Source organism: Squalius cephalus (assembly GCF_949319135.1).
Source record: "Squalius cephalus genome assembly, chromosome: 11".
Taxonomy (NCBI): Eukaryota; Metazoa; Chordata; class Actinopteri; order Cypriniformes; family Leuciscidae; genus Squalius; species Squalius cephalus.
In genome coordinates, this window is record NC_137132.1 from 19,825,832 (window position 1) to 19,947,727 (window position 121,896).

The 121,896-nt window shown below is 37.7% G+C and overlaps 4 protein-coding genes across 29 annotated transcripts in view; 2 read left to right on the forward strand and 2 right to left on the reverse strand.

Annotated features, from left to right (window-relative positions):
• rap1gap2a (RAP1 GTPase activating protein 2a) overlaps positions 1-48,717 on the forward strand; it is a 92,648-nt gene extending 43,931 nt beyond the window's left edge. For 4 of the 20 annotated variants that reach the window (XM_079885822.1, XM_079885823.1, XM_079885818.1 and 1 more), the window contains exons 3-25: positions 21,487-21,571; positions 28,056-28,091; positions 32,004-32,036; positions 32,524-32,556; positions 36,010-36,231; positions 36,657-36,760; positions 36,887-36,965; positions 38,251-38,304; positions 38,623-38,706; positions 38,807-38,907; positions 39,126-39,255; positions 39,338-39,493; positions 39,580-39,651; positions 39,738-39,824; positions 40,050-40,190; positions 42,437-42,583; positions 42,745-42,860; positions 43,561-43,656; positions 43,870-43,987; positions 45,657-45,756; positions 46,423-46,490; positions 46,729-46,767; positions 48,415-48,717. In XM_079885822.1, coding sequence (XP_079741948.1) covers positions 21,566-21,571; positions 28,056-28,091; positions 32,004-32,036; positions 32,524-32,556; positions 36,010-36,231; positions 36,657-36,760; positions 36,887-36,965; positions 38,251-38,304; positions 38,623-38,706; positions 38,807-38,907; positions 39,126-39,255; positions 39,338-39,493; positions 39,580-39,651; positions 39,738-39,824; positions 40,050-40,190; positions 42,437-42,583; positions 42,745-42,860; positions 43,561-43,656; positions 43,870-43,987; positions 45,657-45,756; positions 46,423-46,490; positions 46,729-46,737 — 1,992 coding nt within the window. In that variant the 5' untranslated portion in view covers positions 21,487-21,565 and the 3' untranslated portion in view covers positions 46,738-46,767; positions 48,415-48,717. Of the gene's footprint in view, positions 1-6,885; positions 7,193-21,486; positions 21,572-23,376; positions 23,714-26,650; positions 26,755-28,055; positions 28,092-32,003; positions 32,037-32,523; positions 32,557-36,009; positions 36,232-36,656; positions 36,761-36,886; positions 36,966-38,250; positions 38,305-38,622; positions 38,707-38,806; positions 38,908-39,125; positions 39,256-39,337; positions 39,494-39,579; positions 39,652-39,737; positions 39,825-40,049; positions 40,191-41,400; positions 41,567-42,436; positions 42,584-42,744; positions 42,861-43,560; positions 43,657-43,869; positions 43,988-45,656; positions 45,757-46,422; positions 46,491-46,728; positions 46,768-48,414 lie in introns of those variants that run through there. The other 16 variants (XM_079885807.1, XM_079885808.1, XM_079885820.1 and 13 more) reach the window with 13 other exon arrangements.
• Positions 48,718-50,339: 1,622 nt separating this feature from the next.
• LOC307166984 (uncharacterized protein) lies at positions 50,340-93,268 on the reverse strand. 5 transcript variants are annotated; one of them, XM_079885831.1, is made up of 6 exons: positions 93,129-93,268; positions 79,074-79,214; positions 75,677-76,012; positions 75,386-75,538; positions 75,230-75,258; positions 72,667-73,432 (listed from the first exon to the last, which is right to left on the reverse strand). In XM_079885831.1, exons 2-6 carry the CDS (start codon positions 79,132-79,134, stop codon positions 73,331-73,333), a joined length of 681 nt encoding a protein of 226 aa, XP_079741957.1. In that variant the 5' UTR covers positions 79,135-79,214; positions 93,129-93,268; the 3' UTR covers positions 72,667-73,330. The 5 variants fall into 5 exon arrangements, with proteins under 5 accessions (XP_079741958.1, XP_079741957.1, XP_079741956.1 ...); XM_079885830.1 differs by having other exon boundaries at positions 79,074-79,234; XM_079885832.1 differs by lacking the exons at positions 72,667-73,432; positions 75,230-75,258; positions 93,129-93,268 and adding exons at positions 50,340-50,537; positions 52,434-52,462 and having other exon boundaries at positions 79,074-79,360.
• Positions 93,269-93,841: 573 nt separating this feature from the next.
• On the reverse strand, positions 93,842-101,252 carry tsku (tsukushi small leucine rich proteoglycan homolog). The gene is given in 3 exon segments (XM_079885405.1): positions 93,842-95,774; positions 101,057-101,068; positions 101,071-101,252. Coding segments are annotated over 3 exon segments (1,101 nt in total). The 5' UTR covers positions 101,110-101,252; the 3' UTR covers positions 93,842-94,724.
• Positions 101,253-104,502: 3,250 nt separating this feature from the next.
• Positions 104,503-118,471, forward strand: gucy2f (guanylate cyclase 2F, retinal). Of its 3 annotated transcripts, XM_079886331.1 has the most exons (20): positions 104,503-105,076; positions 106,364-107,150; positions 108,155-108,456; positions 108,543-108,897; positions 109,455-109,539; positions 109,640-109,736; positions 109,829-109,957; positions 110,487-110,567; positions 110,659-110,835; positions 110,977-111,133; positions 111,229-111,378; positions 111,490-111,638; positions 112,418-112,581; positions 112,682-112,874; positions 113,051-113,225; positions 113,379-113,477; positions 113,571-113,665; positions 114,153-114,238; positions 114,834-114,923; positions 115,077-117,714. In XM_079886331.1, the coding sequence occupies exons 2-19, from the start codon at positions 106,406-106,408 to the stop codon at positions 114,916-114,918; spliced, it is 3,324 nt and encodes a 1,107-aa protein (XP_079742457.1). In that variant the 5' UTR covers positions 104,503-105,076; positions 106,364-106,405; the 3' UTR covers positions 114,919-114,923; positions 115,077-117,714. The 3 variants fall into 3 exon arrangements, with proteins under 3 accessions (XP_079742457.1, XP_079742456.1, XP_079742458.1); XM_079886330.1 differs by having other exon boundaries at positions 114,834-118,471; XM_079886332.1 differs by lacking the exon at positions 114,153-114,238 and having other exon boundaries at positions 114,834-116,205.
• The last annotated feature ends 3,425 nt before the right edge of the window (positions 118,472-121,896 follow it).

The following is a 121,896-nucleotide window of genomic DNA, read 5'->3' on the forward strand; positions in this document are numbered from 1 at the left end:
ATAGTTTGGTATGTTTTTGTTTAGCCTTACTTTAACTTACTACATGTGCCCTCATTCTCTCAAATACCATTTTAAAGCCATTTATGGTCAATAAATATTTTGCTTTGTTCTTTTGTTTCCCCAGAACAACCATTCCATTTCTAAAATAATCTGAACATTTCAGTGGCAACATTGAATTACAGTAAGTTACCTGCACCACATGCAGTACTTTATTACTATGAACTTTCTCTGTGTGAAATTGTATTGTTTGACTGTGACTGTGTACTTGTGTTTTTTAATCAGTTTTTCTCTGAAAATCTTCCCTCATGCTCTCAAATCTCATTAATGTTACTCAGAAAAATAATATCACATTGGTTCACAAATAATGCTTTGCATTTTTTCTTATATCTTTATTATTTGCATTTGAATAAGACATTTTAACTCTGAATTATAACTTCAAGTTTGTTATTTTTCTACAAAAAAAAAAAAGGAAAAAAATATTATATGGCTCCAGAAGACTTACAACACAACCCATAACACATGAGTTGTGAACTCATTGATTATTTTTAGGATCTTTTCTGGGACATTTTTGGAGCTTAACCATTTTTACATAAATTGTTTCATTGAATTGAACCATACAAGTGTACATAAGAATGGTTTCATGAATGATTTACACTATTTTCTGCTTGTGTTTCATACAGTGTAAGCGATCGGTGACTGGGTGACATTATGCCTGAGATCTTCTTTTGGGTTCCACAGACAGAAAGTCAATCAGGTTTGGAACGTCACAAGGCTTAGGAAATTATTTAAATTTCACAACTATCAGTTTAATAACCTTACTAACAGTACATTTTGTACTTTGCAGAGATCTCGGTAAGCTGAAATACAAGTTTGATCAAGAATAAAAATCCTCCTGTAGACCTGAAAATCACTGAAGTGCTTGGACCATCCACCAGAAAAGAGGAAAAACAAACGGAAAACGAATCTGCTGTACCTCACACCAACTTGGTCCCATAGTGACATTTTTGACCACAAACGAAATTGCTGATCGTGTGAATTCTTATTGAAATGACTGAATTCACCAGTGAACATTCACAGAACAACAGATCATTTTACTGCACCTTAATACTGTTTCCAGGTCGAAGCCTCTACTTCCTCTATCTTGTTTCATGAGAATACTCAACAACAATTTATGAACACTGTTGATTCAAGTCACACATTTAAGCTTTTCAAAAGCCATAGTGGACATTACAGTCTCCAGTCTCATGGCATCCCGGACTTCAACATTTTATGAATCAAAATAGCTGAATAACTAACCATCTGAGATTTCGGTATAGAGATAAAGGTTAGGATCATAATTTTCAGGAATATTACAGCACAATGAGTGCATATTAGCACTGTTTGTTTGTTTGTTTTTGGCATCTGATAGAGCTTTGGCATCTGATAGAGCTTTTGGACTTGACGTGATGTCAGACTTACCATCGACCTGAAACACAAATGTTTTAAAGTTAAGTGAAGATGGACATTTTTAATTAGTCAAAATGTTTGTTTTTTTTACATTGTTTTATTTTGTGGAACATATGTGTTTCCATGCATTTTGTTGAGATGTCTTTTCTTGTTTATCTATTGTATGGTTGATTATTCATGTTGCTTATGTATTATATTTTTTGTGTATTCATTGATATTAATTGTTAGCTTTTTTTCCCATGTGCATGGAAGTGTATGTATAAAAATGAATATCAAATATGTAATAAACAATTCTTATTTTGTATTTGGTTCAATTTGTTTATTATAATAGAAGTTAAAGGTAACCATAGTAACAACATGAAATTAAATATTAAAAAAAAAATGAAATTTGGTTCCTGGAGGCACCCAAAGTGGTTCCACACAGTGCCTAATATTAGAGTTCCTCAGGAAACCTGTGTGGTTCTTCAGAGAACCACCTCTTTTTAAAGGGTGCCTAGAGGATCTACAGACGGTTCCGCCGGTGTGGCAAAGTGAAGAACCCCAAAAGGTTCCTCCAGGCACCTTTTATTTTTACAGTGTAGACCCACTGTCCTCACATGAGGACATCATTTTCTGCAAAAACTACTTCCTGTACAAAAACAAATTTTAGTTATTATATTTATTAAGTCCTACTTATCCCAAATAGCAAGAACAATTATAAAATGCACACCAGGCAAACGCTCGGGTAGTTTTGGTTTTAGATGACAATAACAACACTGCCACAGACGCTTTCATCTTGCGTAAAAGAAAATTATTTCAGTTCAAATCGATATTTCATGTCCATTTATTTAGTATTTATTTAATAAGTAACCATGAAATAATCTGGATATTGTACAGTCAGCAGGCCATTATCACAAAAATATACCCCTTCACAAGTCCTGCCAACCTGCCCAGGTTTATTTTGTGATAATGGGCAGCTGACTTTTTCCCTTTACTTACTTTTAGCACTGACAAAAATAATTCAACATCATTTTCATTTATTAAACTGTTTTCCATAGTTTAAATATTGCTTATTTGGTATTTAACAGGGCTAATTGGTCCTTTCCAAAGCAAGTTACTATGTACTCTGTGCAAGTGTTGCCTCCCTGGAGCAACATAAGGTTAAGATGACCCATTTAAAGACAAGACACCATGGTAAAAGAGTTCTCAGTACCTATCCAATTGCCAGCTCACTCTTACCTGTCCCCTTTGCATTTAATTTTTATTTTTTTATTTTTTTTATTGGTGGGCTCTAACTCTACATCAGTGTCATACAGATGTTTTTGTTCCCATAAAGATAATTCTATTAGTAAGATGCTGTGGTCCAAGAGTGTGTGTGTAAGTGGCTGCCAGTATGTGTGTGTGTGTGTGTTTCAGAGATTGTGAATGATCCTATCTTTTTGTATGAGAGCTTGTGTGTTAGTGTGAAAGTGTATAAACACACACTGATATAGTGCTCATTAAGGAGCTCTGGCTTGGCTGGGCTTGGCTCCAGGGCCACATGTTTCTCCTGTGCTGTGCTCTGCTATTTCTGTATGCAGTGTTTGGCTTGGATTTATACTCAGCTGCTCTCTCAGTCACCTTGTCTTGTCTAGTCTCATTCTTCACACAACGTCAATGCATTTCTATCTTGGCTGGCTAATAGACCTATCTACTGTACTTTCATTTTGATGAATTTAGTATGTGTGAGCTTGAGGCAGAAACCGGATTGATGGCAACCTTAAAACCTTGTGTTCCAGTAGTCAGTGTTAGTGGTTCAGTGTTAGTCGCCTTCATTTTCTCTTTAACACAGCTGGGTTTTTTTTAACACATATAATAATAATAATAATTCTGAATGAAACAATGTTGAGTGGGAAATAGTGTAGAAGAGAATTGCTTTTATCATTTGGGATTTGATTGGATAAACCATGTTTGCAAACGTTATGTGTGAGGATATTATTTGCTAACATTTTTTATGCCAGGATATTGACTAATACTTCTTATGCGACAATTGACTAATATCTTGTATGCAAAGATGTTATTGGCTAATGTTATTTATGCTGCAATATTGGATAAAGTTGTTTTATGCTAGGATATTGGCTAATTACATATGTTAAGATATTATTGGCTAACATTGTTTATGCAAGGAAATTATTGGCAAATGTTGTGTATGCTGTAGGATATTGGCTAATAGTAAAGCTAGAATATTATTTGCCAATTTTATTCATGGCACAATATTATTAGCTAATGCTATTATGCTAGGATGTAATCGGCTAATATATTTATGTATTATTGTCTAATATTATTTCAGGATAAGTTAATTCTGTCTAACATTCTTTATGCTAGGATTTTATTGTCTAATATAAGCCTATTTGTAACATTGTTTTTCTCCACCTCCATGATCTTGTTTACTTCAGTGGAGCAAGTTTTTACTGGAAAAAAGTTTCAATATTAAATTAAACTAACATTGCTTAGCAAACAGTCGAAATATGTTACATACATATGTAACTACCCTGAGCAGTATGATCTTACTTTGAGTTTTTCACCTCAGCACTAACAGAAGCTTTTACTTAAGAAAAAGTGAAGATTTTAACTCTGACTGAGTTGTAGGGTTTGATTTTGTGTTTGATCTTGGTGTTAGCATGCGTGTGCCTAGCCTTCACAGGTGTCGAGTTTTCATATGACCGACGCTCTGCAGGTTATGTGATGTAACTTGCCAGCATTATTTTGTCACTGGCGGTGTTTCTCGGGCCATGCATCCCCTCATGAGTGGCCAAAGTGTGTTTTTGCACCTGATTGAAGAAGGCCACTGGGATGTCATGTGAAGTGCAGTGAAATGTGTGAGGGATGTGTGTTGCTGTGAGCTACTACAGATGTTTGGAAGACAAGAATTTGTGTAATATTTCCTATAAGGTATTTACACCGTGTGTGTGTGTGTGTGTGTGTGTGTGTGTGTGTGTGTGTGTGTGTGTGATGTACTGAGGGACAGTGGGAGTAATGTTTGTGTGTGTAAGGAGATGAGGGAGTGGGAGAGGGGGATGTGTTTGCTCATGCATTTGTGTTTGTGTCTCTCTGAGGGGTTCAGCCTGGAGCTTCATGGATCTTTGTTGAAAGACTGCTCAGTTTGTGTCCATTCTGAGTCTCTCGCTCTCCATCTCTCTTAACAGCTCAGCCGAGAGGAAAAGGTTCACCTTCCCTTCCAGACACCTCACATATTCATTTCCCAGTACCTCTCCTCAGATACAAGATACCAAATCTCTTCCAATGATCACATGACTCGGTTTGCTTGTCAACCTTCCCCTTCCCCAGAGGAAGCTCAGGGTTGCCGTGGGGATGAGGATCCTGGTGGCAGATTTGGAGAATCCGAAGCAACGTTACCATGGCAGAGCCTGAGTCTGGGGAAGGGGCACTTTTTGAAGCACTTGTTGTTGCAGCTTCCTGCTTGTTTTTGTCTCATTCTTAACTTATTAATATTTTGCACTTACGAGGGAGCACTACATGACAAAGTAACAGATACTTCAATATCTTACCAAATAGACTTACTTTTTACTAAGTAAGTAGCACATTTGAACTGAAACAGGTCTGTTATGGATTGAAGTTCAGTCTTTTCAATATATGTCAAGGAACCAAGTTCACGTCTAATTTTAACAACCCAGTTTACTTAAAGGGTTAGTTCATCCAAAAATTATGTCATTAATTACTCACCCTCATGTCGTTCCAAACCTGTAAGACTCTGAACACAAATGAAGATAATTTTGATGATATCTGAGAGCTTTCTGTCTCTCCATTGACAGCCTACACAACTACCACTTTCAAGACCCAGAAAGGTAGTAAAGACATCATAAAAGTAATCCATGTGATTTAACCTCAATTTTATGAAGTAACGCGAGTGCTTTGTTTGTGCAAAAAACAATTTACCCCTTTATTTACAAAATATTAAACTCCAATGCATTCACATTCAGAAGTATTTCTATATATAAAAAAAAAATGTTTGAAGAACTTTTGAACTGTATTTCTGAGAGAAATGGGATATTCAATTAGAAAAAAGTTACACTGAGAGAAAGTTAGGGTGGAACTTAATTGTATTTATGTGGAACTGATTGGACCATGACGGTTAAAGGAGCTGAGTTGAAAAATAAGTGGGTTTGGTGACGTCAGTCGATACATACAGATGTTTTAGAGGTGTAGCAATTCTATAATGAAAGAATATGAATAGAAATATTTTTATTTGAGCAGTGTGTGACCAAGACAAGGAATGCCTTTTAAGAAAGTAAAAAGGAAAGTCAATTTTGATTTTATGTCTTCTTTAATCCTTATTGATTAAGGACCAGCTGGCCAATGTTTCTGTTTTAGCTTTCATTTTAGTTGTCAGAGAACCATCTGTTTTTGCAGATATGGGTAGCTAATCTTTTTTAAACAGAAACAAAAAACCTGGATGGGTTATTGCCATTATTAAACACAAATAGTACATCTGACTGCAAGCTTTGGGCAACCAGTGAGTCTAGGGAAGGATTGTGAATTTGTACCATGACACACTGCATACTTTCAGTGTTGATGTTGGGTGTTAAAGACCAACCAGCATCATAAATATTATATTTAATTTTTATTCAGTGTGGCATGAGCAAAAAAAGGGTAGATTTCTAACCAGTAGGTTTCTGCACCAGCTGAGCAGCTGCCACTGAGATGAATGGAAATGCTAACGGATAGCCTTCTCCAGGTATTATAGACCTCCTTGGGGCAATTGCTCAGCAGGCCCATGCATTAATCCGTCATTGAGCGAGATATGCATGGAAAGAGTCCGACCCAGCACACTAGGCAGACAGCAGAAGAGGGAGTAACTTCCTGCAGTGGGAAAAGGCAAACAAAAAGAGAAGATGAAAGACAAACAGAGACGGGAGAGAAAAACGAAGAACAGGTCAGACAAGATGCAGAAGGGAGCATACCGCAATACGCACCTTTAGCTGTACTGTGTAACGCACAAACATGCAGATGCAAATATACTGAAACATAATGGAAATTCTTGTTTTGGCAGAGGAGGAAGATCACAAATATTGACCACCTTATTGTTATACACTTGAATGTTCTGAAAGCCTTTTTGTGATGGTAAGAAATGCCATAGAACATAAGAAAAGGGGTCAAGGATGTTGTGATAGAGTTTCTTTCATTACTAAACAAAAGGTCACATTGAGATTCAGAAAGATGCAAGATGCAATTAAGTCTGACCGTGTTTCGTAGTTGCGTGAAGAGGGCAGAAGAGAACAGATTTTTTTTTTTAAGACTGAACGAGTGCGGAAAGGTCTGGCAACAGAAAGGCAAGCAGTCCAGGAACACAGCAGAGAGAGGGATTGAGAGGGAGGGACTGGTGAGAAGGGGGCGGGGCCTGCATTCTGCTCAGCCTATCAGATCCAGACAGGGGCAGGCAATGACAACTGGTGTAGGAGCGAGTGAGAGAAGGAAAGAGAGAGAGAGAGAGAGAAAGAGAGAGAGAGAGAGAGAGAGCATGAGAAGGAGAGAGGTAGACGGAGATGTATATTCTCAGTCCCTCAGCCAGAGGCAGAGAGCTTGGTCATACCAGAATAGCACAGGACGGTCCTGGTCCAAAGTGTGTTTCGGAGTGTGGGCCGGACAGCATGTCGGATCCTGAAGCCAGAGTGAACTCAAAAAAAGCCGGCATTCGGGCTGCTGTCATTCTGATCGGACTACTGCACAAGTCCAGACGGCAGAAGGAGAAAGAGAGAGAGAAGGAGCGGTGGGTGAACTTTTATTTTTTCCCACCCACTAATTTGTCCTGTGATTTCATATCTGGCTTGGTTCTGGTGTTGTTTTCGGCCGCCGTGCTCTAGTTGACCTGCGTTTATGGCTATGTATTATGTCTTTATGTACACTTCATACATTTATTGTCATCCCAGAGTGTGTTGTAATTGGGTCAGTATATAGTAAAGGATCATTTTTTGGGGCTCTTTTGAGGATGTTCTTGTTTGCAACTTCCCAGCTTCCCTCCTCATATGCCCCAAGGCAAAATCTTAGGTATTGCTCATTCATAACTCAGGACACTTGATGGAGTTCTCAATTATGTGCCATTAAAGTATCTCAACTGTTTCTGATGGAGAAATGACGTAACACATAAATTTGTCAATTGTTGATATACTGTACAGTCAATGTACTGTATGGCTATAGAATTATCATGGATTACATCTTTGGTCTCGCAAGAATATGATGATAAATGTTGAGACATTTAATCACAGACTTTGGTGTATTTGGTACAAATCTGAGGACAGTTTGAGACATTGTTGAGAGCAGTGTTGTTCTAGATTTTTTTATATATATATATATATATATATATATTAATGTTGTAATTTGGATTATTTTAAATGAACTTTTATTTTTCATATTTTTAGGTTTAATTTAATTTAATTTTCTTTTGTAATTTAGGTTAAATTAAGTTTTATTTCAGTTTAAGTTTTTTTTCCCAGCAATTGTAGTGCTTAAATTTTAGCTTTAAATTTCTAATTTTCATTTACTTTAAGTTTAATCTAATATTTATATTTTAATGATTGAATACTTTAAATAATTTTAGTTCACCATAATAACTCTAATCTTTTGAAACTCAATGTGAGGTTGTTGGGGGTCTTTTTTTTTTCTGGACAAGCAAAAGCTCCCTTGCTCTCTTATCAGATCTCATTGCTGTCTAGTAGGAGAAACAGTTAAGATATTAAGATCACATGTATTTTCTCTTTCCTTTGTAACAGTCCATGTACAAAGAGTTCAAAAGCAAATACAGCTCTGTTAAACAAACAGAGAGTAAACAGAGAGAGAGAGGGGCAGATAGTTTTCACCAAACTGGGGTGAAAATGACTGGTCAGGGTCATCCAGGTCAGATCGTTTGTAGAAGTAAATCTCAGAGGAAGAAACCACAAAACTATTTCTCAGCTATCATTTACTAAAGGCTTCTCCAGTGGCTGTCTGGTCAGTAGCCGTGTTGCTCTATATCAACTGGCATGATTATCACTAACAGTGGCCCTAGTGTATACTTTGTCTAATCATTAATTAAAACCGATTTGACCGCATAGGCACGTCCTAACACACATCCAAAACAAACTCTTTTACGCAGGTGTCGTGCCGCTCTGAACCCTACACACAATGCGATTTGTGTTCGGAGGCGCCGCGTGTGCGGCTCCATTTGCATAGATGTCATCGATAACTGGCATGGTTACTGACATCACTGCGAGACGGCCCAGCTGGAGTCGCCCTGTTTATTCCCTCTAGATCCGTTCTGTCCCGTTCTTCAGCTCAGATGGGCACTCCGTGAGAAGAAAGTCTACATCTGACAGGCTTTACAGGTCTGCTGTGTTTGAATGAGTGATAAGCAGGGCATATCTGTCAACATTATAACGTGAATCACCTTGAAGGCTGGTTGTTTCAAGTTTGGTCCGTCAGGAAAGTTATTGCTTCCTCTTGTTTTAATCAAAGGGTTGAATGCTGTAGTAATTGCATTGTTTTATCTTAAAATAAAAAAGGTTTGGTACAAGGTTCGAGAGTGTAATTTAATGATGTTGATGAGTTAATGATGCTCTTTGAGTTGGTAAAAAGCTCTTTAAAAAAGAGCCTTCTTTACCAGTGCTTTTGTCTTGATTTCCAGTAGAAATATAAAAAAAATCCATAAAACAAGGTGAAGTTATTAAATAAGTTATTAAATATTATATAGTTGAATTTAATTAAGACATATTTACATTTTACATTTTTAATAATAATAAATTCTGCACCTTAGAGTGAGAATATATTATGTATAATATAATATAATTAAAAAAATATTTTTGTAGCATACATCTAAAAACAAATAAAATAAATAGTAAGTTTAATGCTTCATACTATTTTCCAGTGGGTTAAATTATGCTATATAAATTCTCTAATATATATTTAATGCAATTTTGCTCCTCAAGTAAATTTATTTCTTTTTTAAAAAAAAAAAGATTTTTTTTTTTACTGGAAAACAAGACAAATACTTTTTTTTTTTTTTTTTTTTTGTGCATTATTTTAGTTGTTTTCGGTCTCTCTACCACCTTGACTAGTTTCATGTTTTATTTTGGTTAATGATTCTTTATTTTACATGATGCTCCTCTTCCTTTTATCTTGGCAAGTGCTGTAAGATGAGAGCAGCAGCGAAAGCATTTCTTCATAAGCTCATTAAGCACCAAAGCAAATGTTTTTTCTGGTTTCCTGTTTCATTCACTGAAATCTAATTTTCTCCACCTTCATCACTCATTTCTCCCATGATCCTGTCTCCTGCAGTTCACATGAACTGCCTTTACCTCCTGACTCATTCTGTTTCCATCACACTTTATTTTCCTTCAGCTTTTTTCACTTTTCTCCGTGTGTAATTTTTTTTCCTTACGTACCTCCGCTGTGCCCTCCTCCCACCTTTACTTCCTCTTCGCTCAGTTGTTTTACCCCCCTCTCTCTCTCTCTCTCTCTCTGTTGTTGAGAAAGCGTTTTTGATTAGCAGCTGCATGAAATTAAACTACAGTAAACTAGGTCACCTTTTGCCCTCTGCCTCTCATATAAACATACACAGACTCAATGTCCTCTAGGTCCGAGGATAAGATTCCCAGCATAAGATTCCAGTTCAGTTCCTCATTCGGCTGAATCATAGTCTGCAACTGTAAGAGCGAGTCATCTTTGAGTACCTGGAAAAAACCATGCAGCTCATTCATCCAGAAGAGGCTGTAAAACAGTCCTCTAGCTGCCAGCACAATGGCGAAGATCACTCCGTAAAATACACACAGTAAAAACTCAAAGTAAAGGGGTCAAATGGCAACAAAGCATATTGAGCAAGTGATGGATTACGTTCTAATGTTCCTTATCAGTCCTACTAAAGGTAAACATTAAATGAGAGGGGGTGGAATATTCCTTCTGAATGTCCCTGAACTTTTTGTTTGATTTATACTGCCGTGCGAAAACAAAACACCGTAATTTTGTCAAAGTCAGTAACAAATCAGTGATTTTAACAATCTGAAAATACATTTGATTTTGTATCAACATTTCGTTTTAATGACTCTAAGCAGGTCATGTGTTGTATTAAGTAAATTCAATGCACCTTGAATATATCCACATATTAATCATTATTACAAATATCATGAATTATTCTGAGTATTTATGATTAGGCCTAATTCATAAATAAATATCATTATGCTTTTTGTGCCACAACCTGAATATCCTTACCATGTCATAAAGTCAGATTAACTAATATTTTAAGAGACTTACTGACCTTGACACAGTTATTATGATGGTCTTCGGTCTTCCTTTCTGTGATGTAATTTCCTGTTTTTTTTCGCCTGCACATTCTGGATGTCTGCACAATTGTGCCAAACTACTCAATATGGTTTTCTCTTTCATCCTTTTAATGAGGCTTTTTTTTCTTTTTCTATGTAGATATTTTAGATATTTCAGACATTATACCTCCAGTTTGAATACATAAATGTACATAAAAATATAAATACATGTTGACCAGATGCTGTAAGTTGTGTATTCAAGTCACTGTGAGAAATGCGTTGCTTTTTATGTATTTTTATTCAAAAAAATAAATAGATATGGACAAATGTCAAACTCCTAATCGATTTGTGAACAAAATCAGATCTTTCAGAATATGATTTGTTCTGTGACAGATTAGTTTAGCTCAACTAAGCTCAGATTCAGAGAAGACAGAGTGTGAAAAGTGATATCAAATCAATCAAAATTCAATCAAAAGACATTGAAGCCATTTTCCCCAGCTTCACTGTTGCCATAGTTTCTGCATTTTACCTTTTATAGGGTGATAGTATAGCTGCCACTCATTATCAAAATAAAAGTGTCTCTTCTGGTGTGTGTGTGTATAGTGGTCCATTGAACTGTATCTGTATAAGTGGAATAGATGAGGTGACCACGTCTCTTAACAAGTGCTTCCGAAACGGTTTCACTGACATGTTGTATAGAGCCTATTTACAGAGCTGTTGAACTGAGGAGGGTATTTTTAGAAGTCACTTTTCTTTTCCCCTTTCTCTCTCCCATTCTCGCTCTCTCAAAACCCTGTGGCGTCCTCTTTGTCTCCTGTTAGACTGTTGATTTAGAGATATGGACAAAGGGTTAATGCATTTAAAACCCCCAGAGGAGCACAGGTTGCTTTAATAGAGGGAGTGATATCAAAAGCCCTGCTCAATGGCAGCGTCTCACCAGCCCCCCTTAAGGCCCCTGTGCTGGTCTGATGAGACTCTTTTTGACTTTTTGAATGTGGAAAGCCTCCAAAAACTAACAACTGTCCAATTTGTCTAAAGGCAAATAAACACGAGCTGCTCCCAGAGTCACGCTGGAGGCAAAAACATGACTGGATACTGTCAAACAGGTGAGGGAAGATATTGTTGATGTGAGAATGAATTGGATTTATTCGGACAGTTGGAAAGAGGGATTACATATCAACAGGTTTGTGTCTGTTCCCTTGCCAGTGGCCTACTTGTTTTCTTATTTAGCTTTTTTTATAATCTGAGATGCCGACGCACCACCAAACATGAAAATCCTCTTGCGTGGGTCCCACTTTCTGAAATATACAACAGCTACATTGGGGGGATAAAATGGTGTAGGGTTTACTTTGAAACACATTTCACTCAAATGACATACAATGAAACGGCACGTAACATTGAATTAAACCATTATGAAGTAGAAAGACTGAAATACGATTTTCTTTTAAAGCGGCCATGAACTGCATTTTTTTTTTTAAATGTTCTCTGAGGTCCACTTATAACGTTTTAAAGAATTTTACATCAAAATTTAGAAGTAATAGGCCATTTTCTACCCTGTTTTCGGAGACTTGGAGGTTAACGCCCACTGCTATGATTGGGTAACAGTTGTGCATATTAAAATAAGTACTTGGAGTTACCACAGTTATAATGGACAAAGGATGATTTACGGTGTTTTGTGTAAATGGAATTATGAATGAATGTGCCATGGTTTGTCACACTGTTGTTCTTATAGGCCATTAGTTCATCCTTTTCAAACATATACATTGTCATTTTGCAGTCGCGTTTTAAATAAAATGAAATGTGTTGAAATGTCTTACTGATGATAAAACATAAGATGTCGGCCACTGAAGCTTTTATTCAGGATTACAGTAAATGGCTTAGATAAAAACAACTAAATCAGCATTCTCTACGTGTTTTCTTCCGTATCCGACAATAATCCAACGCAATAACCCCATAAATGCTGAAGTAAAGGAAAGAACAGCATATCACAAGTATTCAGTTTGACTGCGGCACTATAAATACTCAGTAAATATCAAGCAATCTGTATCAGACAAAGCAATAGTGACACATAGTAAAAACACCGGTACTTACACTTGTGTGTTGCGACATTACTGTCGGATGCAATGTAGTTGGCACAACAATTTCGCCATTGTTCTGTGGAAAAGGAATGAAATAACATGTAAATGTATAACATTTTCTCCTGAGCACTTTATTGTTACTCTCATCCTGCTGAGAGTTATTAGCCAATATAGGATGTCAACCTCTGAGCAGTTGCCATAGTAGCGAGGCTAGTCTTGCTAATGTGTAATGGTGACTGAATTGCTTTATTAAGTGAGTTATTGATTGTCTACAGGTGGTGGGCAAAATCTCAGTAGAGTAGAATGGAGAACAGGTGCAAAGAGTCAGGAGCCAACCAGCTTCCTATTAAAAAAAGGTGATTTTCTAGAGGTTCATAATTTAGCCTGCTGTGTATATTGCATCATTAATTGATCCTAACAAGGTTGGCAACTGCTAGTCTTTGGAGTTGTAGGAACCAGTCAGTGAACTTGAATGACCTTTTTGGGTTCTCTTTATGTTATTTTTGAATGTTCATTTTCGTATAGTCTGTTAAGTCATTGAATTTGGTCAAATAAAAGTTGTAACACTTTGTCCTCATGGCACAATGCCATATTCCTCTAGTACCTTAACACTTTGTTTACGAAAGTTAAACAAGAAAAAAATCAAAGAAAAAAGACTGAATGCCTTAATTGAGCCCTATTGAGCGACTTTCTAATTCTTGTTAGCACAGCAGGGTCTAAAAGCAGAGAGGGTTTTAGCAGCACTCAGTATCGATTGTCCCTTTTATGTGTTAAAACGTTCTGTTTCTGCAGCAATTATTTCTTAATTAAATTTCCATACAGAGTTTGTCAAAATTACATTTGTATTACAAGGCATTTTCATTTGTTTGTGTGTCAGTGTGTTGTGAGACTGAATGTCTATGTGGTATACCATGTTTGGGACACTGGCTGCAGTCCACATTTAACACTTTCTATAAATAGCCTCAACATATCAACGTACAACAGGAAGCCGGCCTCTGACCACTCTGAGAGTTATCTAAGGAATAAAACATTATCCATTTAAACAACACTGGTATTGCTTCCCATAATCCCTTGCTGGGAGAAGAATGATAAAAGAGACATGTGAACTGTCAGTTCCGTTGACGAGCAGAGCTTTGACACTGTCATAGTAATTGCATAATCGTATAGCTCGTAGATAATGTTTAGGCCGCGGACTGTATCTGTAAAAGAATGAACCTGATGGGATCATATTAAATTAGTTGATGAGAGCAGCACAAATACACAGTGCCTTTGGTTGGTAACAATAAAATTGCTTCTGCTTGTCATTGTTTTTTTTTTTCTCTTTCTAATTTGCTGAATATTAAGTCCATTACTACAGTGATTTGCCATTTGCAATCATCAAAGGGGGACTGATCAAGCTCATTTTCGGTTTTCATAAGTATTTATCAAGGTCAAAAATAACATTTATAATTAGGATTTAATTGTCAGCCCTCAGGCAATATCTCCTTTCCTCTAGTCTGGTCTTCTCCCTTGTCCTATTTAATTTGTAAGTGATAATGTATAGTCAGTATGTGAGAATCACACACACAAAAAAACCTAACATACATATCAGGACGGGTATCAGAACTTTCCTGATAAATCATTGAATAAATGGACAAACTATTCTATTCTATTCTATTCTATTCTATTCTAGCCTAGTCTAGTCTAGTCTAGTCTAGTCTAGTCTCATGAAATGTTCACCAAGGCTTGTGATTTAAAGGGGACATATCATGCTAAATCCACTTTTTTAGCCCTTAAATGCATTTTGTTGTATATTTGGAGTGTTTAGAAGTACAGAAAAGTTGAAATTATTCTCTTCAGGTGCTTCGTTGATATCTTTATTCTATTTTGGCCTTATTTTTCAACCTGTTCCGATTTTTCTGTTATCTATGACGTTTTGTGAACTATTACATCACAGTATTTGCAGCGGAACTGCCAAATAAGGACATTGACTTCCAGCCCAACACTTCGAGCAATCCGCCATTTTTATTTCTCGCTGCAATTTTGTAGTCCAAGCTAAAAGATGCAGAAGTTACGAGAGGGTAAGTTAAAATGTTCGGTTGTTGGATGTAGTAACCCAAACGCTTCCTTACACGGTCTAATGTAGATGAACTGCCGCGCTTGTGACAGGGCGCATGTTTAACTGTAAGAACGAGCAGAGAGAGAGAGACCCGGTCGCGCGCACGCACTCTCTCTCTCTCTTCAGAGCCAGGCGAAAGTGTAAACAAGACACCGTCTCCAAACTAGACGCTGTCTTGCTCTCTCTTCCTCGCACATATTAATCAAAATAAATCGACACGGTGGTAAAAGGTCGGAAGACCAAAATTTCATGTGTAAATACAGTAACACACCATTGCGATACATCCATATGAAGACGTTGTTCTGCAGGTTCGTCGTCTTCATTTTCATCTCGCTCCGGCTCCGACTCTGGCTCGAACATGTAAGGCTGGCTGGACAAGTCTTCCGTTGTTGACATTTTGTTAATAACGTGTGAATAAAAAGTTTCTGTGCCGCTAGATAATCGTATCTCTGCTATCAAACTACAAAAATGGCCGAACGGGGTGGAGTTGAACCTCTGCATCCTGGAGAGGGGGCGGGGTATGAAGTGTCTCAATTGTGTTTAAAGAGACCGCACCAAAACGAGTTGCTCTCAGACGCACATCAGAAAAGGGGTAGAAAAGGGGCCTGTGGAGCTATAATAATGAGGAATTCAGACCCAAGCATTGCAGTTCCACTTTATATAGACTACAAATGTATGATTTATATGTAAAAAGGAACGATTTAAAACCATGATATGTCTCCTTTAAAATAACTGTTTTTATTTTAATATATTTTAAGATATAATTAATTCCTGTAATGGCAAAGCTGAATTTTTAGCATCATTACTCCAGTCTTCAGTGTCACATGATCCTTCACATGCTGATTTGATGCTCAAGAAACATTTCTTATTATTATCAATTTTGAAAACAGACAATTGTGCTGCTAAATATTTTTGTAGTAACCGTGATCTTTTTTTTAAAGGATTCTTTGATGAACAGAAAGCTTAAAATAACAGCATTTATTTGAAATAGAATAAATGCTTTTTTTTTATATTTAAAAGCATTTAAATAATTTTATTATGCGAGAAGAAAGAAGTCACAGAGTGATACAAGATCTTGTTTATTTTAGAAAATTGGTTGCCTGGAGTTTTTTTACAAAAATATTATACCTTTGAATATTTTGACCAATCAGAATCAAGAGCGCTTATATATTTACTCAGCATGTATATGTTGTCTTTGTTTCTCTGGAGTGTAATCAAAACATGAGGCATGTTGCCGGAACAGATAATCATAATCACTGGGCAGATATGATTAGTATTGAATCAGGCCTAATTAAAGAGGCAGATAGCCTCGTGATGAAACTATGGACTGGAAATGAGGGAAGACAGCATGTGCAGGACAACTAGAGATATCACAACTTCCCGGTTCTCCCTACGAACTGATAAGATTCTAATAAAGCCATAGCGGTGAATTACTGTGATTGTTAATTGTGTTCCAGGGCTGCTGTAAGGCTTTATTCGTAAGTCATCATCATAAACGCACTCTGCAGTAGAGTTCCAGGAAAAAGTTTCATGTAACTTTCATATAAGCCTGTTTATAAGTCTTCATCTTTCCATTGTGCACAGCACAGCAAACCTCTCAGCCTCTTTCCACATCCCCCATGTACATTTTATGAATTTAATCAAGTGCAATCTTTAACACACACACACACACAAACACACTCACAAAACAATTGTGTTGGATTTCCCCCCAGAAATTGCTAGTAAATTTCACAAATTATTGCGCTGTAAGAAGTGATCAGTTGATTTAACTTAAAAAAAGTGAGGAAACCCGTAGCGAGTAAATAAACTTTATGCGTAACTGAAAAAATTAAGTTATGTTCACACAACTTAAAATTATTAAGTAAATAAACTTCATGTATAATTGAAAAAATTAACTTATGTGTTATGTTCACACAACTTAATTTATTCAATTACGCATGAAGCTTACTTAATAATTTTAAGGCAACGGGTTTCCTTGCTTTTTTTATGTTGTCGACTGATCACTTTTTACAGTGAACAAAGAAACTGCAAGTAACACATTGAATTAAACATAACATTTTGAAGTAGAAAGACTGAAATAGTGTTTTTAAGTCTAGTTTGAGTGTATTGTTTTGTAACTTTACAACAATTTTGCTGCACTGTAAAAAATGACTTTTTTCGAAATTGTAATTAAAACATTAAAGGTGCGTTAAGCAAGATTCTGAGTTTTTGCAGAACTATGCCCCCTCTGGCGGCAAGCGAAACTGCAGCCAGAGATGTGCACGCTCACTAGACAAAAGTTTTCTTTTTTTTTATCTTACGTGGAGTTTGCGTTGGTGTTTGAAATGAACTACAAGCAGGTCTCTTACAATCCATCTTCTACGGAGAATGCCGGCGAATACACAAACCTGCCAGACATAGCTATGTGAGCGTGCCGTGAACGCGCATGACGTCACGCCCAGTCTAAAATTCCGGCCCGAATCCCTCTTATTTATTTTACTTTACAGGATTATAGAGACAATCTCAGTGATCAGAGAAGGGCTCATTCAGCCCATCAGGCAATTGTTTAAGCATGTATGGGTTAGAAAACGGGTATTTTTAACATGAAAAGTTGCTTAATGCACCTTTAAACAGATTATTGTAATACATTTTACAAAAAAAACAAACTATTTCAGCCTTACTACTCTAAAATGTTATGCTTAGTTCAAATTTTTACTTGCTGTTTCTTTGTAATTATTTGTGAATTTTTTAATGCAATTTCAGTGTGCTGAAGGTATAACTGGGGACGTCCCAAACCACCTCAAACATTCTGGTTAGGTGTTTGTTCTTATATTCAGTGAATTAACCGCGTACGCTATACAAACATTGTTTTGTAGATAATTTCAGTCTTAAGTGTTTTATCCCTTTTTGTTTTGGTAAACTGTATGTTTAAGATCATTAACGACTGAAAATCTCCCACTGATGAGTAATGATCGAACACTGGGCATTTAGTGGTGTTTGTGGTCCTGTCCACTCATGTAAAGTGAGAGCGATGTAGGCCTAGTCAGTGACAGTTACATCAGCAATGAGTGTCATTAGAAATGCTGATCAACAATACATTGCCTCTAAAGCTTCACCGGTTTCAGACTGCATGTAAAAGCAGCGCATGTATTTCTGATTGTAACGTTACAACATTGTGTGTGTGTGTGAACTTTATTTGTGTGAGGAGGATTCCCTATTATATTATCCTATTGCTTTAAAAAAAAAAAACTCAACATGCTTGTATTTTATGGTTTTAGTATTTGGTTTCTAAATGTGTCTTGAATTTCTATGGTTTCTCAGTTCACCTCACAAAACACATAGTGTGGTCTGTCGGTACAAACCGTGTTTATCCTTTGTTGCAAGAGCTACGCAGCACATGTTGGCATCTGCCTAAATTTGAGGGAACTGTGTCAAAACACAGTAGACTGGGACTGGTCCCACAAACTTTGACACCAGCCTCTGCTGTTGCCCATCTGTTTGTCCTCTTGACTTTAGATCCATAGCAGCAGCTGGCATTGTTCTGGTGACCCAGCTGGGGAAAAGGTGCAGTGCAGTATAGACATGAATCTGGAGCACAACTGGTCATTTTTAACAAGAGTCCTGGTGTTCTGGAGCATGTCCCCTCAAGCAGCTGCAGTCATGGGTAGACTCAGTTTCCCGTTAACAATTGAAAGGCTGGCATCCAGACGCGGCTTTTGAGTCTAAGTGAATGGTTTCTGTGTGCTGGATGTATTTCAGAAAGGGAAAAAGGGAATATACGCATCAACGAAGTACATTAACATTGACTGTGTCCCTCCACTTAATGTGATATTTTAGTAATGTCCAGGACAGCTACCCATGCTGAAACCTTCTAGGCAACAAAACAGCAAATTTGCTTTGTCACTGCATTAGACTACTGGATGTTTCATTCATAAATTATTTTATTTGACATCATTTTCTGATTTAATAACTTTGGTTAGACATTTCATTTTTGGGTCCCACTTTATATTAAGTACTATGTACTTAAATGTACTTACATTGAAATTAATCATTTGATACAATGTACTTATTGTGTAACTACATGTTTTTACATTGTACTTACATTTTTAAAATTCCTGCATGTAATTACAGCTGTAATTAATTTATGTAATTACATTTGTAATTACACAGTTGACCCTTCCCTTACACCTTAAACCTACCCAATCCACCACACCTGTCCCTAACCTTACCCGTATCACACCTCAATAGCAGCAAAAGTGTTTTACAATACAACATGAACACAATAAGTACATTGTACTTATTTTTGTATGTAAGTACATAGTACTTAACGCCACTTAATATAAAGTGGGACCCATTTTTGTTTTAACAATAGTTAACTGCATTAGTTAACAACAATGAAAAATACTTCTAAAGCATTTATTAATCTTAGTTAGTGTTATTTTCGATATTTACTAATAAATTATTCAAATTAAAAGTTGTATCTTTTAACATTATTTCATAGACTTGCGCTAACATGAACGATAACTATATTAGTGTCCACACCAACGAACGCTAACGCTCTGTTTATTCTAAGCGCGTGCTGTAGTTTTTGTCATCTGCCACTTTAAATACTTGATTTAAATCAAACAGGATGGATTCTGATTGGCTGCCAATGTTTTTATTGTTCGTCAGCTGGAAAAAAAAAATCGTTCTGAAAGGGATTCCAATGATATTGTTTCTCTGTGCTGTTTTTATAGTTGTGGTGTAGACTAGTCTGCAATACTTTTTTTTATATCTATTACTATTTTAGAACTATATCTTTATTTTTATAGTTATCGTTCTTGGTGCAATAAATAACATTAACTAATGGGACCTTATTGTGAAGTGTTACCATAGTTTTTTTTTTTTCTGATCAATGTCACAAATTTGTTTTTTTTATTTTTAATAGTGCTGAATCTTATACATTTCATATTCATTTTAGTCCTACAACTTTTTTGTTGGACTAAATCTAGTTCCAGTCAAAATCTCTGCAAATGCATTATAGCCTATGTGGTTATTGTGGTATTATGGTATAAATACTAAATATTATGTATAAATTGTGTTTATGTTATTGGTTCCATCCTCTCTGATTGAAATGACTCTCCTACATCTTCCATTGAAACTTTCACAGTCTCTTATATGCATCAATGTGCCATTTTCCAGCTACAGCTCTTCATGTGGTCAATGTTTTTGGAGTTTAATGACCCTCAGAGGTGTAATGTAAGGGAAGATTTTAATGGACCCTCACTTGAGACCGTCTGCAAGGAGCTGCATTTCTAGACCAGAGTTGGTCTGCCTGACTAATTTTAACCTCTGATTCCAAGTAGACCCTCTGTCATTTGTCTTTGGCTGAAAGAACTGCTTTTAAAATGCGATCATGTTCCTGCTTGGATACTTACGCCTTTCCTTACTCCTTGTCCCCCCTCCTTATCCCTCTTCTTTATCCCTCTTCTTTTTTGACCTACAGCAGTTTGTCTGCAGGGCTGGCTGCTCTTAGTTGTTCTTGTTATGTCTCTGTGCAGATACCAAGGCAAACAGAAGAATTGATGTTATTGGGTTTTTCTATCCTGCAGTCTTTTACCTTAGTCTCTGGAGGCAAAACCATGTTCTTTTCAGTTAACTCTTTCAAAGGGTACTGCACTGACTGTGTGTGTGTGTGTGAGTGTGGTGTGTGTGTGTGTGTGTGTGTGGTGTGTGTGTGTGGTGTGTGTGTGTGTGTGTGGTGTGTGTGTGTGTGTGGTGTGTGTGTGTGTGTGTGTGGTGTGTGTGTGTACACATCTACTGTACGTCTGAGGGCCAGGGTTTTGTTTTAGTGCAAAACTACCAAATCTCAGGATCAGAATTGCCTGTAATGACAAAAGCAAATTTCACCCAAAAGGACACTAAAAAGTAAAATCATCTACATTTTGAGATGTTTAATAATTAAAATTAAATAATTCATGAAAATGTAAATGAGTCACTTGGCACAATTTCAATTTTTATTTGAACATCCATTCATTATAATAATGATAATCATAGTGATACAATTATTACTTTATTATTATTAATTGTAATAATAATATTGTTGTTGTTTTCATTTAGAATTTTTTCTTCATGATGGTGTCACCCTGATATTTCTGACTTTAACTTCCCCGAAAAATATCAAAATAAATTTTAACATAGAAAAAAAAAACATGCTCATCATAGAAGAGGTCAAGTCGTTGTATGGATGAACAGCATTTTTAAATATTTGAATATATCAGCTAAAAAACTACTAAAGATTCGCATCACGCAACTCATTTACATTTTCATTAATTATATAGTATGTTTATTAAACAATCTCAAAATATAGATTTATTTATTCATTTATGGGAAATATTTTATAACACTGCATTAATATTTAAAATAAATCTTTCGCCTGCAAAATTACAGCTAAGTGGTGCAACCAACATAAAGAAAAATGGTATAAATGTTTTTAAAAAACATGGATGTAAAGGGTGCATTTCTAAGGACTTTGCACATGTGTTTTAAACTATATTATTCCTTCTGCTGCATTTTAAGTTATCTTCTTCATAGCGTGCTGCTGACCGTTTTCCAGTCTAACTGTGTGTGTGTTTTGCAGGAAACAAGAGCTGCTGACCATCTCCAGTGTGCCTCTGGGAGAATGTCCACCCTCACCTCCCCGCACTGCACCACCCACCATGAAGGTGAGTGCTGTGGTCCCACATTCACACACAACACAAGCGTCGCTCTATTAGCTGCTGCTAGCTGAAAACTGGTGCATTCATCTCTCAGTCACACCTTTTTACTAAATTAACCTCTATTAGTGTAATAGCATGAGAAAGTGAGAATGCCCTTTGTAGCATGCTATATAAAATGACCCTCATTTCTCTACAGAAATGTCAACATGCTCATTACATAATGTCTCTAACCGACTTAGACATGCACATTAACCTGCGGTGCTGTCTGTGAAGGTACATGCGGTGTGTTTGAGGTAAAGCTTTTCATTCAAGGTTACCTCTAAATGTAATTCTAATTCATTTGGACTGAGAAATCCATTTTCTTCGGAGCATTAAGGTCCCATTGAGATCGCACACTATCGCTATCTCTTTTATGTGCAACAGCCTCAAGAGGGTCTGGAAAGATTTTCTGTCTTGTTTAAAAGTGGTACAGAGTTCAGAGATGGATTGTGTGGCGTGAGCGGAGCACAGTCGGTGTCACCTTGAAATGAGACACAATTGCCGAAAAATCAGAAGAGGAGGAAGAGAGGTGGGTGTTTATGCGGGAAGGCAGGGCGAAAGGCCGAGGTGTCAGGCGTGATATTAAGATGAGAAGACATGAAGTCGAACTCAGAGGTCATGATCCTGTTAGCCAGTGGTTTAATTATGTATATCATTTCTCATACGGACTGATTAAATGTCTGAAGCACACAGAACTAGTTGAACATTATACTTGAAATGTATAAAGGTCTTCATCAGGTGTTTCATTATCACCTGCTTTTTTTTTTTTTTTAAATTTAAATATTTAAATATTGCATTTTTTTCTTTTTTTTTTAAAGAACTTAAATTTCTTTGCCTCTCTTCTGAGCATCTTGTAAATTCTGTCATCATTTACTTAAGTGGTTTCCCTATACTATGACAGTCAATGGGGTCCAATGTTATTTTGACACCATTGATTTTCATTGTATGGACAAAAATTGTTGAAATCAAACGTTCTTCAATCTTCTTTTATGTCCCACAGAAGAAAATAAGTCATGAAAATATGAAATGACATGAAGGTACTGGTTAAAAGTTTGGGGTCAGTAATAATTTTCATCATGTTAGAATGATTTCTGAAGGATCATGTGACACTGAAGACTGGAGTAATGATGCTGAAAATTCAGCTTTGCATTTTAAAAGTTCTTATAAATTGAAATAATATTTCACAATATTACTATTTTACTGTTCTTTTGATCATATAAATGAAATATGCCTTGTTGAGCATAAGGGACTAAGGGAATCATTATAAAATCTTACCAACCCTTCCCGAAATCTAGTTTTAGTTTGTACTGCACTAATCCTAAAGTATATTTGTCATATAAAACTCACATAGCCAGTTTTTTTCCTGTTCTAACCTTGTCCTTAGACTACTGAGTCACTTTACACATTACAGGGAAATGTTTGCTGAATACACTTTAACACAACACGATGTACTGTACCTCTTTTTAGGTTTAGCTATCCTTGTAGGGACATTTGGTCCACACAATGTAGCCAAAACTACCTGACACACACACACACACACACACACACACACACACACACACACACACACACACACACACACACACACACACACACACACACACACACACACACACACACACACACACACTAAAAACACTCCCACAATGTGCAAAGACTCCATTAACACCTGTGTTTGGGTGTAAACACAATACAGTTAGTAAGGACATATTAATCTGTATGTGTACATGTCTTTTTAAGATCTATAATTATGTTTTGTTCACACAGTTAGTGGCCACTCCCAATGTAAACCCAGAGCCTAAAGAAGAAAAGAGGAAAGGGAGGACAGCGAGTGTGTGGATGTGATAAGCTCTCTTGAACTGTGGCTCAGCTGTTGGTCATATTCAAAGCAGAACTAACTACTAAAGACCAAAAGGCGCAGAGAGAATGAGAGAACTTAACTCATAAGTAAAGACACACTGGTAGGACCAGTTTTAGGGTGCGGACTTGGCCATCCTCTTCCTGTTTTGTGCTACTGAAAGCGTTTGCAAAGAGGAACACAGCTAATCTGAGGAGAGAGGTATGATCGCCTGTATTACACACTGTGACGGGGGAAACAGAATGTGAGAGGTATTAGCCTGGATGTGTGTTTATTATTGATGAAGCTTTATTCATTCATTCTAGTGCGTCTTTGTGAAGATCTTTATGTAATATCTGTTTATTAGCCAGTATTGGACAAGAGTGTCAGATGCACATATTATCTTTATTTGTGCATCTATTTATACCTATAACTTCTTGGTCAATATAGTAAATATAGTGTTTATATATATATATATATATATATATATATATATATATATATATATATATATATATAAAAAGGTAACATTTTACAGTAAGGTTCAATTTGTTAACATTTGCTAGTGCATTTGGTATCATTATCATTTTTTTTTTTTTTTTTTTTTTTTGCATTTATTAATCTAAGGCATGTTAAAAGAATATTCCGGGATTAAGTTTGACAGCATTTGTTGCATTATATTGATTACCCCCAAAAATAGATCTGACTTGTCCTGCAAAAATCTAGGTTGCAGTTACGCACTTTACAATGAAAATGAACGGGGCCAATAAATGGAGGATTTATCTAATGTTAACTCATACAACCTGCATTGTTCCATATTAATATCAGTGGCGTGCAGTAGTGTTCTGAAACAAGGAAGCAAAGTCCTCACAGTTTTTATTTTATTTATTTAAATAAATCAAAAATTCATGTCCCAGTTACACTTAATGTTGTCACATTTTACTGGTTAAACATTACATAAAAAAATAAAGAAAGCAAACACAATTCTATACTGTAGTTTTACATTGACTAGTATGTAATTAATGTATTACATTATTATGTATTAAGTATTAACCTCATGGACATTTTTTAAGCATTTTTACATTTATTCCAAAATAATAACTAAAGGCAGTAACAATTTAAACATTATATTTAAACAATAACAATTTAAACAATATATCACAGAAATGAAGATTTATCTTTAATTTCACCAAGCTAATTGCTCACTAAAACCCCACAGTCATCAAGTTTTCAGGCCATTTCAAGTTTGATTTTGACTGTTTACTTTTTCATTAGTCGATCATTAACTCCATCATTTTGTTCATTCAGACTGATTCGTGAACACGGAACATGTATGAAAAGGCGGGATTTATCGCACAAACCAATTGGATCCCATCATAGTGCGGTGGAGACATCTCACGTGACTTTCCCCCATTCATTTTAAATTACCCCCCACCAAACCCACAGCACGCTCTAGGGGGTCTTTTAAAAGTCAACACACACACACACACACACACACACACACACACACACACACACACACACACACACACACACACACACACACACTCTGTATCATGGTGTAATGTTAACTCATACAACCTGAAATGTTAAAAATGTATTCATACATGTAGAAACATTAATTTAGATCAAAGTAAAAGTATTGTATTACCTCACCGTAAAGTGTTAACAAACCCTTTGAGTCTTTTATAATACTTTTGTCCCTCAGTTCATTGTATTTTGGGTGAAGCTTCAAAGATCCTTTTAATCTTGCCTGAGACAACAGTGAAACTAACAGGTTGCCGTGGCAGATAAGCTTTGTCTCTTTATAACCTTACTATGACGCCACAGGCATCATTTAAGACTATATGAATTTTTTATCATGCAGCTCTGATGTGTTTATATTTGATTTGATGTACTCGTCATCTGTGGGCAGGTGGGGCAGTGTCCCACCAAAATATTCATCCAAAACATAGACCTCTATATAGACTGAATGAATAATTGTAAGTGTGTTCAGCATTATGATGATCATTTTCTTGATTATTTTAAGTCGTAAATTGAGCGGGATATATCAAAATTTAGCGTGTGGCTACAGAAGGCATTTATCATGATACTAATCGGGGAAGATGGTGCCTGTGTCCGCAGCTCTACGGCGCCCCACAGGTTTCCAATGTGAAACTGCAGCACGCTCTAATTTAGAGCCATTTGGGTGGATTTCAAACTGCCCCGCTTTTCGCGTTACCTTGCGTAAATCTCGCTCCAAATCAAGACGGTATGAATTCGCTTCGTGAAAGACGGTCTGTTAAAGATCACTTCATCTGGAAAGCATCTGCTGTTTACTAATCTGATAGACGTCTTTAATATGTCAGTTTTAAATACATTCTAAATCTTAAAGACATTTTCTAAACTCTATTTGACCTCTGACAGGAAACGTATTGCAGATGATGCAAACCATCTAAAAAATACGTCTTCCAGATGTAAACACGCACATCAAATAGACGCCTCTGTGATGTACGTGTGCTATCAACTATAGTTGGAATGTCTGGTTTTCCTAATTAATGAAAGTGTAAATCCTTTAGTTTAAATGTGCTCTTGTGAATAGCCTTTATACAGTTCTGTTTTTTCATTTTATTTTATGTTCTGAAAACAGACATGACTTTCTTTTCCTTATTGGAATTCCTCCTCAACTTAATAAGGCAATAAATTCTATATTAAGGTAATACTAGCTTTCTATGTATGCCTGTCAATCAACATTTGAGCGCCACCCTTAGGCTGAATAACGCAAGGATATTCAATTATAAAGCTTACAAAATGTTTAACACAAACTTGCGCTAAGACCTAGAATCTGCCCTACCTAAATGTAATGTCAGGAGCTGCTACTGCATTGGACCGCTGACTCATGTGAATTTCTCACTCAAAAATCTCAATATTCAATAATCAAAAAGGTCAACAGGCCATTGCATTACAAAACGTTTAAAGCCTTTCCAAAAATCTACACATCTTTTACTGGTTTCTTCTTTGGCCTTGCGTTGTGCCTTAGAATTTAGGAGTTGCCTTATGTGTCCTACTGATGTTGTGGTCTCAATCCCTCAAGGTTATTTGGGCAAAAATGCTTCAGCTGGGCTGAACTTTGTTGACTTTGTGAAGCCGAGTTGCCCTTGGATCCATGGCAGGTTAAACATTAACCGATCTACATTCGCTCTGTCCCACCCACCTACATCTGTTACTCTGTCTGATCATACGAATATCCTTAAACCAAAGGAATTTCTTTTGAACAAAAATCCGATTTCTTTGGGGTGGTCTGCCTCTTAACTAGCAGGGGTGCTCTGTTGAGGTAAGAGACTCTGGGTTCAGTTGATATTGTGCAAGTTTAGCAAGAATAGTTGAGGTTGTTTATTATAGGCCCTTCAGGTCTAGACTAAAAATTATACTTTAAATATCTGGTGCATTTCTAATATTTAATCCATAATGGTTGCACAGCCCATTGATTAAATGAGGCTGTAAAGGTTCAGTAAGTTTGATTTAGATTGAAGATGTATTATGGTTTAAGTCTTTATGGAGAAAGAGTCATTTACTGTCATTCAACATGCATTAAACATATCTCAACCCATATCACATTCCAGTGTTATGATATAGAAATGTGCAGTGGACTCCAGACTGTAGTTGTTGATTTGATTTTAGATATGATCAGGCTTGTATATTTTGCCCTAAGACTGTGTGAGTTGGGTGTGTAAGATTGAGAGCCCATAATACATGGGAACTTTTTTTGTATGATTTAAAAACCATCCTAGGATGCACCTCATGTTGATTGAGAGAATGTCCAAAGTGAGCAGAGCTGTCCAGAAATTATTTCGGGACCATTACATGTTACTTTAAAAATGTAAAATGTTTTTTGTTTCATTTATTTAATTATTTTATTTGTAAAATGAAAAAAATAAATAATAATTGAGTATTTTAAAGTTATTTAGTTATTTTTTTGCATAACTGAAAGAAATTATTTTTTCATAGTATTTATTTATTTTATTTTTTTGATTAGGGATGCACAATAAATCAGTTCCAGGTTTATTTTATTTTATCTTATATTTAATTGAGAATGCTCATTTTACCTATTTATTTACATGTAGATTGTCTTTGCCATCATTTAATAATGACTTAACTTTAATCTTTAAAAGCACTACTAATTTTTAATACTGTTAAATGTATTATTTATATATCCAAATTTTCATATTGTAAATGTCTAATGTTTTGATGCTCACATATTCATCTGTAGAATCTAAAACTATTGATATTGGTTTTTAGTGTTTTATTGATTGTTTAATTTAGAAAAAAAAAAAAAAAGAGTAATATCTGACATTTATCTTTTATCCATTACATGAAAATAATTATCGTAATTTTATTGGACAGACTTTTAATAATGGTGCATCCCAAGTTTTATTGTCTTTACTGCTAAAATGGATAAAGTAATAATAAAAAATAAGTGGTGTCAAAATGAACCTGTTCAATATGTCTTTCTTGATTCTACAATTTACTTCCAGATAAAAAAAAACATATGGGTTTGATGCGAATATCACCACAAAACTATGTAAATTTAGACATTCAAATACTGACTTATCTCAATTTATATTTCTTTCCCAGTCGGCGGAGTTCTTCGACATGCTGGAAAGGATGCAGGTAAGACTCCTTCCATTATTCAGATGATCTTATATTTTAAGATTCCTGTCATAACAGTATTCCTCCACTAACTTAGTAAGGCTGAAGAGCATTTTACTGTATAATATCAATCACTGCATGTTTTTGACCTTGAGTGCTGGCTAAGTGTTCTCTCTCCAGTGGACCACCAATCATCAGTTATTCTGAATGAATAATTACACATTTCGGCTCATTTGACAATGCAGTGATTTGGCCAGAACTTTTCTCTGTGGTCAGTCTTTGGGTGGGGGTTTTGTAGGAGCCCCGGAGGGTGAGAGACTGGGAACAGGACACACTGACCTGTTATATAACAGTTGTGGTGTCATTGTGTGTATGTTTGTGAGGGTGTGTAGATGATGGGCAGCAGGCAGCTAAAGATCAGCCGATCAATATGCTGAGGCAGAAGCGTGGTGTCTTAGTCGGGTGTTATTAAAGCCCTCGGTCTTCTTGAACAGATCTCTGTATGAGTGACAGATCGATGGTTTGTCTGAAGGGCTGATGTCTCTCTCCATCACGTGCACTTGTGATGTTCTCAATCAAATACAAAGGTGTTTAGGTGTGTCTTAGTCAGCTCCATTCTATAGCATGTACAGAGCCCAAGGAATTGGCCTTTTCCTACTTTCTTTTTCTAAAAGAGATTTTGTTTTTAATTACATTCCTAGGGCCAGATTTACTAAACAGGGCACATTAGCGTGAGTGCCGATGGGAGTGGAAAGTTCTTTGCGTGATCTACTGACGACGCGCAAATGAAAGAACACAGACGCTGTCGGATCATTTCCATAATGACCAACGCAATCTACCAAGAGCAAATTAGCATCTTTGGGGCGGTATATAATGGCGCACATACCAGTATATTGATGTGCGCAAACCTTAGTAAATCCCCCTACATGATTAATTTAAATACATGGTTCATTGTCTGAAAGGGATACTCCTACAAATGCATATGCAATAAGGTCAGCCGCAAAAATAACCCTGTCCAAGCCTTTTTAGCTAATTTTTTTCACTGCGTGTCTGTAGCAAATCCTGACAGTAGTTTTTTAACGCCAAAAGAGGGTTTGCGCTGAAACAAGCTGTTAGTAAATCTGGCCCCTAATGTCTATGAAAGGGAAACAATGCCACAAACTTTTAAGAACTGAACAGGAATAAAATTTGAAGAAAAACTTATTTTTTCAATTATTTTTGTTTAATTTTATTTAACTTTAAAATGTTGACTTGTAATGTTTTAATTTCTAAATAAAGTTAATTCATTAAAATTTATATTTAAATTAATCGAAATAAATATTATGTAATTTTAATGAATACAATTCTTTCTTCCTACACACGCTGGATCATTCACTGGAAACTGAAAGTAACTCTTTAAACTTTACTCTTTGAATTCTTGCACCCGGGAACACCATTCAACACCATTATAACTAAAAGTTTGCTAAGAAGTATTTCCTACTAAAGCAAGGCGGTATTTTACTCTGGTAAGTGTATCTGTGACAGACTGGGTGGGAGTGGCCTTGGACAAAAAGATGCCCAGTGCATTATGGGTGTTGAAGTTTTCCTATTTGTCAGAAGGGAAAACAGCAGCCTTTTTTTCTCTGTTCTCAGGTAGCACCGATTTCAAAACATTTGTACCTTTCTACTATATAGCAGGGCTCGCAAAATTTCTAAATCGCTGGTAGCCCTTCGGGCAGGCACTCTTCAGATTTTGGTAGCCCGAAATGAATTTTACTAGCCCATATAAAAAGACTACAATTTTTAATGTAGAATATTGGTTATGAGTCAAAACAATGAATCAAAAACTTTTTCAAAACACAAATATCAACAAATATGCATCTGGTAATAACTGAACTGAAATTTGTGTGACCAGTATGGAACATGAATCAGTCTGTGTCGGTGGCTCAGCCCTCAATGAGGGTATGATAAAATAAAATAAAAGTAACTCTTTAGTTTAGGGTCTAATACTCACTATTAACTAGTTTCATTAACATACAGATGGCAGGGTTTTTTCATCACTGAGGTCCTGAATGTGAGATATGCTAGTTAGGGGGGTTCGGGGGCACCCCCGAGAAAATTTTGATTCCTCTGATCTACATATGTGCATTTTAAGATGTTTTGAAGGGCAAAAAAATTGGATAACAATAGCTTTAAAACCATGTAAGTGGGCAGCTGATTATTTTTCTCTCCTCCTTATTTTTCGCATCACACTCGACTATATTCTCTTTGTTTTATACCTATTCTCTTTGTTTTTCTCTTGCTCTGTCTCTTCCCCTCCTAAAGCTGAGCTTTGACTGATATAGGCTTTTCATTTTTGTCTGTCAGTGAAGTAAACTTAGGGTCAACTGATAGGTTGATTTATGAATCATTTTCTCAGACACGTTAATTTACTGAAAGCTACTAGGAAAGCTAGGTAGCCTAACTAAGTTTATTAAATTCATTCACAATATGTACACATTCATTATTGATCTTATTCCTAATACAGGGCCGTAGACAGGGCTTTATAATCAAAGAGGTCCTACATTTAAAGTTATTAGGGGGTTCAAATTTTTTATTTCTCTGATATGTCCATTTCAAGATGTTTGAAGGCCAAAAAAGGATAAGAAATAGCTTTAAAACCATGTCAGCAGGCAGTAGATGATACCTGCTCTCACTTCTTATCCATCACTCTCTTTTTCTCTCAGTCTCCTCATCTTGCCATCTCTTCTCCCTACCTAAAGCTGAACTTTTTTAATTTACTTAAGGATACAAATTGTATATTAATTCTCAACATGTACACATTCATTATTAATCTTGTGCCTATGATGAAAACGGCTTTGTTAATGCTAATGTCCCCTCACAATGACAGTAAACTAATTATTAGTCACATTACAGGCCTATTTTCAGTTCAAAATGGCGAAATTAGACAAAAGTATATTCATTTGCCTGATTATTTTTGTCATTTGTTTCACATTTATGACCTAAAAAAGCTGTCAAATATTAAATGTTTAGTTTGGCTACTTACATCTTATCTCGCACTTGGCCGTAAACTGAAGCGTCGAGTCGCTCTGCTCAAATTCGCGCTCTGCAGCTTCTTGTGAACATAAAGCCCGCCTACTTTGATTTGATTGGTCATCTCAAATATTCTGACATTGACGAGCACCGCAGACCAATGAGTGACAGACCAATGAGACTCAGATGAACACACACACACCCTGTCCTCTCTGTTTCTGACGTGCGCGCCGCTGCGGATTGAAGATGAAGAACGCGCTGAATCTGATTATAACAAGACTGAAGCGAACACTATTTCAGATAGCCCGTCGGGCAGGCCGGTTATGCATTTTGGTAGCCCGACTGGAAAACACAACGCCCCGGGACGTCGGGCAGGCGATTTTGCGAGCGCTGTATAGGCAGCCAAGTTTTATTAAAAGCCCATTTTGCCAGCACTGAAGTACCCCTTTAACTGTGTAACAGCTAAAATGAAGATTGTCAATGGTGTGTTATACAGCCCCATTGGGAATATATCCGTTACCTTTAATGAGTCACCTCGTAATCATCAAAATAATTGCCATCGATGTCCCAATATTCAGATTCGCAATAAAGGGAACTAAGAAGCAAATTTAGATACAGCTTTAGCCTCACCACAGCTAAGAGCCAAACATTATAAAGGTTTCAAACTGAACAAGAGATTCTGCCTTTATTCATCTCTAGGCAACTGTTTTTCCTAGACTAACAGGAAACAGTTTACCAGGGGAACCACAGTTTTTGACCAAATATCTTGATATTAGCCACCATAGTGTTATTAAAACAATTTAAAATGGGGGTTAAAAGGACAAAAAGGTTTGGAAGACTCCATTGACTATAAACATGGCTGTTTTAGTGTGTCATGCATTCTTCCTCTTCCACTCTCTTCTGCTTACCTGGACACGGCAGATTCCCAAAACTGAGGAGACTAAGAGAATCAAGGTTGGGCTAGTATTCTGAATGTGTTTGTGTATTTTGTGTCTGTAAGTGCATGCGTGTGAGTGGGAGAGTTGTGTGTGTATAATATCTTCTTCTTCAGTCTTTTCTTCTCTATAAATATTCTGATAATATCAGCCACAGTCTGGAGTTTCACAGCATCAATCCACATCAATCATTTTGAAGTATTTTTGTACATTTAGTAAAGGTCAGTGTTGATGGCCATCAGACGTTACCAGAGAGTCCAAATGCAGACTTAAAAACCTGTATATCTCATATATGATTATAGGAATGCAAGCAGAGAATAATCAGATGCCTTTTTTGTTGCAGCTGCTGTTTTTTTGTTTTGTTTTTTTTATCAGTCATATTGTGTTGTAGATATTATTTCTCTATCCTGCTCTTGGGATGCTCTCATTGCAATAAACAGACTGTAATTTGTGCAGTTGGCTCTACGGTGTTATCCTAAGATCAAATTTATTTTTCTCTCCTACAGGATGACTACATCCCTTACCCCCGGATTGAGGATGTGAGTCCTTACACACACACACACACACACACACACAAACACAAACACAAACACAAACACAAATCAAGCCTATAGTTATATGTACTGTATATTATTATGTTCTTGTTTTAGCAAATCAGCTCAAGAGAGTTTCCATTATGCTCAAGTGTTTTAGGACTGAAAGGAACAGATTGTCTCTATTTATTATACAGCTCTCTGGATTACTAATACTGATTGGTCAATCACTGTGTGTTCTGCATTTTGATAGGTTTCCAAAATGATTGCTAAGCTCAAGCTGTTGTCCCTGACAACAAATCTCATATACTCTGCTACACAGAAAAAAATGGTAACCTAAAATGATAACTTAATGGTAACCTTAAATGATAAATGATAACCTAAATTAACTGGTTTTATTGAAGTCAAAAATATAATTTAATATTGCTGAATCAACCTAAGTACATTCATTTATTCCAATAAAGTGATAGATTTTATTTTATTTTTTAAAGCAGGTAGAAATCGCTCTTTAAGTTAACAATTTTTGTTTTTATTTTTCCATAGTTTTCATAGGTAGCTAATGTAAGGGCAGCTCAATCGGTCCAACGACAGTTTCCGATAAGCGGGTGAAGGTTTATGCGTGTTATTGTCTTTTCAGTGTGGCAAAGTAATTTAATTACCTCTTTGTTTCATCTGACTCCAAAAATTAAAAAGGTTTAATTGATGTTTGTTAATCATTAAATTTAGGTGAACTCTTTGTTGAAATTACACTCGTTCATCCGGATTCCTATAACACTATAACACGCACCGGCCGGGTATACAGGTGCTGGTCATATAATTAGAATATCATCAAAAAGTTGACTTATTTCAGTAATTCCATTAAAAAAGTGAAACTTGTATATTATATGGACTCATCATTACATGCAAAGTGAGATATCTCAAGCCTTTATTTGTTATAATTTTGATGATTATAGCTTACAGCTTGTGAAAACCACAAAATCAAAAACTCAGAAAATTAGAATATTACATGAAATCACACAGTAATTACACAGTAATCCCACGGTCATTGAACCAGGTTTTGGTTATTTTGGCAGTGTGGGCAGGTGCAAATCCTGCTGGAAAATGAAGGAAGCATCTCCATAAAGCTTGTCTGCTGAAGGAAGCATGAAGTGCTCTGGAAATGTCCTGGTAGACGGCTGCGTTGAGTGGACAGCACAGTGGACCAACACCAGCCGATAACATGGCTCCCCAAACCAACACAGACTGTGGAAACTTCACTGGACTTCAAGCATCTTGGATTGTGTGCCTCTCCATTCTTCCTCCAGACTCTGGGACCTTGGTTTCCAAATGAGATGCAAAATTTGCTCTCATCAGAAAAGAGGACTTTGGTCCACTGTGCTTTATTAAATCCAGAGTCAACGCAGCCGTCTACCAGGACATTTTCAGAGCACTTCATGCTTCCTTCATTTCCCAGCAGGATTTGCACCTGCCCACACTGCCAAAAGAACCAAAACCTGGTTCAATGACCGTGGGATTACTGTGTAATTACTGTGTGATTTCATGTAATATTCTAATTTTCTGAGATTTTGATTTTGTGGTTTTCACAAGCTGTAAGCCATAATCATCAAAATTATAACAAATAAAGGCTTGAGATATCTCACTTTGCATGTAATGAGTCTATATAATATACAAGTTTCACTTTTTTAACGGAATTACTGAAATAAATCAACTTTTTGATGATATTCTAATTATATGACCAGCACCTGTACATAATCACAAACTCGTCAGTCTCGGTCTCGGCGATTGACTAATATCCTAGATGGCTGTACTCTACTTGCTGATTCTAGAATATATTATTTAGTCCCCATAGAACTGAACACAATTAAGGTAAGACTATCAAGCTGACCAACTTAACTCGCCTACTTCTAATGGTAACTTTGTATAATCATGCCGTGGTTTCCCATGTACACTTCTTTAGAATAATACTAAACAATAATCAGAGGTTGAGGCTCACCCCTATTTAGATTGGTCTAACAACACTCTGTTGTTCTAAGTATACATGACTAATGGCGATGTGTTAGTCGGATCTCTAAAACTTCAGTCGGTGTGCTTCTCTGCTCCACCTAAACTAAATTTCAGTCCGTTTACTAACCTGAGTGTAGAATTGTGATGTTATGGATTTAACGTAATCTACTAGAGTTAATAATTTCAGAGTAAATCAGAATAAATCCAAATGTAACAATTTATTATTAGTCAGGTACATGTATCATGCCAATTACATAATCAATTCAAAGATAATCAATACAATAACATTGTAATAGATCCACTGAAGGCAAGTTGTAGAGAACCCATGTGCAGTTTATTCACACATAACAAGATCCAAGATCAAACATAACAAAAGCATGGCGTGGCATGAACTTAGAACAAAACATAAATGTGGACATGGAGCTTCCCATCAATGGTACACAAACAAAACTTGACAAAGACACATGGCAAATATGAGGGCTTGAATACACACAAGACTAATGTCAAGACAAGGGACACCTGTGAACAATAAAACAGTGAACCAATGACAACATGACACATCGGACAAGGGAACACATGGCAGGATCACATGACAGACATGAAATAGGAACATGAAACATAACCAACTTACACTATGATAATAACATTCATTAATAACGTCAACACTGCTATTAATCATTTTAAATTACACATGAAATTGATCAAAAATGACAGTAAAAACATTTCTTACAAAATATTTCTATTAAAAAATGCTGTTCTTTGGAACTTTCTACTCATCAAAGAATTCTGAAAATTCTAAAAAAAAAAGCAGCACAACTTAAAAAACAACAAAAACATTGCTAATAATCAAAAATGTTTCTTGAGCACCAAATCAGCATATTAGAATGATTTCTGAAGGATCATGTGACACTGAAGTAATGATGCTGAAAATTCAGCTTTGCATCACAGGAATAAATTACAGTTTAAAATAATACACAATTAGTTTACACTACACTCATTAGAGTACAGTAGACTGTAGTAGGCTGTTCGGTTAAGGCTAGGTGTTAGGGTTCAGGTAAGTAGAATAAGTTGATAGATACGCAGTTGCAAAGTTACATTTAGTCAGCAGATAAGCAGACAGTCTACTAATACTCTGAGAGTTAGTTGGCATGTAGTTGCAAAGGGACATAGAGTAAAATAAAGTGTTACCTAAAATTTCACAATATGGCTGTTTTTACTGTTTTGTTGATCAAATAAATACAGCCTTGGTGAGCATAAGAGACCCCAAATGTTTGAACGGTAGTGTATGTTTATTTATATAATAGTAAGATATATCTATATAATCATTATTAGTACCTGAATTGCTAATCTGTAAGGTTTGTGAATTTTTTAATAATAAAGGTTATTATAAAGTTATTAAGTTATATAACGGAAATCAAAATGACTTTGATGTTTTTCTTCATATTGGCTGTGTAGGTCCTGGAGAAGGGTGGTCCCTACCCTCAGGTCATTTTACCTCAGTTTGGCGGATACTGGATTGAGGATCCCGAGGCTCCAGTCGGGACGCCCACGTCCTCAGACGGCAGCTTCTGTGAGGAGGAGGATGATGGTCTTAGTCCTGGTGGAGGAGGAGGCTCCAGCTACAGGCTGGAGTGTAACAACACCTCACGCGCTTACCGCAAACACTTTCTGGGCAAGGTCAGGATTCATTTGTTATTGCAGACATTGTTTATTTTCTATACTGTAAGTCCACAAGGTCAAAAGTACCCATAGTTAAAGAAACACCCATGTACACATTATTTATAGTGAGTTATTCTTACCACAGCCACACAATTTCAATATATGCCCTTTCAGCTGAAAGTAAGTGTCCCGTTTGAGGTAATATTTCATGTGCCCATAGCTTATTCACTCACAGTTTTTCATAACACTGGACATGAGGTGTGATGACACGAACATTTTGTGCTCTACATTTTGGTATCAGTTCTGTTTCACAGAGAGCTTGACTTGAACGAGCCACGCTTGAGTGCTATAGATGAAAAATCTATCTATTGGAAAATGAACCATATTAAAATTTGTGAGGAAGCAACCTGTGTAATGACGCCTGTGTAAACACCTTTCTCCAGGAGCACATGAACTATTACTGCACAGCCAGTAGTATGGGACACCTCATCATGTCTCTGAAGTATGAAGAAGTAGATGGACAGGAGTCACTCCGCATCATGCTCAGGTGCCACATCCACCATAAACATCACACACTCCAACACATATTGAAACTCTGGTATAGTCATAGCTATGTAGGCCTGTATTGTCATAATAAATAGCAGAGCATTTATTCTCGAGTGTCGTTTTCTAGGTCAAAAACAAAGACCCTTCATGAGCGGATCCCACTTGAAGGACTCCTCCAGTTACCAAGTGTACCACAGATAGCCAAGGTGTGTATTGGCAAGATGTGCAGTACCAGGCCAAATTCATCATTAAATAACATAAATGAAAATATGCAGTCCAAACAAATGAAGACTGTCTTTTAGATTGTTCCATTGCCTTCATAACAGCATTGCAGACTTTTGGCATTGTCTAAATAATTTTATGGGGGGCCACCTGGAATGCTTTGAAGATGTTCCTGAGTGCTTGTTGGCTGTTTTTGCTTCACAATCTGGCCATTTAAAAACAAAAATAAATAAAGGAATTATTCTATATTTAATAAATAGGCACACAATATATTTTTCTTCAAAAACTCATTTTGAGCGTTCAAGCATGAGATTTCAATTGAACATTCTTTAGCATCATGAGAAACGTGCAAAACCGTTTCAATTGAATTAACATTTCACAATATTGATTTTTACTGTATTTTTGATCAAACAAATGCAGCCTTTTTGAAAATTAGAGACTTTTTTTCAAAAACATTTATATTACATTATCTTACTGACCCCAGACTTCTGAACAGTAGAACATTTTTCTTTGTCAATATATTTTAAAATGTAATTTATGTCTGTGATGGCAAAGCCTAATTTTCAGCAGCCGTTACTCGTCTTCAGTGTCACATGATCCTTCAGAACTTGATGCTAAAGAAACATTTATTATTATTATTATTATTATCATCAATGTTGAAAACAGTTGGTCTGCTTAATATGTTTTTGTCAAAAACATGATTCTTTTTTCAGGATTTTTTGATGAAAGAACAGCATGTATTTGTAAACAATGTTAACAATGTAACAGATATTACTGTCACTTTTGATAAATTTAATGCACCCTTGCAGAATAATAATATTAATATGAATAATAATATTACTATTAAAAACATACTGATCCCAAACTTTTGAATGGTAGTTTATACACTGTAAAAAAAAAACTAAAATTTTTAAGTACAATCAACTTGGATGTTTAAGTCATTTCAACTTAAATTACATTGAACTGACTTAAAAAAAAATCTTGTATAACTTAACTTATTTTGATGAGTAAGAGCAATGTAAAAACATATGTTGTCATAACTTATTGATCATATACAGTGTATATTTTAATTATTTCAACCAACCAATGAAAAAAGATTTTAGAGTTATTGTTCTAGTCCAACTGTAATCAAACTTTTAAAGTGCATGAGGACACAAATTCTCACAAAAGTTTCTCAAGACCACATACTTAACAGACCTCCTTTGAACTTCCCTCAATCCACTCAAAAGATGTGAGATGCTCACATCAGATGTGTCCTGTGTGTTTCAGCTGCTCTGCGATGATGTCACGGGTCTAAAGTTCAACCCCGTCCTCTACCCTAGGGTGAGCATTTCTCTGTTTCTCACTCCATCTGTGACTTACCTACTCCAGGCGTCAGGGTGAAATAGGGCTATGCTTTGCTCCGTCTCACCCTAGTACCCAAGTCATCTGAATTAAAATGTTCGCATGCTCCAGGGGACTCAGATCCATCTGCTTTACACTGCCCGGCGTGCATGAACCACATAGAGTGTTTGAGAGAAGCCTTGATCATCTCAAGGCTTCGCATGGCAAACACAAACTCCTGAATTATGGAAAGGCACTGACACACATATTTAACCCTGCGGGCGCTTATGCTCACTTTTTCGTTCTCTCTCGCCCAAGGCCTCGCAATTGATCGTCAGTTTTGATGAGCACGAAGTGAACAACACTTTCAAGTTTGGAGTCATCTATCAGAAGTTTGGTCAGGTGAGAGTCGTCTTGAGTAGTTTTTTATTTTTTTTATTTAGGCCTATTTTCACTGAATGTTTTCCGTTTTTTTTTCATTGCTATTGTCCTTTCACATCAGACATCAGAGGAAGAGCTGTTCGGCAACAACGAGGAGACGCCTGCCTTTGCTGAATTCCTCAGTGTTTTAGGAGACAATATTGAACTGCAGGATTTTAAAGGGTGAGAGACGGAGATTAAACTCTGAAAACTGCCGCCAGGGGTCACCTACACGCACACAAAAGGCCCGTTTTAATATTAAACAATAATCATAGAGTTAATATGTGAATAATTTAGTTCATAATGTGCGTGATTTTGACTGTAAGTCTGCGCAGGGTAATCAGACTGATCTGCCTAAGCTTCCGCAGAACTAATTTGTCTGGTGATATTGTGCTGCTTAGCTTCAGAGGAGGTCTGGATGTGTCTCATGGACAGACGGGATCCGAGTCCGTCTATACTACGTTCCGTCAGAGAGAAATCATGTTTCACGTTTCCACAAAACTTCCCTTTACAGAAGGAGACATTCAGCAGGTGGGCTACACAAATCCAGAATTTGTTAGGTTTTTTTGCTGTTATTTTCTAAACATTTTTCTCTTGTGTCATATTCTCTCAGCTCCAGAGGAAGAGACATATTGGCAATGACATCGTCGCAGCCGTCTTCCAGGAAGGGCCCACGCCATTCGTACCTGATATGATCGCTTCCAACTTCCTTCATGCCTACGTGTTAGTGCAGGCAGAAAACCCCTGTACTGATCATACCATGTACAAGGTTTGCCAAACACCTCACTGATTTACTCCAGATAGCCATCAATCCCTTAACCAACACTGATCTGAGATATTGATCTGTGTTCACAGGTGTCCGTCACAGCGCGAGAGGATGTCCCTCCGTTCGGCCCCCCTCTTCCAAACCCTTCAGTCTTTAAGAAGGTAATATAGAAGATTGCGTCAATTAAATATTGCATCAAAAGATGATGATTGGTATCATATGATGATGGAGATCAATTCTTCCCCAGGGTCCTGAGTTCCGGGAATTTCTCCTGGCAAAACTGATCAATGCAGAAAATGCATGCTACAAGTCAGACAAGTTCGCCAAGCTAGAGGTGAGGGGAAAAAAAATCCAGAGATCAACATATCACCTGCCTACGGAAGCTTGTTTCCACCACGGAATAAAATCTCAACTTTTTAGCGAGTTTATATTTCACAGTTCAGATTAAATCTCAGATATTCTGTCATTATTTACTAATGCTGTCATTGAGTTTTCATTTCTGGAACTATCTCTTTAATTAGTCGATCTGCTTCATTGTCTATTTGTGTGTGTTTTACAGGAGAGGACACGAGCAGCACTGTTAGATAACCTTCACGATGAATTGCACAGACAGACACAGGCCACAGTAGGACTGGGCTCAGCTTCAGATGAAGAAAAGCTAGAAAATGGAGGTCATGGTGGGCTGCTGGAGTCTTTTAAGGTGAGATGTCGTATCCTGACTTCCACTTGACCCTCTTAAAATCTCAGAGAACCTAAAGATTCGGTTTACTGAATGATGTTGCACTTTGATTTTTTTTCTGTATAGAGAAAATTCTCAATTCCTTCTAAAAAAATATATCATATATTCTCAAATATGTACACTACCATTTAATATTTTGGGGTCAGTAAGATTTTACTTTTATTCAGCAAGGATGCATTAAATTCAGTAAAGACATTTATAATGTTACAAAAGATTTATATGTATAAATGCTGTTTGTGTTTTACTTTCTATTCTTCAAATTATCCTTTAAAAAATAGCACAGTTTCCACAAAAATATTAAACAGCAACTGTTTTCATCATTTATTATAAAAAGAAATGTTCCTTGTGCACCAAATCAGCATATTAGAATGATTTCTGAAGAATCATGTGACTGATGACAGGATGCTGAAAATTCAGCATTGCAATTACAGGAATAAATTACATTTTTAATAGGGCTGTCAAACGATTAATCGCGATTAATCGCATCCAAAATAAAAGTTTGTTTTTACATAATATATGTGTGTGTACGGTGTATAATTATTTTCTATATATAAATACACACACATGCATGTATATATTTAAGAAATATTTGCATGTATATACTGTGTATATATATTTATATTATATATAATTTATATTATATATAAATATTTTACATATAAATAACACATTTTTCTTAAATATATACATGCATGTGTGTGTATTTATATATAGAAAATAATTATACTCCATACACACACATATATTATGTAAACACAAACTTTTATTTTGGATGCGATTAATCGCGATTAATCGTTTGACAGCCCTAATTTTTAAATAAATGAAGTTGTAATAATATATTTCATATTACTGTTTTACTGTATTGTTGATCAAATAAATGCAGCCTTGGTGAACACATTATTTATTTATTTTTTCAAAAACATTACCGACCCTAAACTTTCAAACGGTAGTATATGTATACACACAGTTATAATGTCTGCCTCTGAATGTCATTTTTATATGAGACCAATGTACTTGTCTTTCTTGATCGGTCTGTCTGCATGTCATTCTGTCTGTCTAGATATTAAAATGCATGAAACTGGGCTGTTTTGAACTACTAAGCTCTCATTATGAGGCCTGTTTGTGTGTTAGTGACCATATGCATGATTTTGCCGTGTGTGGGTGTTTACAGGCAGGGTGGAGGTGTGTGTGGGGCAGTTTGCAGACACACACATATCCAGCAGTTCTGATCTGCGTAGCAGCTGTGACTGTGTATCATTACCAAGCCCAACTGGTGCAGATGACCAGTTCACATTAAACAATACATCAATACATTAAACATGTATACAACTACACAAGACTCTTAGATTTCTCTGTAGGTTGTTTGTACTTTTGTGCAAGTTAAGTTTTTACATTTTCAAGGACATTTTTACATTAAGTACTACATTTTTTAATTAGTCGTATACATTTTTATTTGATTTTTTTTAATGATATTTGATTTTAGTAGTTTTAATATATATAATATATAACATTTATAACATGAATATATTATAATACAATATAAAATGTTATTTATATATAACATATATATATATATATATATATACATATATACATATATATTTACATATATGTGTAAGTTATAAATGTTGAATGTAGTATGAATATATATATATATATACTATTATTATAATATTAAGTAAATTATATATTTTGTAGGTATAATATAATTGTATGTCACAAAATAAAATATACAAATATAAAATATAAATAAAATATATTTTTAGAGATGTTTGTTGTGGAAAGTTTTTTAAGTCTCAAAAAAGTATATAAACATAAAAAATACATATATAAATGAAACTAAAGATTAGAATAGACTGTTTTCTGCCCTTCTTTAACTTTTGGCTTTAGTATAATTTAGTGTTTAGCGCCACCTACTGGCTTTTCATGGAAATGCAATTCCGTTTTCCAAACTTCATTATAATTATTAGGGCTGATATAAACAAATAAATCATTTAAATTAAATGCATTATTAACCAGTTAATATAAACAATGCTCATATACGCCTTAAGAATATTCTGTGATGAGATAATCTCTGACAACTTCACGTTTCCTCATCATTTGCCTCTGAAAAAGTATTGTACTTTTACTCAATATGGGTTCTACATTTAGGTTCGTTCTCAGTCCTTCTCTTACCCTCTTCTTCTGTCTCTTTCTCTCTCTGTCAGAGGGCCATGCGTGTGAGGAGCCACTCCATGGAGACGATGGTGACTCATAAACACAAGAGTCCAGGAGCCGTGGCGGGGGTCCCGTCCAGCGTCAGCGGTGGAGGACTCCAGCAGAACAGCATGGAGTGCACCAAGAGCACCTTCACTGTACTTATATTCTCCTACATTCATTTATTCAGATGAAATTCTTATCTTATCAAGTGTATGCTGATAAGTCACTTATTATTATTATTATTATTATTATTATTATTATTGGGGTGCAGCAGTGCATGAGCTTGATGCTTTATTTGTGTGTTTGTGTTTGTCAGCCTCCAGTGCTGTCTGCAAAGTCTCCGTTAAAGAGTCCCGTAAAGCGACGCTCTGGTTTGTTCCCCAGACTGCACTCCAGCACAGAAAGTCCAACTGAGAAACATCCAACTCGCGGGTATTCAAAAAACACATCATTTTATATATAATATACACGCACTGATGTGCAAAAATCTGACTCTATATACAAAGATGATCACTGCATCCCAATAAGCCTACTTATACTATGCCCTAAAAGTAAGTACTGTTTTTGTGGAGAAAAAGTACATACTTTTGAGTGTGTAGCAGAAGAGTAGGCAAGCTTTGAGACATACTACCTCATCATAATTGTGTCTTAAACTGACCGCTCTGTCAGTTAGTTACATGTATCCTGTCACCGTTTAAACTGCCCTGCCAATCATATTGTCACAGTTAACATCCTCCACATGTTATTTCATTTCATATTGAATAGAAATGTAGTAGCATGTTGATTTGCCAGTCGTGGGACTTTCATGTGGAGAACTCTTCTCATGTGTTTTGGGTTTTAACACTTTTTTTTCTAGTTTGTAGTTTTTGTAGTTCTAATCGAATCTTCTGCCAGCGCATGATACTATTAATCGTTAGAGTGTGAATGGATCCGTACTCTGTACACAAATAGTAGACCATCTTGGTACCTTTGGGATACTTGGTAGCCTACAATTTTGAATATTATCTAGGATGGATAGTATGCAAATTGAGACGCAGCAAATGTAGCTCACAATGTTACACTTGTGTGTGCCACGTTTGTACATTAGTATTTCTGAAAAACACTGCATAAGCTGTTTTCTCTGTTTTCATAGTGACCAAAAAACAGAAGTATTCCCTCACTCACAGGAAGTGAGGTCAGAGACGTCGTCCAATCCGAGTTCACCAGAGATCTGCCCAAACAAAGAAAGGTGGGTCTTTGTGCTGTTTCTGAGTTCCAGTTCCTCATGTAGCCACAGCTGATTTAAATGCAATCTTGGGATGTTTTGGCCTTTTGATGACTCCGAAATGCAGTTTTAAATGCTTTTCCTAGCAAAATCCTGTTTATTTCATAGTTCTTCAGCAAAATAAAGAATTGTGGATTTCTGTTGTGTGATCTCTGTCCTGCTGGTTTGGTCCTGCAGGCCATTCGTGAAGCTGAAAGAGTGTAGCGGCAGAGCTAATATCTCCCGATCCTCCTCCAGCACCAGCAGCTTTAGCAGCACAGCGGGGGATGGAGACGGACTGGAGGAGCTGGAAATGGTGACACACACACACACACACACACACACACACACACACACACACACACACACACACAGTCAAAAACAGTTCTGTTGACCTTTCAGGAGATTCAAAAGATGCACACACACACACGCGCACACACACATGCGCACACACACACACATACATACATGTGTATGTATATATATATATATATATATATATATATATATATATTTATTCAGCATTCATGTACCCACAGAGAACAGCTTTACCTTGCCCAGTCCTTCAGGAATTTGCTGCTGGCTCTTATATTGTTTAAACATGAGATATAATTCATTTTGGGTATATCAAACAAGCAATCTTTGGTCTTATTAATCTATTACTTGTTCCAGAACAAATTGATTTTGGTTAAGAGGAAAATTAAGTTTCATAACTTTATATTTAGGCTATATTTCACTTAAATCCTGTACTAGAGTGCTGCTTGTACGTTTGACTGAATTGTTTTGCTTTAATAATAAGTAATAATAATAAGTTTCATTTATATAGCGCCTTTCCCAAGCTCAAGGACGCTTCACAATAACTGTAAATATCAACAATAACAGTAAATAACAGTCTTAAAGGGACTTTACTGTCAACTTGAGATTAGAATCCATGATGGAAGGAAGTAGTTCTGCACAAAAGAGGGTTTTTAAAGACACTCCGTTGTTGTTTCTTATTTATTTACTCACTCAACGCAAAAAAAAAACTTTTATACAACGTCAAACTGTTGTATAAACGCAATATCACACTCGTAACCGTGCAATATGGCTGTATATCAGCATGCTGTGAATACCTACCGCCGAATCACAGCCGTGCTGATATACAGCTATATCGCACTGCTACTCGTGTGATATATATTTATATATATATACTGTATATATACACAATACATATGATTTATTTTGTTGTTTTATATATTACAAAATATATAATCTACCTTGAAAAATAAATATTTTTCTTGTTTTAATCTAAGTCTAACAAAATGTTTAAGAGGCAGTGTGGAGAAAAAATTATCTGACAGCCGAGGCACTCCTTAATTAAAATGTCTTTATTGCAAAAATGACATGTCCTAACTGTACAACTTTAAAATGCCCACGCGTAGCGGCATGGGGCCTTCTTCTTCTAACAAATTGTTGTTAGGTTTATGCTTAAAGCAAATACAATCAAATCATTTGAGTAATAAAACGTTTTTTTATAGTGGGAAAACAACAAAATGATTAATTTTTGCAGTGTGTCTAGCAAAGCTCTTGCAGATAATTACCTCAGATAAGCTCACTGAAAACAATTGCATTATGCTTCAGCCACATCTAGGATTTTTTGATATTTTTTAAACTGAGAAAAATTGATGAAGAAAATACTTTTTGCCATATGTTTCTTTCTCTAGCAAAGCTCCTGCGGTTAATCGCTTCAGAAAAGCTCACTATGAAAACATTTCAATTACGCTTCTGTCACATCTAGAAGCTTCCAGTACACAATTGATTTGCAGATAACCATCGCACACTTTCTAAATGGCCATTTGCATTGATCCACTCAGCCTGACGCCTGTCAATGTGCCTAATTACTTCTCCAGAACTAGTTCTAGGACAATCTATAACAAATGCAGTAGTATTAACAGTGCCACTGCAGTTCACTCAGACTGTCATTTGGTGTGTGTTGTGTCCTGTAGAGCAGTCACCCGTCCACGGCTTCATCTGTGTACAGTCCGTCTCTCAGCGTGGAAAGCCAGAACTCCGGAACGCCACTGATCATGTGCCGCAGTCCCACAGGTGAAAAGAGCAATCATACACTTCACGGCTAAAAGTTAGTGGACAGACACCCGAAAACCACACTCATAGGTGCTTGATGAACATTTCATGTCAAAACCATTAAGTAGTAATAGGCAATCGGTAATAGTTGAAATAGTCAGACTCGCAATTAAAGGGAGAGATTCCCCCAAAAATGAAAATTCTGTCATGAATTACTCACCCTCACATCGTTCCAAACCCGCAAGACTTTTAAAGATCAAAGAACTTAAGATCTTTTCGATGAAATCTGAGAGTTTTCTGTCCTTCCATTGACAGCTACGCAACTACCACATTTATGCTTCAAAATGTGCATGAAGAGATTGTAAAACTAATCCATATGAATTGAGCGGTTTAGTCCAAATTTTATGAACAAATATGATGAACAGGTTGAATTTAGGCTTCAACTTTTTCATGCACAAAAAGATTAGAAAGATGTAAAAATAAAATAAATAATAAATGTAAAAAAGCATAATAGGATCCCTTTAAATAGTCTGAATCATCAGGTAGACTGAGGGTGGTGTTCACATACTGTACTTTTGGCCATGAGATGCATAAACGCACATGTACTTGCATGCACACACATGCACACACAAATTCTTGCACGTTGGCACTGTAACAAAAAACAAGAACTCCCCCTGTTTTCCTCAGATGTAAAGAGTAAAACTTCACCAAGGTCAAACTTGAAATTCCGCTTCGACAAGCTGAGCCACTCCACAGTGAGTACCCTGTTCTCGAATAACCTTTAATATTGAGGGTGTGTGTGTATTTTGATATTGGTTTCAAAATCGATTGTTTTATGGTAGATCAGATTGATAACAACGGTGATGTTGAAATGATAACGGCATGTGTGTTACTCTGGGTTTTATGGTGAAAGTGCATTTGTTATCTTAGATCTATAACAGTGGATTTGTTTCCATTTGCAAAGTGAATAATGAGAACAATCCTTTCTTTCAGGGTCATTAGGTCAGACAGAAGCCACTGCATGGACAAAAGGTACTTTGCATGTTACCGTATGCACACATCTTTAAGCTAGTAGGGATGAGCAGATGCATATTGAAATATCAAAACTTTCGATACTGATACTTGCATAGAAAGTTTTTTTATTACATTTTATTTATTTAGAATGAAAATGAATGGATATCATAAGCTTTGAGGTGAAAAAACTAATTTTGTTAGCAAGTACAGCATATATGGATTGGATAGGAAGTATTTGGTGGGAATATGAATGCTTTAAATGAATGCTGAAACATGTTCTATAATTGTTGTTAACAAATAAACAACAAAAAAGGAGTCTGATCATTTTCAATTAAGGCCTTTCTAATGGATTGTTAAATAGTTTTAGTTACCCATTTTAGCTTCTCTGAGGTGGCTACCAGTGGATTTCAGGATAAAATACAAAGGGGCTCCTGCTTATGTATCTGAGCTTATTGCTCTTCACCAAGCACTAGGTCTTTAAGATCAAATAATAAGTCATTGCTTTCTGTCCCTCGATCTCATTTAAAGTTAAAAGGCGATCAGGCCTTTGCCGTTGCGGGACTGAGGCTTTGGAATAGTCTGCCTCTTGAACTTCGAGAGATCACATCTTTAAATGTTTTTAAAGCTTGTGTTAAAAATGACTTATTTTCTTTAGCCTTTAAGATGTTGGGCTAGTGTCTGTATTAGTAAGTTGTATGTAAGTTTTTTTTTTATTCTGCTGATTGTACGGCATTTTGGTCTGCGTGTGCAGTTACATAAAGTGAAGTGAAAGTGAAGTACTGGAAAAAAGTTACATTTCAAGTGTTCAAGCACTTTTGACCGCGAAGAACACAAGTGTGACTCACAAATGAGGAGCATCAGAAGGTTAACAAAAACTAAAACTAGAATTTTTGATAATTGCTGAAATAAAATAAATGATAAATTTAGATAGAAAAATTAGAAATGTTGCCTTGGCATCTAACTGAAAAAAGTTTGATGAAGTACTAAAATGACTAAAACTGAAATAAAAATAAATAGAAATAAAAAAGATAAAATAAAAGATAATTAAAAATATTAAAAACTGTATATAAATAATACTAAAATAACACTGATTTCCATTTAAAAGAGGTTTACTATAGATATTTCCATTTGTGACCCTGGACCACAAAACCAGTCACATAGGTCATAATTTTGAAATTGAGATTTATACATCATATGAAAGCTGAATAAATAAGCTTTCCATTGATGTGTGGTTTGTTAGGATAGGACAATATTTGGCCGAGATACAACTATTGAAAATCTGGAATCTGAGGGTGCAAAAAAATCTAAACATTGAGAAAATCGCCTTTAAAGTTGTTCATTTATGTTGGCGATTGTGCTGCATTCACTCACAAAAATAAATGCTTTATATATTTACAGTAGGAAATTTACTAAATATCTTCATGGAACATGATCTTTACTTAATATCCTAATGATTTTTGGCATAAAAGAAAAACCTATAATTTTGACCCATACAATGTATTGTTGGCTATTGCCACAAATATATCCATGCAACTTAAGACTGGTTTTGTGATCCAGGGTCACATTTACTATATCTCTCTATCTTAGTTTTGTATGTACTTTAATGAATCTGTGCACTTTTAACGTACATAATTTACCCTGTGTGTCTGTTTTTTGTCCTTCTAGGCAGTGGCTATGAATGGATTTTTATAGATTGGAAGAAAAAAGGGACCATTTTCACTAGCCGATGCAACAGTTATTACTGTTCAACATATTACACAACTGAACACTATGTTAAGAACTACAATCTCGCACAAAAAGGGTTTAGAGGACACCAGTCTTAGTAGAAAAAGCAACAAATGTCTCTGTTAGTCCAACATTTTAAATGTAGTGCTCAAACAAGTGTTGAAAACTGTCCTTGCCTAGCTGCGATTGCTTTCTAGACATGCTCAATATTAACACAGCCACTTGAAATACTTGAACAGTACAGTCATTAAATGTTACAAGAGAGAAGGACTACAAAACTGCATTATCAGCTCCTGTACAGCTACTATACCCTGTCTGTTGCAGAGATTACGGGTCATTTTGAGTCTTGTAACGCATCGCCCATCAGTGTAAGCCTTAAAATACTCTTCACTTTAGAGAACCCTGCACTGCTGAGAAATGAGTTGGTTCAGTTATTTTCGAGTGATGTGAGAAGAAGTCGAATTCTTTCCTGAGGGAAACCAAAGAGGAAGATTTACCAGGGATTATTGTTGGTAGAAAGGTAAAAGTTTTAACACAAAAAAAAAAACATGCCATTGTGTGGTTGACAGACACATTTTATTATATTTTAACGCAAAAACTATTCAGTATACATTTAGTTTTTTGAATAAAGACTACAGTAAATTTGTTCAACACTGGGTTGGCAGCTTTATTGAACAGGTATATTAGCACAATTGAGTAAAAAAATATTACTTTCCAAATATATATATATTTATATATATTTAAATTATTCACTTACCCCTGGTTTCACAGAGAAGGATTAAGCTAGTCCCAGACTAAAATGCATGCTGAAATAACTTGCACTTGCATATCTTAAAATATTTCAGTGCTATTGTTTTATGTCTGAATGCACACCAGTAATGTTTAACGTTTAAAAAAGCTACTTAAATGCCCTAATTGAACTAATGCCTGTTTCACACATACTCTGTTTGCTGTACGTATGCTGCATTTTAAATGAAAAGGAGTGCCATCCATGATGGCCTTGTTGAGGTAAGGTGTAGTTTTCCTTGCTTTGCCCTGGGCAAAAAGCCGTATGTTGACTGTGAAATACAGTCCGCATCCGCTTGCAGTGTGAAAGCAAGGCTTAATCCTGGCTTAATCTAAGCACTGTCTGTGAAACCAGGCCAGAAAGCAGAGACACATCAACATGGTTTGTGGACTTGTGGATGTAATAACGTTATTCAATGTAATGTAATGTAATGGTGTAATGTAAATGCACCGTTATTCAACCATGGCTGGCAGAATAATGTTTTGAAGGAATTTTTTTTTTTTTTTTTGGAAATTGTGTTATTTACAAATATGTCTCTTCTCATTCCTCATGAATCAGTTGTTAGTTTTCAGCGGTACTTATTGGTGAGGGCATTAGACTGCAGAGAGCGAGTTAAATATTCTTGTACAATAGTAAGAACATTCACATAAAATGTGATGGCATATATGTTTGTACTGCCATAATTTATTGCTTTTAAAAGTTGATGTTACGTAAAAAAAAAAAAAAAAAATACAGAGTCAAAAACTATTTAAAAGATAATTTAAAAGATGATGTATATGTATATTTGGTTATGGCATGTGCCATTAAGAATTTATTATAAAATAAAATGTATTTTGTGTCAAATAGCGGTCTGTTGTCTAAATCATTTGAAAAATGTCTCCAATGCCATGCTCAAATATGCCTCCTTTTATTTCAGGTACAATCACACAATCCATATACACAAAGCACATCTTACAGGCATCAACACCATCAGATACGGCATCACAACTATATTAAATCAAAGTGTAACATTGCTAGCATTCACATTTCAAAGGATCACAAGTGTGATATATTCTCAATCTTGTTGTGTCTAACATTGCAACTGTACAGCCACTATGTTTACAGTCATGTTTGTTCTGGTATTCAAAAATACCCGCAGCCACATGCTAGATAGAAATGCAAGATGTCTTTCTGTTCAGGAGAAATGCACAGAGGAGTAAACAGTTGGCTCAGGCACTTGTTTTGGACAATCATTCTGCCGCCTTGAATTTTTCAATGCAACTTCTGCATACACCAACTGCATAAATAATGACAAGAAATCAATCATATTCAAAGGTCATGAATAGAGAATCTAATTTCCCTTGATCTTTTAAAATATAAGAGGTCATTGTACTATAAAAATATCCTGTAAGTTTCAGAACTGAAAACTTCCAGTCCAAAACCAGCTTTTATTGAAACCAAGCTCAGAAAACGACTCATTTCGGATTTTGTCTCATTATGACATTATAATGCGACGAAAGACCGCCTCTACAGAAGAAGATCAACGCCTACTTCTACGTCATTGCCTCTTTAGCCCCGCCCACCGATTCAAACATGTCATGTGCTAATAAATACGAGACGGACCCAAAAACAGGATTACTCCAGCAATAAAACCATAGACATGTCTCATTACCAACCTTGTGATCCTAATAGGGCTGCACGATATTGAAGAAAAATGCGATATGCGATAACTCATTAAATAATGCGATACGAAAATGCTTAAAGTGTGTAAAATTAACTTAAATGATCTATTATATAACCTACATACGTGTTTCACATTCTTTTTGTGACAAGAAAACATCCCTACAACTTCTGAAAGTGAACAGCAGTGTTTTACTGTAGCATAAGTAGTAAGTGTTATTTTTACATCAGTGTAAACCACGGGATTTAGGGGTTCAGGTTATCCTACATTAGGTTTATTTAACAACAAAAACTGAATAATCAAATGTAAAAATAAAACACGGCTTAGTTTTCACTATGAATTAAATATCTATACTGATTCTTATTAAAGCTACAAAAGTTATTCAACCTAGAGCAAAGATTTTCTCTTTGTCTTTTGTTCATGACCCCAGTTATTGCAAGCCGTTACGATAATCATATCGCGATATATACATTTGCGATATTTCAATAATTTCGACATATTGTGCAGCCCTAGATCCTAACGTTAAAGGGATAGTTCACCCAAAACTGAAAATTCGCCCATGATGGCGTAAATCGATGCATACGGCCGTCTGCTAGAAGCTAGTTATTTTAGTCGATAAAGTTTTAAATATGTATATTTTTCTTACACGAACGCATTGCTTCACTTCAGAAGGCCTTTATTAACCCCCGAAGAGCCTGTGTCGAGCACTTTTATCATGAATAGATGCGCTTTGATGGACTTCCAAAGACAGACACCCATTCACTCCCATTATAAGGCTTGGAAGAGCCAGGACATTTTTTAATATAACTCAGATTGTATTCATCTGAAAGAAGAATGTCATATACTGTACCCCTAGGATGGCTTCAGGGTGAGTCAATCATGGGCTAATTTTCATTTTTGGGTCAACTATCCCTTTAAGAAAGGACGTCAAATGGTGTCAGTAAGACTATTCAATTGTTCACTTCATTTTACTGTGGATTCATTTTTAAACAAGACACAGTTGCAGGCTTTTCAGAGAGACTGAAAATAACTGATGATGCAGTGCCAACTACATTGGATCCGACAGTAATGTCGAAAAACACAAGTGTGTGTTGCAGTGTTTTTACCGTGTGTCACTATTGCTTTGTCTGATACAGATCTTTTGATATGAGATCTTTTGTGTATTTATACTGTAGCGCCGCAGTCAAACTGAATAGTTGTGATATGCTATTCTATCCTTTTCATTTTATTTAAAAACACGACACTACACTTTATTTGCCACAACCAAGACTTATAAAAGCATATAATAAGCATGAATGTTTCACATTGTTGAAAAATGTTTAAACTATTAACAAAATATTTTTCAACATCGGAAGTTTTCGAGATGTAATGGCAGGGACGTTGAAAATTATTTTAATAAAAATGTTTTTTAATGTAAAAATCTTGATAACATTGGACCTCAGAGAACATTATTAAATAAAATAAAAAAAAATGATGTCCAAACCAGAAAGAACAGGAAACTGAGGTACTTACTTCCATTTTTGGTTTCACTCTAGCTGCAACTAGAAACAAAATAAAAATAAACACTAGGCAGATAAACAACAATACACGCACACACAGATAGATAGATAGATAGATAGATAGATAGATAGATAGATAGATAGATAGATAGATAGATAGATAGATGAGTTGATATGACACATCTGCAGAATAGAGAGTTGGCTCTTACAAGAAGTGTAGGAACGAGGCGGGACAGGGGGTGGTGGTGGATGATCCCGGGTCAGACTAATCCCAGAACAAGAGGAAAGCACATCAAGGCACTAAGGCACAGCAGAACTCTATGAGAGAGGTTTCTTCCCGATGAGTCTACTGATGTTGTCCAGAAATAAAGACATTAAATGGATTTGATTCAAAGGTTGATGATCCCATTCATACTTTCTCGTTTTATTTTTTAGCAATATCCTGTATGCGAATTTCAAAACAATAGCATGTCCAGAATACACATACCTGCAGTCACATTAACATATGTCATATGCCCACTGCTGGCAGAATTATCCCAAGGCCAGGTTATCATGCACTTGTATGGTCCAGCATCTGACTGCTTGATGTTGTGAATGTGGACTAACAGATGTGTGCTCATGGCTGTTGAGTTGTAATTAGACAGCTCGATTCTTTCGGAGGGAGTGAGGAGAGTAAATCCTGTGTTCTGAATTTCCTGGAAAACCCATCCTCCAGTCCAGCTAAACCCACAGTGTTGCACTTCACAGCTCATCTCGAGACTGCTTCCCTCTGGAACAAACTTGGAAGCACGACTTGCTCGAACAGATAAGCACAGTTCACATGCTGAAATCAGAGTATAACAAGCGAGTTGAGATTATAGTTACACAAAAGCACTTTTACTGTGTTCCGGTTGAAGGCTGCTATTAATGGGATAGTTTAAAAAAAATGAAAATTAATGAATTCTGTCATCATTAACTCACCCTTGTGAGATATTGCGAAGAATGTTTGTAGCCAAATAGTTGTCACCATTGACTTTAAGAGTATTTCCAGGTGGTGACGGCGGTGTCCTCGCAAAGAAACCGCAGTTGTAAATTTATGTTTCCATTTATGGGTAAATATGAACATCACCTTTGGGTCACATCCTATGGTCACATACAGCTTTTGTCCCCCCCACTTTTATAATGGCTGCTACGCCCCTGCCAGATAGATAAAATAAAAGGAAATAAGGTTTAGAGAAGTTTAGAGAAAACTGGTTTAGAGATAAGGCCAGATAAGGCAACCCCCCTTTCGTTGAATAGAAGCCATTTGAGGGTGGTCTCCCCCATCCCCCAGGTCACCTGGTCAAGAGAGGATAAAGGAAGGTGTGCTCCAGCTCTCTGGCCTCTTCTTTACTGGACAGGAATGGAATAGGTGGTCTCTCTCTCTCTCTCTCTCTCTCTCTCTCTCTCTCTCTCTCTCTCTCTCTCTCTCTCAGATACAAGCTGGGTAAGATTATTTGGTGTAACCAATGTATAACCATGCTCTAGATATTTGAATTGATTGTGGAATTGATCTCTGATATCTGAAATATTAAATTGTTACATGTGATTATTCTAACTAATTTTGACATTGTTCATTTAATGGTTAAAGGAATAGTCAAACATTCACTCACTTTTAGTGAGGCATAGATATTATTAAAACCTTTCATTAATGGAGTCAGATTAATTAACGAGTAAATACATATGATCAATGTATTACAAATTTAACCAACCAATACTTTGCATGAGTGAGGACAGAACACGTGATAACCTTCCCCGTGTATTGGCGAACCGGCAATTGGACCAATATATCGGGCCTTACAAAATGGTGACCTCGACGTGATCTCAAAACAGATCAAAACAGTTTCACGAGAAACGTCCTTTCCAGAAAGTATTTGGGATTCTAAAATCAGCACGAGGTTTGAACATCTTCTCTTTCTTCTGCCGCTATGGTAAGTAAACTTTTTCTGCCCTTTATAGAAGTGTTGAAGAAATGTTTGCATTGTTTACAGGTCGGAATTAAAACCCTTGTTTAGAAACGTAATGCGGCAGCCAGATGAAGAATGAAAAACCTTGTGTATTAGATTTTAAAGATCTCCTAGTTTTGCCTAAGCAACAGGAAACGAAACCTAAAGTGAGAATAACATCTTCCAAATAATTAATAACTCGATGAAGAGCTGAAAAAGTAAAGCCTAAAAGTTTTAAAATTAGCTGCATGTTTTCTCCATTGTTGTATTGGCTTTGTTTTAAACACTAGCAAAACATGATGAGAATGAGCAAACAACAGAAAGAAAAATCTAAGTTTGTAAACGATCGGAAAACACGTGATTTTATAAATAAAAAGGCAGATCGATGCATTGTTTATGAAAAGAAAATTTTGGGAAAACAGGATGATATGATTTACAGGCTAAAACTCAAATATCAAGGATAATGCTAAATGCTATTGGCATGCTATTTTCAAAACGCTCAAGGCTAATGCTAAATGCTATTGTCAATGCTAAGCCATGTCAAGGTTTAGCCCAAGGTTAATGCTAAATGCTAAAGCCATGCTGCGCCCAAGGCTAATGCTAAATGCTATTGTCCATGTTGCTTTCAAAACGCTCAAAGCTAATGCTAAATGCTAAAGCCATGCTGCGTCCAAAACCCTTAACCCTTTTGTGTCGCTGACTGGTAGGCCCAAAAGCCACATTGAAAACATTAATATCCTACTAAACCTAAACTAATCTTGACAAACTCTATATTGCATTTGAATGAATGAAGGTTTATTCGGTTACTAAAAACATAGGACAGAATATATGTACAGAAAATTCATTACAAACAAAAATAGTAACCGAAAAGGTGTAGGCTGAAGCCGTGGCTTATTATGCCTACCCTATTTACAAAACAACATCTACCCATCAAAATTTAAACACAAACAATATACATGCATAAACATATACATACATACACACATATATATACATATATACATATTCATTGCTCGTGTTGTTTCAATTTATGCACAACAATTATACATAAACTTATCTTAGACAATTTTTCTTAAGCATCCATATATTTGTCAAAAATTAAGATTTTAAGCTGTTTTTTAAAATAATGAATGGAATTGCTCCTCTTAAGATCATCGGTGAGACCATTCCACAAGTCGACCCCTTTTACCGAAATGGTGTTCATTTTAAAGTTTGTTCTGACCATTTGTTTTTTAAACATGTTCTCTCCTCTTAGGTTATATTTCTGTTCCCTATTTTCGGACAAACATAGTATATTTTCAGGCAATATTTTCCTATTGACTTTAAACATAAAGACAACAGTATTCAGACTGACTAGATCGGGAAATTTTAGTGCTTTGAATTTGCATAATATTGAGTTTGTCGGTTCATTATACGGTGAATGATTGACTATCCTTATGGCTTTTTTTTGTAAAATAAAAATAGGTTTTGTGTTTGTGGTGTAAGCATGCCCCCATATTTCAACACAGTAAGAAAAGTATGGAACAATAAGAGAACAATACAGAATATACAGAGAGGGCGTATTTAGAAAATACTTGGTTTTATGTAATATAGCTATTGTTTTGGACAGTTTTGATTGAACATGAGCGATGTGAGGTTTCCAGGATAATTTATGGTCTAATATTATTCCAAGAAATTTGTTTTCATACACCCTTTCTAGTACCACATCATCAATCTTTAAGATTATGCTGGTTTTAATTTGTCGATTACTGAATATAATATATTTGGTTTTACTTAGATTAAAAGATAGTTTATATCGGTCAAACCATTGCTTGATTCTGGATAGTTCTCTAGTCACATCAGTAATTAGTTGGTGAAGATTATCCCCAGATACATACAGTGTTGTGTCATCAGCAAACAGAACACATTTTAACAAATCGGATACCTTACAGATGTCATTAATATATAAAATAAACAACTTAGGTCCAATCAAAGAACCCTGGGGCACCCCACAAGTTACTTTACGCATTTCTGATTGATGATTATTAAAATGTACATACTGGTATATATTGTCAAGATAGCTTTCTAACCATGAATAAGCACGGCCTCTAAAACCATACTGCTCTAGTTTATTCATTAACAATTTATGATCTATGGTATCGAAGGCTTTTTTGAGGTCGACAAAAACACCCAAAGTAAGATGCTTTTTGTCTAATGCAGAAGCTATATAATCAACTAATTTAATAACTGCCATTGAAGTCGATCGACCGCTCCTGAATCCATATTGATCGTCACTTAATATCATGCATTTTTCTATGAAACTATCAAGCCTCTTAAGAAAAAGTTTTTCCAGTATTTTTGAAAATTGGGATAATAATGAAATTGGTCTATAATTTGAGTATACATGACTATCACCACTCTTATAAATTGGAATAATTTTTGCAGTTTTCATCTGATCTGGAAACACGCCAGAATTAAAAGACAAATTGAAGATATAAGTCAAGGGTTCTAATATTAAATGGATTATATTTTTAACTAGTTTCATATCAATATCTGTCCAATCGGTTGACCTTTTATTTTTAAAACCATTCACAATCTTCATTTTTGGTAATGTCAGACACATACATGGAGGAAGAGTTCCTACTGATATATTCACAACTCTTTATATTTTTACTTTTTGAATCAGTAACATTAACAAAATAATCATTGAATCATCTCCTTTGGATTTCTAATAAGGACTTCATTGTCATTTATGAAATAACTTGGACACTCTCATTTGTTATTTGTTTTTTTAATAATTTTGTTTAGTACTTTCCAAGTTCCTTGCATATTTTGCTTTTGTTGTTCTAAGAGGGTGTAAAAATATTGCTTTTTACTATTTCGGATAATACTTACCAATTTATTTTTATATTTTTTGTATTTTTCTTCTGAGTCCAGTTTTTAACAAATTTCGCATATAGTGTATTCTTCTTTTTGCATGCATTTTCAATGCCTTTAGTTATCCATGGCTTTTTTACTGATTTATTCTCTTGGTTATGAATCATCTTCATGGGGCAATTGATATTATACAACTCAATAAATCTATACAGGAAAGTATCATATGCCACATTTGCATCACTTTCTGCGTAAACATCACACCAGTTTTGATTACTAAGTTCCTTTTGGAATTCTTCGATATTTTTTGCCGTACAGCTTCTTATAAATTTATTAATGGTCTGGGATTTCTTTTTTCATGTAAAAAATGTGGAAATATTGCAAACACTGGCAAATGATCACTAACATCCCTAATAAATAAGCCCCCCAACAACTTTTTCCTCAAATCTGTTAGTAAAAATATGATCTATTAGTGTTGCTGTTTCTGTTGTAATTCTGCTTGGCTTATCAATGAGTGGACATAAATGATTGCTGTACATTATATTTATAAACTCAGAAGTACCTTTGAAGACACGTTGATTAAGTATATCAATGTTGAAGTCTCCACACAAAATTTGTAGGCTACTTTGTCAGTGGTCATGTTGTTAAGCAAATCTGCAATTTTTTCATTAAATGTTGACAGACTTGTTCCTGGTGGTCTGTACACACAGCTAATAATTATGTTTCTGAAGTGTTCTACTTCAATTTCCACTGTTACAAAGTCCAGAACATTGTCTATGCTGTATGAAACATTTTTTACAATTTTACTTCTTAATGATTGATCTATATACAAAGCAACTCCTCCGCCCTTTTTGTTGTTCCTATTGGTGGTATACAACTCATATCCCTCAAGACCCACGTCACCCACTTTACCATCATCAAGCCAAGTCTCTGATATTGCTATTATAGTACATTTTTTGAAAGACTTAAGAAATTCTTTGATAGCGGAGTAATTTTTACATAGACTTCTGCTATTGAAATGTATGACGGACAGAGCACCATACATTTCCACACTCTTGTTAAATTCTTGTACTGTGTAATACTTACAATTTATGTCAAGATTGTTATAATAATACATATCCGGATCAATTTCATTATCAAAATCATACCTCTTAAGTTCATCCCGGTCAGACATATGGTTATATTCCCCAATTTCTTCACATGTTCATCCATAACAATACAAGGTCTTTTATCCTGCTGAAGTGGACCATCACTTGTAGCTGTCCAATTCTTGCAGTTTTCTTATTATAGTTGGCCTGTTTTGATCTTCTCCATTTGGTCGGATGTACACCTTCCCATTCCTTGTCCATGTTGCTTGTATTTTGTCTTGCTTCCTGAGTATACGGCTCCATTTTGCTATCTCAGTCTGTCTGTTTGCTCTGGTCTGTCGCAGTAGCGCAATCTTGTGCTTTTGTGAAACGAACTGTACAACTATGGATGGCTTCTCTTTACGATTCTTGTTTGGGATTGCATAGCAGCTAGAGATATTACTATCATCCAGATCGATATGTTTGGTGCTTAGATACAGCAAAACCTGTTGTTCCAGTGTCTGCAATTCTTCTGGAGGAGCATCCTCACCTTCATTTGCTCCAGCTGCCACTCTAGCATAGCTGCGATGCTTTGTCTCTAGTCCAGTAATGATGACATCTTTACTCCAAGTTTGTTGTTCCAATACGTCAATCCTTTGTTCAAGTTCGTCAATCTTTTTGTCTCTCAGATTTACTATTTCTCTTAGGTTACGTATATCTCCTCCATGAGGGCCAGGATGCTTTGTTGTTGAGTAGCAACTTTGCTGATCTCATCTGCCATAAACTTTAAGGATGCCTTTATTTCTTCCATCTCGGCTGCTTTTCTTGTTGCCATTGACTTTTGTGCACAGATATATTCTCAAAGATCCAAAATATCTGGGTAGATTTGTTATACTGCTGAGATCACGATCACAATGTGCTTAATAGGCCTGTAGGCCTATGGTCCTTTGCTTCACTTACAATATAGGTTCCAATATCCAACTGTTTTTCAAAAATAATCCACAATACAGATCACCGTGTGTTGCTTCATTAACTCTGATACATTATTTCCAGTGGATTATGTCAAATCCAAGTGATTTAGGGTGGATTTAGGATGGATTGATTCATTTTTGGGTGAACTAACCCTTTAACAGTAACTGAATGTAGCTTGTTTAAAGCAGAGATCGGACCATTCCCTTTGAAAGGGCCATTCGAACCATGGTGGAGACACATTGTTAGTCTAAAACATGCATTTCAGCTTGAACCAAAAGATATTTGGCAAATTGTTATCAGCTCAATTCCAGATGTTCTGATCCATAAGATACCACAGGTTTTGATGACAGGCACCATTGTGCAGTCAATGCATCAAAATGAGCCTGAGAGCGAAATCTTGAATAGACTAAAACAATGCCTTCGCGAGCTGCGTGGTTGTAGTCCTGTTGGATGGGAATTGATTTTCAATCGGAAACAGAGTACTGACGAATCGTTTGAGACATATGCAGAAAATATGTTTGAACTTTTTGAGGAGTATTCTGGAATTGAAGGCGTTAACCACAACAATGTAATTCTCCTTGAATTCCTGCTTACAAATGCAGGGCCGCGTGTACAGCAATCACTCATGTGTGGTGCTTCTCCAGCACAAAATACATTCAAAGGTATTGTTAGCTGGGCAACAAGAATTGAGTCACGGAAACAAATGCATGGTGAAGTAGCTGTGTTAGAATGTCATGAAGATCCTCCATCTGCAGGAGAATTCAGAAAGCCACACTGTGGCAAACTGAACAGATTCTGTAATTCCTGTCACAAAACAGGCCATACAGAGGAAAATTGTTGGTCACTGGGCAGAGGCAGACCTCCACCCTATTTCATAAAACGCAGACAATCACAATCTAATGACACGAACCAGCACTCTGCAAGTAGCCAAAGCTCAAATGCATCTAAAACTCTTACCTAACAACTTTGGTCTCTCAAGGCCTTCAGCTATTAGCGTCATTTGCTAGTCGGGTAGCAGCCCAATAGCAAATAGCTTAATAGTTTAATATCTAAATTCATTGAACCTGTCTGCATTTTCAAAATTGAAATTGTGCTTAACACATCGTGCACATAGAACGCAATTTGGTCAGTTGTGCTACAGCATGCCATAGGCTAATTTAAAGTTTATTCTTTAAACACAGAATTACTTTACTGTAAGTGTAGTTGAAACACTTAAGCAAAGGTGATATAGATGTTGTATTCTATTGCTTTGCTGTTGGTGTATTTGGAACACTTAGGTAAAGGTTGTAGATGTTGTATTCTAGGCCATGTGTCCTGTGTAAACTGAATTAAACGCGTGTGTCTGTGCTGAATTTGGTGGCTATAATGTGATTCACAATGAATTTGAAAATCAGAAACAGCGAACGCATCTCATTAATCCTGAAACAAAAACCTTTTCATATTCAACGTTCCAGAGATACGTCAGAAAAACGTAGCAACTCAGAATTTTGAACAAAAATCATAAATTCTTACGTTTGATTTTATTCTGAACGACTCTTGAGACTTGTTTTTCCCAAATAAGATTACGTCAGGTTGCGTCAGAGATTAGCGATGGCTAATAACTGATATCAGGAAGTGTGCAGACTACTTGGATGAGAGGATGGGTTAGTTCGACTATAGGATCAGCAAGATGCTGGTTGATCAACCTAGCTTGAACGCTTCCGATGACTTCTGTTCTAATTTAATGTTACTCTAATGTTGTGCGTGAACAATCACGGGCCTGGCTAATCCAAAGCTATTAAAGAGAAGTAAAGTTGATCTACTGGCATCTTTAATGGTGGCCAAAACCTACTAAAGTAAAACGGTTAAATTAAGTTCCTGAAGGGCTTCCAAGGGGGCTACTGAATATATCTTTGATTGTTGCGCGTGGGAATTACAGCAAAATCCTAGATATTTAACCATTGACTCAGCTTCTGATCTTCGGGACTGACCACTTGTGTCGTGCATCCTTAGGAGAAGGACTGCAAAGCGATATAGTTTCCTTATCTATAGACGGAAAAATATAAAGTAAGAGTAAATAGAAGAATCAAACGTTATAATGGCCATTTAAAAAGACTAAATGAGAAGAAAAGGTATTTGAAACCTAGCAAAGGAAAAAAGAAAAACAGCGAATGTACATCTTATCAGCCCTGAGCCAAAAAGCCCTTTTATATTCAAATGTATTGACATGATAAATAGCAGAGACTTGACCATGTGTTTAGCATGTGCTGGCGGTTCATTGAGTGTTAACAACGACAGAGTCCCTCATTGGCTTTCAGCCTGACCTGTGTTGCACATACAATGCACTGGCCAGTACGGCTGCGACTACAGGGCCAAATCTAAAATAAATCGTCTTTTGAAAAACGAACACTTTAACAAATAAGCCGTTCCAGAGACTCTTCAGAGACCGAAACCAATATAATTTGACTTGTATTGTTAAAGAATATAATTATATTATAACTTGAATTATAATAAACATTATATTACACTCGCAGAGCAGGACAATAATTGGAGAAGTGTGACTTTTGTCATTAAAACTGAATTTCTGAAACAGAATTTCATTTGTGTGCTACCCAGTGCCAAAAAAAAAAAGGGGGGAGGGGTATGCCTTTATTTTTCACCGTTAGAAAACACGGCTAGAATTGTGGCACAGGTAATAGCAAACCAAATTGTGCAACAACTAAAATGTAATTTAATCAGAGAAGTAAATTTACGAGGAAGGTGAAATTAAGTAAATTTACGAGGAGGGTGTGAAAAAGCTAAACAGTAGACAGAACAGTTTTTTGCAGGTCGAAAAATATCTGCACGAACACAACACACTGAAACAACAGCAATAATTCAGACTTGGTCAATGAAACTCGGTTTCATGTGACATCTGGAATTAAAATTGCAACTGACATGATAATGGAACAAGTAAAAGAATTCCACACGTCTGAATTTAATGCTTTTGAAATATTGGAATTATCTGTGGTTCGCTCTCCTCTGTTTTCTGTCTCAGGCTTACTTCTGCAAATTCCTTGGAAGACAGATGCCAGGAGGGGCAGGAGCCCACCTGGAGCAAATCCAGGACAGCGGAATTGTTAGAACATAACCTGAGACTCGGGAGATGGGTGAAAAGATATTACAAAAGGCCTTTTCACACGTCACACTATTACATTACTGCATAAATATGGCCCCCCAGTTTAGAACTGGATCGAAATTTGCAACACAATTGTTATAGATTAGATTCCACCCATCTCCTAGACATGAACACCGAACACACCCCTCCATCACTATACCCTCATAAAATCATCACCTGGAGTAGATAGAGTCTATCCAAGTGTTCAGCCTAACAGATAGCTTCACACACATGGGATGGTAAAGCTGATCTCATGATCGTGGTCTAACAGAGACACAGAGAATAGCATACGCTATTCACAACAAACTGCCAACTAATGTAACACACATGGACAACTGAATGGCTACAGTCACAAATCAAGGCAAATTCTAAGGCAGACCTGCCATTCAATTTCAAACTCTGTGATTGTTGGTGGGAGTTGGAAGGTCAGAAGGCACCTGATTTCTCAACCTACCTACCAATAACAGAAACATAATTAAAATGGATAATTACAAAGGAAAACAAAAGCAGGTCCCAGGCACTCAGTACTCAGTACTGAGTGCCTGGGACCTGCTTTTGTTTTCCTTTGGATTTTTTTCCCTACCCCAAGAGCACCTATCTAAAACTCTTCTGACTCTACCTGAGCGCCTGGTTGAACCTCTCACAGTGGATAATTACAAAATTTACAATTCAACTCTGTCATCGACTGTGACTTAGCCAGATCAACACACACACACACACACACACACACACACACACACACACACACACACTGTCACAGAAACAGATAAACACACACACACACACACACACACACACACACACACACACACACACACACACACACACTCTCTCACACAGACAAAAACACACTCTGACATTCTAAAAAACACTCACACAAACACACAAAACCATTGATCATACCATTTATTTGATTATTTGGTTTACACCAACCTCTTACTGCATTTCTGAAACTTATTTTGCTTTCTGCATTTCTGAAACTTATTTTTATTTTAATTTCTGAAACTTATTTTGATTTTTGCATTTCCTTGTAGTTCAGAAAAACATTTCTGAAACTTATTTTGATTTTAATTTCTGAAACTTATTTTGATTTCCTTTGAGTAATTCAGACAAACATTTCTGAAACTTATTTTGATTTCTGCTTATTTGTATTTTGTCCATTTTACTTGCAACAGTGTATTTGGACATCAATTCAACTGAATCTCTATGTTTGGTTACACCAAAATTTTGCTGACACTCTTCATGAAATGTTGTTTTAACCCAGCACTGGTTGTTTTGTTAGAATGCCATTTATTTAAATGTTTCTAGAAACAGGGTAAGGGCTTGTAAGGCTTGTAAGGACTTGATCCTATAGGATCTTCCTTTGTCCTTCCTTGACCCTCTATAGGAGTACTATTGGCGTGGTAATTAAAAATCAGGTAATTAATGAGACCAAATGGACCACTCACATTTGCTAACATGAACATGGTATGCTTTATTGACATGATTTTGCTTTATTGCATTATGCGTTCCTATGCATTTCCTTATGACTGTAAGTTCATATGTGCTCAATCGTGAAGCGGACATTTAATATGCTTTTCAGGTGTCTCACACAAAGCAGTGTGGATCAAAGGAGAACCCCTTCATCCACTGAGGTCTGCCCAGACCACCGTACCGCTGGAGGTGACAGTGTTGGTCAAGAAGGGTCAGATCATCATCGTGGAGAAGGTGCCAGGGAAGCGGAAGTTTCTCCATGAAGGAATGACACGTCAACTGAACAAGTCACAAAAGGTCCAGATTGACTCTATGAACTTTGCTCACGTCACAGGAGTACAGGAAGAGAACCTGAACGCATTCATCCACCTGCTGGACTCAAGCTATACACCTGGTGGGAACAGGTGTTCTGCAGGTGAACACAGCCCACTGAGCTTCTACAGATGCCGACGTTGCAAAGACAATTTTTGTGCTACATCTTCAAGGATTATAACAAACGTCTTACTGTGACCCCGTAAGTGTTCATCAGAATGTGACCCATGGGATCAAGGAGGGAAATCTGTAAGACTGAAAATACTGGTCGAGGCCCGATCTATGGACCTCCCCCATGCGGCCTCACTTCCTCTCGGAAAACAACCAGGAACTCCCACAAGAACATGGTTTAATGTGAATATTTAACATTGACTGTTATGTTTTTGGTGTCATTTGAAATGTCTCAAAGTGAGTGGTACAGATATCTCATATCCAGATAGATAAAATAAAAGGAAATAAGGTTTAGAGAAGTTTAGAGAAAACTGGTTTAGAGATAAGGCCAGATAAGGCAACCCCCCTATCGTTGAATAGAAGCCATTTGAGGGTGGTCTCCCCCATCCCCCAGGTCACCTGGTCAAGAGAGGATAAAGGAAGGTGTGCTCCAGCTCTCTGGCCTCTTCTTTACTGGACAGGAATGGAATAGGTGGTCTCTCTCTCTCTCTCTCTCTCTCTCTCTCTCTCTCTCTCTCTCTCTCTCTCTCTCTCTCTCTCTCTCTCTCTCTCTCTCTCTCTCTCTCTCTCTCTCTCTCTCTCTCTCTCTCTCTCTCTCTCTCAGATACAAGCTGGGTAAGATTATTTGGTGTAACCAATGTATAACCATGCTCTAGATATTTGAATTGATTGTGGAATTGATCTCTGATATCTGAAATATTAAATTGTTACATGTGATTTTTCTAACGGATTTTGACATTGTTCATTTAATGGTTAAAGGAATAGTCAAACATTCATAGATATTATTATATTATTAAAAACCTTTCATTTATGGAGTCAGATGAATTAACGAGTAAATACATATGATCAATGTATTACAAATTTAACCAACCAATACTTTGCATGAGTGAGGACAGAACAAGTGATAACCTTCCCCGTGTATTGGCGAACCGGCAATTGGACCAATATATCGGGCCTTACAAGGGCAATATATAACGGCACAAATCATAGCACATATCAGTGTGCAGCGTGTACATAAACACAGCGTCAGTGGCGTAGCGACATCAACTGTGAATACGTAGTTAAATCAGCATGGCCAGTTGCACTGAAGGATACAGGGCAGCCTGACAACATAAGCTGTAAGCACATCAATATGTAATGTTACGTAGGCCCAGCGTCAACAACATAAGCGGTAACGACTGCGCAACCCCGTAGTCAAGACTGACTAGAAGGGGGGTAAACACTCACCGGATTGCGGCTGTGCACTTTCCATTGTCAGAGCGGGGCGTCTAGAGACTCATAGCATCCGCACTTCCCTTTTAGACACGGAGCCATGGCTTTTGCCTCGTCTCTCTAAACGTGCGTCTTGCGCACGACTACCATAGGACGTCGTGGAAGATGGAGTCTTTTTTGAAGTAGCCTGGCTGAGATACCGGGCTAAAGTATCCTTTTCAACAGAGCCTATTGCGTCGAGTCCTTCTAAAGAGCTCGCGAAAAGGACCGGAGTGGCGACGGGCAGCGTCAACTCGTCCTAGGGTGGGAGAGGGCCCACCAGCGGCCTGCTGGCGGCAGTGGGCCTCATCCCCGCTGATGCCCGGGTTTATTCCCCTGAGGGCGTGCACTGTCCGGCACATGCCTGTCGTCCGTGAGTCCGGCCTCGGTTGATCCTTGTTAGGGTAGAGTGAGTCAATAGGACCCGTACATATCTGGCATGTAAGTTAGCAGCCATCGGATGCGGGGAGGAAACATGGTGAGTAACCTCTATTGCAACTTCCACGATGACTTCAGATAAGACTTCTAGCGTGAAGAAAGAGAGTCTGACGTAATTGTCGCACCCATGCTATTTATACTTCCCGCGGACCGGTCAGCATTTGCATGTTCGCGTCAATTGGCCAGCTGTCTCCAGCTGGGGTTAGCCTATAAGATTTCAGTGAAAATGGAGAAGGAAGGAGTTCCCATATACATCAGTGACGTAATGTCGAAGTGACCGCCTTGAAAGGGAACCGGAATCGGCGCATCTCTATAATCTTTCTGATTGACTGGTATCAAACATTATCACATTATCTGATGTTCACCTAGATGTTTTATTTATTTCTACATTTGCCGTAGTATTGTCGATGGGTTCAGTAACACATCCTGCAAAAGGGGGGCCTTGGCCAGAACCTAGTGGTATTTGGGGGGCCTTGTCATGGAAAAGTTTGGGAACCCCTGATTTAGAGGACATGTTTTTTTTTTTTTTTTTTTGCCATGTTGTGTGGAGCAGGTCTTAATTCTTTTGCTACTGTGGTTTGAGCTGAGTTGAGTTTTAAATTAACTTAGTCCTGCAAATGTGCCCAAGTCTAAATTGTGCATACCCAGGCAAACACATGTGCATATGCATACGTACACAAACAGATGAATACACACACACTCTCGACACCTGGATTTGTTATTATGTGGATCACGTTTTTTGTTTGTTTGTTTTTGTTGCCAAATTGGTTTGGAACAGTTGTTGAATAAACAATTGAACTGAACAATTATGCTTGCCTATCTGTTCGACTTACAGTTTTATTGATCGCTGAGATAGCATTGATGAAGTTGGTTCAATATAAAAATGTAATTTTAAAAAATAGCTTAGATGTAGTGAACTACTTTTGCCATGTTCCTGTAGCTTAGCTTGCTACATTTTCCAGGGTGGTAGCTTCAGTGTAGTGAAGCTTCATTTAATGTAGAGTAACTAATAGCTTAGCTCACTACATTTTCCAAGTAGCTTGCCCAACACTGTTCAATTGTGCCCCACAACTGTTTGGTTACCCATATTCTTTAAAATATCTTCTTTTGTGTTCAACAGAGCAAGAAACTCATTCAGGTCTAAAACAACACGAGGGTGAGTAAATGTTGACAGAATTTTCATTTTTGGGTGAAAAACATTAAAAAGAAAAGTTTGAGAAGGGCATGTTTACACTACTAAAACATTATTATTTTTTTACAGTTTTAAGTAGCCTACTTTTGAACGTACCGCAATTTTAACTATGAATTTGAGAAGTGGCTTACCTTTTAACATACACAAAAATGCCAGGAACGTCAAGGAACACCTGTAAGCGCTTTTCATCATTTACAATTTTTCCACACTATCTGACGACTGTCTTCGCAGTTCGGATGATTCTTCTGTCGCGTCTCCGCAGTATAGGCTTCCTACAACGACAAAAGTTACTTTCTAAACTCTTTCTAGCTCTGTAAACACCTACTCTCTTTATTCACTTCAGGGAAATGTACTCTTTCAGTTTAATTATGCTTGGCAGCTTCAGCCGAATTGTTAATGTAGCCTACACTTTAAGGAAGGAAAGGCAAGTTTGCCACATGCTAGATCATATCCTTCCTGTTGGAACTGGACTGAAACTAGGGCTAACCAGAGAATGTCTAATAAGACGAGAAGTTTCACTCTCAGTAAACTTCCGGCATCTGAACTGGTTGCAGTTCCACTCTGATTCCATATGAGGGCGCTCACAGGACGAGTGCAGAATGAATGAGGTCTATGGCGCTATACACATCAAAATCCACTTTTCTCAGGATATAATTTTTTGTCTAGTAATTTGAATGTTGTATTCGAAAGGAGATACAAAGAAATTACACATTGCTGGGTTTTAGATTTTTTAGAGTCACTTATTTGCTTTAAAAAGTCTTTTAAAGTGTCAATGACGTCATACACATCGTACGACCAGAGATACTGCTTTACGGCAATCCTTCAGTCACTTTGGTGCTTTCGCGCTCTGCACTTTCTTTTCACTCGAGGCATCGACAACACAGCTGACACAGGTAAATACACATGCTAGAAGAGTTTTTGTTTTGTTTGTTTCTGGTCTCGCTTTGGATGCCACGATGCCATCAAGCGGTATCTCTGGTCGTAATCAGTCCTTCACTGACCAATCAGCGTTCATTAGCAGAATGCTAGCGTGTTATGGGCAACAACAACTCAACCTGTAAGAAATCAAAAGGAACTAAGTACTCGTTCATTCAACTTTCGACCTATAACCCATGTTGAACTTGCAAAACCTACAATCAAATCTGAGATTTCTCAACGGCAATCGGGTGAAAGAGACAAATTTAGCCGTCTAGCCCCATAGACTCCCATTCATTTTGCACTCATGGCGATCGGGGCAGTGGAACTCTGGTGGAACTACAACCAAAAGGGAGTGGCCAGGCTCTCCGTAGACGGGCTCTGGGCTAACGTTACGTCTACATTAATCCGGATACATTTGAAAACGGCGTTTTCGTTTAGAAACGTTCTCCGTCCACACTAGCGTTTTCAGATTCAGATGTAAAAATAAATAATGAAGTTATCGCGCAATTCGCCTTTAGCTAAGCCACACCCTAGAATGTAGATTGACCAATCACAGCGCAGCCAAGAACGAGCTCCCACAGAGGTCCGACACTTTTTCACAGCGCTCCATTGACTTTAACGCGGGCGTCTCATATTTTTTGGTCTCGGCAGGCTATTACTGTCGTAGTTTTATCAAAAATATGGTTAAACGTTGTGCCTGGGGCATTTGTAACACAGATATGCGTTTCCCAGAGAGGTTGGAGGGGGGTGTCCGTTTTTTTCCCTTCCCAAAACCGAAGTCAAATCCTGACAAGTGTCGTCTTAAACTGCGTGGACGTCCTCACAGTCAGCTAAACCCCTCAAGGATCAACAAGCACACTTTTGTGTGCTCTAAGGTAAATTTTGCTTTTAACCTTACTGTGAAGTTATACTAGTTAGACAGTTTAATGAAATTAATGAAAAATCAAGGTGCTAGCAAGCAAGCTTAGCGATAGTTTAGTTATCACGCAAGTCAGGATTGTATGTTTTGACTAGCGGCTGGATTTTAGCTAACTTTGTTATTCAAGATACAAACACCTAACGTTAATGTTAGGTGTTTGTATCTTGAATAACAAAGTATCTTGAATAACAAAGTTAGCTAAAACAAACAGCATAAAACTGTCTAACTAGTATAACTTCACAGTAAGGTTAAAAGCAAAATTTACCTTAGAGCACACAAATGTGTGCTTGTTGATCCTTGAGGGGTTTAGCTGACTGTGAGGACGTCCACGCAGTTTAAGACGACACTTGTCAGGATTTGACTTCGGTTTTGGGAAGGTAAAAAAACAGACACCCCTGTCCAACCTCTCTGGGAAACGCGTATCTGTGTTACAAATGCCCCAGGCACAACGTTTAACCATATTTTTGATAAAACTACGACAGTAATAGCCTGCCGAGACCAAAAAATATGAGACGCCTGCGTTAAAGTCAATGGAGCGCTGTGAAAAAGTGTCGGACCTCTGTGGGAGCTCGTTCTTGGCTGCGCTGTGATTGGTCAATCTACATTCTAGGGTGTGGCTTAGCTAAAGGCGAATTCTTCTGACAGGATCATTTTATTTAGTAAAATATCTCACCATTCACTGATGCGGTCCATGCCGCACGCATCACCTTATGTTTGGTCTAAAACGCAACTGCTCTTATGTATTGCCGCAGGACAGCAAATGTAAATTCTGTCATCTTTGCAGGACTGTGATATGAAGAGTGTGCAATGTATAATATTTTTAGCAACAGTGTGAAAGTGAATAGCACATAACAGGCACAATACTGGTATAAACATGAATATCTATTGGTACTATTGGGCTGCAGTCTCCCCCCACACAACGACGGCAAGATGCTAACGTGCTACATCAACAGGTGCTGTTTCTCTAGCCACATGCGCTGTCTCCAGTGCCCTGAAAATTGATCTTCCACCTGCTTTTAAAGGAGATGGGACTGAATCATTCACAAGTTGGTCTCGATGTTTTTAAGTGGCAGTGCAGGCTATGAGTTCAACTGATACAGATCTGCATACGGTGATGGCTTCCGTCCTCCCTAACGTTACTCACCTAGCAGATGCTGCATTTCTGTATTGGGACAGGACAGCCTTCCTTCTTCGATCCAGAAGGACTATGATTCAGTAAAGGAGAAACTCAGGGACGTTTTTGGACCAATATACTCCCTGCCATTCTTCCAGACACATGTGAATGCTCGACCTCGTCGACCAGGTGAAAGTTTGGATGTGTACAGTCAGTGCAGACATCACTCGTCTTGTATTAGAAGCCTTTCCCAACTATGACCACAATGCACTAGAGGGTGAAAAATTGCGCCGCTTTGTTGCTGGCTTGGACCCAAATCTTCAGTCAAAAGTCCATGAGATGGGTGAGGAGGATCTTGAGGACGCCCTGCGTATCGCCAGCCGCTGTGAGAGGGCACGTGCAGCGCTCCAACTGACAACTGTAGGGACTCCACACACTCAATCTTCAGAGCAGGTAGCTATGGTTCGTCCTAAACCTACTGATGATAAGCTTCCATTAGCTGCTGTTGAGGGGCAAACATCAGCTACTGTCTCACTGCCCCAGAGGGATTCCCCCAAAGTTAAAGGGATAGTTCGCCCAAAAATGATATTTAACCCATGATTTACTCACCCTCAAGCCGTTCGAGATGCATATGTCAATCTTTTTTCAGACGAACACATTTTCAGTGATTTTAGAAAATGTCTTAGATCTTTCAGTAGTTATAATGTGAAGTAATGGGGTCCACCTCCTTCAAGTCCCAACAATGTGCATGCATCCTTCACAAAAGTAATCCATCCGGCTCCAGGGGGATAAACGAAGGCCTTCTGAGGGTAATCCGTGCGGTTTTGTCGTAAAAATATCCATATTTAAAACTTTATAAACGAAAATAACTGGCTTCCGGTAGCGGTCGACGCGCGTTCACGGAGATGGATGCTGGCGTATGAGGTAGGACGTAGCGTAGGAAGCGTTGTGACGTAGAACGAACGTAGAGTTTTGTTTTGCTCTGCTCTCTGGCTGCGCTGTCACGTTCGTTCTACATCACGACGCTTCCTACGCTACGTCCTACGTCAGCATCCATCTCCGTGAACGCGCGTCGACCGCTACCGGAAGCCAGTTATTTTCGTTTATAAAGTTTTAAATATGGATATTTTTACGACAAAACCGCACGGATTACCCTCAGAAGGCCTTCGTGAGGTGGACCCCATAGGTTCACATTATAACCACTGAAAGATCTAAGACATTTTCTAAAATAACTGAAAATGTGTTCGTCTGAAAAAAGATTGACATATGCATCTCGAACGGCTTGAGGGTGAGTAAATCATGGGTTAAATATAATTTTTGGGTGAACTATCCCTTTAATGCCTGACAAGAATGACTCACACTCTGATGATTCTGTCTCTTCTACAATCTTGGCTATTGTTGAGGGCATTGAAGTGTGCACTTTAATTGACTCTGGTTCTACTGTTTCCATTGTGAGCGAAGATTTTCGTAACTCTCACCCAGCATTGAAAAAACGCCCCATGACACCCTCCTCTCTGCCAGCTCGCTCAGTCGATGGACAGTGCCTGGACATTTTAGGCAAGTTAACCCCTTAAGCACTGAGGGCATTTTTAGAGTTGTTTTGTCTGAGTGACACACACAAAACTAAAGACTCATAACTCCAAAACTATAACAAGGAGAGTCAAAAGGTAGGTATCGTTTGATAGAAATTTTTTTAAATTTTTTGAAAATATAAATTACTTTACATTTGGACATTCTCCTGCCGAGAAACTGCTGATAAATACAAAAAAATATATATATAATTTTTATTATGATTTTGCATCTCTCTCTTGTCTACTGCTGACTTTATTGAACAGGTATATTAGCACAATGGAGTAAAAAAAAATTACTTTCCAAATATATATATATATATTTATATATATTTAAATTATTCACTAACCCTGGTTTCACAGAAAAGGCTTAAGATAGTCCCAGACTAAAATGCATGTTTGAGCTGTTTTAACTGAAATAACTTGCACTGGCGTATCTTAAAATATTTCAGTGCTATTGTTTTATCTCTGAATGCTGTAATGTTTTTTTTCCAAATCACATTTAAAAAAGCTACTTAACGCCTGTTTCACACATACTCTGTTTGCTGTACGTATGCTGCATTGTAAATGAAAAGGAGTGCCATCCATGATGGTGTTGTTAAGGTAAGGTGTAGTTTTCCTAGCTTTGCCCTGGGCAAAAAGCCGTATGTTGACTGTGAAATACAGTCCGCATCCGCTTGCAGTGTGAAAGCAAGGCTTAATCCTGGCTTAATCTAAGCACTGTCTGTGAAACCAGGCCAGAAAGCAGAGACACATCAACATGGTTTGTGGACTTGTGGATGTAATAACGTTATTCAATGTAATGTAATGTAATGGTGTAATGTAAATGCACCGTTATTCAACCATGGCTGGCAGAATAATGTTTTGAAGGACTTTTTTTTTTTTTTTTTTTTTTTTTGGGGAAATTGTGTTATTTACAAATATGTGTCTCTTCTCATTCCTCATGAATCAGTTGTTAGTTTTCAGCAGTACTTATTGGTGAGGGCATTAGACTGCAGAGAGCGAGTTAAATATTCTTGTACAATAGTAAGAACATTCACATAAAATGTGATGGCATATATGTTTGTACTGCCATAATTTATTGCTTTTAAAAGTTGTTGATGTTACGTTAAAAAAAATACAGAGTCAAAAACTATTTAAAAGATAATTTAAAAGATGATGTATATGTATATTTGGTTATGGCATGTGCCATTAAGAATTTATTATAAAATAAAATGTATTTTGTGTCAAATAGCGGTCTGTTGTCTAAATCATTTGAAAAATGTCTCCAATGCCATGCTCAAATATGCCTCCTTTTATTTCAGGTACAATCACACAATCCATATACACAAAGCACATCTTACAGGCATCAACACCATCAGATACGGCATTACAACTATATTAAATCAAAGTGTAACATTGCTAGCATTCACATTTCAAAGGATCACAAGTGTGATATATTCTCAATCTTGTTGTGTCTAACATTGCAACTGTACAGCCACTATGTTTACAGTCATGTTTGTTCTGGTATTCAAAAATACCCGCAGCCACATGCTAGATAGAAATGCAAGATGTCTTTCTGTTCAGGAGAAATGCACAGAGGAGTAAACAGTTGGCTCAGGCACTTGTTTTGGACAATCATTCTGCCGCCTTGAATTTTTCAATGCAACTTCTGCATACACCAACTGCATAAATAATGACAAGAAATCAATCATATTCAAAGGTCATGAAAAGAGAAATCTAATTTCCCTTGATCTTTTGACATATAAGAGGTCATTGTACTATAAAAATATCCTGTAAGTTTCAGAACTGAAAACTTCCAGTCCAAAACCAGCTTTTATTGAAATCAAGTTCAGAAAACGATTCGTTTCGGATTTTGTCACATTATGACATTATAATGTGACGAAAGACCGCCTCTACAGAAGAAGATCAACGCCTACTTCTACATCATTGCCTCTTTAGCCCCGCCCACCGATTCAAACATGTCATGTGCTAATAAATACGAGACGGACCCAAAAACAGGATTACTCCAGCAATAAAACCATAGACATGTCTCATTACCAACCTTGTGATCCTAATAGGGCTGCACGATATTTAAGAAAAATGCGATATGCGGTAACTCATTAAATAATGCGATATGCAATACGATAATGCTTAAAGTGTGTAAAATAAACTTAAATTATCTATTATATAAACTACATACGTGTTTCACATTCTTTTTGTGACAAGAAAATATCCCTACAACTTCTGAAAGTGAACAGCAGTGTTTTACTGTAGCATAAGAAGTGTTATTTTAACATCAGTGTAAACCAGAAGGTTTAGGGTTTCAGGAAGGCCTACATTAGGTTTATTTAACAACAGAAACTGAATAATCAAATGTAAAAATAAAACACGGCTTAGTTTTCACTCTATGAATTAAATATCTATACTGATTCTTATTAAAGCTACAAAAGTTATTCAGCCAAGATCAGTGAGTGATTTTCTCTTTGTCTTTTGTTCATGACCCTAGTTATTGCAAGCCGTTACGATAAGCATATCGTGATGTATACATTTGCGATATTTCGATAATTTCGACATATTGTGCAGCCCTCCTAACATTAAAGGGATAGTTCACCCAAAAATGAAAATTAGCCCATGATGGCGTAAATCGATGCATACGGCCGTCTGCAAGAAGCTAGTTATTTTAGTCGATAAAGTTTTAAATATGTATATTTTTCTTACACGAACGCATTGCTTCACTTCAGAAGGCCTTTATTAACCCCCGGAGAGCCTGTGTTGAGCATTTTTATCATGAATAGATGCGCTTTGATGGACTTCCAAAGACAGATTGTATTCGTCTGAAAGAAGAATGTCATATACTGGACACCAAGGATGGCTTCAGGGTGAGTCAATCATGGGCTAATTTTCATTTTTGGGTCAACTATCCCTTTAAGAAAGGGCGTCAAATGGCGTCAGTAAGACTATTCAATTGTTCACTTGATTTTACTGTGGATTCATTTTTAAATGAGACACAGTTGCAGGCTTTTCAGAGAGACAGTGTTGCAGTGTTTTTACCATGTGTCACTATTGCTTTGTCTGATACAGATCTTTTGATATAAGATCTTTTGAGTATTTATACTGTAGCGCCGCAGTCAAACTGAATAGTTGTGATATGCTATTCTATCCTTTTCATTTTATTTAAAAACACGACACTACACTTTATTTGCCACAACCAAGACTTATAAAGCATATGTAATAAGCATGAATGTTTCACATTGTTGGAAAATGTTTAAACTATTAACAAAATATTTTTCAACATCGGAAGTTTTCGAGATGCAATGGCAGGGACGTTGAAAATTATTTTAATAAAAATGTTTTTTTAATGTAAACATCTTGATAACATTGGACTTCAGAGAACATTATTAAATAAAACAAATAAAAAAAAAATGATGTCCATGACTGCTTTAAATGACCAAGAAAGCACAAGAAACTGAGGTACTTACTTCCTTCTTTGGTTTCACTCTAGCTGCAACTAGAAAAAAAAAGTCATTTAAACACTATATAAACAACAATACACACACACACACACACATAGATAGATAGATAGATAGATAGATAGACAGACAGACAGACATTCAGAATAGAGAGTTGGCTCTTACAGGAAGTGTAGGAGCGAGGCGGGACAGGGGGTGGTGGTGGATGATCCCGGGTCAGGCACCAAACTAATCCCAGAACAAGAGGAAAGCACATCGAGGCACTAAGGCACAGCAGAACTCTATGAGAGAGGTTTCTTCCCGATGAGTCTACTGATGCTGTCCAGAAATAAAGACATTAATATTGGATTTGATTCAGCTAAAGGTTGATGATCCCATTCATACTTTCTCATTTATTTATTTAGCAATATCCTGTATGCAAATTTCAAAACAATAGCATGTCCAGAATACACATACCTGCAGTCACATTAACATATGTCATATGCCCACTGCTGGTAATATTATCCTGAGGCCAGGTTATCATGCACTTGTATAGTCCAGCATCTGACTGGTTGATGTTGTGAATGTGGACTAACAGATGTGTGCTCTTGGCTGTTGAGCTGTAATTAGACAGCTTGATTCTTTCGGAGGGAGTGAGGAGAGTAAATCCTGCGGCTTGAATTTCCTGGAAAACCCATCCTCCAGTCCAGCTAACCCCACAGTGTTGCACTTCACAGCTCATCTCGAGACTGCTTCCCTCTGGAACAAACTTGGAAGCACGACTTGCTCGAACAGATAAGCACAGTTCACATGCTGAAATCAGAGTATAACAAGCGAGTTGAGTTTTTAGTTACACAAAAGCACTTTTACTGTGTTACGATTGTAGGCTAGGGCTGTAGTCAAGACCACCTTTGTCGAGTCCAAGACAAGTCCAAGACCAGGACTAGTCGAGTCCAAGACAAGACCGAGTCCAAAAAGGTTCGAGTCCGAGTCCAGTACAGGAAAAAAAAAGTCTTATGCATGACATTATCAAGACAATCATTTTGGGCTATTATTTGTTGATCTAAAATCAAAAACAGTGTCAAAGAGCCGACTCTATTTAAAAAAATATAGCCTATAGAAATTAAATCATTATGTAATAATGAAATAATGAATGATTTTAATTTTATTTAAAATAATTGACTAATTCAAAGAACAACAAAAAAATAACTAGATGTCATTCATTCCCACTGTACCTAGTAGAACACTTAAGTAAATGTCCCATTGAAATTAATGGGATTTTATGGATTTAGGTGAAGAAAGTGTACACATAATACATTTTGGTCTGTACCATGAAGAGAAAACTGATTCAACTATATAAACTATATATTTTCTGAAAGCGTAGACTCTCAGGATGTGATCTAACATGGCATGAAACATGTCCCACCCACCTCATTAGTATACTGCCCAAGCATAACACATTGGGTATTGGTAAATCGGGTATATGGCTGATACCTAAAAAAAGTAGTAGTATGTGCATGTCTGTCTGTGTGTGTGTGTATGTGTGTGTGTCTGTGTGTGTGTGTGTCTGTGCGTGTATGTATGCGTGCGTACATGTGTGTGCGCGTGTGTGTTTGTGTGTGTGTGTCTGTGCGTGTGGATGTCAGTGTGTGTGCATGCTTGCGTTTGTTTGTATTCCTGCATGTGTGTGTGTGACAGTATCATCCTAAACCAGCAACCCTTCGCTCAACAGCACCATCTACAGGCCGATGAGTGTACAGTCACTAAATGTGCACATAAATGAATTTATTTTATACCCCCCCATGGATGAAATTCTACGAAACTTAGCATACCCCCAGAGGATGTCAAGTTAATCATACACATGAAATATGGTGCAGTTCTGAACATCTCAACTGAAGATAGGGGCGATTAAAGCAGAATAATATTGCATTTTCATTTTTTATGGGAGGGGCGCAAATCACAAATGAGTGATTATGGGCTAGGTTGATGTGGGCCCTTAAGAGCAACATACCATAAAAATTTCTTCATCCTCGGTGCCACGGTTCAGGTAGTTATTTAGGAAAAACTGCATTTTTTGGGTTTGGGGGAGGGGGGGGGCAGTGCGGGGGGGGGGGGGGGGGGGAGTATCCCGGGGACCAAACGAAATTTTTCCGTAAAAGTCTAGTGGGGCTACTTGCCCACCAAATTTCATGTTCCCCGGTGTTTCGGTGTCCCTGGTATCGTTGACGAAAAAATTCAGTAGATGACCGACCGATTCGCGGTTTATCCGCATCTCTAGTGTGTGTGTGTGTGTGTGTGTGTGTGTGAGTGAGTTGGCTCGGCCCTCCCATATTACAACTCACTCACACACACACACACACACACACACACTAATTGGTTGACATCGCGTGTATGATTGACAGGAACAGAATGTGAGGCTGATCAGACAGTCGAAACGAATATGTGTGCTCCTTTAGGCCTAATTATGACCGCCGCTAGCGTAGCTAGCGAAAGCGGTCATATAGGGATTGTCAAAGTTTTCTTTTTTCTTGTTTCGGTGTCCCTGGTATCGTTGACGAAAAATTCAGTAGATGACGAAAAAAGAAAAAAAAAAAACTTTGACAATCCCTATATGACCGCTTTCGCTAGCTACGCTAGCGGCGGTCATAATTAGGCCTAAAGGAGCACACATATTCGTTTCGACTGTCTGATCAGCCTCACATTCTGTTCCTGTCAATCATACACGCGATGTCAACCAATTAGTGTGTGTGTGTGTGTGTGTGTGAGTGAGTTGTAATATGGGAGGGCCGAGCCAACTCACTCACACACACACACACACACTAGAGATGCGGATAAACCGCGAATCGGTCGGATGACGTGACGAACAATAATATTTTAATAAAATTTGGGAGGGTGGCGGTTGACACCAATCAAATGAAAAAAGTTTGCCACTAAGCAAACCTGCAAGCCATGATCCCAACTGTCAGTACTATTGGAGGACACCGCCCATTAATTAGATGTGCAAGGCAAGCAAACAAGTTTTCGGATTGTTATGGACAATTAAAAATGTGAATATTCACGTTGCACTAGCGGTGGACTTTTAGCGAGTTAAAACATTTATTTTTTAAAGAGCCGTTAAATTGTGAGTCAAAAGAGCCGGCTCTTTTCAGTGAGCTGAGTCAAAGGAGCCGGCTCACGAAAAAGAGCCGAAATGCAGCTAGTTATTAGGTGGCCATGTGTTTCACTTTCCCTCAAATAATATTTTGTTTTAATATCGCGGCGACGTACAGTATGTGTGCTTACTGGGAACATCATAAAGACACCTGGACTCGGTCGAGACCAAAAGCCATATTTGGCAAGACCAGTGGCCGAGACCGAGACAAGTCCGAGTCCGAATACCATCGAGTCCGAGACAAGTCCGAGACCATAGAAAAACGGTCTCGAGTCCAAGACCGGACTCGAGTAGGCATAGTAGCCCTATTGTAGGCTACTATTAAAGTTTAAAAAAATGAAAATTCTGTCATTATTAACTCACCCTTGTGTTGTTTTAGACCAGTCTGAGTTTCCTTGTTCTGTTAAACGCAAATGAAGATATTTTGAAGAATGTTTGTAGCCTTTCATAGTATTCCCTCCCGAATATGGGTTTGGTTACCCATATTCTTTAAAATATCTTCTTTTGTGTTCAACAGAGCAAGAAACTCATTCAGGTCTAAAACAACACGAGGGTGATGTAGACAGAATTTTCATTTTTGGGTGCAAAAAACATTAAAAAGAAAAGTCTGAGAAGGACATATAGCCTACACTACTAAAACATTTTTTATTAAGAAAAACAGTTTTAAGTAGCCTACTTTTGAAAGTTCCGCAGTTTTAACCATGAATTTGAGAAGTGGCTTACCTTTTAACATACTCAAAAATGCCAGAAACGTCAAGGAACACCTGTAAGCTCTTTTCATCATTTACAATTTTTCCATACTATTTGACGACTGTCCTCGCAGTTCGGATTATTCTTCCGTCACGTCTCCGCAGTATAGGCTTCCTACAACGACAACAGTTAGCCTACTTTCTAAACTCTTTCTAGCTCCGTAAACAGTAGCCTAACACCCACTCTCTTTATTCACTTCAGGGAAATGTACTCTTTCAGTTTAATTACGCTTGGCAGCTTCAGCCGAATTGTTAATGTGCACTTTAAGGAAGGAAAGGCAAGTTTGCCACACGCTAGAGGGAAACCTAGATCATATCCTTCCTGTTGGAGCAGGTTGACATCCCATTATAACTGGACTGAAACTAGGAGACGGATGATGGAATCTAGACAGACTAACATTGCTACTCTGTGAATCCTTCCTTGCAATAGCCTATGTGTGTCTGTCCAGCTGTGGTATTAAAGGCAAATTTTGCACTGGGCAGGAAATTAAACTACAGATAAGGAAGGGTTTCCTTCAGTTCCTTCACTTAAAATGCTGTCGATATTTTCTTTTCTTTGTGTTGTTGCTGTTTAGAGTTTCTTCCCATAATGCAAACAACAATAATAATTTGCTTAGCATTTTGTCATTTTCTAGTAAAAATATCCAAACATCCTTAAAATAAGATATCTTTATGCGAGAAGAAAAACTACATTAGATACAAAGAGTGAATAGAGAATATAATTTTCTTACACCACTGGGAAATTATTATACATTGTTAGATTTATGCTTAAACAAAAAAACGTGCCAATGATTTCCAGATACCTTACTGAAAAAAAGAAGGGAAAAAAATAGCCTATATATATATATATATATATATATATATATATATATGTGTGTGTGTGTGTGTGTGTGTGTGTGTGTGTGTGTGTGTGTGTGTGTGTGTGTGTGTGTGCTGCCAGATACTGTATATCACTTTGTCTCTGAAATTCCTTGAAGAACAATAGTTTGTTCTATTTTTTGCAGCCACATGGTGGTGCTCAAAGCTAAATAGTTTCACAGCAGTCAGCTGGGAAATCTGGATATTGCTGAGGCATAAAAGGGCATGTGCGGGCAATTACACAGCTGCTGCTGCTGGAGATAAAAGCTGAGCTTAAACACAACCTGCTGCTGCTCTGTTGCTTTAAGATGAACGACGTTCACAATGTCTTGATATACGGGTGATTCTTTAATTGGAGATACATCTGAAGTCCGAAGCCATTTATTTTTAACAGCTTTACCAAAATTTTACTCCAAAAACACATTTTAATTTTTTTTAATTCTTTTTAAGAGTCACAAAATGTTAGAGTGTAAAACTAGAAAATATTTTATTTTAAAAGCTATTTCATGATGCTGAAAGTCATGATATCATACTGTCCTTAGTGGGTGGTACTTTTTTCAAACAAGGGTAAAATATGCATTAAACATGTTTAAAATTACAAATTTCAGGTTGGGGTTTTAATTATTTTGTTTATAAATTATTATTGGTGACAGTTTCCAAATTATGTAAAATTAATTAGTTTAAAAGTAACTTTTATTGTTGAAAAATACCAATCCATAAATCCTGTGTCAATTCTGTTACTACATGTTATTGTCTCTTTAAATTATGCTTATCTGTCGCATCAGTATCCTAAGCAATGCAAGATGATGTAACTTCCCTTTTGGTATTAAACTCTGAAGAACTAGGAGGTATGTGTTTTGTTCTCTCTGAAGCCATGTAATCTTACAGGCACTTGCACCAAGAGTTCTTATATAACATGTCAAAACTGTTTCAACAATCTCATAGGGAAAGCAAAGTACAAAGATATTAACAAAAGGAGGTATTAAAAGTTTTTAAAATCATCTTTAGTATCAGGCCATGTGCTCTTAGCCTTTATGCTAGCATGTGGTGTTATTAGTTAAAAATGCTAAAAATGTCAACTCTGTTACTGTCAATTCTGTTACCAAGGTACGGTAACAGAATTGACCAATGTCCATGCCTTGGTTTTCACACTGCCCCTGCCTTGGTTACAATCACACAATGATGCAAACACACACAAAAATGCATAATGTGTGTTTATTGCCACACACACACACACACACACACACACACACACACACACACACACACACAGTTCCCTGCTGTTCCTCTCACATTGAATGGAAAGCAGAGAGTTGGACAAGAGAGAGCTGTTGGAGAAGAGAGAGCTGTTGGAGAAGAGAGCCGTTGGAGAAGAGAGAGCCGTTGGAGAAGAGAGAGCTGTTGGAGAAGAGAGAGCTGTTGGAGAAGAGAGCCGTTGGAGAAGAGAGAGCCCGTTGGAGAAGAGAGCCGTTGGAGAAGAGAGAGCTGTTGGAGAAGAGAGCCGTTGGAGAAGAGAGCCGTTGGAGAAGAGAGAGCTGTTGGAGAAGAGAGAGCTGTTGGAGAAGAGAGCCGTTGGAGAAGAGAGAGCCCGTTGGAGAAGAGAGCCGTTGGAGAAGAGAAAGCTGTTGGAGAAGAGAGCCGTTGGAGAAGAGAGAGCCGTTGGAGAAGAGAGAGCCCGTTGGAGAAGAGAGAGCCGTTGGAGAAGAGAGAGCTGTTGGAGAAGAGAGAGCCGTTGGAGAAGAGAACCGTTGGAGAAGAGAGAGCCCGTTGGAGAAGAGAACCGTTGGAGAAGAGAGAGCCGTTGGAGAAGAGAGAACCGTTGGAGAAGAGAGAGCCGTTGGAGAAGAGAACCGTTGGAGAAGAGAGAGCCGTTGGAGAAGAGAGAACCGTTGGAGAAGAGAGAGCCCGTTGGAGAAGAGAACCGTTGGAGAAGAGAGAGCCGTTGGAGAAGAGAGAGCCGTTGGAGAAGAGAACCGTTGGAGAAGAGAGAGCCGTTGGAGAAGAGAGAACCGTTGGAGAAGAGAGAGCCCGTTGGAGAAGAGAGAACCGTTGGAGAAGAGAGAGCCGTTGGAGAAGAGAGAGCCGTTGGAGAAGAGAACCGTTGGAGAAGAGAGAGCCGTTGGAGAAGAGAGAGCCGTTGGAGAAGAGAGAACCGTTGGAGAAGAGAGAGCCGTTGGAGAAGAGAACCGTTGGAGAAGAGAGAACCGTTGGAGAAGAGAGAGCCGTTGGAGAAGAGAGAACCGTTGGAGAAGAGAGAACCGTTGGAGAAGAGAGAGCCGTTGGAGAAGAGAGAACCGTTGGAGAAGAGAGAACCGTTGGAGAAGAGAGAGCCGTTGGAGAAGAGAGAGCCGTTGGAGAAGAGAGAGCCCGTTGGAGAAGAGAACCGTTGGAGAAGAGAGAGCCCGTTGGAGAAGAGAGAGCCCGTTGGAGAAGAGAGCCGTTGGAGAAGAGAGAGCCGTTGGAGAAGAGAACCGTTGGAGAAGAGAGAGCCCGTTGGAGAAGAGAACCGTTGGAGAAGAGAGAGCCGTTGGAGAAGAGAACCGTTGGAGAAGAGAGAGCTGTTGAAGAGAGAACCGTTGGAGAAGAGAGAGCCCGTTGGAGAAGAGAGCCGTTGGAGAAGAGAGAGCCGTTGGAGAAGAGAGAACCGTTGGAGAAGAGAGAGCCCGTTGGAGAAGAGAGCCGTTGGAGAAGAGAGAGCCGTTGGAGAAGAGAACCGTTGGAGAAGAGAGAGCCCGTTGGAGAAGAGAACCGTTGGAGAAGAGAGAGCCGTTGGAGAAGAGAACCGTTGGAGAAGAGAGAACCGTTGGAGAAGAGAGAGCCGTTGGAGAAGAGAGAACCGTTGGAGAAGAGAGAACCGTTGGAGAAGAGAGAGCCGTTGGAGAAGAGAGAACCGTTGGAGAAGAGAGAGCCGTTGGAGAAGAGAACCGTTGGAGAAGAGACAACCGTTGGAGAAGAGAGAGCCGTTGGAGAAGAGAGAACCGTTGGAGAAGAGAGAACCGTTGGAGAAGAGAGAGCCGTTGGAGAAGAGAGAACCGTTGGAGAAGAGAGAGCCGTTGGAGAAGAGAGAACCGTTGGAGAAGAGAGAGCCGTTGGAGAAGAGAGAACCGTTGGAGAAGAGAGAACCGTTGGAGAAGAGAGAGCCGTTGGAGAAGAGAGAACCGTTGGAGAAGAGAGAGCCGTTGGAGAAGAGAGAACCGTTGGAGAAGAGAGAGCCGTTGGAGAAGAGAGAGCCCGTTGGAGAAGAGAGAGCCGTTGGAGAAGAGAGAGCCCGTTGGAGAAGAGAGAGCCGTTGGAGAAGAGAGAGCCCGTTGGAGAAGAGAGAACCGTTGGAGAAGAGAGAACCGTTGGAGAAGAGAGAACCGTTGGAGAAGAGAGCCGTTGGAGAAGAGAGAGCCCGTTGGAGAAGAGAGAGCCGTTGGAGAAGAGAGAGCCCGTTGGAGAAGAGAGAACCGTTGGAGAAGAGAGAGCCGTTGGAGAAGAGAGAGCCCGTTGGAGAAGAGAACCGTTGGAGAAGAGAGAGCCGTTGGAGAAGAGAGAGCCCGTTGGAGAAGAGAACCGTTGGAGAAGAGAGAGCCCGTTGGAGAAGAGAACCGTTGGAGAAGAGAGAGCCGTTGGAGAAGAGAGAACCGTTGGAGAAGAGAACCGTTGGAGAAGAGAGAGCCCGTTGGAGAAGAGAGAGCCGTTGGAGAAGAGAGAGCCCGTTGGAGAAGAGAGCCGTTGGAGAAGAGAGAGCCGTTGGAGAAGAGAGAGCCCGTTGGAGAAGAGAACCGTTGGAGAAGAGAGAGCCGTTGGAGAAGAGAGAACCGTTGGAGAAGAGAGAGCCGTTGGAGAAGAGAGAGCCGTTGGAGAAGAGAGAGCCGTTGGAGAAGAGAGAGCCGTTGGAGAAGAGAGAGCCGTTGGAGAAGAGAGAGCCCGTTGGAGAAGAGAACCGTTGGAGAAGAGAACCGTTGGAGAAGAGAGCCGTTGGAGAAGAGAGAGCCGTTGGAGAAGAGAGAGCCCGTTGGAGAAGAGAGAGCCGTTGGAGAAGAGAGCCGTTGGAGAAGAGAGAGCCGTTGGAGAAGAGAGCCGTTGGAGAAGAGAGAGCCGTTGGAGAAGAGAGAGCCCGTTGGAGAAGAGAACCGTTGGAGAAGAGAGAGCCGTTGGAGAAGAGAGAACCGTTGGAGAAGAGAGAGCCGTTGGAGAAGAGAGCCGTTGGAGAAGAGAGAGCCGTTGGAGAAGAGAACCGTTGGAGAAGAGAGAGCCCGTTGGAGAAGAGAACCGTTGGAGAAGAGAGAGCCGTTGGAGAAGAGAGAGCCCGTTGGAGAAGAGAGAACCGTTGGAGAAGAGAGAACCGTTGGAGAAGAGAGAGCCGTTGGAGAAGAGAGAACCGTTGGAGAAGAGAGAGCCGTTGGAGAAGAGAGAACCGTTGGAGAAGAGAGAGCCGTTGGAGAAGAGAGAGCCCGTTGGAGAAGAGAACCGTTGGAGAAGAGAGAGCCGTTGGAGAAGAGAGAGCCCGTTGGAGAAGAGAACCGTTGGAGAAGAGAGAGCCGTTGGAGAAGAGAGAACCGTTGGAGAAGAGAGAGCCCGTTGGAGAAGAGAGCCGTTGGAGAAGAGAGAGCCGTTGGAGAAGAGAACCGTTGGAGAAGAGAGAGCCCGTTGGAGAAGAGAACCGTTGGAGAAGAGAGAGCCGTTGGAGAAGAGAGAGCCCGTTGGAGAAGAGAGAACCGTTGGAGAAGAGAGAACCGTTGGAGAAGAGAGAGCCGTTGGAGAAGAGAGAACCGTTGGAGAAGAGAGAGCCGTTGGAGAAGAGAGAACCGTTGGAGAAGAGAGAGCCGTTGGAGAAGAGAGAGCCCGTTGGAGAAGAGAACCGTTGGAGAAGAGAGAGCCGTTGGAGAAGAGAGAGCCCGTTGGAGAAGAGAACCGTTGGAGAAGAGAGAGCCCGTTGGAGAAGAGAACCGTTGGAGAAGAGAGAGCCGTTGGAGAAGAGAGAACCGTTGGAGAAGAGAACCGTTGGAGAAGAGAGAGCCCGTTGGAGAAGAGAGCCGTTGGAGAAGAGAGAGCCGTTGGAGAAGAGAGAGCCCGTTGGAGAAGAGAACCGTTGGAGAAGAGAGAGCCGTTGGAGAAGAGAGAACCGTTGGAGAAGAGAGAGCCGTTGGAGAAGAGAGAGCCGTTGGAGAAGAGAGAGCCGTTGGAGAAGAGAGAGCCGTTGGAGAAGAGAGAGCCGTTGGAGAAGAGAGAGCCCGTTGGAGAAGAGAACCGTTGGAGAAGAGAGCCGTTGGAGAAGAGAGAGCCGTTGGAGAAGAGAGAGCCCGTTGGAGAAGAGAGAGCCGTTGGAGAAGAGAGCCGTTGGAGAAGAGAGAGCCGTTGGAGAAGAGAGCCGTTGGAGAAGAGAGAGCCGTTGGAGAAGAGAGAGCCCGTTGGAGAAGAGAACCGTTGGAGAAGAGAGAGCCGTTGGAGAAGAGAGAACCGTTGGAGAAGAGAGAGCCGTTGGAGAAGAGAGAGCCGTTGGAGAAGAGAGAGCCGTTGGAGAAGAGAACCGTTGGAGAAGAGAGAGCCGTTGGAGAAGAGAGAGCCGTTGGAGAAGAGAGAGCCGTTGGAGAAGAGAGAGCCGTTGGAGAAGAGAGAGCCGTTGGAGAAGAGAGAGCCGTTGGAGAAGAGAGAGCCGTTGGAGAAGAGAACCGTTGGAGAAGAGAGAGCCGTTGGAGAAGAGAGAGCCGTTGGAGAAGAGAACCGTTGGAGAAGAGAACCGTTGGAGAAGAGAACCGTTGGAGAAGAGAACCGTTGGAGAAGAGAGAACCGTTGGAGAAGAGAGAGCCGTTGGAGAAGAGAACCGTTGGAGAAGAGAGCCGTTGGAGAAGAGAGAGCCGTTGGAGAAGAGAACCGTTGGAGAAGAGAACCGTTGGAGAAGAGAGAGCCGTTGGAGAAGAGAACCGTTGGAGAAGAGAGAGCCGTTGGAGAAGAGAGAGCCGTTGGAGAAGAGAACCGTTGGAGAAGAGAACCGTTGGAGAAGAGAGAACCGTTGGAGAAGAGAACCGTTGGAGAAGAGAACCGTTGGAGAAGAGAACCGTTGGAGAAGAGAACCGTTGGAGAAGAGAACCGTTGGAGAAGAGAGAACCGTTGGAGAAGAGAACCGTTGGAGAAGAGAACCGTTGGAGAAGAGAACCGTTGGAGAAGAGAACCGTTGGAGAAGAGAACCGTTGGAGAAGAGAACCGTTGGAGAAGAGAACCGTTGGAGAAGAGAGAGCCGTTGGAGAAGAGAACCGTTGGAGAAGAGAGCCGTTGGAGAAGAGAGCCGTTGGAGAAGAGAACCGTTGGAGAAGAGAACCGTTGGAGAAGAGAGCCGTTGGAGAAGAGAACCGTTGGAGAAGAGAACCGTTGGAGAAGAGAACCGTTGGAGAAGAGAACCGTTGGAGAAGAGAACCGTTGGAGAAGAGAACCGTTGGAGAAGAGAGAGCCGTTGGAGAAGAGAACCGTTGGAGAAGAGAGCCGTTGGAGAAGAGAACCGTTGGAGAAGAGAGAGCTGTTGGAGAAGAGAGCCGTTGGAGAAGAGAACCGTTGGAGAAGAGAGAGCCGTTGGAGAAGAGAGAGCCGTTGGAGAAGAGAACCGTTGGAGAAGAGAGCCGTTGGAGAAGAGAGCCGTTGGAGAAGAGAACCGTTGGAGAAGAGAGAGCCGTTGGAGAAGAGAGCCGTTGGAGAAGAGAACCGTTGGAGAAGAGAGAGCCGTTGGAGAAGAGAGAACCGTTGGAGAAGAGAGAGCCGTTGGAGAAGAGAGAACCGTTGGAGAAGAGAGAGCCGTTGGAGAAGAGAACCGTTGGAGAAGAGAGCCGTTGGAGAAGAGAGCCGTTGGAGAAGAGAACCGTTGGAGAAGAGAACCGTTGGAGAAGAGAACCGTTGGAGAAGAGAACCGTTGGAGAAGAGAGAACCGTTGGAGAAGAGAACCGTTGGAGAAGAGAACCGTTGGAGAAGAGAGAGCCGTTGGAGAAGAGAACCGTTGGAGAAGAGAGCCGTTGGAGAAGAGAGCCGTTGGAGAAGAGAACCGTTGGAGAAGAGAACCGTTGGAGAAGAGAACCGTTGGAGAAGAGAGAGCCGTTGGAGAAGAGAACCGTTGGAGAAGAGAACCGTTGGAGAAGAGAACCGTTGGAGAAGAGAGAACCGTTGGAGAAGAGAGAACCGTTGGAGAAGAGAACCGTTGGAGAAGAGAGAGCCGTTGGAGAAGAGAACCGTTGGAGAAGAGAGAGCCCGTTGGAGAAGAAAACCGTTGGAGAAGAGAGAACCGTTGGAGAAGAGAGAACCGTTGGAGAAGAGAACCGTTGGAGAAGAGAACCGTTGGAGAAGAGAACCGTTGGAGAAGAGAACCGTTGGAGAAGAGAGAACCGTTGGAGAAGAGAGAACCGTTGGAGAAGAGAACCGTTGGAGAAGAGAGAGCCGTTGGAGAAGAGAACCGTTGGAGAAGAGAGAACCGTTGGAGAAGAGAACCGTTGGAGAAGAGAGAACCGTTGGAGAAGAGAGAACCGTTGGAGAAGAGAGAGCCGTTGGAGAAGAGAACCGTTGGAGAAGAGAGAGCCGTTGGAGAAGAGAACCGTTGGAGAAGAGAACCGTTGGAGAAGAGAGCCGTTGGAGAAGAGAACCGTTGGAGAAGAGAACCGTTGGAGAAGAGAGAACCGTTGGAGAAGAGAGAACCGTTGGAGAAGAGAGAGCTGTTGAAGAGAGAGATGAAGACCAACAGACAGACATACACTGGGAGAGCCAGGATGTGGTTGGACAATGGTGTGTCCTCACATATGACCATGATATCTATCCTGGTACCATCCTGGAGGTCATTGAGACTCATGTGAGGGTTCCACCCGCGACCAAGGTTGCGTCACGGCATGTAGAGATCCAGAGGGATATCTGGTCGAGTATTTCTCAATAACTCAGCCGTTATTTTCTTGTTATAGTGGAGCGGCTAAGTGATATAATCGTTCAGTTTATGATACAAGCGTGAAAATTGGCATGAGCAGTCTCCATGGGTCACTTGACAAGAAAATTGTCCGAGCCACTTGAAATTTCAAGATTTTTCATTTTTCAAGATGGCCGACACCTTAGTGGAGCAGTTAAGTGATATAGTGGTTAATTTGGTGATACAAGCATGAAAATTGGCATGAGCAGTCTCTGATGGTCACTAGACAATAAGCCACCCACAGCTACTTGAAATTTCAAGATGGCGGCCATTTTTCAAGACGGCCGACACCTTAGTGGAGCAGTTAAGTGATATAGTGGTTTATTTGGTGATACAAGCATGAAAATTGGCATGAGCAGTCTCTGATGGTCACTAGACAATAAGCCACCCACAGCTACTTGAAATTTCAAGATGGCGGCCATTTTTCAAGACGGCCGACACCTTAGTGGAGCAGTTAAGTGATATAGTGGTTTATTTGGTGATACAAACATGAAAATTGGCATGAGCAGTCTCTGATGGTCACTAGACAATAAGCCACCTACAGCTACTTGAAATTTCAAGATGGTGGCCATTTTTCAAGATGGCCACCACCTTAGTGGAGCAATTAGGCTCATGGCAATTTTCATGCTTGTATCACCAACTAAATGATTTCTTAATCCTAATTGCTCAACTAAGGTGGTGGCCATCTTGAAAAATGGCCGCCATCTTGAAATTTTAAAGTAGCTGTAGGTGGCTTATTGTCAAGTGACCCACAGAGACTGCTCATGCCAATTTCCATGCTTGTATCACCAAATAAATCACTATATCACTTAACTGCTCCACTAAGGTGTAGGCCATCTTGAAATTTCAAGTGGCTCGGACAATTTTCTTGTCAAGTGACCCATGGAGACTGCTCATGCCAATTTTCACGCTTGTATCATAAACTGAACGATTCTGCCAAACATAAGCACTTAGCCGCTCCACTATTATAGGCATGTTCTGGTTGGTTTGGGTCAATTCTGTTACCCCCGTCAATTCTGTTACCCCCGTCAATTCTGTTGCCAGATGTGTCAATTCTGTTTTTAGTCTTTCATCTTGAATATTAATGAGATAATACATTGAAATATCAAACTACTTAATATTGTTATTTTTATATTGTGCAAGAGTAAGATATATGTTATAGTTTTATCTCTACCCTGTAATGTTCAAGTAATTTGATAAAAAAACAAGTGCACCCTTTGGATAATCCACTATTGCCTGGGGGTGAATCTAATTTTGAAGTTGTATAAATATAACATTTAATATCTGTTTTAAAGGCCTGAATAAAAGGACTACATGACAAATGAAACTAAAAAGATTTATAATTTTTTGATGTACTGTTACTTCTATATATTTGGTTGTTCGTCCGTAACAGAATTGACGAGAAAAACTATGAACAGGTGATATTTTGATAAAATAGAGAAAATAATAAACTATCTGTATTTGTATAGCACTGAATATATCAACTTTAAAGTGTTTTCAAGGTAATTCTTAAACAATGGTTCTGTATGACAACCTTTTTTTAAAAAAAAAATTGAAATGCAAAATGTATCTCCAATTATAGAATCACCCATACACTAGATTACACTGGATAAATTAGCTTGAAATCTGTATTGAAAAAGGGTCAAATTCATATGATAAAGACAAGCCTTGAAAGTTAAAGGTTTTTTTTGTTAAGAGGTAAAACTTAATTGCAATATGGAAAGATTCTTCAAATATGTATGTATTTATATACTTATTATTATTTTTGATATTTTTGATTTTTATTATATTATTATTTTAGTCCTCTGTATAGCGCATCACTTTTCACATACAGTAACCAAATTGATACACTTATAGATCTCATCAAGCCGAAAAACTTTCGCCCTCATAGTGAAAAACGCATGCTCTGGAATTAGGATCAGTTGTAAACTGTTTACCAGTCAGTTAAGCCAGAAAATGTATTAAAGGGGTGGTATAATGCCCTTTTCACTAGATGTAAAATAAGTATTCGATGTCCCCAGAGTGTGTATGTGAAGTTTTAGCTCAAAATACCCCACAGATATTTTTATATAGCATGTTAAAATTGTCACTTTTTGAGAGTGAGCAAAAACGTACCGTTTTGTGTCTGTTCCTTTAAATTCAAATGAGCTGCTGCTCCCGGCACAGGGGGCGGAGCTACAACTGCTTGTGTCCTTTTACCTCACACACACATTCAAAATTTCAAAAACGTTTAGCCTTTTATGTTCAAACCGGAGTCAGACAATGATGGAGAGACTCAAGAAGAAGTGACAACATGTAGAAGCAACTGGAAATTTCTGAATGGTTAGTTGATGAATTTATGTAGCTTGTGTGGAGTTATCTTCTAGTCATTGATTAGTCTTGATAATCTATAAATCAGGGTATTACTTGTAACCACTGACAACATAGTTTTATATAATTAGTTTAATAATAAGGTTAATAAAATATATATATAAAAAAACACATTTTTAAGATAAATAATATGGACTTATAAAATTTTGAGCTGCAAATGACAACTTCTCACTAATTTGAAAGTGACTTATGACATGATATTCATCCACAGGTTTAACAAGAGGGTTAGAGAATAATATGAGAATATACATTTTTGGGGTGAAATTATCCCTCTAAACAACAAATGCAGCATTTCAGCAAAGAGAATCTCCCTAAGGTTCCTTTGAGCTGTGCGATTGTTTCCTGCCGCGAGTAACTTGAGTCAGCGAACCTTAATGACAACCAGATGCAGTGTGGGTTAACAATCAGGATATGTCTGTTTTTCTTGGAATGCCCGCAGTACAACACCAACCCAAAGTTACACAATGTCTAACACAATCATTTAATCGTTTAGCTCATTCATATGCTCGTACGAGCTGCAGAAGAACTTTTGTAAACTTTGTTGCCGTCCCTTTTTACAGATCTGAAAGTGAACCTGATCTCCAATCCTCATTGTTATCAATCAAAACAGGAAACCTGGAATGACCACTCAGGAATGGGCAGGAATAAGCATGAGCTGACCAACCCACATGCTTTAAAGTAAAAGCAAACACTCACAGGTCTACGCTCAGGAGCAAACAATAGTGTACAATTGACTAAACCGACAATAAAGCACTAATTTCTTCCATATTTTCGATGTATACAGCGCCTTGCAGGACAAAGGAGTTAGCTAATGCTTAGAGCCATGTACAAATCATTTTTGTTCACACATGAAAAGACAGATTAGTGTCCTCTGAGTGGTACAGTCCCAAGAAAGAAAGATTTCTTGGCAAAACAGTTTGCTCCATGATCAGATTACATCCTCAGGCTTCATTGAATACAACAAGGCTCTTTTTTTCCCTTAGCTTGAGGCTCTCTGAGGTTTCTTGAACCCACATTGCAGAAGTAGGGAAAAAAATAAAATACAAGTGTAAGATGGTATTGCGCTAATGCATTACATGGAATGCAAACATCATTATGTGGTCAGCACCTCTGCAAGAGATTTTAGCTACAAAGGCCTGTTCTGACACAAAAAACTAACCCAGTTGAGCGTGACTTATGGACACAGAGCCTGATGTGTCTATTCTGGTGCACAATAAAGCTTTTCTTTTGCACGCAGTGTTACAGCGAGAAAGGCTCTATTGTGCTGGTTTTCTGATACTGTGAGACTTACGCTGGGTCTTTAACATTAGGCAGAAAGGGAATGAAGATGACTGTACTGCTTGTGATGTCAACAACAGCTTGAGAATGAAACCTCAGCACACTTTTAGAAAATATGTAGAGCAACTGGTACATGCTGTTATTGTGCAATCTAGAGAAGGTTTGTGATTTGCTTCTGTGTTTTTTTCGAACTAGATAGCCATGTTGCCATCCTGTCTTTGTTTATTCAAGGGAGCACATGAGAACTTTTAATTTGTTTGTACTGTGCACCCAACCCAATCTCATGGGAAACTAACTGTTTCGCGAGGTGGTAATTTTTTTATACAGTGTGAATCATGGGAAAACATACAATTTATAGAAAAAAATTAAGCTTCTCCCCTAACCCCACCCCTAAATATACCTGTCACAGGGGTGTAAACAGATTGTATGAAAACTTGCGAATGAGATACGAATCCACTCAAATTAGCCACCAATTTGCCAAAATGTAAAACAGACATACGAATTGCAATGAGACTGCATCATGTGGGATGTTTTATGAGCATGTATAGTGACGTTTTTCTGTGTAAGACTTTGTCATTTTTAATAAAAGTACAACTATGAAAAAGATTTCATATATTTTTTCTCATGCTATGAATCCGATTTGGAAAACAAGCATTTGCGTGGCACTTTGTAAGAATGCTTCTCCAATGAAAAATTCATGAGATTTTCATGGGCGAAATGTGACCATGGCTGCATTTATTTTCTAGGCTTCATTCCATTTATTGTTTGTGTTCTGGTTCCAGACATTGAAGCCTTTTAATCTGACTTAAAGTTGATTGTTTGTTCCATATCGATTCTCTTGTGCTTTGAGTTTGTGTTGGCAGTGGGCCATTGTCTTTTCTCTGCCAATTCAGCCTTGAATTAACTGGACATTGGGAATCTGGGGTCGAGAGGCTTTAACAAACTGGATTTTACATGGTTGGTGTTTACAAGTTAATTTTTTTTTTTTTTTTAAATGAACTCTCCATGCACCAGGGCTTTTTATGTCAACATTTGTCTTTTGCAAGTGGACTGTGGCTTTTGATTATGCCATCAAATTATTCACCTAAGGCCCATTGAATTTCTGTTCTTATCTAAAATGAGAGCAGGTGATATGAGGCTAATAGATTTACAATGGCTTTAAAAGCCGGATAGCACACAGAAATAGAAGGAGAAATAAAATAGTAAGTTCATAACCCTAACCCATTCAACGATGTACCATATACTGCTTACATCACCATATCTAGTACAACCTCTCACATAGTAAGGCAAGTTGAGGCTCATGAAAGACAAGGAAGATAAGCAGTGTCTGTACTAAATCAAATTTAGCAATTCATTGTGACATTTACAATGTTCTGTAAAAGAATGGTAAAGGTTAATGCTCATTTATTTTGATTTAGGTCACAATAGTGAAGTTGGCTTACCAGTGTCAACAAATGAAAAATCAACTACTACTACTACAATTTATATATAAAAAAAGGAGAATAAGTATTGAATATCTCTAGATAAACATTGAATACTATGTTAATTTAATAGAATGTTAATTTAAAAAATGTGTGCTATAGCAGAATGGAAAAGAAAACTTACTGTAGTGCTAGTATTTTCTTCAGGAAATGCAACTTTAAAGGTCTTTTAAAGGATTTATCCTCATAAAATGGTGTTATTGTGTTCTCCAAAGAGAAATCTCAGAAACATGTAGAGAATGTCATGATAACACTGACTTGACTGTTTGCTCTTGACTGTTGTTCCTCATTGGCCCACATTTATTTACATTACTTATTTATCCAGAGCATGGCAGAAAGTGCAAAGTGATGAAGTGAAAGTTTAGCCGTTAAGTAAACCTTTTCTTCCATTAAGCTTTTGTGTAGAAAAGAAGAGGGGGATGTGTCTCTGGCATTAGTCTCCTAGAATTTCAAAGAGCTGGATCTGGGCAACAATTCAGAGTAGCTAAGGGGATATATGAAGACTACAAACCTAAAGCATGACAGGCTAAAGTCATCTGGTCCAATTCAGCAATGGCGTCTTCTGTCCACCTAAAACTGCTGTCCATGGTTAGTCTGAGTGAATGGTTAATTATTGTATATATATATATATATAAAAGAAAAAGTGTGGGATAAAACACTGGGTGTTTCTTATAAACAAATCATTGCTGTCTGAGTGCGTCAGACTGAGGAGAACCACATTACTGAGGCCTGTATTATGACCAATGCACTACGTGACTCAGAAAGAGCCCTGGCTTAACTTTGGAAGTTTTTATACTGTTTGGGGAAGTGAGCATTAAATCACAAGATATTAGATTTCTAAAGTTGATTAACTTTTATTAGGAGTATAGTTTTGAACAAACATAAAACATACCTCAACTCACATGATGAGCCATCTTAAAACATCAAAAGTGCAAACTTTCAGAGCAACATCATGTAAACCTCAGGAATTCATTAACGTTACATTTCCCTCAAACGTCAGACTGAGTGATGTGTAGAAAATTTTGTAGTTTGTAAATTATATTTTAGGTTCAGTATTAGGAAAACATTTCACTGCTAAAATAATTTAAATTCTTAAATTGCACATATTGTATTTTATTCGTTGTGCTTCTATCGAAAAAGAAATGCCCCACTTTAAAACAAGTAAAAACATCTAAATGAACCAAATTTGCTTGCCCTCTGTGTTTAAGGTCCACTGAAAAATAATTCCAATACACCTTCTGAGAATTTTTGTATGCATTAGTGTAAACTGTACGGCATCTATGGTCATTTAAAGTGTATCATATATGGGGCATCAAAACATTAGAAATGTTTTGTTCCAGAATACTGTTAAATGAAGGACACTGTAAGGCACCATGACTTCTAAATTGACCTACTACACTGTTGTTTGAATACACAACTTATGACACTTTAAGACTGTTTGTGTTAAAAAGAAACTAAATAAACATCACATTAGAGCTGACATCACACTTCAAATCTCAGGTGACATTAAGTAGAAGAACAGAAATGTGATCAATAAAGTGCAAAGGCCATTGTTATGTACTGTCTCTGTGTTAAAATATGATGAACACCGCTAAGCGGACCTTAGCTGGCATAGTATGTGCAAATACGATGGAATCTTGAATTAGAAAATATAAAAGATCTTAAGAGATACTAATAAGGCACAGAGATGAGAAAACGAGTCTTTCCTGGCACTTCAGGCTCATAAGATCATTCCTGCATTGTCACAGGTGAGTATATCATTGGGTTTTGCCTGTCCAATCTGTCTGTGAAACTGTCCTTGCTTGTGTGTCTTCCAGCAATGCACGTTTGACCCTAGAGTTATACTCTTTATGCTTGGCATCTGGGTAAAGACGGTCCTTGATAATGGTGTGACAGCAGTATTGGACAAATGGAGCTCTTGTAAAGAGACGAGTCCGCTAAATACATCTGGGCTCAACGTCTTGAGCCGGCTGTTGTTTGATAAGTCTAAGACCTGCAGGTTCCTCAAACCCCTGAAAGCACCTGGTTGAATCAAGGTCAGGTCAGACAGGCCGCTGAGAGACAGGTGAACCAGTTCTGTCATCGAATCAAATGCGCCTGCGTCAATGCTGGAGATGAGGTTCCCGTCCAGATTGAGATACTGAAGTGGGATTCCGTTAAGCGTTGGGACCGTCTTCAATCTGTTCCCTGCAAGCATAAGACTCTTGATGTACAGTGGATGGCCAGGCGTCCTCCTGGTAATGGAGGTCAGAAGGTTTCGCGACAGGTCTACCATGATTGGTATATCCTGTGCCCTGGTGGTGAAGAGATCAAGGCTGAACTCTTTGAATTGGTTTTCACTCAGGTCCAGCTCAACGAGAGGGAGTCCAGTGAAGCAGCCATCGCCAAGACCCTCAAGAGCGTTGTTGCTCAAGTCCAACGTCTCCAGATAACGAAGTTTAGAGAACGCTTTGGGACTGACTTGTGCTATGACATTGCTGCTTAGGTCCAGACTGACCAAGGTGGTGTAACCCGGTCCAGAGAGCATCGAATCGCTGATGGATGTGATGGAGTTTAAGGACAGGTCGAGATGGGAGGTGTCCAGAGGGATGGGGACAGGAGCGTTCCCGGGGCCGATCCCGCTGCAGTCCACTTTGGTCAGGCTGAAACTGTCGAAGAGGCCGAAGCTCTCCACCTCACAACGGCACTGCGGATGGCAGTTCTTCACTGCTCCCATGACAGCCAGGCCAAGCACAGAGAAGAAGAGACACAGCAATGTGGCCATGGTGAGCTATAAACCAAAAAACACACATTAAAGGGTTTAATTTTAAAGCCATGAACGTCCCAAAACAGAACCAATCAAATCAAGCATCACCAAAAATCATTCTCAAGAAAATCGACTGAATGTAAAAAAAGGGTCTTGCATCATGGCATATGTTATCATCAAAACTGAACTAGAATCCACTTCACAGGGGCCTTTGAGAGGTTTGAAGAAATCAGAAGTCACTCATTAACGTGTTAATTCTGTAAACCGACGTAGCCAATCATTTACAGCTGTACGTACATGCTTGTCACTCTGGGTCTGTGTTTATTCATCCTTTCCATGAAAAACATATTCAAGCTTCTTCTCTTCTAGTGCAACTTGATGAGCCCTAATTTTCCTGCACCTTCTCAAAGGATTTGACCTAATTCTTATGATCAAAGAGCCTATTAAATTGGACTTTTTCAATTACAGTGACAACTTGTCATGATTACAAGGGTGCAAGGCTTTTCTCATGGAGAATTTAAGAGCTGTTAATACATCATTTAGTAAAAGAATATAAATGAAACTCAGACTTTGATGCTTTAATATATGCAAACCAGTATTATTAGCAATGATTAAGTCCAAATAATTATTGTATATCGCATATCTATGTTGCCAGGTTTACCTGTGAAATAAATGTAAAAAAATGGAAAGAACTCTAAATGTATGTCTAAATATCTAATGATAATTTACCGTCCTAATGTAATTCAGTTTGAATGTAAAATAAGAATATAAAAAAATATTAATGTTTATGAAAGTAGACTCTCATACTCACAGAAAAAAAAATGGCAATATGTTAAATATTATTACGATTCAAAATAACTGTTTTAAAATGTAATTTATTCCTGTGATGCAAAGCTGAATTTTCAGCATCATTACTCCATTCTTCAGTCACATGATCCTTCAGAAATCATTCTGAATTGCTGATTTGCTAATCAAGAAACATTGTTTATTATTATCAATGTTGAAAACGGTCTTAATATTTAAAGGTGCTGTATGTAACTTTTTCACTCATAATATGTTTGCATATATCGAGGAAACATGCTATGTTCACATACTCGTTTCTCTGAAAAACACTTCTACAGCCAGTTATTTTACTTTGAAATGTCTCCAGTAGAGTTTGAATAACTCCAGTAGACCTATATATACTGAATAATTTAAACTTAATTTAAACTGATTACTAAAGAAAGTGAAAAATAAGATTAAACCATCATTCTACACATAAATATCTGAATCTTGCTTACGTGTTTTCATGAAGTTCGCAGAAGACTCTCAAAAACTCTCAGACAGAAGGTCTATGTGTCTAAAAGGTGGAGATGTTCTCTATGACTCCAGCTAAAATCTATAAACGCTCTGCCACGCTCTACTTACGACTTTTGTTGCCTGATTACCCTACCATGTGCTCTTTGTTTAACTATTTGACATGAACTTAAACCCTGTTTCAACACTCTACAAAGTTACCGCTGAATCTGGGCATGGGTTAACCTGATTACAAACCAGGTCGAAAGAGACTTGAGAATGAAGCAGCAAAAATGAACAATAATTAGTCTGCAAGATTGTGTGTACTGCTATAGATAACGATTAACAGAACCAGCATGCTAGGTAAACAATTAGGCTACCTCTTATGTAATTGCATTGCATAATAGGTACAATGAAAACACTAAGTTACAGAGTACAGTGCACACTTACAACTATTTAATAAGTTATGACTGTTTTTTAATCTTTTTACTATAACAATTGCAGACATGCTATGAGAAAGCGGTACCAAAAAAGAAAAAAGTCTTTGCGACCATGTAACTGTAAACACTGTAAAGTGCTGCTTATATGAATCTGCTTAAAGGGTTGGTTCACCCTAAAATGAAAATTAAGTCATCATTTACTAACCTAATGCTGTATGCCATTCTTTCTTTTTCTAGCCACAAAAGGAGAATTAAAAAAAAAAAATCCCACTCATGCGTATCCATATAATGGCAGTGAATAGAGACCAGCATCAAGCTTTTAAAAAAAAGACACAAAAGTATCACAGAATGGTCCCATGTGACAAGTGCCATATATTCCAAGTGTTCTGGTGGTATACAAAAGGGTTTCAGCCTACAAACGTTTCGGTCACATGTGACCTTTTTCAGTGGTCAACTTGGCATTGAGAAAGCTCACATGAGACCGAAACGTTTGCCATTAAAGCGTGGTTTTATCTGAATTTTTTTTTGTCTTTTTCTTCATTGATCGAGTGTGGTTGCTATTTACTGCCATTATATGGATGAGTGTGAGTGAGATGAGATTTTTAAAAAGATTTCTCCTTTTGTGGTCCGAAAAAGAACGATTGGCAATGATGATAAAATTTTCATTTTATGGTGATCTATCCCTTTAAATGGGAGTATTTGTTAGGATAGACACAGACTTGTAACCTCAGCCATGTCTTTCCCTTTCACTCTGGTCAAGATCTGGTTAGGACATGAGATGAAAGCACTGAAAACCATTTTCAGCCACTTTATTTATTAATTTTGTATTTGGTAATGATTACATATATGTAAAACTGACTTTAGAACATTCAAAATGAATGTAATTTGGAGGCATGGAATTCTTCTGTCAGTGAAGAGGCACTGTGTTCCCGCCTGTGTTCCAGGGGTTATGAACTCTCCAGGTGTTGTACACTGTTAAGTCCCTCCTTAGAATGCCTGAAGTCTAAGTGGGATGTATTTTAAGAGCAATCACTGTCAGTGGTTAACAGCTACATATTTAAACCATTTATCTTTCTCCCCTTTTAGTGAGACTGTGAGGCTCACCCATTGAGTCTGCATGAAAACGGTCTAGAATCAAAACGCAGATCATTTTAAAGTGCGCCTTTTATCATTTTTTAGGGCGCTTTCACACTAGCACTTTTGGTGCGCACCCGGGTTCGAATGACGCCAGAGTTTGGTTCGTTAGATGATGTGAACGCTGTCTTCCGAACTCGGGTGCGCACCCGCGAACCGTACTCGAGTCCGATTAAAAAGGTGGTCTGGGGTACGGTTCATGTGAACTCGGGTACGGTACTGCTGATATGAACGCAATCGAACCAAACCGCGGAAGTGAACCGCTATTGAGGACGTATAATGTGTCTTCGGCGGACAGTCCGCTGTCTTTGAAACGTTTTCAGAATTTTTGCGGCAGACAGACGCAAGTGTGTTTCTGTATGTCTATGTTGAAAACAAAACCAAAGGTTAAAAAAAAAGAACAACAAATGTCAACCGAGCAAGTCTATCCATTTGGGCGCCTTTTCATTCGCGGTTACCAAGCAACACCATTACGCCAGCTGCAGCTTGATGACGCAAGCGTACCGCGGTTCGGATAGAAATAATATAATGTGAACACAGTCCATCGGGGGCAGAGGGGAGCAATCGAACTCGGGTTCGGAACAGGCAATCGAACCAAGTGTGAAAGCGCCCTTAAAGGTTCCTAGTTTTGATTTGAAGGTCTCCTACAACAGGTTTATAACCATCAAATCAAAATCAAAAACATCTGAGGATTCAGTCTCTCTAAATCCCGCCTTTCCGGGAGCTTGCTCTGCTCTGATTGGCCAGACTGCCTAGTCTATTGTGATTGGTCTACCGCTTACAAAAACGCCCATTCCCATGAGTGAACTTCCACTCCGGAGGCTTCCTTAAAGCTGAGAGATTGTTTACACTGTCAAGATAGTAACAATAATAGCGTCGATTTTACCAATCAATCCGAGCACGTTTGAGGGCGGGTCAAAGCGGACGTTGTTCTCGGGCAGCCAATGAAGACCATAGGCAGGCATTATGCAAATGTGTTACCTTGTTACATATGCAGGTCACAAAAGTGAGGCTGGAATTTAGGCGGTTAAGAGTCAATTCTTTCTTTTGGGAGAAAATAACTTTATTTGTCGTGCACTTCCGACTTTACAACTTTGCAGACCCTTTACATTCACAGACAGCTATATGAAAAGGTACGCGTAATAGGTACATGAAAGGAAATATTCGAAAAATCATAATAGGGGCACTTTAAACGTAATTTATCTTTCCTGGAGTTTACATAGCCAAAAGAAAACTACAGTACAAAAGAACTAAAGTTGGTTCTAAACCAATTTAATTAGCAGACAGCAGACATCCTAATCCAATAAAGCTGAAAGAATGCAGTACTTTAAGGGGGGTAAGATTTAATGGGAGATTAGTGTCTCAAACAGCTCAGTAATACAACTTTTGTATGCCAGGTACTTTTTGTGATGTCAACAGCAGCACGTAACCTTTGCATTAGAGACATGCATCAAAGTGTTCAACATTTTTATGGTTGTTGACTACAGTACAGTTGACATAATGCAGGTTGCCACCCATATCCTAGAAAGGTCATGCACACTGCACAGCATTAGGCCTATCTCATTTATATGCAATATAGGCTACTGTAGCACTCATAATCCCTAGAACAAGGATAATTTAAAACAATATCTAAATAGAATATGTGGATTTTTTGTACCATTATTAATGGGTTGCAATAATGAACAGGTAAGTTAAAGTTGGACTGCTGTTTTATTCAGGTCTACTGACAAATGGCACCATTTGGTAGTTCTCTAATGCTAATGCCACTTCCTTCAACAGGAAACAACATAATTACTCAGTTGTTTGTAGTAGCCATTCATTCAAGTGAGAAACAGAGCAATTTAAGCTCAATTGCAAATAAACTCGACATTTTTACATAAATGTTCGCCATCATCATCATTTATTAACCGTGAATATCATGTTTTATTGTTGTAGTTTGATCAATTTTTAGTTATTGTTGTATAAAAAGTATAAAACAATATTTATTTTTTAAAAATCTTCCGTTAAAAACAATATTGGTTAATTTCTAATAAAACACAGCCTTCTGTTAATTTAACGGATTGGGTTTGATTCAAAGTCTAGTGACTGCCTACCTTGACAGCATTTTGGGTAACGTTAACGTATAGGCTAATATGCTGTCTAGGAAGCCAGCTCACAAAGTTTTGAGACGCAGCCAAAATCTCTGCTTTGATGGTTGGACTCACATCTGTGCTCAGTTAAAAATACAAACTTTCTAACAGCTTGACGATGCTCAACAAAAGTGTGCTTGTCACGATACCAGAATGCACAAATATAGGCTATCTAGGCTTTTTCATTGTCCACGTCTTTACTCTTCATCACGCGAACTATCGGAGATTAAGGAATCCGCGTACATTTCGAGTTTGATATGTAAAAAGGACCGTATAAACACGCTTGTGAGACACAGGAGAAAACTTTTTTCTTTTTCGTAAAACTTACCATGTGCCGCGAGACTCGTCTGTCGGAGAGCTTTTACTTTTCCAGGCCAACATCGGAAAATACTTTAGTTTTAGTCATTGTCATATCCAGAGCTTTTTGTAGAGTGGCAAATGAACACGCCTGCGGTATTGTCTGGGTTGTGACTTTGTCGATCTTTCTGCTATAGAGTACAGACTCGCCTCAGAAGATGAAGCAATAAAAAACCACCGCAAGCAGAGTCTCGTCTAGAGTTTCACTCACTGATGATGATAATCCGCGCCCACCAACGTCTGAACGCGGCGAGCTTCAACAGCGCCCTCTAGCGGCGAATAGCGACTACTACAACCACACACCATTTAAATACTGTAGACCTAACACTAGGGGGTGAAATCTTTTCTGATTCCGGATACTTCTGAATGTTTTTTTTTATTATTATTCTTAAATTAAAATAAATAAATAAAGGCGTTTACTCCGTCACTGTACTGAAGCCAAAGCAAATAATTTATAATCTTATATATATATATCCCTTTATATCAAGGGAAACACATGCCTAAGGACAAGAGTGTGTATATCCCTGACAAACTCCTTTAAGGAAAAACTCTCAATTGGGGTTTTATTTTTCACAGTTAAAAATGAGGGTTGCCAACAACAATCATGATTAAGATTTTCACATCAGTAATAATATTAAATTCAATAAATGTTTAAAAATTCCTGATAAATTTTACAGCCCTTCCACATTATTTTTTATTTTTTTATTTCCAAAATGTAAAGTATCAAATAAAACACAATTCAGTCTAATTTATTATTTATACATTCAGATGAACATATAACCTCATGTTGAAGGTTACCACTAACTTGAGATTAAATTACACACATAAAAATAAAGGTTCTTTATCAGCATTGATGGATGTAACCTTTAACATCTGTTGAACCTTTCCATTGCACAAAAAGTTCACTAAAAAAGAAAAGAAAAAAAATTACTTGTTCATGACTTTCTATAGTTGGAACTCTTAACAAAGCCTCTTATTTGTTCTTCTCTCTGCAGAGTTTCTAAACAGATTGATGAAGAAGAAGTGAAATAAAGAGAATGAGTGCAAGAAGCAAATGAAGAGGACAACAGTGATAATACAGGATTTGTAGTATAGTTTTATATTTTATAAAACATGAACTTAAAATCAACTAGTAATCTACACGTTTTTTTCCCCCCTCCACTAGATGGCAGTACAATAAAACAAAAACAATTGTCATGAGAGTAAAGCAGTTATAAAATATTATAAATTGTAACACAAATATTAGAAAGTATAGTATGTGAAGTGCATCTTCAACAGTAATCAATTATGGCTACCTAGCCAACCCTATTAAAATCTATATAGATATATCAATACAAACCCAGTAAATGTTTGAAAGGCCAAGACACTTAGGTTTGTTTCCTTTACTGGGTGCTGCAGATTGCTGTATTATTACCTGTAAGTGCTTTGGGCTGTGGTTGCTGAGTTTGCATCATCTGTTTCTGGTTGTAGGGCAGAGGTGTCAAGGTGTAACTTTTAAGAAGCTCAGAGGCTTATTGGATATGGGTCAGCACATCTCTCTCGTCCTCCTCCCTCTCACTCTCTCTCACTCTCACTGCACATATCACCAGAAAATCTCTACAGTAACCTGAGGGCAAACGTACACAGGCCTACATCGATGCCCAGGTGCATTAAGCTCCTCAAGCAAATCAGAAATCCCAAAAAGTCACATGATCAATCAGAAAGTCAAGACTTAGCAAACTTTGCAGCAAACATTTCTCCAATGTGAAACAATGATGTAATACTGATCACACAGTAAAACAGCATTCGTCCTGTAAATGTTTGTCCTTACCTGTGCTCGTATATCTCTGTAAACCATAAACATTATGCTAATAGTGTAAATGAGCTCAGAGAGACCTCAGATGTGTTCTCAAAACACAAGGTTTAACTGATGCAGGCATATGTGAGAGAACTCTAGGGATTGTCCAAGGGAGCGCCCTTCGTTAACTTTAATTACCCAATACACCTTGTGCAAATTCATCTGAAGTGGGCCTATCACAGCTACACCAAACAAATGCCTAATTACACTGCATAAACGCTCATACGCCAGGGGGTTTCCATGGAGAGAGGTGGAAATGGGCTGCTGAGACCTTGCTCAAACTTAAATATGAACTTTAAATATGAAAGACGAGAGCTCAAAAGCTTAAATAAAATGCTAAAAAATAGTAGTTTGGCATAAAGTTTTATTTTTGTTTCTTTAAAAAATTAGCAATGAAGGTGTATAACATGAATATTTGAAGCTTTTGTCTGCCAAATCAAGCCATTGTCATGCTTGTCACGTAACCCCAAAATAAACATGAAGAAAAATCATTCAGACCCTCAACAAGACTCTGTCAAGTCTTGTGTGTGTGTGTGTGTGTGTGTGTGTGTGTGTGTGTGTGTGTGTGTGTGTGTGTGTGTGTGTGTGTGTGTATACACATCTTACCTGCATAATGATCTCTACACACACACACACACACACACATATATATATATATATATATACATATACATATACATATAGGCTATATATACATATATATATATATACATACATATACAGTATATATACACACATATATACACATCTTACCTGCATAATGATCTGATATATATATATATATATATATATATATATATATATATATATATAGATAGATATATATAGATATACATATAGATATATATATATATATATATATACACGCATATACACACACACACAGACACACACACACACACACACAAATCTTACATCAAAACATAATGATCTGATATATACACACACACACACACACACACACACACACACACACACACACACACACACACACACACACACACACAAATCTTGCATCTTAACCTGCATAATGATCTGATATATATATATGCCTATATATATATATATATGCCTTGTTATTCATAAATAATGATAATAACAGTGATGGTGTTCATAAATAATACAAGGCATTTTTGAAAACTTATTTTATTGTTTTGAACAATACAATTATTACTTTTTACTGTTTTAATTCACAAATTTTCCAAAATCCTTACACTTACACAGTTTTTTTTAACGATTTCTACCTTTTACCACGAATATAAAATATAAATTAATGTAGCCTAAAATAAAATGTAGGCCTATATGTTGAAAATCACTTAGTATGGCGTTATGATTGGTTCAGTGCACTAGTTATTCTTTTCAGCGCATCAAAATGTCTTCGTCTTATTTAACGCTTGTGATGACTGTAGCCTACACCATTATGTGCATTAACAACAATATTTAATATTTCCTACATTTTCCTTATAAAGGTAGCTAATTGATTTCATGACTAGCTCAGTCAGTAAAGGTGGCGGGTCTGAAGCGTTAACGTATGTCTGCAATCCTCTTATTTTGTCCCTGACCAAGTATGGATTAGATTCATCCACGGGTCACTTTCAAAGGACTTTCATTGAACAGAGAAACACCTAGGCCTTTTGATATTTTCAAGGAGATTTATATCGAATATCGCTTTCCATTTTATTTTACTATAAAATGTATTTGTTGTTTTTTAAAATCGTCAAGGATTCTAGGAACCTGCGATATAACGAAACGAAGGTAAATAATTTAGCCCAAATTGACAACACCATCGAGAATTTCTGTACAGCAATATTTATAACAGTAAAGCTGGAAAATGTCGCTGAACGTTAGGTGTGAATTGTGAAGGTGCAAAAGAACACCTTTATTGATGACTGCAGGCATTAAGTAGCTCTCCAGGGTGCTTAAATTGAATCTCTCAACGCCACTGACAAGCCTCAGCAAACTGTTGTTTGTGAGCTGAGATCTGCTCACATTTATTTATGCCCACGGAACGACTGATGCTGGAAAACCGTCGTGAAAGTTGACCGTGTAACTCTATGAAGGATATACATCTACTTTATGAAAGAACCCACTGGAAGAAAAAGTTAATACTTTGTGGAAATGTTTTCATGCATCAAGAGGCCCATATGAATAATGGTAAGTTCAATTTCTAAATGATATTTTATTTAGCAATGTGTTTTATTTTGTGCACTAGCGTAACTGTAAGTGGATACACATTTGGAATTACACTGTTTTTGTCGCATTTCTAGTGTATGAAGATTTTAACAAAACAATACAACAATAACCTAAGAAAATATGATAATACTACTGAAAAAAAATAGTGTGTTGGATTTACACGATTTAATACTGTACATCGGTTCCACGTGAATCAATTAAGTTAAACAAACATAATTTGTTCATGTAACTTCAACATCATGGAATTAAGTCATTTAAAATGACCCAATTAAGTAGTCTCAAAGTGAATTTTTAAAAGGCTCCCTGATATGATTCAGGTATTTAAATTCATATATTCATTCATTCAATAAGACTTCATTTATTTTAGTGTAACACAATTGAGTCGATAGACTATAGTTAGCAATAGCACTTATTAGCATCTTAAATGCTAAGATTTACATGCTCCTTCAGCCAGAGTAGGATAGTTAAGTCCACAGCCTAACCAAATGCTCCACTCTTCTCCACAATGGTAACTAAATGTAATTTAAATGGGTCTAATAATTCCAAAGTAATTGAACATTAAACACAATTACACACTATCTAATAATTCCAAAGTAATTGAACATTAAACACAATTACACACTATCAATTCTTCCCCTTTTCTCATTTAAAAAAACCCCACATACAATAACACTTAATTTCAACATTTATTCTCTCTTAATTCAGCCATATGCAAAGCATGCTGGGAACTAACAAGCACCGCCCAGTTTCAGTTAATGCAACACAAATCATTCATGTAATCAAACACAAACGGATTGAGTAAACTTAAATTTTACATATATTTAAGCAGATTGAACACAATCAAATTAGGTTAGGACAAAATGTATAGCAATTGTGTTGCTTAAGCTCATTTTAACTAAGCAATTTGAACAAGCAGCAAAAAATATTTTTTTTTCAGTGATGCCAAAACAAAAAATGTTCCCTGTCAAAAACATTACAAATCCACTATGTTCTAAACGTTTAGTTTCAACTTGATTTTCTTCAACAGTAATTACATTTAGAGTGGACAAATGTTCGTATCACTTCTGGTGGTATTTGGATTTGATTTTATAAAATAAATAAAAGTTTTCAATTTTAGTGAGTTGAAATGTTTATATTGTGTAGAAAATATACAGCCTAGCTATTATGTAACAGATAAGTCTATAGCCTTGAAAATGATGCTAACAGTGTACCGTGACTCCAGTTCATATCTAATCTGCTGTTTTCCAGGTGTCTCTTTGTGACGTACGTAACGGCTTCTAAAGGAGGACAATGCGACATATTCACCTCCCATTTGGAGGTGCTTTATGGGAGTTATCCAGTTACCCCTGCTGCCCTGTCCTCAGGAGCAGACACAGCCTCTCAACACTTCCATTTTACAGCATTACACTATGGATCATTCTTGGTGTGTTGACGTTCCCATGCTGTGTCCAATGCCTGATTTTCAAAGTAGGAGTCCTGGGGCCTTGGAACTGTGACCCTTATTACTCTAAAGCACTTCCTTCCATTGCGTCCAGACTGGCTGTTGGCCGCATAAACGAGGATTTTAGTTTAGACCTGGGCTGTACAATGGACTTTGTCATCCTTCAGGAAGCTTGCGAGACATCAAAAGCATTGACCTCATTTATACAATATGAGAACGTAGTTGATGCGTTTGTAGGCCCTACAAATCCAGGATACTGCAATGCCGCTTTGCTCATGGGTAAGAATTGGGACAAGTCTTTATTTTCATGGGCGTGCATTAACTATGAGTTAGACCGGGTCCAGGGCTACCCAACATTTGCCCGGACTTTACCATCTCCGACGTGGGTGCTTTACAAGGTGCTTAAGTATTTCAGCTGGGCTAACATAGGCATCGTGTCTTCTAATGAGGATATATGGATCGACACGGCTGCCAAATTGGCTAGTGCTCTCAGAAACCAGGGCCTTCCTGTTGGCATTGTTGCGTCCATGGGGAATAATGACACTATGTTGGAGACCACGTTGATGAGCATTCAAAACGCTGGGGAGATAAAAGGTAAAGTGTTTTGGACTTATAGATTTGCATTGTTAGCATAAACATTCATTTTAGGGGAGGAGAGGACAAGGCTATTTGCCACACATTTTGTGAGTCAGTTTTGTGTGTGTGTGTGTGTGTGTGTGTGTGTGTGTGTGTGTGTGTGTGTGTGTGTGTGTGTGTGTGTGTGTGTGTGTGTGTTTGTGTGTGTGGACATAAACCTGAAAGACTTTTTAAGATGACGTTTAAACACTAAAACAATAATGTAATTGATAACAGATTAATAATTAATAAATAGGAACCTTTTTAACATTTAAAACACATGACAACTCTTCCTGGTCAACCTTTCATTATATATTTTTTAAAAATATCTTTATAATACATATAAATACTATATGAAATATATATAACTATGCTATTAATATTATAACTTTACTGTGGTTTTATTGTCTACTTTAAGCATTTGTATATGTACAGGTAATTGGAACAAAAACTATTTTAGGAAGAGAGAGAGAGCTAGGTGTTTAAAACTAACATACAATATCACTGCTTACAAAAAAAACAAAAAACAAGCATAGCTGTAATTGGAATTTTCACTCAAAATCCTATAGGTAATGAAATACAGCTCATGTGACAACTAGCCCCGGTGTCCTCTATATAGTATGATTAAACAGATGACAGCTTAAAGTTGACTTAATCTCTCATCATTTTCACTTTCTTTTGATAGAATTGTCAAAAGATTTCTCTTCGTAACATGCATTTATTCAGACATGTGTAAAAGCATGCACTACATTTGTTACTCAATTAAAGATATTTATGTGAAACGAATGTATGTGAAATTTTCCAGTGCACACTGACTGAAGGTTTGTCTTCAGTTGTCAAACTAAAAGTTTCAGATCATGGCCCTTTTAGAATTTAAATAAAGCATGTTATATTAAGTTAAAACCTACTGCTTAGACCGTATATTAGTCCTAAACGCTTTTCAAATTCAACATGAATTAATTCAGTTTTCATGTATGTTCCAGTCATCATTATGTGCATGCATTCAGCGCTCATTGGAGGAGAGCAACAATCTTCTTTCCTGATGAAGGCTTATGACATGGGATTGACGAATGGTCGATATGTGTTTATACCGTACGACACACTCCTGTACAGCCTACCCTACACCAACACAACCTACTTCCCACTGCAGAACAACACCAAACTGCGCAAAGCCTATGACGCTGTGCTCACCGTCACCGTGGAGTCAGATCTGATGTCATTCAACGAAGCGTTCAACATGGCCAAACGACTCGGAGAGCTGATAGTGTCACAAGAGCCAGAGCAGGTGTGGGTGGTGCACTTTGACACATTATGAATCTTATTTGTACACTCGCATAAAATGCTCGATTAAAATATTGTGCTACATTTCAGGTCTCTCCTCTCTTTGGTACAATCTACAACAGTTTGTACCTGTTTGCCAAGTCCATGCACAATGCCAGAAGAGCAGGTAAGTGGTTCTCCGGGTCCAACCTGGCCTTCTTCACGAGGAACATCACATTTTCGGGGTTCAATCAGAACATCCGCACGGACGCCCAAGGGAACGGGCAGACAAACTTCGTGATCCTGGATACTGATGGCTGGGGAACTCAACTGTATCGTTGTTTTCAAGTTGACCTGACTTCGGACACGGTGCCGTTCGCTGGCAAGTCCATTCATTTCCCTGGAGGTTCACCTCCACCTTCAGACTCCAGCTGCTGGTTTGATCCCGATGCCATCTGCACAGGAGGTACGACAGACCCACACAATGTTGTTCAGTGAGAAACAGATATTTGACTTTTAATTGTTCCACACTTAAAAGTCACACTCATTTCTCTCAGCTTCTATATATGTGTCATAGTAACATTAGCAGTTGTGTATAATGCTTTTTAAGCAAATTGGTATTTTTATGCTCAATATTTTTAGTATTATTATTCAAAGTCAAATAATTTTAAGAAATATAAATACATATTTTATGCTAAAAATAGCAAAATGCAATTTATGCTCAAATTTTAAGGAATGATTAATTCAAATTAATAATTCAAATTAAACAGTAATATTTGATTTTAATCTTGCTAACAAATATATTATTGCTGTTTTACATGATTATTGTTAACTGGTGCATATCATTTTATGTATTATGTGTAACTTTTATTATTATTATTAAAAGATAAATAAAAAAATAAAACAGTCTCTTTTTCACTTGTTTTTATATGTCCACCGTGAACTGATGTATATTGATTTATATGTAATTTGAAACTTGTATGCTCTGTGTTTTGTCAGCTAATTCATTCTCTTGTGTTTTAGGTGTGGAATTAATATACGTCATCATAGCGTTTGTGACGGTCTTCATTATAGTTCTTGGTTGTATTGTCCTAACTCTATTCATAAGGTAATTTTGCTGTGATTGTAATAGAACCTATGATTTATTTCATTTTATGAATATATAGAAGGTACAAGAAGTTGTACCTGATCTTGTCTGATCTTTGTAGGAGGCGAATCCAACAAATCCAGCTGATCAAAGGGCCCAACAGAATCTTGCTTACGCTTGAGGACCTGACCTTTATCAACCCGCAGCTGAGCAAGAGGGTATGCGTCACCTCATCATTAAGCATTAAGCGCGTTTTTCTGAAAATGTTATACTATATTTTCTACATTTATTATGCGCTCTTTGCTCACAGAAAATCACCCTTGAGGATCTTAGCGATTCAAAAAGTTACATTGAGGAGAAGAGCAATGGTGACCGGTCCCGCTCTGTGAACAGCACGGCAACGGCAACACATGAAAATTCAAACGTGGCCGTCTATGAGGTGACTTTATGTGTCATTTCATTTTATTTATTGAACACACCATGTCTTTTTATCTTGACCAAATTTTTTACTTTCCTGTAGCTCTAACAGTACGCTAGCAACGCCAAGGTCAAGTGTTCGATTCCCAGGGAAAGCAAGAACTGATAAAATGTTAATGTGCACCTTTAAGGGATAGTTCACCCCAAAATATTTTTTTTTTTGTCATCATTTGTCATCAAGTTGTTCTAAAGCAGAGTTTCTCAAAGATATTTGAAGAATGTGGGTCCCCATTGACTTCTATAGTATTTTTTTTTTCCATTCTATGGAAGTCAATGGGGACCAGCAACTGTTTGATTACCCACATTTTTCAAAATATCTACTTTTGTGTTCAACAGAAGAAATAAACTCATACAGGTTTAGAACAACTTGAGGGTGAGAAAATAAAAATGATGAATTTTTTATTTTAGGCGAACTCTCTCTTTAAATGCAATGAAAGTTGCTTTGGAAAGTGTCTGCCAAATGTAAATGTAAGCTGTTTTGATCTTTGCAGGGCGACTGGGTATGGCTAAAAAAGTTTAAGGAAGGACATTTCAAGGAGGTTAAACAGAGCACCACTAAGATTTTCACCAAGGTATTGGCTCTAAACCTTTCATTTAAACTACAACAGTTTGGTATGAACTTGTTCTTTGAGTGACGGTTCCTTTCATATTAATAATTCCCAGATGAGGGACCTACGGAATGAAAATGTCAATCCGTTTTTGGGGTTCTTCACTGATTGTGAGATGTTTGCCATCGTCACTGAACACTGTTCTCGGGGGAGTCTACATGACCTCCTTCGAAATGAAGATGTCAAGCTGGACTGGATGTTTAAATCCTCTTTATTGCTGGATCTCATCAAGGTACTTTCGAATGTTATGATATTATGAAAATGTGAACTTCTAATAACCTTCAGATCATTTTCAGATCCATTCTGCACTTTCAATATAATATCTGTATTTGTCGGCATTATAATCTGATGGTTTCTGTTACCCATCCAATAGGGCATGAAATATCTTCACCACAGGGAATTTCCTCACGGGCATCTGAAGTCTCGTAATTGTGTAGTTGATGGACGTTTTGTTTTAAAGATCACTGATTATGGTTACAATGAGATCCTTGAGTCCCAGAAAGCTCCAAAGGAGACCCCACCTCCAGAGGGTACGGGTATTTATTTAAAAAAATCTCACTTTTATTCCATCTAATTTCCTGATATTGAAAAAAAAGACATAATAAGGCAATTCTTTGCCTTTCAGATCTATTCTGGACAGCTCCTGAATTTCTCAGAGATCCGGAAAGTCCACGGAAAGGAACATGTAAAGGAGATGTGTACAGCTTCGCGATTATACTTCAAGAAGTAGTCGTCAGAGGAGCGCCGTACTGTATGCTGGGCTTGACTCCTGAAGGTTGGTTGTAAATAAACTGTTCTTACAGTATTAGTTTGATGAACTGGTAAACAGGCTGTGATAACAGGAACTGGGCAGGGATTATCAGTGACATGTTTATTGCATCAACAGAGATAATAAGGAAGGTGAAGAAACCTCCGCCTATGTGCAGGCCCACTGTAGCTCCAGATCAAGCTCCACTGGAATGCATCCAGTTAATGAAGCAGTGCTGGTGTGAACAGCCTGATAGAAGGCCTGCTTTTGATCAGATCTTTGATCAGGTGAGCTTTGAACAGAATTAAAAGCCTTAGGATCTAAGGAACGTACATTTTAAAATGCTGGCTTACTTTGTATAATGATTCTACAAAATATTAGGCCAGCCATTTTATATTCATTTATTATTTTATTGTAATAATTATTGCTTTTATATTTGTTATATTATATTATTACATTGCTTTATTTCATGTGTTATTTTATTATTATTTTTATTTTCATATTTAAAATTTTGGGGTCAGTAAGGATGCATTCATTGGATCATAAACTAAATGTAGTTCTTGTGAACTATTCATCAATATATATATATTTTTTTTTTTTTACAAATTCACGGGTTTCCACAAAAACATAATAAGAAATGTCTTCAGCACCCAATTATCATATTACAATGATTTCTGAAGGATCATGTGACACTGAAGACTGCAGTAATGATGCTGAAGATTCAGCTTTGCATCACAGGAATATATTAAAATAGAAAACAGTTATTTTAAATTGTAATAATATCTCACAATATTGCAGTTTTTGCTGTAATTTTGATGAAATAAACCCTTGGTGAGCATAAGAGACTTCTTACAGAAAAAAATCTTACAGACCCCAAACTTTTGAAATGTATTATTTATATATTCTGTTTCTAATATGACAACATGCATGGATTGCAGTATTTCCAGATTTCAGAAACATTACAAATAAAGACACTTTAATTAAAGTTTCTTGGCATATGTCTAAAAGACAACTACATGATTTTTTTTAAATTCACTCATAATGTATCTTAATGGTCTGTTCTCAGTTCAAGCTCATCAACAAGGGCAAAAAGACCAATATTATTGACTCCATGTTGCGTATGCTGGAGCAGTACTCCTCTAACCTGGAGGACCTGATCAGGGAAAGAACAGAAGAGCTGGAGGTAGAGAAACAGAGGACTGAGAAGCTTCTGGCTGAGATGCTTCCTCCGTGAGTGTTTTCATTCTCCAGCACACTTCTCAAGTAAGACATGTTCCTGGATCAACAATCTTTCTATGTCAGATTAAACTTCTTTTAAATTTTCATTCAGTTCTGTGGCAGAAGCTCTGAAAACCGGTGCCTCTGTGGAGCCAGAGTACTTCGATCAAGTCACCATCTACTTCAGTGACATTGTAGGCTTCACAACCATCTCATCCCTTAGTGATCCAATTGAGGTTGTAGATCTGCTCAATGACCTTTACTCCCTATTTGATGCTGTGCTGGGCAGCCACGATGTCTACAAGGTAAGCTTGGTTCAGGGTTATTACAATGTTATTACAGTTATTTTTGGAAATTGGCGACAAATGCCTTCGATACTTTAATAGTATCTCAATGATACCAAAATAACACTGGCTTGGATGTCCAGGACAACATGCCGATTGATTTCCATGAAAAGCCATTTAACTCATCTTCATCACAGGTTGAAACCATTGGAGATGCCTACATGGTGGCCTCCGGGCTGCCGAAGAAGAACGGCAACAAACACGCAGCCGAGATCGCCAACATGTCCCTGAATATTCTCAGCTCCGTGGGATCCTTCAAGATGCGGCACATGCCAGAAGTTCCAGTCAGGATACGGATCGGCATTCACTCAGGTTAGCCTCTCAATCTCCAGCTGTTTTTATCCGCTTAGTGGCAATGTTCTTGTAATGCTCATGCAATCTTTTTGACAGATTCAATTTCATTGGTCAAATATGTAGTTATAAAATATTGCATCCTTTATCTTATCATGTTTCTTCTCTATCCAGGGCCGTGTGTTGCTGGAGTCGTGGGTCTAACTATGCCTAGATACTGCCTTTTTGGAGACACAGTCAACACCGCCTCTCGTATGGAATCTACAGGGTTGCGTATGTTCCATTCAGATATTTTTCTTTACTGATGTGATATACTAACCCTGTACTGTAATGAGAAGATCGGTCAATAAACATCATTTCCATCAGCTTACAGAATTCATGTGAACATTAGTACAGTGAAGATTCTCCACTCACTGAACGATGGCTACAAAATAGAACTTCGAGGAAAGACTGAGCTGAAGGTACTAAAACAAACGCTTTTAATAATCATAATTAATTCAATTATATTTGAACAAAATAATCATTATGCACTACTGTTAATAAGTACGGGGTCAGTTTGATTTTTTTATTCAGCAAGGATGCATTAAATTGTGAAAAAGTGACTGTAAAGACATTTATAATCTTACAAAATATTTCTATTTCAAGTAAATGCTGTTTTTAAAGAAACTATTTTCAACATTGATAATGAAATTGCAGCAAATCAGTAAATTAAAATGATTTCTGAAGGATCATGTGACACTGAAGACTGGAGTAATGATGCAGAAAATTCAGCTTTGGCATCACAGGAATTACATTTTTATCAAAATGTTATTTTTAAATTGCAAAATTAATATTTTAAATTGCTTTCGGGAACATTAAACTGACTCCAAACTTTTAAATGGTAGTGTAAGCACTAACTTACTGTGGATATTTTTAGCTTTTTAAATTAATTTTTATGGATTTTTTTAGGGGAAAGGCATTGAAGAGACATACTGGCTTGTTGGAAAATCTAATTTTACTAATCCTTTGCCAAAACCACCAGAGATCAAACCAGGGTAAGATTTGAATAATATTTAACCATTTATTTTACATATAATATTTTTTCTACAATATTTTAAATAAACTTAGCTTTTAAAATATTGTAAACATATATACATTTATGTAAAGCAGTTTTATTATATTGCCCTTTATTTTACTCTCTCCGGATAAATTGCACTTTCAGATTAATTTATGTGCTTTAGAATAATTCTCGTTGTACTTATGAATGGGATACTATTTACAAATGGGATAATTGGATTTATGCATCAGGGAAGACAACCATGGTTTGAGACCTGAGGACATTGAGGCTTACAGGAGAAGGAAAGCTGAGAAAAAGGCATGAACCCATAGCTAATTGCAAGGAGGTAGTATCTTGCATGTTGTGCTGTATTTATCATGTGGTTAGGTTTACTTCTGGTGGGTTTGTGCCGTGATGGTGTTCATTAATTGTGCTGGACTAATTGCATGTCTGTTTATTCGTGCATGCTGTGTATTTATTTTATTTTATTCAGTTGTTGTGAAGTGCATTAATTACCAAAGTCCTAAAATGAATCTTGTGAATGAATCTGTCGTTATCATTTATAACTTTCTACGTCAATTTTCATCTTTTAGAGATAACTGGCAAGACATGGTTACGGAGGAGGTCAAGTCAATATTTCGCAAGGCCAACAGACAAGTGGACAATCCCAAAATCTGAGAAGCGCAAGGATGTTAAAACTGACGAAGAAGGAAAGACACATGACAAGTTGCACGGGAGAGACACAAAGGACAATTCGAGCATGTGTGTTTCAGTGCAGCTTACAAAGACTACTTTAATAGGATTGATTGTCGTCTGTCTAATCCGACTCTGCCCAGCACAGCAGAAACAACAGCGCTAATGAAATGGCAGCTGAGGAACAGGTAGTCGGTGAAAGTGTGTTTCTTTCCCAATGTCTAACACTTGATCTGTTTTGGCCCCAGAGCCGCCCCATGTGCATCCCGTACCAAAGGCGAGTCCACATTTTGGGGGTTTTTTTTCACAGAGGTTTCACATGTTGTGTTTTCATCCATATGTTACTCATGGGGGAGCTTTAATTATTTTTCTTTGATCTTCTCTAACCAAAAAACAGTGTAGTGACATAATCAGATTTGACGAAGCTTAGTGGACATCTGTTGCTAAGACCAAATGCGATATTCTAGCGATGTTTATGCAAAAGCCAAATTGACTGAGGTTGGTTGATACCAAGCAATTACAAATGTAAGGCTGCTGTAAGCTGTCTCTGGACTCATGTGACTTTGTGTTTGCTGATTAAGAAGTTGCTTAAGAGAAATTACAAAATGGAATGCGATAATTCTGTGAGTTCTGTTAATTTATGCAAAAATAATTATTTATACTATGCAGAATAATTCATATTAGTTGCCATACATTTAGTAAACAGGACAACTGCTTTTATTTGACATGTTAAATCAGTTTAATAAAGGGTCCTATCTCTCTCTCTGATGAAGCACTTGTGCTTGTACTGGATATAAAATGAAATGTTTAAGTTTCTTTGCAGTTTAAGTTGTATTAAACATGTAGGCTGGGTTTATCTGAGAGGGATTGACTGCCTTATAAGCTGTTTAAAATGATAACTTACATTTTCTGGTAATCAAACGGTTTTATTTAGTTTTTCCTTTTTTTATTCAAAATATTCACAAATTTGTCATGAACTATCTGATATTCTGATTCTCAAATATGTGTAAGTGAATGTGTTTTGTCATTTAAACACCTTTATAATGACCCTGTTAGTTGATCTATAATGCCTGATGGGAACCGCCATGTTAGTTTGCACCACAGTTCAGAGAATCGGATCTTACAACAGTCGGATTTACAACACATAAATTCAACCACTTCTCCCAAAATACGTTAAAGTAAGTGAACGATAAACTGGGAGAAGAATAGAGTAAACTATAGTCACCTATACAATGTGTATCTCATATGAATAAAACAGTTTGTCAAATTATTATTGAAAGGATTATTATTGCCAGTTCCATAGACATCAGTGTGTATTTAACAAACTTTAAATGTATTTTTGCTAGCACTTATGTTTATTTAAATGTCTGAAACCTAAAATAATCATTATGTAGAAGCGCGAAAGGACAATTGATTTTCAAGTCTAGGCCAAAAGGAAGGGTAGCGAGGCTCTGCTTCTGTGCTGGTAGATGGCGAGAGATCTGAGAGTGGCGAGAGAGATGTCTCTCGAACACCGCCACCAGCTTTTTTTGCCTCCTGAAACCTCTCAACAACTTAGTTGACAGCATCGCCGAAGAGCCAGAGGGGCAAGCAGGGCATCCGTGAGAAAACTTGTCTTTCATACCAGACAAGTTTAGCCATAAATATCTCTCCGTAGCCGACAGGTCTGCCATAGACCGGCTGACTGACTTGGCCGTCTCCTTGGTGGCCCGGAGAGATATATCTGTGGCCCGGCACAGCTTTCTAAATGCGTCCTGGCCCACACCCTTGCCCTCATCATCAAGGTCTCTTAGCAGGTCATCCTGGTATGCCTGCAGAATGGACATGGTGTGCAGGCATGCTGCGGCCTGACCTGCCGCTGAATATGCTTTACGCACCAAAGCCGAAGTTGTTCTGACCGACTTGGTGGGTAAAGTCTGGGCCTTCAGGAATGATGCTGACTCAAGGGAGAGATTGCTAGGTAGATAGCTACCGTAGGCATCAGCCCATAGCAATGTTCCTTCAGCCCTAGGATTGAGGAATAATTTGAGGTCTGACCGTCTGGGAAATAAAGACCTCAGCCCACCTCAGTGTGGTGAATGGGGGAAAAAAGGCAGGCCCCGACGAGGAGGTTGTGATCTAGAGGGCAGGAAGTGTTTGTCTAGCTTACTTTTATGACGAACTTCCTGCTTCTCTGCCAGCCAGTCGATGTTTAATGTAGCCGCGGCACGAGTTACAACCCCCATAAGCTCCTCATAAGCAGGAGTGTCCTCAACATCTGCCTCGATGCTAACAACATCACCGGTGCAGACCTGCCAACCTGTACGCATTTTGCGTAGCGGATAAGCTTTTTGACCTCAAAGTACGCTGGTACGATTTGTAACTCTAAACTATGCAAAAACCTGGTGACGCCTCTGTGCACGCGCAGTCCTCAAATCAAGCAACAGCTAAAGAAGAAGAGTTCGACCAATCATAGCACTGGGTTTTTAAAATTCGTTAAATGACGAACATTTTACTGTTAACACATTATATGTCGGATTCATCTAACTTATACTTGATATTGTTTTTAGAATAAGTGATTTGTTATGCTATTATTGGACTCCTGTCCAATTCATTGTCAACTGTTTTCTATAAATATGTTTGTAATTGGCTAACATTTATTCAGCTAATGCGTGTCCTGTTTAAAAGGTGCAATGTTCAGATGTAAAGACAGCACGCCACAAATATAAGCCCTTTTTTCTGTGGGATTTAGTATCATAATTGGATATTGGAATAATAAATTAAGTAGCCTATCTTAAATGTACACACAATGGTTCCTATGTTGTTGTTGTTTTTTTTACTGTTCTAGGGGTTTCTTAAGTTTAGACTAGTAGACCAGCGCACATTATATGCAATGCATATCGCGAGGAACACGAGCCTATGCGCTCTCCTCAAAGAGCGCCCGGCGGGAGCAGAGCATCCTTGACGGTAGCAGCTCGCAGTGTACACAGTCAGACCCCTCGAGAGCTGGCAGTGCATGCTCTGCTCCAAGACAAACAACACACAAATCGTGTGTATCCCTACCCGTGATGTGGCGAGGGCAGGGAGGAACGCATGATCTAAAATGCTGTTTGCTCACCATTTTACAATCTTTCTATATAACTCCTGTCTACAATGAAATGTATATGCTTGTGACAGACAAACACCAAATAGACCAAATAGATAAGATGATATCACAGAGAGCGTGAATGGAAAGTCATGATCCATGCTTGCTTTGAATGACACTTACAAAATTGAGCAGTCTCTAAAAACTGCTTCAGTCAGAATCAGAGCGGTGCTGATCTTCTCTTTTTCTGATCTCTGACCTGGCAGAAGTCTTCCTTCTTCTTCACTGTAAAACATTTCTAACCTCCCCAACTCAAAATTTTCTAGTGACTGGTCACATCAAAATTTTTCAATTGGCCCAAGTGAAATTATGTAAATTATCTAGTTAACCCGTTCAGACCTGAATTATGTTTTAGGTTTCTGAAAAATATAAAAGTACATTTTCCCAGCTCATGAGGCTTCTATAAATGAGACCAAATAAAAAAATTAAAAAAAAATGTTTTGCTTTAATTGTAATTTTTTTTGTCCATTTCAATGGACGTCACGTCAAAACAGGTGTACTTCACAAAAATGTACCAACATAAAATTAAATAATAAACATAAAAATTGTTAGTATATACTTAAAGCTTTTTCTCAAGGTCAAAAACCTTTCAACAGTATACCATTTCAACTTTAATTTTGAGGTTTTTGTTTTACAGATTGCACATTGTTTGTAATAAACTAAATATCTTAGAATCAATCAATATGGTCATGTTAGAGTCATTTTCTTTGCGAATCTTTCTTTTTTAGATCAAAAACTTGAACATTACAACATTTCAACTTTATTTGTAAGGTTTTTGCTTTATAGATCGCACATTTGTTTATTCATAACAAAATAAACCTAGGAATCAATCAACGAATTCACGTTAGAGTAATTTACTGTGTGCATCCTTGAAACAATTTCTCTGTTAGCGATTTTCTTGTATTTCTACAGTACATTACTGGCAGCACGGTTGCCATGCATGATGCATGTATTTTGATTTCCAGTAAATGTACTGTAATTCACTTTACAGTACACAAGATCAGTACTGTAAACTACCAAATAGTACTTTACTGTATTTGTACTGTATTTTGTAATTTGATCTGCTTTTGCTGTAATTAATTATACGGTGTTGTAATATCTATATTGAGAAATTACTGATAAATGTTATTATAATTTTCAAAATAATTACTAATAATGATAATATTATATCACAATAATATAATATGTAGTTATTAGGAAATATAGGCTATAGTAGGAAAAAATATGGAAATCAATGGCTATACTGTCAACTGTCTAGTTACCGACATTCTTCAAAATATCTTCTTTTGTGTTCAGCAAAATAAAGAAACTCATACAGATTTGGAACAACATGAGGATGAGTAGGTGATGACAAATATCATTTTTGGGTGTACTATCCCCATAAAGGGATAGTTCACCCAAAAATTTAAATTGGCCCATGATTTTCTCACCCTCAATCCATCCTAGGTGTATATGACATCGTTCTTCTTTCAGACGAATACAATTGTAGTTATATTAAAAAATGTCCTGGCTTCCAAGCTTTATAATGGCAGTGAATGGTTGTTTCTGTTTTGAAAGTCCATAAAAGTGCATCCATCCATGATAAAAGTGCTCCATGGCTCTTGGGGGTTAATAAAGGCCTATTGAAGCGAAGCGATGCGTTCGTGTAAGAAAAAATAATTCATTTTTAAGTTACGCTTTCGATTTATGTCAAATCCTATGTTTCGTTTGGCCGGAAGCTAGTCATTTTACTTTATAAAGTTTTAAATACGGATATTTTTCTTACATCTCCATCTTCCTCATCATCACTCCACATAAAGTCAACATCTGAGATACTTCCATCAGCTATATGTTCAAGCACTTCAAGAACTATATATTCTGCATATGAAAAAGTAAAAAAAAAATGTATCGGTACTGTGATATAGATTTTTATATAAGAAATTTCAATCAGCATTACTGGACTTCAATTACTGGAATGTGATTTCAGTAACAGGCTTTTGAACCCACTGTCCATTCTAATGGACAGACACATTTGAAAAAATCCTGATTTAAAATGTGAAATTCTACAATCGATTTTTAACTTTAATTAATAAGTTCAATCTTTCTATTTTACATACAAACTATGAAATACTGGCAAACATATCAAAAAAAGTAAATAAAACCACAGAAAATGTTGCTTGCTTCTGTGTTTGGAGTGAAGTGCTGACATGCTTCTCTTCAAAGTAGTGTTTTTTTCTATAATTACTACATGCAAAGCTTTACTACCATTTGATTGGATGACAAGCGTCCAATCTAATGAACTGCAGGCTTTAAACTAGGTGAAATGCTCCAGAAGTAAAAAAAAGGGGGGTTGACATGTGATGTCCATTGTAATGGACGCAGGGTCTGAATGGGTTAAATTTACAGAATTTCACTCGGGCCAATTGAAAATGTTTTGATGTGACCAGTCACTAGAAATTTATAACGGCCTGTCTCATCTCAACCTGATTGCCTGAGCTTTGGTCAGCAGGTATTCTAGATTCTCCAGATCTGATCTCACTGTTGTTTGTCCGATGAGAAGGTCCAGGCTGTTCATCATCTCTGGACCCATTCGTATGTTATCCTCCAGATCTGATCTCATCTGTTGTCGACCAGGTCATAGGTCCATGTCCAGCTCACAGATGTCTCCACACGTTCTGCCGGTGGATTATTACACATGCAGGATAAAACGCAATGTTACCTTCTTCCAATTCGAAGTCACATGCATGCACTCAAAAAACTAACTCATTGGACAAACTCAATTTAATTGAGGGCAGGATTTCCATCCAATAAATATGTGTAGCCCAAACTCATAAAAAACTAATTCATGCAATGAAATGTAATTAAGTTGGTCCAACTAAATTTGGACCAACTTAAATGAGTTGGTCCAACTCAATTTTGATCAGATAGTTTAGATGAAATGGATGCATTTATAAAATTAGTTTTATGCTTCTTAAACTTAAATTAAAACATTTCATTGAAAAATCAATTATTAGGAAATCCTTCTTTTGTACCCCATAGAGACAAGAGACAAATCTTGATCGAGATGTTTTTATTTAAAACTCAATAGTGCAATAGTTATTTAATGTGAAAAGTATTTAATAGAAAAATTATTTAACCAAACAAGCTAGTTGCATCTGAGGTGCATCTGCTCTCTTCTGCTCAAAGAGTATAGAAGTACCATACTTCTATACTCTTTGTTCTGCTCAGAATGCTGCTGTGATGTCATCAGTGGGTGATGTTGTCATCAGTGGAACACTGGACCAATCTGAGTTTAAAAAACAACAAATTCTTTACAGCTATATTATGTTCTAATGCTGCCTTCATGTGCTCTGGAAAAGATGATATTTTCCACTTGTGAACTGGTATTTACCAGTGTGTTGTGTTCAAGTACTTTTGTTGTCGTAATGTAGTACCCGCAATGTCTGTGTCAGTAGAGTATCTTATTTATCTTTACAAAAAAAACAAAAAAAACAAAAATAAAACGACATAAAATGATTAAATATGAACCAAGGAAATTGCAGCGAAGTTGAAAATTGAGTGTTAACGCATTATATTACAATTGTTAATGACACAACATTGTATAGGCTACAAAAACTATCTGCTAACAGTATTCACGACTCTTGCGTTGCTCTCTGCCATTTTGAAAAGGTAAAAGGTTATCTCATTTCGGCAACTCGTGCATCAAAATATTCTACGAGTTGCCCAGTGGAAAATACCACATGAGGGGGTGTTCATGTGCATTTTCCACGTCGGCTTTTGGTATTTACCATAATTACCATAGCACGTGAGTGAAGGCACCATAAGAACAGGTGTGGTAAAATGCCCCCATTCTGGAAAAA

Coding starts and splice junctions, on each gene's coding strand:
- LOC307166984 (XM_079885832.1), bottom strand. CDS start 79,134: ATGATGAAAAGAGCTTACAGGTGTTCCTTGACGTTTCTGGCATTTTTG. Junction 76,013..79,073: donor ATTTTTGAGTATGTTAAAAG/GTAAGCCACTTC, acceptor CTCTGATTTCAG/CATGTGAACTGTGCTTATCT. Junction 50,538..52,433: donor GAGTGAAACCAAAAATGGAA/GTAAGTACCTCA, acceptor TTATTTATGCAG/TTGGTGTATGCAGAAGTTGC.
- gucy2f (XM_079886330.1), top strand. CDS start 106,406: ATGCGACATATTCACCTCCCATTTGGAGGTGCTTTATGGGAGTTATCC. Junction 109,737..109,828: donor ACCCGCAGCTGAGCAAGAGG/GTATGCGTCACC, acceptor CTTTGCTCACAG/AAAATCACCCTTGAGGATCT. Junction 111,639..112,417: donor TTGATCAGATCTTTGATCAG/GTGAGCTTTGAA, acceptor GTCTGTTCTCAG/TTCAAGCTCATCAACAAGGG.